Consider the following 144,179-nt stretch of genomic DNA (forward strand, 5'->3'; position numbering starts at 1 on the left):
GTATTCTTCGTAAAAACATATCCAACAGCTGACTATCGAAGCAACATCATCTTGGATAACGTGTCTTCGCAAAACACGTTTGCTTATAACCCGCAAAACACGTTTGCTTATAACCGTTCATTATGTCGAACATTCGTGACTTGTTGTTGTTGTTGTTGTTGTTGTGGTCTTCAGTCCTGAGACTGGTTTGATGCAGCTCTCCATGCTTATCTATCCTGTGCAAGCTCCTTCATCACCCAGTACCTACTGCAACCTACATCCTTCTGAATCTGCTTAGTGTATTCATATCTTGGTCTCCCTCTACGATTTTTACCCTCCACGCTGCCGTCCAATGCTAAATTTGTGATCCCTTGATGCCTCAGGACATGTGCTACCAACCGATCCATAGTTCTAGTCAAGTTGTGCCACAAACTTCTCTTCTCCCCAATCCTATTCAACACTTCCTCATTAGTTACGTGATCTACCCACCTAATCTTTAACATTCTTCTGTAGCACCACATTTCGAAAGCTTCTATTCACTTCTTGTCCAAACTATTTATTGTACGTGTTTCACTTCCATACATGGCTACACTCCATACAAATACTTTCAGAAACGACTTCCTGCCACGTAAAATCTATACTCGATGTTAACAAATTTCTCTTCTTCAGAAACGCTTTCCTTGCCATTGCCAGTCTACTATTTTATATCCTCTCTACTTCGACCATCATCAGTTATTTTGCTCCCCCAATTCGTGACTTAATGACATGAAATGAAGCCCCTGCAGTCGCTATTTCATTTTTTTTTTTTTTAATCTGACAGATATCCAGTTTCCAACATATATGATCGTATTCAAACGGGCACATTGGCGTGTTACGTAGTATGTGCCACAGTGCCTGGCTTCAGTGTCATACAAGCCGCATTGTTTGTCAATCTTAGAAGACTGTCTCAAGTGCCAAGTGGGAGAAGAAAAATTTAAATAGGTATGTTGAATTCTCGCGTTATTACAATATACATATTAATACAACGGTGACCAAGAGACTTTATACGTGGGTTAACGACTCTTTTCGCTCGTCATTGTAGCATTACAGTCTCTTAAGCTTGTGAAGTACAGTAGTTACCAGTCGGCGGATAGCAACGGGTACGCATTCCGGACACGACTCTCCGGCGGCCAAGCACGTGGCCGCACTGAGCGGGCGTCGGCTTCGAACCCTGGGGGCTGCTGGCAGCGCGGAGGGAGGGGACGGGAGGGGAGACGCGCATCTCCGCCAACGCCGGCCCCCACCCCCTGCCTAGGTCGCGCCGCACCTTACATCGCAATTACTTCTTTTCTCTCGGAGGGACCAAGTCTTTTGCCGTCTCCGTCGTCTTTGTGTGTGTGTGTGTGTGTGTGTGTGTGTGTGTGTGTGTGTGTGTGTGTGTGTACGCCCCTCCGCCCCCGCGCGCGCGCTCGCGCGCACACACACACACTGGCGCGCGCGCGCACACACGTACACACCACCCCGCCGCCGGCACCCTGGGCTCCCCGCCCCTGTGTAGTTATAACACCCCCTCCCGCTTCCCTCTCCCCGCGCCTGCTGCAGCTCCTCCTCCATATCTTGTGCAGCTTGTGTATAAACGGTGAGCGCGCGAGAGAGAGGGAGCGAAGGCCCGGAGGGCGCGAGCGAGCGGGAGGGAGACACGCCGGCCGAGACACCTCCTTGAAAACTCTGCCCCCCCCACCCTCCACCTCACCCCACCCACCTCCTCGCGGCGCGCCCCCCTCCCGCGCCCCTCCCCTCCCGCTCGACGGCGCGGCGCTCCCCGCCAGTGCACGCTGCCCGCTCCCCTCCACGGACGCTCGCCCGCTCTCTCGCTCACGATTGATTATAAAGTGTATGCAGCGACGGCAGTTCGCGGACAACCTCCGCTCGGAGAGCATCGGTCACTCTTGTCGCATGGATAATATCGCCAGCGCCAAAAAAAGGAGGAGGAGGAAAAAGGACAAGAACTGGAGCGACCGAGCCTAACCTGCTGCTAGACTTCTTCCTTTTCTACATAGGCGCGCACTGCTTTCGTGAAAGGAGGGACACGTAATAGTATACACGAACGAGAAGGAAGACGGAGGAGGGAAGAGACGGCGACGCAGACGGGGGAGGAGAGAGAGGCTTTTCACTCGGGTGTCCGGCGAAGCGGCGGCATCGACAGCGACACGCCCGAGGACAGTGCCGTCGATTGTGCAGTGCGCTATGGTGGCGGCCGAGTGATTGTGTTGGCATGACAACAGCGAGACGCCGGTCGACGAGCCGTGAGATTCTGGCGCCGGGCGCCGACGCCAGTGCGCGCAAGTATCCAGGAACTCGGAGGAAATGCACTCAGGTAGGCGTGTGTGTTGCAGCCAAAACCTCTCTCGTGTCTCCCTACCCTGCATTGTTTACCATCGCATGTCTTGTCGTCCTGTGTGTGTGAATTCCCCGGCACCGCCGTGTGTGACACTACTTCTGCCCGTATCTGTGTTCTCTAGTGCCGTGCATGCGTCAGCTGTTCATTGCTTCATTCACGCACCTTGCCCCCTCAAGTGTTTCGTGTCTAGTTATGACAGTACGCCGATTGTGACAGGAGCGAGTGTACGCCTCTCGCCGCTCCACTGTAGCGACCGTTAACTATGAAAAGTCAGCCGTTTGTGAATTTATATGTCATTCACTGAAATGCGGACGGACTTGCGTCATAATAAACGAAGGTACAGCTAAAAAAATCCTTAAACCGCAATCAGACTCCAGGGGTGACACTGTTTTTAGCAGCCACTGAAAGTGCTCTGTGGATCCCAAGTTCCGGCAGTGTCTAAGCAGCGCTCTTTTGCATGAGAATCGTTCAGTGCGGATGAGCGCGCGGGCGCGCAGGTGATGCCGGCATCTCCGGCCTCGCTGGCCGGCATCTGACGAGCCGGCTGCCGCGCTTTCGGCCTACAACCGCCAGCGCGTCCGATCTCGATTCTCGGCTCGGACAACGCGCTCCCGCGTTATCAAACGCCGATAACAATGCACCTACCACTGTTGTGTCGCTACTGTTCGGCTCACTTTTCCCTCTCCTACTTATCCAGTTAGCTAATTAAATGCTGAGCTACAACCCTCGCTTCTCTATCTGCATATTCGGCTCTTGTCTCCCGTTGCAACTGGCAACGCATCTGGTGTGTACTTCTCGGTATCGGCGGGCGCTAGCACGTTTCCATTTACGCTCGGTGCGCGTCATTGCTTTTCTGCTGAACGCAGCGTTTCGGTTGATGAGCCAGTTACGAAACTATGTGAGGAGTGTGTAGTAATTTCACCGGTTGCGAAAGTCTGCCCGTGTTATCTTTTTTCCGAGGAAGCTACAGTTCCGTTTAAGACAGGAAAGGGGATCAGTCTTTTTATCAGTAGGCGGATATTTTCCGCGGTCGGGCAGTTGGATGCGTCCTGCATTTCGCCTACCTCAGCTTTTATCGTCGTCTAGAATTTGCTGCGGGGATTTTTCTGCGATTAGTTGTAAGTAACTCTGGATCACTAAAAATTAGCAACAGAATATCACGATTGCTGAAGAATTTGTGATAATCAGTTCCAATTACGCCAAGATGAGTCAGTGTACAGTGCTCTTACCTTATATTAGAGTATTTAATCTTAATATACCGTCTGCAGTGCCGCGTCCAGCACAATTTGGGGCTACACACCATTATTTACGGTGACTAAAATTAGTTTTTCCAGCTTTGAATATACTTCCGTTTCTCTAATTCTTCTGTTGATTACTTGCTGTGTGAATCGATGAGAGAAATCAACTATTAAAGTGAAAGTGAAGGCTAGCTCGTGACATGTTTGTGGTAGCAGAAGCAGTAAGTTTATAGCGACTGCAGATTGACTATTACAATAAAAAAAATCTGTGAGAAAGGTCGCAGTACGCCCACAAAGTATATGGTAGCCGTACTTTCCAATTTTGTGCGTTATACGATAACCGACTACGTGGTTTTTGCTGTTACGCACACAGTACCAGGCGAGGGTGGAATCAGTTTCACGTCGTATAGCATGGCAGAAAATATATTTAACTTAGGTTGGCAGTCGCGGTTCTGTGCAGGTACGCTTCTAGTCTGAGTAGTCCTGCCGGCAGACAAATGACAAATCATGAAGTTGTTAACTACTGTGATCGAGCAAATATGAACTATACTGCAGTTTGGTGCTTCTCTCCAGTTTATTCGGATGGCTCGAATTCCGGTGAGACCAAAGATTTGTATATATCATTTATTATTTCTTTCACCTCTGTAAATATAAATGTGAAAAATGCCGAGTTTCACCGTGTTTGAGAGCTGACGATGAATTTAAGGTCGTCCTGTCACTGGTTGGGTAAGTCATCTCAGAAAGGCCGATGTAGGCAAGCGCCTGGTAAAGCTGTGTGATATTCGAACCAGCCATCGTGTTGATGATAACTTTGACTATTTCATCTTAGCGGTACGCTGGCTTTAAACTCCTCTCAGAACGTTGCATACATTTAATGTAGAAACATTTTGGCGTTCGTATTACGGTTCCCTATATGTGTATTTAATCTAAAAATCCTCCTACAAAGTACAAACTTTTTTTTTTTTACAGAAAAGAGTACTTATCTTGCTCCAGAGGACGAGCGGAGGTTGCTTCAAACCAGTATTGTATTAAGGAGCGTCTAAATAAATGGTAGGAGGAGTTGCTGTTTGCGGCGTCTATGGTTTTAATTGACATCGGTAGTGGGAAATTATTTAAATTAGATAACGAAAATAGCTATATGTGTAGTGTTACGTGATAAAACAGTCTTGCTCTTTCGTTACAGACAGATAAAAAGCTAATTCGAAGTATGAAGTTGACGGGTTTTTGGGGGCAGTGAGTTGGAGCTGGGGAAATGTGCGCTGTGTGGGGAGCAGCGCTTTTGGGGCCTGTTGGGGCACGCCGGTGGGTTGTTAAGGCCAGGGTGCAGGTAGGCGGGGGTGGCCGCTTTATTGTCTCTGGGACGGCGAAGGCGTCCTCCTGTGTCGCCGGAGGAACCTCTTTCCTCGCCATTTTACTGCCCCTACAAGGACGTCGCTGTAAAATATAGACGCATCTTAGCCGCCGGGTCGGTCGCTGTCTCCGAAAACAGGGGTACCACCTCACATCCGGCACCCTCCCTCCCTACCGGCAGTCAGTCTCGGAAATCTGGAAGAGCATGGCAAAAAAGGAAATCTTGTCTTCACTATTGTCCTGCGGATTCCCTCATCGGCGTGTCACCCCGATGGTATTTTTACCGTCCCTTAGTTGCTGCGTCCTAAATTTGTGGTCGGTGGCCATCTCCCGCCGTTTAGTGAAGGATATGTTGGCGCAGTAACCGCCTAGGCTTGCACCTAACTTCGACAGCGGTAGCAGGTAGTAAACTTGCTCCCAAACTGGCCCCCGTGCTTTACAGCGCGTAAAGCTGGCCGTGTGGGTGGGTTGTGGCCGGTCTCCCATGCTTTTACACACACACACACACACACACACACACACACACACACACACACACACACACACGCCACAAATAATTTGGTATAGAAGCCGTATGTTAAAAGTAGTGTTCGTTATGTCAAGTGTGGTTCCAACTATAAAGTGTCACTCGTTAAAAAATTCGTCCAAAGAAATATCTTGGGATAATATGAACTTTGAAGGTGTTTACAGATATGGAAAGCGCCACTGGACCGTTTGTCACTTAAAATTTTCATTTTGTAATTGTTGCAGTGGAACTCTGAGCACAGGTTTCTTGTCAAATTAACAGCAGTAATAATACCACGTCTGGTAATGCAGTGTGATGTTCAAATCAACCATACGGTTAGTGACAGCGTTGTCTTTTTTATCTTAATGGCACGCTAGTTTTAAACTCGTTACATTAATTTGGTGTGTTTTAGAAGAGCATTTTAACTACTAATCCATACAACTCTTGTATGCAAACTATCATTGTTACTGATTAAACGTCAGGAGCATCTAATATCACCAGTCGCTTGCTGTGATTCTATTTGGCGGGAGATTTGTCTGGAAGGTCGTGTAATTTGTTAATCATTTTTCTCTGTTATACTGATAGCAAAGACAGGAGAATACAGAAAGTAAAGGCAGTAGAAAAACGTAAACTCATTTTTTTTCCCCTGGCGTGCAGTCGGACGAATCGAGTAAAAGTTGGCGCAAGACGCTATTGTTGTTAGGTGCTCGTATTTTATTTATGATATTCATTCCTGTTAGAGGCTGTGGGTGGAGATTCCACACTGCCAGCAGATGTGTGTTGTTCGAATCTCGTATTCTTGTCCGTTCTACCGTATCTATCCGCAAAATCAGTTGACGAGTAAGCGAAAGTTATCTGTGTGATTGGCTGCTATTTTTCGCAGGATTTATTGCTTTAATTTTATGGCCGTCAGAATGGTACGACACTTCAGTCAAGTTAAGAGTGGAGAGTACTTCGCTTGGACATTTCAGTGGTAATCAACGTAGTTGTAGCAACAGCGCCTGCCACCTAGTGGGTTGTATAGTTTTATCTTTGTTAGTGACGGCGCTTAGCCGATGGTGTGTTTCTGACGGGTGGATTCTCTGAAGAGTGGTGAGCGATCCACGATCTGTCGGCGCGTCTGTGTCGCAAGAGGCGATGTGTAGACACGAACTTTCCGCCCGGTTACAGGAAACTTAGCGGCTACGGCATCCGCCGACAAGCAAGCTGATAGCTGTCCGCTGCTCGTCTTCCAGACTGCGCGGAAGCCACACTTGTGGCAGTTTATACAGTGACATGAGTAATCAGCATTGCTTGTCTAGTCGGTCTCTCTTCTTAACTGTGCTTCCCTATCAAGCATCGTTTTCTTACTGTCGCTTTCTTCTTTTCGTTTGCAATGTCTAGATGTTAATTATTTTTCCTGCCACTATACATCTCCTGGGCTAGTATTCCAGAGACGCTCCTTTTGGTCTGTTGAATCTCGCGTAATTCCAGTTGTTGGGAACGACATGTTGTAATTGGTCAGACGACTGATACGATACACAGAGGTGAAGCCTGATTAATAAGGTTGCCTCGCGTCAGGACTTTATAACTACTGGACAATTTTTCCGACTAAAACTAGATAATCATGACAAGATCAATATGCGACTCCTTAGTTCTCAGTTCGTTCTTAAGTCTAGGACAAAATAATTTTCTGTTATGTAGCAATCACACATTCGTTATCTTGCACTACAGCTTGGTATCTCGTTGCTGTAGTTATTGTGCAGCCTGTGCAAAGAGATTCCTTGTATCAATATTTCTTCATCGCCTGTCACACGATCCCACAATTGGCCACCTGCAAAACTTCGTTAATTTCATGTGAACTGTAATAGCATAATTTTCGTCTAATTTCTATACATTTTATATTGCGCTGAAACAGAACAAATCAATTTCCTGTGTCGGCAGTCTCGCCTTAGGTTCTGACTTTGGCCGGGTTTCTAACACGTCTTGTGCCTTGTAGGGTAAAAACTTGAATCATGTGCCTGTCAGTTTACTGGCGAAATCAGTAAATCACTCATATTTTAGTTTCAAAAAATATGTATGTATATTGTAATTATGCGGACTCCTTTCAAGATGCGGTGAGATAACGGATTTTGTAAATTTACCAGTATTTATTTTTTGCGAATACGACTTCTGATCAGTTGCATTACAAATCTCGTGCAGTGTTGATTTGCTGGTGGAGATTTTTGCTTAAAATTATTCGCTCGCAAATAAATCTCGTTGCTTCCGTTGCGCTGAGAACACTCGTCGAATCACGGCACACGTTGAACATGTAATCTGCTATACCGCTGTGAAGAAGTGATAAGGTCCTTTGAAAGATTATCGACAGTACACCAACTTCAGTGCTACGCAATGGAAACCGTATACACAGACTCTACGTAGAATTGTGCGACGTCAGTTTAATTTCGAAGATGGGCTCTGCGTTGCTGTTTAAAAAATTGTGACATTTGTCGGGCGAAACGTCTTTGAGTGCATGACACGCAGTGTTTTCACCAGCGCTTTTTGTTGCCAGTCATCTGCATTTTAATACTTGCTTGTATCGGTGCAATATTGCATTTTACTATGGGGGCAGGATCGTTGAAAGATGGTTTTGTTTGGTGGAAGTATTACTTACATCATGTTGGCAGTGTCGTGTGTATGTAAAATAATTCATAATTTTGGTTTTGTGTATATGTTGTCACTTTCCCAGTGCACATTTATTGAATCAATTTCTCACAGTTTCAAAGCGCTTGCCCGTATGACAGAAATGGCTTTTCTTCGTTTAGCTGTACGTATGTGTGCACCAAAGTGTAATAAACGAGGGACATTTTTGCTCTGTTCCTTTGCAGATATTTCTGATTATTTCGTCTTTATTGCAGATCTTTACGTACCGTTCACGCCAACGGTGTCCAACTTATTAGGTTACCTGAGTCAAACTGGAAGAAGAAGGTGTATTTGGGTCGCACATAATATACTTACGAACCAACAACAGTAGAAACCCGCGATGGACCAATGGGAGATTAGCATTGTGTGGCAGGAATCCATATTGAAATTATTATTATTATTGTCGATAGTCTTATGGACGCTCACGTTTTGGTTCGCTTTGATACTTGCTTTGGACCGCATGGGGGCGCGGATTGGACACCCCTCTTTTACACCGTTTATTGATAATATTGTGGGGACACCCGTTATTTCTTATCGTTATGCTTAGTATATCTTATTAAGTACTTCATCCTTTGGGTAAGCGTGGGCTCCGTTATTTTATGGAGATTACAACATTGTCGATGCAAGTTACAATGAAAGAACATGGGGGTTTTCGATTCGACAATCTATGTAGAAGAACGGAAAATATACAAGGTAATCCTCATTTTATTGCAAACAACTGAAAAATATAGCTGGGTAAACGAAGAACAGCTGTTTTATCGTTCCAACTAAATTTTATTTCCAGCTGTATTTCTGGATGAACTCTGACTTGCACTTGGCATTCCACCCACGACTCTGGTTGGCGTTGTACGTGCGTGGGAAGAGTTAACATCGTAGAAGGCGGTATTAAGGTGCACTACTATTTTCCGGTCTCGGTTCGTTATTCGCGTGAGCTGTGCGTGATCTCTCACCAGATGGATTAAATAAGTGTCCGGAGCGACTGTGTGTTCTCGGCGCAGGCCGTGGTCCAGGGCGTCGCGTTATGAAAAGCTGATGAGCGTTAACGAGACTGGCTGAGCTGGGGCCGAGCGGCGGTGTCACCGCTGCGAGGCCCCGGCCGGTCTGGGCGCATCTGGCGTCATTTGTCGGCCCGGGCAGCGCGCCTATCTGGCGTGTTTATCTCGGCCCTTACCTGCTGCGCTGCCTCGCCGTAGCCGCCGTCCCGCTGCCACGCACTGATTTCCCAGCCCGGCTCGGCGGGCATTTCTTGCCCCGGAACGACAACACTGTGTGACTTAGGCGTGTGCCGAAAACCAGGACCGAGATTTCGGTAGTAGAGTTGTACGAAGCCTTACAGCAATCCTCGCTCTGACGTAAGAAAATAGTATTTAGATGGCGCGGAAGCCGTTCCACAGATGAAACAGCCGGTTAGTGTGTTTCCACGTATCATACAAAAAATAATTCCCAGTGTGATCCGCCATCCAGTACTTTATAGCAAGAGTTACAGTGTAGCACAAAAACTCATATTTCACCTTCCACTGTTTCCTTATCGCTTCTACAGCAGTCAATTTCTCATCAGTTTCCGTTTCCAGAAACTGTTCAAACTTCACATCGCACTTGACCATACATTTTGTTTCCTTTACGTCAAAGATAAAATCCGCTGCAGTTGTAAAAATTGTTTATTTCTAGAAAGGAAGGCACTACCAGGTTTCAGAACATATGTCCCATCTTCAGGTGCGCATTAAAATGTGAGTCCATAAAGACTGCATATCCCAGGTTTCGATTGTGCTGACAATTGATCTGATAAGTGTCTGTGGGGCACTGTGTTCGAAAGACCGCCCTTCTGTGTTCGTGCGTATCCATGTGTGGCGCGCCCCGAAGTCTGGACGGTTGCCCTCCGCTGCGAAAGGGTTTCTCGCAGACCTAGGGAAGAAGAGGACATCCTGTTGCATGTCAAGGAATGCACTATTTTAAGTAAAGTTATACATTCATTGCGGACTCACATTTTTTATGCACCTTAGTTGCGACATGTCCTGAAACAGGGTAGTGCTTTCCTTTTCAGAAGTAAATAATTTTTTTCAACTGTAGCGTATTTCATCGTTTGACAGTAAATAACAGTTGTGGATACACTCTGAAGAGAGACTACTATTTTTTCTGCGTCTCTTTCTGTTCATCGATAGTACTGTTGCTAGTTTATTGAGATAAAAAAAGCGCAATATCCAAAACAAAGCAAGAGTTAGTAGACAGAGGTAATTCACACAATTTCTTAACGTATTTTACGAGATCTATGGGTTGTATTTAAATTTAATTTTTTTCCTCGCATTGGGAAATAAGGTGCAGATTTTTTTTCCATATCAACTGTGCGTCGTTTGTTCGTTGCTGTATGAGAATATTCAAATTATATTGTACACCGTTTCCGATAAAACAGTGCTCTAGACAAAACTGCGCTACTTCTTTTTTACGTTGTAGCACCATAAAAAGTGCGCACTAGTACATCAGATTGAAATATAAAGGACTGATAACCCTGCAGTTTAGTCCCTTTACTCTCCAACCCAACTAATCAAATGTAAGATGCTTATTTATTTTTAGATATTTATTGCCATCAGAATTTCAGCTCCTGTAAATATTTTCCAAATTTTTCTTCTCGTCATCCACACTATATACAAGCAGTAATATATTTCTTACGATAAACGACGTTCGTTTGTCAAGCAGAGTCACACCTTGCTTCATTTCGGTCACTATTTTACAATCACAGAAAACAATACCTGCTATTTTGTTTTAGGTTCGCTTACAGCGTTTTCAGCACTGCTCCCGACAGTGTAGACACGCCTTGTTAGATTTAGATCCGGTTAGCTAATTGCACGTAATCAAATGTTTCGTGAGCTCATAGATGAGAAGGCGTCTGAGAAGAAGAATTCTGCAGACCGGAAGTAACGGATTGCGTATAACGGTAAGTGCCGATAGCTGTTTCGCAAGAAATTGCGTGAAATTCACTCGAACAACGTCAGCGCTAATTAGGCATCGTGTCACCTTCCAGCGAAGGCGGCGCCTGGTACTAGGATGTGAATGAACTCTGGAGCTTTCTGCAGCCGCGCTTACTAAAGTTTTACGTGGATTCTGGACTTTCCTAACATAATAAATTATCTGCAAGCGATCATCACCACCTTCGTTGATGGTAATGAACTGTAAATATAATTTTATCCGATATTTGGATGTGAACGATTCCAATTGCATATTACTTTCTTGGAAATTCCACATGACATTTTTCTGAAATATTAGACTGTGGATCATTGGAGGTAATGTTGCTGCAAGCCGTTCCTGAGCCTGCGAATTATTAGTACATGTTTGATTATGAATCGTGTGGAAAGAATTGCTGCTATTTTCACGGTTAGAGATGGAGTTTGTGGATCTCCCATCATTGGAGATAAACTTTATTGTGCTTAGCGTCGGATGTTTCTGTTGTGTTGGCAGAAGAGCCAAGACCGTGTTACTAGAGGAGGCCGAAATGCACGCGTTTTAGCTCACGCAGGCTGGCGTGAGGAGGGAAGGACTATACTGACGTGAGGTCTGGAACATGACAGGGAATTAGAAATCAGAAAGCGGACGTAATTAGTTTGATACTTTAATCCATTAATGATGAACGTCGCTCTTGACGGTACATGATTCACAATATTATCTGTTCAAATTATAGTGACTGAATATGGCGCCTTGCTAGGTCGTAGCAAATGACGTAGCTGACGGCTATGCTAAACTGTCGTCTCTGCAAATGAGAACTTATGTAGACAGTGAACCATCGCTAGCAAAGTCGGCTGTACAACTGGGCGAGTGCTAGTGAATCTCTCTAGACTAGACCTGCCGTGTGGCGGCGCTCGGTCTGCAATCACTGATAGTGGCGACACGCGGGTCCGACGTATACTAACGGACTGCGGCCGATTCAAAGGCTACCACCTAGAAAGTGTGGTGTCTGGCAGTGACACCACAGTTTCAACTTTAATTTGCTCAAAATATTAGTGCCGAAGTGGAACTTGATGTTGATAATTTACATACCGTTAAATTTTTACTGATACCTTGCGAAGGGGATGAATGAACTAATGGACGTCGTGTCCGTATGAATGTGACGAGCCTTTCATCAGTTGGTTGCCACGAATCAAAATCGAGTAACGGAATGGTTATTGGAAGTCACTGAGACCAAGTATTTACTACTGTCCGCACTACACCGCTGTAACTTGGACCACTGTGCGCCCACGGCTTGTATACACGCCCCCTTCAGTTGACGACCTGAAAATAGCGCAGCTACCTCGCAACCGTGTCGTCGGCTCGTCAGCTTGTCCGCGCACGTGCGACACAGTCCCAGTATTAATACCGGCAGCGACATCATAAGTGGAGCAGATAACGGACGAGCGACCAGGAATAAAGCCGCGGAGGACGCGTCAGTCCGGCGCCGGGCGCAGACTCTGTGTGGAGTCCACTGTCTTCATTAGCGGCCGCGACCGCCTTTGCCGACGGCCGCTTTGACTGCGGACTCGTGGTAATTGAGGACGGGAGGGAGGGGGGGGGGGGTTGTGCTCTCTAGGTGAGGCCGACTTCGATCAGTGTGCCTCTGTCTCGACTGCCCCACGAAGCGGGCGCAGCGGCTCGCTTGCCACCAGTTTCCGGGAGCCTACCGTCTGACCCGGCCTGTGACAAAACGAGAGACAACTCGAAGCGGAATGATCTCGGGACCACGACGAAAGTACTGAATCGTACAAATTACCCTCGCAAGCGTCTGAAAGTGCCGACACCATTGTAGGAATCTTTCATGAATTTGGAATTCGTCTTGCTCGCTTGACTTGGCGTCAAAGAGCCTTTACGATTTTTGTAATGTTTTATATTTATGGACGTGAAGTTCAGAACTCAGATATCGTACGCGCAAAGCAATCCTCAAAAGGTTTCGACATTTACCAATCGTCTTTAACAGTCTAGTGCGTTGGTAGTCAAAGCTTTTTACCTGTCGCCGGCATTTATATCACTGTTGCTAGTAAAATTTTCAAACCACCCATCGGTTTCACAGTAAAGGTGATTTATACAGTAGGGAAATAACTATACTTTTTAAAATGTGTAAAACGGAGTTACAGCAAGTTAAAGCATGTAATTATAATTATTCAACAAATACTGTGTCAACATTTTATGAAAACTTAATGAAAACGTTTGTAAAACCCCCACCGCCGACCGTGATACCTGGAACGCTCGCCATTGGGCGGTATGAACCACTGGTGTAGAGCTAGGTCACCTTTTCCACAAATAACGTGACTGTGGAGTAGAATGCATGCCTTCCACTTGGGATGCCAGTATTCGACTCTCGGCCAATACAAATTTTTAAACTAAGGTGGATATTTTGCGAGTAATTTCGTCGAACTTAAAATATAAAAAAAGATGGAAAAAAGTCGATAGTGCCCGAGACCGGCAATAACCCGGTTGCAGGTTATAGTGCCATTTCGATAAATTTTTTTCCCATTCAGTTCGAGTACCTACGTCATTTAAATACAAAATTCATCAAATACATGCTGATCATGGTATGGCTACTTTTATGAGAAATACATTTCTTCTTAATGCTGATATCGCATTGCTCATAAAAATCCAGTTTCTATTGTATGTATAAATTTTTAATTGTCGATCTTTTATAAAAGATTCTGTAAATTAAAAAATTGCAAATTAAAATTTACTTGTCTTTATGTATTTTATGTATTCTCGGAATTGTTCGTTCAATTTGCACATTTTTATATAATTTATCACATCCAGGAAGCGAACTCATGCCGCCCATGTATAATACCGAGCATTCTAACACAGAGACCACAAGAGTTGCATAGACATGCTGCGGGATACTGATATTTGAATTCTCAATTTCATGTAACTTAAAGAAATACTAAACTGCAGTTGCCGTGTGGTCCCGTAGTGAGACTAGATCTTTCGATTTTCGCATCTGGCGACGACCACGAAAGACTTTATGAGACACATCGACACACCCCAATATATGTCGATATAGAGAGCAAGTTCGCGGTTTGTTTCTACATGTATATTCTGGAAGCCAATGTGAAATGCATCGCGATCTCCGTTTATCCCATGACTTAGAGCTGCTTCTTACCAATTACTTTGAAGCAAAGGTAGATAGATTGGTTGAAATGCATCTGCGAGCACTATAGTTAGCCGAATCTTGTTTGCATGGTCCTGATGAGAGATTGTAGTACATCCTTAAAACTGTTTCTTGAAATTTTTTGTGTATCCTTCATTTGGGTAGTTGGCATTAAATCTTAGAGCGTCTACCATATCAGGTTTATAGCGCCTCCGTACTGTCCTCTCAGCGCGTTCTTGGTTGTGCAGATTTTAACAAGCAGATTTCAGTCGATTGCCATAAACAACTGCACTTAAAGTGGATTGCGCTTTGAACGAGGAAAAAGGTACAGTAATTCCCCTTTGGACACCTGGCTTCCCCGTCAAAAGCATCTAGACTCATTAGCAAATCACTGTACAATATCCACCTGAGGTTAATTGATAGACTTTTCTTCTCCCTTCCCTTTCTAAATTATTTCTGTTAACATAGCTTCTACACTTTTCTTCTCGCTTCCCCTTTCAAATTATTTCTATTAACATAGCCTCTGATATTCTAATTTTATTACGGTTGTGTCCGTTCGTACGTATATGGAGAAACGGTCATAGCAAATTACCGGTATCCTGCCTTACGAAGATGTGTTGAGATTAAAGCAACATCGCTGTAATGCTTTTTTAGTAATGAACCTAGGCGGTTTCCAGCTCTGGTGCTGTACGACACACGTTCTAACAACAGTCACTTGAACCTGGAAACTTTAGCACAAAGACGAGCTGTGTTGATAATTTGATGGAACGAAACTTCAGTGAGGCATAACAATATTTTGCCACGAAAACGGCAGATGAAACTGCACCAAACATTATTAAAGAACGTGTTTGCACATAAGCAGAGTATTTACGTGCTCCTTTAGTATTCACTTGATTTGCCAACAAAAATGGTGACATCACAGCTAAGTAATTTATTTGCATTGTGTTTTACGTTCCGTTTATTATCTATTGTGTGTCGTAAAAAGATTTTCATTTAGGGATAAAAACTGAAGAATCATATAGTTAAGGAATGTAAAACGTGATTCCCTTTCTTTACTGAGAAGTAACACCCACTGGATCTCTCCCAAGCGGATAGTACTTCACAGAGAAATAAGTTGTTTAAAACTATTTACCAATGCTCCTGCTTGCTTTCGCAGTAAAACGTAATGGTGAATCGAGCCTTGTGTCGCGCACGGAACAAAGATCTTCGCTGGGCTCCCACAGTAATGCCCTCGGAATACGTGGCGTATTCTCCGAGCGAGGATGTAAATGTCTCGTAAAAAGCGGGACGCGTCTAGCTGCCGCGTGGTGGACACAACACGCTTATTTCAGCGCAACTGGCAGCTCGGCCGTGTGTGTGTCTTATTCTTCCTGCCACGGTGAGCCGCCATGCTATTTTCGAAGCGGAAAGAAAATTAGCAGTGCGTGCACATACCGCACTGCGGGAAATAAGATTTCAAAGAAGTTAAGGATTTTCCTTGCCCAATCCTAAGACAGACCGAGTCACTAGTCCCAGTTCTTACTAATCGCTAAGTTTCAACGACATCGGTGAAGCTTGGCTTATAACAACGACAATAATAGTAATAATTATATTAATGATATAGTTGTTGTTGAACATCTGCAGTTTGTACTGTTGGCGAAGATGGAGTGCAACATTCGATATATTCTGTATTACAGCAAATCTTCATTTATTTATTGAAAGTTTGTATCGTTTAAACTGACGTCCGATATTGAACAACGCGAGATGGAAATGCACTACAAGTTAATATAATATCATTAAATTAGTACCTGCTTGTGACAGATAGGACAATCATTCAACTGCTAGTTATTTTTATTTCGTTGCCTAGTTAGACTTTACCAGTCACCAGAGATAATGCCACTGTTTGATGACTAAGCGACTTAATTATGAATTAATGGTGTTTACCACGTATTTTATGACGTATCGCCTTCTCTGATACATTAACTATTTCGCACAGCTCCAGGAAATAAGTACCGGTATATGCAATACTTCTGACATTATTATGCGTCGAAATAATTGTCGATCTTACTGCGAATCCTCTTTTGATGTACTCTTGATTGTTCCCGATTTCGTCAAAAATCACTTGTGTTTATAGAAGACTGCTTTTCTTATTTTTGCACTGTTCGTAAACCTACCCCAGTAGGAAATAGGACTGCACTGGAAATTGTGTATCGCTGTAGCACATAGACTTTTGTGAGGAATGAAAGTGCCGGTGTTGACGTCGTAATGTATTGCAGCCCTTATTGGTTCTTAGTTGACTATGGAAGATCTGATATAATTAATTTTTCCTTGAGAAATTGACTCTCATCTTTATCTATGATACGTTATCGTAGATAATTATGGAAGAAGTTGCAAATTTTGTGTGACAGTTGAAATACTTTTTCTTGATTAAGAACTTCCTGAAATTACATTTTTTATCTGGAATCTGGCAGGTGCACCTGTATAACATTTAAGGTCTAAGCAAAGTGAAACCAATATATTTTTTTGATCTTTTAGTGCTGTAAATCTGTGGAACGCATTCTGGAACGTTGATAGACGATAACCTAAGGGCAATTTTGGCAACGTTTTAACAATTACTACTGCACTAACGCCCATTAACTATAGTTTCGAAAACTGTTACCGATGTTGTAGAATAGTTACATTATTTTGTCAGTGATGTAAGGAAATACACACAGATAACGTTAAGAGTTATTGTAATCAAAGAAAGAATTAGAACTTCGGAATTTTAGTAGGCAGTGCAAATAAATCTGTTCAATACTGACACAGTAAACTATTTGGTGAGGGCTGAAAATGAGCAATGCTAAAGTTGAATCAGTTATGTGGAAACTTTAAGATCATGGCTGAAAGTAAGCGCTCTACAAATTTTGAAACGTGGTTGTTTGTTAATTTTGTGTCTTGGCGATAATTACGATAAGTACCAGATATCTCATTTCTTCCCGATATCTGTCTTAGACCTGACGCTCGCAACTTTCCCCTGCCCTGTACTTCTCAACCTACCAGCAGCTTTGCACTTTTTTAATGTCGTCAAGCATTCGGAGTCCTCTTTTGCACAATCTTTCGTTGAACGACTCTTCGTTTCAGACAATTGCTTCGCGATATATGTCCCAACCAAGATGGCTTCCCTCGTTGTCATAAATTCTTTCCTCTCCTGTTTTTAGTACTTCTCATACGTCAGTCTGTCAATTTATTTCAGTTTTAGTATTTTTCTCTATAACCAACTTTCAACACTATCCATGTATTTTACCTCTTTTTCGTCTGTCCATGGTTCGCTATCATGTAATAGAACAGTCCAGATAACACTTTCATCGTATCTCTTTCATCATTCTGTCGGTATAATTTCTGCTCTTACCAAACCTTTCACCTCTCATAATTGATATATGTCATACCACAATGCGTTTTGAGTGAGGCTTACTCTTGTTCAAGCGAATGCGGGACATATTTTATGTTCTGTACGATTTACGCGAAAGCAATAGCGGAAGAACATCGAATACTGTCGTGTTTTCATATTATTATGACGTAACCGTATCCTAGCTATTGGTGATTGGTAGTGTAATTAACAAATAACCATTTAATTTATACTGAACCATAGTCGAGTTATTAAAGTTGTTTATCTATTTTTGTTGGGAATAATTGCGTAGAAATTACATATTTTCGGGATAAGCCAAGGACATCTGATCGGCCGTCCTTCACATTGAGCAAGATACGGAGAACTCGTACACACGGGCGCAGGCAGCGACGGAAGATAGAGGCAACTTTATCAGCGATTCTACGACGTGCGGGCAGAAGGTCTCGCCGGTGGACTATTAAAGGGCGAACGATCGGCCGTGCGCCGTGCCTTTGATCAGGATCGGCCGTGCTCGGGGAAATCATCGAAATTTCAGGATGTTTGTGCCGGTGCGGCGATACCCGCCATTAAACTGGTCGGGCCCAGAGCCACCTCGGCGCGCCCGCTCGCAATTAACTGTAATTACACCTTATTAATTTATACGAGCCGGGGCTATGGTTAGGAGCGGATCGAAGCAAAAGGGAAGGCGCGCCGAGTGTTTTGCGGCAGTTACCGTGCTGGCGGTGGCGGCTGCAGATTCGGCGGACGCCGTATACGGCCAAGCAGCCCACGGCCGGATCTCGCGCGCCTCTCAATTACGCGCGCAGGTATTTAGCTATTGTTCTCGTTTTTCTCCGACTGGACCGCGTCGCGATCGAACTGTGTACCGAGACGCTGCAGTTCCACCTTCGCGTGCTCTCCTCCATACACGCTGTAAGCTTGACAACTTCGATATTGGTACGTCCGTCATACTTCTATTATGCAGCTTGTCCAGAATCGCTATGATGTGTGAGGTCGGCAATTAATTCGAACAAAGGCCCTTGTGATGAAAGCTGTGCTGTGGACGACATGTTGACGTCAAATATCAATGAAGGAAATAAGTTTCCTTATTGAGTCTCCGATCATAATCTGTTTTTGCGGATACAGTGGTCTAGATCTCTAAACATACTACTTTATTTATCACGACGTATAGGCTATTGCCATAATCAGATCAGAAATTTGAACTTACAGAACTATGTACAGTGTCAAATTCAATATTATCTGTGCCTCATCGGGGCGTCAACTCGTTTAGGCTTAGAGTTCATTGAATTCTATTCTGAACGTTGTTCACGAATTTTGATCTGATGACGACAGTTTCCGAAATCTTATAAATAATGAAACATTGCTAAAAAAAAAGAACTAAGAAATGTTTTCATTCCTGAACAGGTGTTTTGTCTTTTAGTTGAGCGTCTATGTGGAGCATGGCATATTTTATAATTCATTATTGCATGGTGAACAGCGAAGAATTTTACTGGATGCGTGAAATGTACTGACTAGCCACCCGCCCTTCAAGTGTAAATGTCACGTATTCGAAACAGAGTAACTCTTCGATGGGCCCTGATTTTTTTTTTTTTTAATTTTTATTTTTATCGTAAATCTTTGTGACCTAGGCAGTTTGCAGTGGTGTAGAAGTCTGTTACCTTCAGCATTTATTCTGAGGCAGAGGAAACCGAGGCTAGATATACTGTGGAGATTGTGTAAAGGCGTAACGCCAAAATATGAAATTCAAGAACGGCAGAAAAGTAATATCGGACAGCTCAGCGTCTGCAAATAATTGGACGATTCCGTGCGAATATAAGCTGCGTTATTTCAAATCACATATAAATACTTGCTTACGACTCTACGTTTATTATTACTAACAGCCTGCGACCTTAACAGTCCTGTTGAAATTACGTTAGCCGGCCACGGTGGCCAAGCGGTTCTAGGCACTAGAGTCTGGAACCGCGCAACCGCTACGGTCGCAGGCTCGAGTCCTGCGTTGGGCATCGATATGTGTGATGTCCTTAGGTTAGTTAGGTTTAAGTAGTTCCAAGTTCTAGGGGACTGATGACCTCAGAAGTTAAGTGCCAAAGTGCTCAGAGCCATTTGAACCATTTTTGAAATTATGTTAACACTCTCTCCCTCTCACAGACAACCTATCCTTATGATTTTTCCCGGTTTTTTTGGGGTCTGAGCACTATGGAACTTAACATCTGAGGTCACTAGTCCCCTAGAACTTAAGAACTACTTAAACCTAACAAACCTAAAGACATCACACACATCGAGGCCCGAAGCAGGATTCGAACCTGCAACCGTAGCAGTCGCGCGGGTCCAGACTCAAGCGCCTAGAACCGCTCGGCCACACCGGCCGGCTTTTCCCGGTTGTCGAGCTACTTCCACATTGTGGCATATGTGTGTGGTTTATCACTATTGAAGATGTTTACGTTCTCCACCGTATGGAGCGTTCATATCCATTTCTGATTGCCGTACCCAGAGATGCTAAAGTGTGTGTGGCGTACCCTAATGAAAGTAATTATAACCCAAAAAGCTTGCCATTATGGTGCCGATATGTCGAAATCCAGGAGTCTTCAACAAGGATAGGAACGGATGAGAGTCGAATGTGAACTACGTTTACTTCTGCCGGCACGTTTAAGTAAGAGTTGTTCCCGCCCGTTGGATGTGAAGACGTCGAAAGTCGGCAGACTCCATGTTCTGGCATGTTGCCCAGCCGCCGCCGTGTCCAGCGACCTCAGCTGCGACACGCAGTGTAGGGAAAAACAACCTCCCGCGAACAAGGTTTAATGTCGAAAGTACCTCCAGATTAGCGTCACTACAATATTTTACTCAGACTCATTAGGCGATGAAAGAGCGATCGCATTGATGAAAGTCACCCAACACAGAGCGAAAGCCCGCCTCTTGCTAATACAAATGAGTCCATACATTCTGAATAACTAATAGCGTGCGAAGGCCGCCTGTACAAATGTTTTCAGATCTGCGAGTGGAATATACGTGCGCGCCTAACGAAGAATACTCGCGATTACGAGGACGTGTGTTGGTAATTCAGCTCGTGGATATTGATATCTCCTCTGCTAATGTAAAGTAGGATATCTTTAGAACATGAGAGAGTTCTGTTGCTAAATAAATGCCGGCCGCGGTGGCCGTGCGGTTCTGGCGCTGCAGTCCGGAACCGCGGGACTGCTACGGTCGCAGGTTCGAATCCTGTCTCGGGCATGGGTGTGTGTGATGTCCTTAGGTTAGTTAGGTTTAAGTAGTTCTAAGTTCTAGGGGACTTATGACCTAAGATGTTGAGTCCCATAGTGCTCAGAGCCATTTGAACCATTTTTTGCTAAATAAATAGTGTGCCGCGGGTATGCATTTCATACGAAATAAGTTCATTCACAGCCTAAACATTTCAGAACTCTTAACATTAACACACGAAAGGTATTCACGCAACGGTACCCGAGAACACTTTGAATTCTATATAAATCCTGTTATGTGTTACGAACGAATCTCGCGTAATTTTTAAGAGATGAAATTAATTTTATTAGAAAGAAATATAGATAGGAATTGGCACTTTCGCGAAATTATTTAAGAGGCCTATACTATCTCGCTGTAAAAAAAGGGAGTTTCATTCACGCGTCAGTACGAAACTGCTGCGGTGTGCTCGGCGGTTGAATATGTCCACCTTATACATGCAGTGTGTCCAGCGAATGCCTGCAGGACACTTTCTCGCGGATGTTTGCGGCTCGCTATCTCGTGACACAGAAATCCTTTTCGTCATATCCTTTGTCTGCGGCTTCGCCAGCCGCTGACTCTGCTTTGCTGTACACATGCGAAACTCGCAAATAAAAATCACTCGTACAGAGTATTAAATTTCATTCACTTTTTCATGTGTTCCATTTTACAAACTCCAGATCACGCACCACAGTTCTTTGACGTAGCGTTACGTAATATTTCCTCTTCCAGGTGTCTATGCATTACAGTTAATTGCACAGTTATTTAAAAAAAGTAGCGTCTTCACGGAAGCTGCTTTTTTTCAGTAGTTTTTCGGATTAATAGAATCAGAATTCTTCAATAGCTATCCGACGTCATTGCCTTCACATGTGCATAGCCGCATCTTGACCATCCGTTATAAGCTACCTGTCACAAAATACGGCCGTCTTTCTTTTACTTAAAATTTTTGGCTAGTCAGTATTGGGTCCATGCTAAACTCACCAGATTGCTGCTTTTTCCTAGCAAATTTCCACATTCTACTTCGCTTACGCTCAAACTCATAAAACAGTTCATTAAGACGCCCGTTTTTACTTTCCTGTCTTCTGTATAACACCCCTTAGAACTCACATGAAACTTGTGAATAGTGCTAGTTTCAAAGGTTGAGTTTTAGCGTACAGTCGGTGTTGGAGACCAGTGCATTCTTCTAGTTCCAGGAACTTCGTGCTCTTGTACATGTCTTTCTTGTTTATCAAGCAAAAATAGGTGCATGCTGATGTGTATCATGTACATTAAAAATAAACAGTGCTCGATTTGGCACCTTAACAATTAAAAAATACCTCGATATCATTTCCTAAGAACCTAAAGGCGAATGCTGTTGACACTGGTGACTGACTGATGTCGGCCATTTAAAACCTCTTGATTATTTGAATGATTATTATTATGATCAGTAGTATTCATAAATCTGTAGGAAAGTGAGTAGCACGTGGTTATCTGTGAAGGTACCACACAGCGAGCCCAGGAACAGTTCGATCGTCGCCTAATTTACACTTTTTTTTCTAGTCGTTGTCTTGAACAAATGACTGAATACGGAAATTAATGTAGAATTTTTATACGTGGCAGTCAACAACAAGGAAGTCAGAAGTGGCTTCATGCTCAGAGTTGGTTAGCTAATGTCGAACTCGTTTTTCTGTTGACATCTATTTGTGACGCGGTGTGACTGAGATATTCTGCGTTCGGAAGCATGTGAACTAAGCAGTTTCTGTTCCATTCTCTAGTTACTGACGTTCTCTGACGTTGTCAAAGATACTGCTAATCTTTATTCGACGCTCTTCTAGTGGCAACGGAAAAGTGGAAATGAACATGTAGTCTCTGAAGGAGAATGGAATTAGTCTCAAAATGATCTACAAAATTCTGACGTCAGTTGAGCGTCAGTATTGTATTCTGTTGCTTCAGTAACAAGAAGAAAGGAAAAATCATAAAAATGCTGAGAAGTAGATAGTTAATTCGATACGAAACATTTCAGATTGGTTTTAAAACAGGATTCAGGTTTCTTAAGTTTGTCTCAAGTGATGTGTCGTTCGTCAACATCTTTCATTATACTTGTGTAGGGTTCTTGTGCGGTTGTTTTTCATTATTGACTTTTAATTGCGTAAATGGATAAAGTGAAATTTGTAGCATGAAACATGTATCACATCGTCGACAGGTACAAGAGTTAATTTTTGCGTTTTAAATTTATATTAGCACTCTATAATACCGGGTGCCTCACGAAAGACGCCAGAGAGAGGGCCTCCCGGGCGTCTTTCGCGAGACACCCTGTATTTCATCTTTGTCCCTTGAGGTCTGATGGAAAACGTCTAGCACGATTGTGAGAATTTGCATATCGGAATAAAAAATAAGTGGAATTTAAAGCTGAATGTAAATTCGCGGAGGTTTAAGGATGAATCTGAGTCGTGCAGTACATAATTCCGTCTATTTCCTGTGACCTTATTATTTCGAATAATAAAAGCATTCGCGCACTAGCAACTTGATGTTTTTATGAACAACTCTGCGCGTTTAAGCGATGATCACTTCAACGAGCATTTGTTGTTGTATATCTCGCTAGTATCGTTGGTTCATACGTTCGGTTCTTCTGTTGACTAACTCAAGGAAGAAATGCAGAAATATTTTTGGTGTAATAAGATGTATTGCTCTATTCTTCATGTGCTTAAAAATATTAGAATGGGCGCTATCATTACACACTCTGACACGTATGTGGATGGTTATTGCGTGTGTCTGCAAGTTGAACCTTATTCTACCGCGGAATGTTACGTAACATCCGATGGAGAGAAAATATAAGACGCATATGGCCTGATAGATTTTGAGATTATTCAAATGGCGTGGACAGAAATTAAAAAGGTATGTTAAGCACCCCGCGTGTTTGGTACGGCAGGCCCCACGCCCTGCTACTTACCAGGGGCACAGCGCTTTCCTCATTAAGGCTTACATTAACGCTGTTAATAACACAGCCGCGGGCGAGGTATAAACTGCGTCCATCGGCGACCTTCCGCCGCCCATGAGCTAACAAATAGTCAAGGGACGGCGCGATGGCATGGCATGGCATGGCTGGGGGGAATGTTCCTGACAAGGACTGATACACAACGGACCAGGCAACGGGGCTTCCCTGAAGTTTATTTCTTTTAAATCGCGCGGTTCTCGTAGTTGGTTGTTTTAATCGGCTCCTGAAGTTGCTCTGTTAATAACACCGTTTTAGTAATCAATGCACTTTGTCACCTTTTCTCCGCGCTTTGTTTCAAGCTGTATGTAGTAACACGAACTTCTTAAATACTTCTTAAAATTGCGGTCTTGGGAACAAACTTTGTTAACCGTAGCCGAAGAGCTGTTTTGGGCAAGGAACACGAATGCCACTGGCGATAACTGCCAGTTATCTGTTGGAAGCTACAATTCACCAAGCTGTCAGCCAAAACCTGGAGCACAGTTTCAATAAGAACAGACCGTCAATGCAATAATTTTACAAAATTTAAAACACTTCTCTTGTTGTCTCCATCAGCTTCCAGAAATACTGTGGTACAATTATTACAATTATTTGGAAACAACGCGGGAATGTACCAATTTACCCAGTTCATTTTTCGTTTCTACTGTTTAATCCACATTACTGCGTTGGTTCAGCTTTCCACATTTATTGTTTAGCGTTTCTTAAGCGAATTCCTGCGTGACCTTTTCAAATGAGCTGACAAATATTTTTGTCATGTTCTTGTCGAACTAAACCAGTCCTTCGTTTTGATATTCTAGGTGTTAGTGTGACGTTTACCACTACCCTTTCCTCAATCGAAAGACAAGTCCTCTTGTTCCTCTGTGTCATCATTTAATTCTCCTCCTGTAATCGAAACGCTACGAGCTCTTCAAATAAAGGTGCTGGTCCTATCTTTGAGAAGATACTTCGGAAATCGGTAGAAATTAAGAAAGTCGAGTTTATTTACTACTGACTTTGTCTTAATATGGATTTCGTTTTCTTCTCGTCTCTTCCCCCCCCCCCTCTCTCTCTCTCTCTCTCTCTCTCTCTCTCTCTCTCTCTCTCTCTCTCTCTATATATATATATATATATATATATATATATATATATATATATATATATATATACTACGCCGTATTAGCTGTGAAAGCAATAACCATTACGTGAAACGAAAGTTGCGTAAATATTGAGACCTGGAAAAAGTATTCTCAGTTTCGTTTATGTTCATGCTCGACAAATTTTGGAAACTTCGAACTTCAGATATACACGCCGACCGAAGCTTTGGAGTCGGGCAGTGAGACTTAACTGTCGGTAATAATGTAAACGTAGGCTTCCGCGGCCGTTGTCACTGTCAATAAAATGCTTCTGGGTTTGAAGCCACATTGTCATCTATGAAATTCCGACGTTTCGGCGACTGTTGCAGGGCGCAATACACCCTGAGGAAGGCGCTTTGCAACAGCCGCCGAAACGTCGGAATTTTATAGATGACAATGCGGCTTCAAACCTAGAAGTATTTTATTGACTGTCGGTAATAAGCTAAGGAAACGACGATAGCTTGAGTCGTAATCCAGTACAGGGCTTCAATCTGTTGGAAAGTTACACTCCGATACTGTGTGAAGGACCCAGATAAAACGTTTTGTTGTCAATCCCAAACATAGTTGCTGAAATTCCATCAGTGCAATAATGTGGTGAATTACCAAGGAAACGCAGGAGTCGAAATACTTTTCACAGTATTTAACAGTGAGTTATCGGTTAGGCTTAGACGCAAGGATTACTGTGTGTGTGTGTGTGTGTGTACGTTACAGAGCTACGGCAGGAATGAGGCTGTGCGAACTAGAGCCGGCCTGGCAGAGCCACGGGGGAGCACATGTGTGGGTTGTGGTGGGGGGGCATTGGGTGGTGGGGAGGGGAGGGAGGGGTGGTCGCGTGCGCCCTGGGCGTCTCCGGCACCCCCTGGTGGCGTCGGACAGCGCGCCTCAGGAATCCTCTCGCTACACGCGCTGATTGACGGAAGCAATATGCAAGCTCCACCGCCCGCCCGGCATCACAAAAAAGAGGAGGAAAAGCTCGGGCCAGAGGAGGCACGGGATACCAGGCTGTCATTTGGGCGCGAGCCTCGTCTCGCAGAATGTCATACCCTCACCCCACCTCCACCGCACTTCTCGGATTCCTGCGCTGATCATCTGTAGTGATAGAGAGCAGGCGCGAAACGAATCGCCGGCTACGCCGCTGTAGTTAGTCAAAGTGCGTTTCACTCTGTCTCAAACGTGCTGTTTTATTGTTCCCATCCTTATCGCATGGTATTATTCGAATGCCAGTTAAGTAATAGCGAAGACCGAGAGCTAAATTGTAGTTCTACATTTGACAATATAACTTTTACAGACATCCATATTTCGTCCCTGGAGAAGAGAGCGCAAGGAAGTCTCTGGACGAACGACCAGGAATCTTTCTCGTGTTTTTCTTGCCGAGAGATAGTTCAGTATCTTATAGCGGCACCCCGTCGTTAGCTCATTTAGCTGTGCATGAGAACAGTTTTCCTCTTCAGCAGAAGGTAGATCGCAGTAACGTTAGTCGAAGTTCTCCACTGCCCCAAATTCATTCGTTACTACCAGAGAAGCAAATTGGCGGGTCATTGGCTTTGATTACATTGCAGTCTTTTACGCTTTTCGTGCGAGTTAGCAAAGATTGTCACAGGTCAGTGTGTATCATGCCTAATCCTTGGTAACTTACATATTTTGGCTTGTACGACATTTGTGGCTCGTTACCATCAGTCTCGTGTTTTATATTATAGATATATTTGGTTCTTTTCTTCTGTATTAATTTCGTCTCTTTGAAAACAATTTTGCTGATTTTCTTTGCCTATCGTTATGAGATCTGAGGTTTGCTCCGTCTAAAATTGCCTTCTTGGCAATGTGAGCCGCGCTTGATTAGCCGAGCGGTCTAGGGCGCTGCAGTCGTGGACTGTGTGGCTTTTCCCGGCGGAGGTTCGAGTCGTCCCTCGGGCATGGGTGTGTGTGTGTTTGTCCTTAGGATAATTTAGGTTAAGTAGTGTGTAAGCTTTGGGACTGATGACCTTATCAGTTAAGTCCCATAAGATTTCACACACATTTGAACATTTTTTTGACAATGTGACGTTTAGCCCTTAATGTTTATGTATTACCAGCAGCTCGCTATTAGAAAATGCTGGTTTGTGTTTAACTCCGAGAACGGTTACATCAGTGAGTGTTCATACTGATTTGTAACTTCGGTGCCGGCCGAAGTGGCCGTGCGGTTAAAGGCGCTGCAGTCTGGAACCGCAAGACCGCTACGGTCGCAGGTTCGAATCCTGCCTCGGGCATGGCTGTTTGTGATGTCCTTAGGTTAGTTAGGTTTAACTAGTTCTAAGTTCTAGGGGACTAATGACCTCAGCAGTTGAGTCCCATAGTGCTCAGAGCCATTTTTTTGTAACTTCGGTGTGTTTGACGATAACAGACATATTTTAGGTTAAACTATGTTCTTATTTCCATTGACGACAGCACGGAAGCGTACAAAGAGTCATTTTCCTTCACAGTGAAGTAGAATTTTTGTCATTTGAATTTTGCAGTAGCCTTTCTGAACACCTTTGTTTGGGTCGGATGTGAGGTTCATTGTTGTTATTTGCGCACTTCTACGCAGACCAATCGTTTTTGAAACAAATTAAGTACGTGTCAAATTAATAAAAATGATGTTTGGCAGTGTTAAGTGTATAGTACGCAAACAGTGATAATGATAAGCGTGGAACAGGACTGTTGAATTAGGCGTACCTCCGTCTGGATAATAAACAAATGGGAACACATCCTGTCACGGGTGTACATAAAACAGTGATATGTACACAATAGGTAATGCAGAAATGACCTTCCCATATTCTTCTGTTACAGGCATTCGCCTTTTGTAAATCGCATTGCACATGATTGCGAGACATTAAAACCAGTGTGATTGGATGACAAACAAGTTGAAACAGTAGGCGTTACGTCGGAAGTTGTCCTCGGCGTAGTAATTGATACTCACTTTGAAGATGCATGTTTGTCTGCAGGCGGCGTGATAAAGTGTATAATTAAATACCGATGTAATAGTCTAAAGAGAACGTGAAACAAACAATCTGAGATACAGCGATAACATGCTATTATCGTTAAATCATGTTATATAAAAATGATAAAATGATGATTATTTCAATCTTCAGCTCACAAACTCACTGGTTACTGGTTCACTGGTCTCGTTTTTTAGGGCCAAGAGATAATTATGAAATATTTACAATAGTCATGTTCACATCAGGGATAACAGCTTTGGGATAGTGCGTATTGTGCTTATTGTTAGTTGTGTGTGTGCGTTTGTGTTTGTGTGTGTGTGTGTTTTGGAGATGTACGCGGCCATCCATCCCTCGGGAATTCTGTGCCACTGAAGGCTTCTGTATGCAGCTGCGATAGCAAACCCAGCACCAGCAAGTGCTTCACACGGAGCTGGGCCACATCTTTACCTTGGAAGGCAGGACCTCGAAGGAGACATTTAAGTGTGGCAACGTCCATCCGGTACTCTTCCCCCCGTGAATTACTAACTGCCGAGCTATGTGGAATAAACATGTTATCTGCAGCTTCACTGCCTAATGACTCCGGAGGAGTAAAACCCCGCGCTGAAATTATATTTTTAAATGGAAAGGTCGTTAGCGCAGCTCGTTCTGTGGTCTGGCGGGACACAGTTCCGTGATAGCTCTCGATAAGGCGACCATCTCCTGCTGTCGCCTGCTTGGCGACTTGGACGCAATTACATTTTGCGCCTACTTGGTTGCCGCACGGTTCACTCATCTTTTTTTTGCCCTCTCTGCTCGCGTCCGATGAGCCATTCTAGGATAATTTTCTCATCACGTGCTGTTTTCGAGTAAGTGAGATAATCTACTGGTCGTCCAGTGCCTCAATTAATTAATCGCCGTCAGACAAGTCCAAAAATAGTGTGGTTGCTGTGTTTTATCTCGCGTGATAGGACTGGCTACGTCGGTTATCGTAACGCCGATATCAAGATTCCGACACATGTAGCTCTGTGAACAGATTCAGTACGTAAGAGATAATGAGAAGACGAGGTGCTTATGGAGTTACAATCTATTATTTCCCTGTGCGCATACGTTAAACGCACGTTTACAGGTATCTTAAAAATCGTTTTTATAAAGTCGAATTTACTTCCCCTATGCGCTTTCTACATGGTTTTCAAAAGCAGAGCAGATGCCGTCATACTGAGTTGTGAGTTTAAAATATTAAATGTCCTCAATTCATTGTCAGTTTTAAAGAAGTTTACGCCAGTATGTTCTTTTTTTTTTAAAGATTTACTGAATATATTAATGGCCAACATCTCTAATTGTTCAATGATAATAATACGTACCCTCTTACATTGTTTAAAAATAGTTTCTTTCAGTTGGATAACTTGTCATTCTTTCATCGCGTGTGTGAACGTAACTAGAAGAGCAAAGATGATTAAGTTTAGTCAGATTAATGGAACTGTGACAGGCAGGAGTTATAAAATACTTAACGAATTTTGAAGTTAACCCTCTAGGTTCCGTAGACTGAATCGATATTTTGAATGGAAAAAATATAACTTTGCAGCCTCAGGTATTGATAATCATGTAATATCAGTGACTTAATTCTACGTAGTTACGTTCACATAATTAATAATGCATTTGTACGACCGTTGTGCACTAAATGAAGACTCTTATCAAACCTGTACTGACAGTTTAAGTGAGTCCGCATAGGCTTAGAACACGACGGATAACGTTCTGCTGAGAAACATATTTTGTACCAAATCGTGAACTGTTGCAGTAGCTTGTTTTTTTGTAATGTGGAAAGGCAACATCAACTCTGAAACGTTGCGTCAGAAGTTAAGACGGAATACTGCAAAGATTGGTCGTGGGACGTTGCGCTTTTTTTCCTACTTAACAGTAAGAATCCACTCACAAATGTGTGCTATTATCATCACGCACTTTGCAACTGCAGGGGAATATATCGGTTGTTATCTTCATACCTCTTTATTATTCACATAGTTAGAAATGACAGTACTACTTACATTTCGCCGGCCGCGGTGGTCTAGCGGTTCTGGCGCTGCAGTCCGGAACCGCGGGACTGCTACGGTCGGAGGTTCGAATCCTGCGTCGGGCATGGGTGTGTGTGATGTCCTTAGGTTAGTTAATTCTAAGTTCTAGGGGACTTATGACCTAAGATGTTGAGTCCCATAGTGCTCAGAGCCATTTGAACCACTACTTACATTTCAGAATGTCTTCATTCATCAAGCAAATACTCAAGAGAGCAAGAGCGAAAGATTGGAACCATGTTATTGAATCTATGGTTGCCTTCGAGAAATCAAAAACGATGTCTCTAAGTTAAAAAGAAAGAGTCATTCGCGATTTATAAGGAACATGTGTACGAGAGATATAACGGCGAAGTTTGCCAAGCAACGTCGTTGTCGGAGGTTAAACGCGAAAATTACGTTTAACTACCCGACAGTGTTATACAATGATGGGCAGCAATTTGATACTTGTTAATTGAGTTTTGCAACATTGCCCGGCGAAGGGCAGTTGCTCCTTCCTGCAGCACCGGTAACAGTCAATCGAGTTCACTGCTTCCAAAGGGATTGCCTCTCTACACGTTGCAGACGTATGTGCGCCGTCTATTTTTTATTAGCTCAGAATGTAACGACCTTCCTGCGTATGCTGCATGTGAGATTCCTTTCCTTATCGCGTCTGTCGCATCATTTACACGAACTCCGCATGAAGTTACCCACTGTTACCTTGTGCAGAAAAAGTTTGATATCTCTAGCATATTGCTCAATAGAGTCTTGATACGGCAGTTGACGGTAGACTATTCTACTCATACACGTTTCATAGACTTTCTACTGAAGCAATAAATGTTCAAGTAATTGCACAACTTTTCTCTCATTAGCGTGCTGATTGTGCCATGCTATTTGTAAAGATGGCCTTTTTGGTTGTTCGTGCCGACGTTCTGCTATAACTTAATCTTACAACCGGCCTATTAAAATATAAGCTATAGATTCCTTGTGGCTTATTCATATTTGTCATCCGAATATGATCTGCGTTCATCCTATGGTACACATGTTCGTGCTTCAGTTTTAGTTTCTAACCGAATTACGTTTCCTATCTTACCAAATTACTTGCATCATTCTGTCATTTAATATGTATTTTTAATATTTTCCTCTTGCTTATATTACAAATTCTTGTCCTGTTTATTGCTTTTGTGCTTCTATCGTTAAATTTAGGCTACATCTTTGATAACGTGAACAGTTGGACAAGTAAGTACAGTGGTTAAGAGGCTCTTTGGAGCCTGTGCAAAACATTCTTTGTCGAGTAAGCAAGCTCGGAAGTTTCAAATCTGAAACGCGAGTCTGTAGCCACAACGATGATTCGTAATTTTGTTTCCAAGTGCCTTACATATTAATTCCATTTTCTTTTCTGTGGAGTAGTTGATCTACGATTCAAATGTGCCACTTCGCCACCTACAAAATACTGCGTGTATCATTAACCCACCCGCTGTCTTTCAGTGTTTAAAAGGTATTGGTACCTCTGCAGTGAGCAATCTGTGGAATCTGCAATAGAAAAGTAGATGACTACCATTTCTGTGGAATTGCGAGAGTTATAGAGAGCAATTCTTCTCGCTGGACACCGCCGTCATTGTTAACGCGCTAAGTTGCTAGAGGAGGAATGAATTACTTCATCGTAGTACAGTAATCACAAATGGAAGAATGAAACAGCCCAGCTTATTTTCTTCTGCATTGTCATGTACCAGTCGCAGACTACTCAGCAGTATATGGTGTTCAGTTCTCCCCCCCCCCCCCCCCCCCATTATCGATTGCTCCATTTTTTGTTGTGTTTGCCTTACCCAAATCTCTGTGTTCACATCCTTATATATGTCACTAAGCTCAGCAGCGCCCTACCTCTACCACTGTGACATTACAGGGCTTTTACAGCTTACCTCTTCAGTTTCTGGAACATTCGGTCCTTTATTTCAGGCTGAAATGACAGTGACCCTGATTACGCACCAGAAGCATTCAAAATAGGAGAGCTGGCCGGGGTGGCCGAGCGGTTCTAGGCGCTAGAGTCTGGAACCGCGCGACCGCTACGTCGCATCATATGTTCCGAAGCTCTCTGCATTAATTCACTATGCTTTCTCTTCCCTTCTCATGAACATTTCTTGCCAGTATTGTATTTAAGTTTCTTCCTAAAACTGTGCTTTGTAATTAGTGTTGCGAGGACTACACGATTTGTTATGGCTTCTGTGGTATTCACATCTTGTGAATCATATTTAGTTTCTTCTAATCGAATGATTTTGAGATTTGAATTAACAGTGTTAAGAAGTATTTTGCTAAGTGTTTTCTCCTTCCTTCTCTAAAGAAGGCCATTTAATTTCAAGCGCCTTGCGCGTGATGTTGTGAACTCGTCAATTTCTGTGTAAGGCTCGTCTACATCTACATCATTAGTCTGCAGTTTACTCATCCGTGTTTGCCTGAGGACTCATAAAGCTGTTCTGGGACTACTACTCGAGCGCTCCACTCTCGAATAGCACGTGGGAAAAAATGAACTCCTACATCTATTCGTTAGAGCCCTGATTTATCGTATTTTATTGCGATGGCCATTTCTCCCTATGTAGGTGGGAGTCAGCAAGATATTTTGACATTCGGAGGAGAAGTAGGTGATGGAAATTTCACGAAAAACTCTCGCCACAATAGAACACGCGTTTGTTTCAATGATTGCCTCCTCAACACTGTCTCCCTTGTTTCACTATAATACAAAATAAGGTTACCTTTCTTTAAACTGTTTTGTTGTGCTTCTCCAGTCTTGTCCTGTAAAGATCCATACCGCTTAGCAAGACTCCAGAAGAGTCCGGACAAGCGTGGTGTAGGCAGTCTCTTAGGTAGATTCTGCCAATAAACGCTGTCTTTGATTCACGTGACCCCTTAACATTTTGTGTGTGACGTTTCCAGTTCAAGTTGTTGGTAATTGTGAGCGCTAGGTATTTAATTCAGTCGACAACCTTTAAATGTGTGTGATTTATTGCGTGATCGGAATACTGTATAACGATTTTGTTTTTAGTACACATTTCTTAGTGCTGAGGGTCAGTTGCGATTTTTGACTCATCCAAATGTACATGGTGCTCTAGGAAGAATAGTTAATATTCAGGATATGACGGCAATGATGATTCGAAGCAACAAAGTGTAGCACATATTGGCTCCGAAATGCATATCTAAAAAGCTACGAACACTTGTTCATCTTCGCTACTGTGAAGCACATATCTTCTACTGAACAATTGCTCATACTTCTTAAGGTGTGCATCTTAGAAACCACGTTTACTGGGCAGTTTTTCTGCGTCTTAGGGCCCATGTTTACTAGACTTTTTTGCTTCGAATGATCGTTGTTGTTATATCGTGAATATGAGACACCCCGTATAATGCAGAGAATTTTGCAATTTGTTTTAATCTCCTGATATATTTATTATCTACAGCGTCATCTGTAAACGATCTACGAGGGCTGCTCAGATTGTCTCCTAAATCGTTTATGTAGAGTAAGAACGGCAGAGGACACACAAAGCTTCTTCGGGGAACACCAGTGGAAACTTCTGTTACTAGATGACTTCCAGTCAGTTACTGCTAGCTGTGGTATTTGTGACAAAATCACGAATCCATTCGCACTGATGAGTCGTAAGTACATAGGCCCGCAATTTTGTTAGAAGATGGTTGTGAAAGCTCTGAAAATTCTGTATGTGTAGAAATGTGAAGTCAACTCTACTTTCCGAACGCATAGTTAAAAGATTTTTTTCTTTTTTTTTTTTTTTATAAAAAGAAGGTTTGTGGTAAAATCTAAAAAACTGTGTGGGATCAAGGTATAACCAGTTTCGCGATAATGAAACGTATCTTCACGTTAACCTACAACAACATACATACGAATTAGAGGCCATTTAGTGAAAAAAACTAATAGTGTCTACTATGAAGGAGACATGGATTATATAAAGCCATTAAACGAATGCGATCTCAGACCGTTCCATAAGGCTCATATCCAGACAACGTCAAATGCAATTGATGTTGAAAGATCCATCAATGATCTTAAGATATTCACGGGTCATCACTGAGGAACGTACTAGTTTGAGCCTGGAAAATTGGGCGGATAAGCGGAAGAACACGGAACTGTGGTATCAGAATCCCGTAATTATAGTACGGTAGCAACTTACGGTGTTGAATTCCTGCTGCGACGAGCAAATGATATCGTGTGCAGCCGCACCCGCTAGTAAGTCATAGGGGAAACTGGCAGAGGCCTACCGCACGAGTGCTAGTAGATACCAGTGGAGTGCATAAGGGTTGTATAGGACCGTGGTACCTTATTTTTCGAAGGCTGGAAGTCACTTTACAAATATTTACACCGATTTCCTTCTTAAAGAATTCCTGTCCAGTTTTACAGTTTGTGCAATTTTAGTGCGTCCTCGAGCGGTTATCGTCTCTGATGCGACACTATAATCCAGTATTAACGGATTTTTTTTCTTTCTCACTAGTTTCGCGTCTTCGTCGTAGGTGGGTAGTGTCCAGATGAGGTGAAACTGTTGTTGCGAGCTGCGGCACGGAGCGGCCGCTTCTGCGCCCGCAGCTGCTGCCCCCTCCCGGTGTGCCGACGTGTTGTTTTGTCGCCGCTAAAATATCGAAAGTAGCCGACCCGTGCGGGCCGCACATCTGCGGCTCCAGGCGCAGCTGTCTGTCTCTCCCCGCCGCGCCGAGATTCTGCACTGCTTGCCCCGCGCGGCCACGCCGAGATACCGATCTCCCGTTCTGTGTCGCCTTTTATTACCTGTCTCCAGTCTGTAATTAGGCACGGACATTTTTCCGTCCCTTCTCCCGAGTGTGTAACGGCCCTCGAGATTCTAGACATTAGTCGCGGATCATGCGTTTGAATTCTACCCGGTCCGTTAAAGGAGCTGGGCGCGGTCTTGATTAACCGTCTATTATTTATGTATTGTCCGCAGCTCGTGTTCTTTGCGTCGCTGTCTCTAGATCGTGGGGCCCCGGCTTCCATTCCCGGTCGGGTCGGAGAATTTCTTCGCTCGGTGACTGTCTGCGTTGCTCCAATCATTTCATCTTCATCGACGCGCTAGTCGCCGAAGTCGTGCCACATAGAAAGATTTGCACCAGGGCGGTCGTACAGCCCCAGTAATACCGTACGATCATTTCATTTATGTATGTACATAATATACTACCGACTATTTCGGAACCCAATACTAGTTGCAGGTTTCCTATCTAACAGCCTCCAGGGACAACAAAAATTTGATTTTCAGTATTCTGTGTCGTTGCTGACCGGGTTAAAAAATTTAAAATATTGTCTTAATTTAATGATTAAGAGGCCTCACGTTAAAAGCTTAATACAGTAAGAGACCTATTACAGTTACAATCTGTATGTTTGTGTTAAGGCGCCGGCCGGAGTGGCCGAGCGGTTCTAGGCGCTACAGTCTAGAACCGCGCGACCGCTACTGTCGCAGGTTCGAATCCTGCCTCGGGCATGGATGTGTGTGATGTCCTTAGTTAGGTTTAAGTAGTTATGAGTTCTAGGGGACTGATGACCTCAGAAGTTAAGTCCCATAGTGCTCAGAGCCATTAGAACCATTTTTTGTCTTAAGGCAGCGTAACTCGCGACCCGCAAATACCCTACCCTATTGAGTCCAATATTTGAGAATGAGAATGAAAGCACTGAGCGACGTCCACCTAATTTCAAACATTTTACGAAATTATTCTTTCAGATGTTCCCCACAAATGATGACAGGAAAAAAAAAAAACTTTTTCGCTATGCATGCAGAAAAATTTGCAGCATCAGATACGAAATTTTAATTTATTACTCCTTTACTACCGACTCTCTTCGCAACACAGTCTACAGACAGTATCCGCATATACCACTGAACTTACCTGCAAAATCATATCATTGCTCAACACACAGATGAGGAGGTACGATGTTATAAAACCTATATGCTGAAAACTTGCTTTTGCTTAAAATGGAGCACAAATTGCCCAGACTATATTCATCCACTGTTTCATAATGAGAGCACTTAGCGACTTCCGACAGACTTTCAGCATGAATTCAAACATTTCCTAAACTTTTTCTATCTCACATGCTTAACGTCAAATATTTATCACATTAACGTATTAGCAATTAGCATTTGACGCTATTTAGAACATGGGACTAGGACTCTTTCTAGAATCGGGGATTTACTGGTTTGAAGCTGTTGGTCGAAACTTTGGAGAAGCCATTTTACGAAGACTAAGAAAGGTCTCAGAGCGGGAGGGGGGGGGGGGGGAAGTGTCTTGAAACAATACTATACCTCGTGGCTAATGAACTTCCTTATCGACAGTGACGTGTGATCCTCGTTTGCTTTTCTACATAATCTTTGCCAAGACAACACTTCCGTTAGTTTTAAATTTTATCTCCCACACGCCTCTCATCATATTGTATTTATTCAGGCATACTAACTCGTTTATCCAATACCTTACCTTGCAACCGTTTCCGTGGCCTAGCGATCAGTTATTTTCACTGCCACACGCCGAGGTATGTGGCGCAATGGTAAAACACTAGACAGCGATTCAAATCCTCTCCCGGCCAACCAGATTTAGGGAAATGTCTTACGGTGAATACCGGGTTTGTTACTTTGAACGTTCACAGCCGAAATCATTCCTCAGTCCGAGCTTGTGCTCCAACCCTAATAACCTCGACGTTGACGGGCCGCGTTAAACGTTCATCCTCCTTTATTCCAAGCCTCCTCCTCCCTCCCCCACCTCCTGGAACGGAATTGTTGGAGGAATTACTCCTTTCTTCATCCTAATGACTTGTTTCCGGTTAAGACTTTCTATTTTATTTGTTAAAAGATCCAGTTCCCTCAATTGTCGTTGTAATTCATTGTTATCAATCAATTTTTTTTAAATATTTGATAAAAACGGTATTTAAATAGGACGAAAAATGTATAATATTCAACCTGTTTTTTAAAAAAATACTGCAAAATAGATCTCGTGTTATGGCAACAAGTTCAATGAAATTTTCTTGAATGCTGGGATGTTTCTATTGAAGAGTGTACTGTTGTTTCACACTCTTCTCGAATTGTACCCTCTCGCCTTTGTTTGCTGTATAACAGTCCCATTTTTGATTAATGGAAAGGCATTGGAATTCACCGAGTTAATGGTTCATTCTTCTGTTTTTTTATCTTGCTGATGTTTGTTCCGTGGTATCTTCCCACCTCCTTTTCTTATTTAGTTTATTATTATGCTATAAAATACCATTGGAATTCGCCTTATCGGTATCTCTAGATTAATGCTGGTGTTCAGCTAAGATGCAAGTTTCTCGAAGAAATTGTATAGAATTGCGTTTCGCACGTAAAAATGCGTCTCTGCGTTTCTGTAATGGTAGATCGTATTGTAGGTATTTTTGTGTGAAGAAACAAGCTGATTCAGTACGGATATAAACTACGAATGTGTTTGTTCAGATAATACAAAGGAAAAAAAAAATGACGCAGTACTGTACGGAGGAACATAATATATGGAAATAGTATCCCTCTTTTCGTCAAATGCAACGTAACGATGAAGAGTAGTTTTTCCTACCTCTCGCTGAACCACTAGGCTTTTGAAGCCTATTATTCCTTCACAGGGTGACGTAAGAATGCATCCTTAATTAATCTCACAGTAAAACTGTAAACACATCGGTACATTATCGGTAGGAGGACTCACACAGTGCAATTATGGTGAGGCTGTGATTGCACACAATATGACACTATGAAGGGCAAATTCATATAAGCTAAACTATATGCAGTTCTCTACATATATGAAACTGAAATTCATTGACTGTCCAGGAGATACTTGTATTTACTAGGAAACTTACCGCAAACAGTTAATGAAGTCCAATATTACGAAACTGTGTGCCTTTTCATATTTTAGCGAATATTTCTGACGCATTGGTGTAGACAAACACATGTTTTAAATTGGAATATTCCTTCAGTTTCAATAATAGAGGCTGGAAAGTGTACAAAACATCTCGAACCCACGTGGATATCGCTCGTTTTCCCTTTCAGAAAATGTGATGAAGAAGTGCTTTCTTTATTCGAAAAGCAGGAAGACACAGGGGAAAAACAGAGATACGATAACGAAAACGACGTACGTATCCTGTCTGTCAAATTCGGTCCTTGTTTGACATTCTTTTATTCAGACCGCGTCAGAAATATCGGTCCGCCATGCGAGACGTAGCGGTGTGCTGAAATTTGCTGCGTCACAGGATTTTTAATCTTTTGCAACATGCGAAGTAGATTTGTTAGAAGTTGTCGCGTTCGTTCAAGCAAAGATTACAGGTATGCCCTTTATCTCTGTTACGAAGTTATCTAGGCAGTGATATCAAAGTTTCGCAAAGTTCCTCGCTTTTAATTATACAAGCAGCAGCGTCACATTCCTGGGATGTTGCAGCACGCGCCACGGGCTTATTCTACTACGTGGGTACCTGCTCGCCCGTCGAAGTCCGCGGCCGAAGCGGCAGTGGAGGGCGCAACCCTTGACCTGCCCCACGTGTGCACCCCCTCGATTAGCTTCCGGCCTGCCATCTACTGGGAAGCTGCCAAGCTTCCGTCTGTCGCCGCTGTTTCTGCGCGCTGCCGCCAGTGCCCGCTCGCTACTCCCACAGGCGTATTCGCCCGAATAGAGCGCCAAACTGAGACGGCGCTTCAAAAACAAGTAGCCAGGTTACTGCAACGCGAATTAACCGTGTCTGCCCATTGGCCGTCGACACGCGTTTTCTTTTTCTTTTTTTTTTTTTTTAATACTTCAGGAAGAATACATCTTTGCTACTTTGGAAGATATGTAATACACTTTTTTTTATCGGAAACAAGTTGTAGTGCATAATTTTTTGGTTACGATGACAAACAACACCCACATTTCTTACATAATTGATATTCCATTACAAAAACTTTGACTTGAGTTGTTCCTTTAGTTTCTCTACCGTGCCATCTACAGCAGTCCACGAAAAGGCAGGAGTTGTTCCTTCAACAATCCATGGTTTGTTGCAGTTTCCTACGCTACACTGCCAAACTGACAATTCCTTGATGTCTCAAAACGCGTCCTGTCAATTAATACCTTCCGTACTAAAAATTTCTTTTCTCCTGAGTTCCCTTCAGCACTTCCTCATTAGTTATACGATCTACCTATAAAATTTGCAGCATTCGTATGTAGCACGACATTTCAGAATCTCTGATCTCCACTTCTCTGAATGTTTATCGTCACGTTCAAAGCTACATTCCAGACAAGTACCGTCGCAAATGGCTTCCAAACACTTAAACCTATATCCAATGGTAGCAAATTTCTTCTCATTTTCGCTAACAATTCTCTTGATATTGTGTCTGCATTGTGTATTCTCCCAACTTCGGCCATCTCAGTTATTTTGCTGCTCGTATAACAAAATTCCATCACTACTACTACTACTACTACTACTACTACTACTACTACTAGTGTCTCATTTCTTAATCCAATTTCGTTGTCATCGCCTGATGTACATCAATTTCGGCACATTGTTGAACTCCATCCTTCCAGTTTTCTTTCAGTCTTTCGGTTCAAAAATGGTTCAAATGGCTCTGAGAACTATGCGACTTAACTTCTGAGATCATAAGTCGCCTAGAACTTAGAACTAATTAAACCTAACTAACCTAAGGACATCACACACGTCCATGCCCGAGGCAGAATTCGAACCTGCGACCGTAGCGGTCGCTCGGCTCCAGACTGTAGCGCCTAGAACCGCACGGCGACTCCGGCCGGCAGTCCTTCGGTTCCAAACTATTGTAACGACTTTTCTGCCACTTCGATGGCTCCTAATCATCGCATGGTTTCGTTTGGGGAAATCAGGAGACCTGCAGTTATGAATCTGAAACGCTCACTACATGGGGATATAAATAAATATTACCGAACATGTACTGCACATGGAAAGCACTTGTCGGGTTATTCGTCATTCTTCATCATCATCAACGTGCTCTTTTTGTCGCAAAAGAGCGTTTTAAGTGGCTCTGCAGTGAATACTACCACAATTAACACAACTTGCAAGCACTTTTCTTCATGTTACTTCCCCAATCCTGGCGCTATATGCCAATGACACGTAATACAGCTTTTCAAGTTGAATGGGGGGCCAAGAACGAAGTTCACGAATTAAGAGAAGGGCGTAGGACAGGAATGTAATCAGTCGCTCCTTCTATTCATTCTACACATAGAAGAAGTAGCAACGAAAATAATTATAGGTTCAAGAGTGGGATTAAAATTCACAGTGAAAGGATATCAGTAATATTCACCGATCACATGGGTTTTAATATTCACTGATCACATGGGTGTCCTCAGTGGAAGCGAGGAAGAATTGCAAGGTGTGTTGAATGGAATACACAGTCTTAATTAGGACAGAATATGGATTGCGAGTAAACACCGAGCGAGAAGGCGCAGTGCTTAGCACACTAGACTTGCATTCGGCAGGGCGACGATTCAAACCCGCGTCCGGCCACCCAGATTTAGGTTTTCCGTGATTTACCTAAATCACTCCAGGCAAATGGCCAGGATGGATCGTTACAAAGCGCACGGCGTCTCTAATGATCTCGATGTCGATGGGACGTTAAACCGAATCTTCCTTCCTTTGTTCGAGTAAAAAGAAGTAAGACGCAAGTAATGAGGACTTGCAGCAGTGCGATTAGCTATAAACTTATCATCAAAAATAGTGAATGAGATTAGCGATAAACTTATCATCAAAAATAATGATCACGAAATAGACCAAGTTAAGAAATTTTGTAACTTTGGAACCAAGTTAATACACCACCCACGAAGCAAGGACGACACCAAAAGCATACGGAAAGAGAACATTCCTTGCCTGCTAATATTAAACATTGGCGTTAATTTGTCGAAGAAATTTCTGAGAACGTACGTTCGGAACACGACGTTGTATCGTAGTGAATTATGAACTGAAGCCGGAAAAGAAGAAAATGGAGGGACTGCAGACGAGACGCTAGGGAAGGATGTTGAAAATTAGCTCGAGTGATGAGATAAGGAATTACGTTCTGAGCAGAATCGGTAGAGGTAGGAACATAATGGAAAAAAACTGACGGGAAGAAGGGCAGGATAATAGGAAACGTATTAAGAAATAACGTTTGATACTAGAGGCAGCTGTAGAGGATCAAAACTGTAAGGGAAAGACAGAGATGCATTCAACAAATAATTGAGGACGTAAGGTGCAATTACTGCTCTGAGATGAAGAAGTTGGCACTAGAGAGGAATATGTAGTGGGCCGCATTGAACCACACAGAAGGCGGATTACTCCAAGTAAAGACATCCACACAACGCTGTCTGACAAGTGTAGTACTCGTTCCTAGGTTTCTTTTTCAGAGACAATGTAAAATTGATGTTGTCACTTTTCCCGGTCCGATTCCTTTTGCTTGAGTATTACACGCCCACCGGTACTGGTATCTGATTGACTTATTGAATTACTGGCATAGAGTTACCCAAAATTGAATGCGCATAGCCCTGAGAAATCTTGGTATTACTCATGTTTCATCCTGAATACTAAATGTTTTTCAAAATTCAAGGGAAATTGTGATAGCGGCTAAGTAAGTTATCACTTGTTCGACAATCCGAGCTTGTCACAGCCGAGCTAACACTTGTCAGCGTGCGACGAGCATTAACGATGGCGTAGCATCCGTTTATATCAAGCGCTTTCATATTTGCATCGACACTGCCGACATCCGTTACTTCTCGCGGGGTTTCTGATACGCACCTGATCAAGAATAGGCTGTTCGCGGAAGGGGCTGAATTACCCGGTCGACTTTCTAGCACCCCGTTACAGGGGACGGGAATTCTGGCGTGTAACTAGGTTATAACTAAGGCAAACAAAGGGAGAGTGATGTTTATGCACCCAAACGCTCGAGGCCAATTGCTCCGGTATTTTACAGAGTGGGGGCAATTATGGCGGTGATGGTGTCAGCACTGGCCTGTTTGTCCAGTTCAGTACATCGGCGTAAACAGCGACAGGTGGGAGTGTACTGGTGTTCTCAGCTTTCGAAGCAGATACAGTAGTGAAAAGCAGTCTGATAACAGGACCGACTTGCTGTTCGTGTGAAATGGCATTTCGATTCTTATACAGTAATGAGAATACTTGCGTTTCAGAACTGATAACATTCGATTTTTTTACTGCCTTTCTTTGTGGAACATGAGTTTACTCCCACAGCAGAAAAAGCATTTTGTATATAGAATAAACTATACTTAAGACTTAAATGTATACACTTGACGTTGCCCCACAACTGGCCAATCGATCGTAGTTGCAAATCGTAGGACAGCTGGGATGTAATATCCTCTAGTAGAATCGTATACACTGAAGGACTGTTATGTTCAAACAAGGCTCCAGTTTAGTTTCAGCTTAAGTGCTCCTTTTCTTATTTTTTTTTATTTTTCATATTAAAAAATAATATTACTTGGTCATCCTCCTTATATACATCTTACAGTTCAGTGTTCTAAGGTAGTGTTGCATAAATGAGATGTTCTTCGCAAGGAGAATGTCGAATGGTCTCCGTAGATATTCTTAGCCGATTGCTCAACAATCCCAATAACATGTAAGACAAAGTCAGAAGTCCACTCATATTTCCAGGAATATTAGTTTACAGTTTTTGCTGAAGATAGCGTAAAGTGGGTTCTTTTAATTACACTTTCTGACTAACGTTCTTCATTGATCCAGTGATCCAAGACACTTCGCACAAACCGCGGTCATGTTCGCAAAATACTTGTTCTTGAGAATTTATGTGACGTTTACATCACAAACAGGTACGACGTCACCGAAATACTTGTCTAGTATTTTCGTCGTTGTTTATCTTTATGTACCGAGTGTAATCGGTGAGTTTTCTGGAGTTCTCAGTTAAAATAATATCAGGATGAAGACGTCCACCTACCTAAATCTGGAAACAGAATCCTGATGTCATTGGGAGTATATTGCTCGAGGCGGTCATCGCCTTTGAAATGCTTCTCATCAAAATTGACCGTGACTGCATGTCTGAAGTCCGTCGTAATAATTACGTCGAGTGACTGTTGAAGGTAAACAGCAGTGTCTACGAGGCTGGGCAGCAAAAAATGGTTCAAATGGCTCTGAGCACTATGGGACTTAACATCTGAAGTCATCAGTCCCCTAGAACTTAGAACTACTTAAACCTAATTAACCTAAGGACATCACACACATCGATGCCCGGGGCAGGATTCGAACCTGCGACCGTAGCAGTCGCGCTGTTCCCGAGTGAAGCGCCTAGAACCGCTCGGTCACCGCGGCCGGCGGTGCAAGCAGAGGTAAGGTTGTGGCTCAGTCGACATGGTCAAATATTGTAGAGTGACGGTATCAACAAACGGCTCTCTCGTTGGGCGAAATGCACTCGACTCCATGACGCAAGGGCGATTATATTGAGGAATAAATGTGTAGACATGAAGAGTAAAGATGTAAAATGTTAATAACGTTTATTTGAAAAGCTTTAAGAGTTTCCACATTACGTTTCATCAAACGCATGTATTATCACATATTTAGTCCAAAGTTTTGGGATTATGTCACTATTTTTACGTTGGTACTACGTCGAGTACGTTGTACCATTATACTTCCACCAAAGTATATTCGCGTAGAGATCATGCAAATAAGGTAAAATAGATTAAGGCACGAACAGAGGCATGGAGACAGTTCCCTCTCGCTCGATATGTGAATGGAATAGGAAAGAAAATCGATAATGTTGGTGCGCTGTACCCTTTGCCATGCACTGTACTGTGATTTGCGGAGTGTTTATGTAGATTCGTAAATGTCCATTGCGTTACGGTTTAAATTAATACCCTTGCCTAGTGAAGTGATTCTCATGTCCTCGAAAAATATTTTGTTGTTGAAAGCAGCCGGCGCGTTAGTATCATTTACACGACCACAGCCATTTTTCCTGTAATGATCGCAGCTAGTGCAAAGCAGGTTGTTGTCACAATATCGTACCATGGTGCAAAATAATGCTGAGAGGGCAGATAGATTATTTAAATCGTAACATTTTCGAGTGGGATGGAAAGTAAGTAGGAAATGCAGTACGACGAAGCGTAGAAAGCTGTCCTTGACTTTCGATGGCCGACCACCGGCACTGACAATTTGTTGCCGAGTCTGAATTTTCAAATTTTTTTCGTTTGGTTTCATGCAGTTCTTATTTCCGCACATAAATTTGTTGCACATAATGATACAAGCAGAACAGTGATCTAATTTCATTACAAAATGCAAAACATAATTCAACGAGATAAGGAGTCGTCAGTGTACCATAACCTGACTGAACCATTAAAATAAAAGCTGCGAAATATTTACATAAATCCAATTATATACATACATAAACCAAACATTAGAGAGATCTTCAAATTTTAATGTTTCCTGTTACAAAGATGAATGAAATGGCATGAAAGGTACATTAGGCAACGGGTCATTCTCATGGAACTAAGAGGTACTCTAAGAAAAAGAATAGCGGATAATTTTTTAAGTGTTGCACAGTGTAACTGTTCTTGGGATTTGTCCCCGTAAATGAGGCATAAATCGCATGCTGGAGAAGGAATTACTTTTAATAAAGTCTTCATAAGATCTTATCTTAGTCTGTTAAGAGTAACAGTTTTTCTTCTCGTGAGCGCCAAATTAAGAAACAAAGTGGGGCGTGGAATTTGTTGCTGGATCGCCCAATATCGTGTGCCTTCAATGTTACGGTCTTTCTCCATTTAGCTTTGTGCATTCCGGTTTTGATTATTTGGCGATTCAACTACGAATATCACTGTATGCTAAGGGTGTGTCGATGGGTAGTTTCGCCAGTTGCTCTGCACGTTCATTGCCCCTAAATCCAACACGTGCCGGTATCCGTTGAAGATAAATCCATTGACGCAGCTCCTTTGAGACTTTGCAGTACATCGTGTGCCAAAGAATTAACAATTTGCATTGGCAGCTGCCCTGCACGGCACTCATCGAGTCAGTACGTACTAAGACCTTATCGACTTGTTAGTCGACGGTGTAAAGTATAGCTTGATGAACGGCGTACCACTCTGCGGTGAATATTGACGCTTCAGAAGGCAGCATGAAATATTGTCCATGCCATGTTTGAAAATCACCAAATGAGGCTCCGCCAGCGACATATGTTTTGGAACCATCGGTATACAATTTGTACCACTCATGCCAATTAGGATCCGATGTTGATAGTTTAGAAGCTCAGAGTTCATTATATGAGTGCGTGGTGGCTGTTCTTTCGCACTTTTCCATAGGAACAGACACCACGCGTAATCCGCAGTTGTGATACATTCAATTTACATAATATTAATCACAGCTACGGATTCGGCGTGATGTCCATTCTTTCGAACATGACACCACGCATTCATACAATTGAGTCACCTCGTAAGCTATGAATCTCCACGACGTTTAATGCAAATACTCAATCACGTTAGACCTCCTGCGAGTATCAAAGTAGCGAGCATGGAGGTCCTGCGAGTATCAAAGTAGCGAGCATGGAGGACATGGAGCCTCCGGATCACGGGGTCCCGGGTTCGATTCCCGGCCGGGTTGGGGATTTTCTCTGCCTGGGGACTGGGTTTTGTGTTGTCCTCATCATTTCATCACCACCACCACCACCACCACCACCACCACCACCACCATCATCAACATCATCATTCGTGATAGTGGCTAGCTTGAACTGTATAAAAATGGGGCTGTGTAAAAAATGGAAATTTGTAAAAAATGGGACGGGAGCTGATTACGGCTTAGTTGAGCGCCCCACAAACCAATCATGATCATGATCATCATGGAGGACATGGACGAGGTTTGCGGATAGGTGGCGCTACATGGGAATGTGGGCTGGCCAAGGGGCGCAATTGCGACGAATACTGTGTATGGTCTCTCAGTGGTTAACTGTTTAGTAAGTGAGAGATCGCGGGTTCGAATCCCGATCCGGCACACATTTTCACTCGAGAGCGCCAACTCTACACCAAGTGCAGCTGACACCATGAGTTCCCCCCTTCACGTCCATGTACGTATGTTTCGTGCTCAGTCGGGGTACGTTGATATTTTAGATATGTGACCGTCATATACAAAACAGAGAATTTTTGAAGATACATCTTTTGCTTGACACCCCTTGTCCTTTGGGAAAATGATGTTGATGTTGTGGTCGGAAATCACATTTCTTGTTCCTCCTCCCAGACCAAAGAAACGCGCCACCCATAGTAACTCGTGCTATCATACCATCGTCTTTCGATGTTCTTTCCTGCTGTTAACCACTGCAGTTGGGTAGCTGGCGGGTGCTTATTTCAGCACGGATTCCCCGCAGGTGTTGTGCATGCGCGACTCCTCCTGATTCTCTCGTGGCTACTTGACGCTAAGGCCAGGTATGTTGCGGGGGACGGATGCGCGACTCCGGCGACCAGCAAACAAGCCACTCGGCGGCTCGGACGAGGAGTGCCGTCCAGCCGACCGGCCGTCCCCTATTTTGCGGCGGAGTCCTGCCCGTGATTAACGACGCGGCGTCGGCGGCGGCATTCCTCGCCGATACTTGTAAGCCGGGATATTTTACCTGGGACGCGGGATGTACAATAGACAGTCGGACACGAGAGGGACGCGGCCCATTGTGGTGACTGGCTGTGCTCCGCGGCCGGACCTTTGTTTCCCGTTCGGGCGGAAACGCGCATCGCCAGAGCAGATAATGGCGTTCTTCTGCCCATTGAACAGTGTTTTCGCAGGTGCCCTCTGACTTTTGAGTTGTCAGCTATCGTATCTACACCGACTTGGTGCGGAATTCCGCAGACTGTAACAGCTGGACTTGAGCTTTGTACTAATTGTCGTAGAAAATAGTGTGCTCCTGTACCTGTTAGGCAATATAGGATGATTCCGTGATGATGTTACAAACTTTCACGTATGATGGAGATGGGTAAATGTATCAGTTTGAGGTAAGGGATCCTGACCGAGTCGAAAGCTATGACCGAAAATCGTTCCGATACCTCTGACAGTGCAATACTTGTACCGGTACTGTTCTTGTTAAGATTGTACGGTAGGCAATACCGACAAGCACTTAGATAGTGGTTTGGGATGATAACTTATCCAGTATCGACGACGTGCTGACATGGGCAGTTCTGCTATACAATGTCTGAAGCAGACTGCCGTCAGCATTTACAAGTTGAAGAACTAACGCTGAACAGCCCTAAACAAATGGACTTGTACCTGGTGAAGCAACTTAGACAGGATTTTCGTGTATGAACAAGCAAATGGAAGCAGCAGAGAAACGCAAAGATTTTACCGGACCAGATATCCGCGTAAAAGACATGTGGCTCACACCATTTTTCCAAAAGTGTCCCAATAATTAAGTGAACCAGTGCAGTTGGTACCACAATAAAACGACCGAGGACGACGACTAACTGCAAAGACTATCGACTTAGAAGATGGAATGCATACTCGTGTGGATAAGCGATCAACAGTCGATCAGTTGCACGCGAAATTAATATTTCGCAGAGTACTGTGTGGCGAGTATTACGGGAACTGCAGCTACACCACTACCAGCCACAGAAAGTGCATGTTTCGACTCCTGCTTATTTCGCACCTTGTGTCGTGTTTAGCCAATGGTTCTTGCAGCGTCTTACAGTCGATCTTCAGTTTGTTGCGTATGTACTCTTCACGAAGTCCGTTTCACCAGAGACAGAATGCTAAATAGTCTTTGGGCTGATGAGAATCCCTACGCTCGTTGATGAGCAGCTCTTGACTGTTGTGCGTGTGCGTGTTTGTGTGTTCAATATTGTGGACAATGCGCTTGGAAAATGTTCAGATGTGTATGAATTCCTAAGGGACTAAACTGCTGAGGTCACCGGCGCGCGTCCCGAGGAAGGACTCGCACCTCCGGTGGGAGAGCCGCGCAATCCGTGACATGGCGGCTCAAACCACGCGGTCACGATTGGAGGCCATGAACGTGTGAGCATCGATCTAAGCAGACATGGGAATCAGTTCAGTCCCATGCTGGATACATAGGCGCTTGATCAAAATTAGGTTTTACGTGGAACTGTTTAGTGACGAAAGCTAAAAACTAAAATAAAACTAATTCTTTAGGTTAGAGTTGAGAAAGAGATAAAAAAGAACGCGGATGAGTTTATACAGGCTTGCGCAGAAGTCGTGTATGGCTTTCAATAGTATATAACCAATTATTCCTATATGCGATACGAAGTTCATGATTGGCAAATTTGAAAACACTGAATCCTTCAAACTAGCGCCATTCGCAGCTTGGCAAAGTGATTTCACAGTACACTGTCCAATAACTATGCGAACTGTTGCTGGCTGTACGTCACGAATCTCGGTCCGTATATTGTTTAAGAGCTGTTCGATAGTTGCTTGGTTGTTGACTTATATTTTTCTTTGGAAGTCCTCTCTTTCCGTCGCCAAATCTCAAAAGCAAACTGCAAACCTGAGACGAACTTGAGGATCTGCGGAACTCATTCTCTGTGCCAGTTGCACTTCGGCCCGTCAAAATTTCAACTATATCGTTAAAATTCTTTGCAATGCTCCTCGGTAAATCCCAAGCTCATGTCTCGGGGTTGTCATTAACGCTGCCCCTCACTTACGGTGGATCTTTGATTTTCAAAATAAAGTTCTGTGAGTTTCTCGTGTACTGCTTAGGACTGTCTCTCCATAATGTGTATCCCAAACGTACTTCGCAGTTCTGAAAAAGAAACAATTTAATTAACTTATTATAAGAAAAATTACGAGGCGTTTCAGCCCTTGCACGACATCTGTGCCACCCTCTTGATGAAAAATTTAACGATTGTAGTTCAATTTTTTAAGTTAGAAGAAATCTGATTAACAGTTGATTTAATGCCTCGATTTCATATCTTCTGATAATCTTGTCATTTATAACGGTCACCCAACAGCCCCCTACAAGCTGTGCTAGATATTTTATTCTCCTCCCGCTCAGGGAAGAACATTGATGGAACAATCGCGACGCATGACCGGTGACAGGAAAAGGCCTGAGAAATTACTCGCAAGATAAAAGGATCGCCGAACGGGCGGATTGCCGGCGCAAGTAACTAGAGCACTTCGGACCCATTAGTTAGCAAGCGGCGCGTGAGGGATGTTCTTTTACACGAGCCGCGAGCGCCCGGGGCTGTCTCGTCTGGACGGACGGCTGACTGACCACGTTAGCGGAGGCGCGCCGCTCCACTGCCAGTCGGCATCAAAACTCTTTTCCGCAACTTAATTGAATTCTTGAAGACCGGCGGCTTCCCCGCCGCCCACCTCCCCCACTTCCGTCGCTCACTCCGCCTTCCCCCACCCTTCTCCATCCACCCCCTACCGCCCTCTCGGGGCAGCACTCGCTCTGGGACGCACCCACACAGCACCCCCTCCCCTCCCCCAGCCACCCCTGCGAGGGAGTCTGCGCAGAATCTTTTTTAAGCAAAAAAATGAGGGAAAAGCGGGAAAACTGTGTGCGCTGATGGTGAATTCATAAAATGGCCGCGTCCAATCAAAAACGGAAAAGAGGAAGGCGTGGTGGTGGCGATGGGGGCGTTGGCGGACTGCAGGTCTGACGAGAAGACGAAGAAGGGTGCCCCGTCTTGCCAGGGGTGGAGGAAGGGAGGTTCGTCGGTTTTTAGCTCGCTCGCCGTAAAGAGTCCAGGTGAAATTACATCAACGTCAAAAGCTCTGCAAGAACAATCTTCTGGGTGAGGGCCGAGGGAGACTGCGAGGAAGCGAGGGCGGGCAGGGGGAAGTGGGGAAGGAGACTAGAGTGGGTGAAGGGGGGGGGGGATGGTGAGGCAAAGATTTTCTCTTCATCCTAACTGCTGGTCTGCACTCCCGGCGTCGAGAGTTACTGTGGCTCGAGTCCAGTCGAAGGAGAGAATCACGCACGGTCTATAAGCGCTGGCACGCCTGTGCTCTGAATATCTCAAGTGCCACTGTTCTCTGACCAGACTAAAGGGAGCACGTGTCATTTCTCTCGCTACAGACAAGTTTTCACAGAATTGTAACAGATCTTTACTGAGGCGTAGCCATCACCTTCCGAGTAAGATGCTTACTGTGTTTAGCGGCGACATCGGTTCTTTTCGCTAGAAGCGGGCTTTGTATTCTACATCTACATTTATAGTCCGCAAGCCACCCAGCGATCTGTGGCGGAGGGCACTTTACGTGCCACTGTCATTACCTCCCTTTCCTGTTCCAGTCGCGTATGGTTCGCGGGAAGAACGACTGCCGGAAAGCCTCCGTGCGCGCTCGAATCTCTCTAATTTTACATTCGTGATCTCCTCGGGAGGTTTAAGTAGGGGGAAGCAATATATTCGATACCTCATCCAGAAACGCACCCTCTCGAAAACTGGACAGCAAGCTACACCGCGATACAGAGCGCCTCTCTTGCAGAGTCTGCCACTTGAGTTTACTAAACATCTCCGTAACGCTATCACGCTTACCAAATAACCCTGTGACGAAACGCGCCGCTCTTCTTTGGATCTTCTCTATCTCCTCTGTCAACCCGATCTGGTACGGATCCCACACTGATGAACAATACTCAAGTATAGGTCGAACGAGTATTTTGTAAGCCACCTCCTTTGTTGATGGACTACATTTTCTAAGGACTCTCCCAATGAATCTCAACCTGGCATCCGCCTTACCAACAATTAATTTTATATGATCATTCCACTTCAAATCGTTCCGTACGCATACTCCCAGATATTTTACAGAAGTAACTGCTACCACCGTTTCTTCCGCTATCATATAATCATACAGTAAATAATCCTCCTTTCTATGTATTCGCAATACATGTTCCGTATGGACATCCTAATTTAGAGTTCCGCTTGTTTCCGTTAAACACTGAAAGTGAATATCACGCTGAAGAAATCCTTATCCAGCCGTGACATTCCTCGGTCTCTACCAATGTCGTTTGGTCATTTTCATTGCTACAGTTTTTCCAGAGGCATAAATGCGAACCCGTTCGGAAAGAAAGGTAGTTGTGGTATCCACGGTGTTCGACTACGATAGGTACAAACGGAAGGCCCGAGTAGAGGACAATGAAAGGGCAAACAATCTTTAATTAACAAAGGCTTGGAAAATAATGGCTTCACTCGACACGACGTTTTATAACCGCGGAAGCTATAACAGAGTCCCAGAGGATTCAAACTGCGGGTACGCACTTGAAAAGTGTTCCACGTGATAACTGCTCATTTGAAGGTAGTCTTTATCATATCTCCTCGTCGATGACCATACACGTTCAAATATCCTTGCCGTGTTCCTAATGCATTGACGTCCGCACCAAAAAAATCTAACTGATTCAGTACCGACGACGTGGGAGGCCATGCTACTGGCTAGCCGCCTCCGTTACACTTGCCGAAGATTCGATCCACGTATCCCCGAACACCCGCATGAAAAAGTGGCAGTGTACCATCTTGCATGTACCACATATGCAGCCTTTTAGCATAAGGAACATCATCCAGATTGTCGATTATGCATAACTGCATTTGCGCAATACCTAGTATCTGAGAAATCATTGCTTTCCGAACCTGTTGTTATTATATTATTTCCTTGTTTCACTGTTCTCTTCTGGCTCCCTTTCGTTTCTATCTATAACAGTCAAACATTTGTATGTCCCATATTAGACGAACTGGCTGCATCTGCAAATTCAAACAGCTGTTTTGGTCCCATCACGTATCAGCACAACACCCAATAATGGAAGAACGTTTTTTCTGAAGTTAAAAAGGGAACGAAAGTTGAAAATTTGCGTTATTCGTTCTTTGCAGTTCGATTTGAAAATGTCTTTTCTTTAACAGACTTCATATCTTTGAAGAACACCTCGCCGATTTGTTGTTCAAATTCTCTTTACGAGTAAAAACACTACCACCTTCATTGTAGTGATTACAGTCACGTGTTTTTGGAATTATCTTTTCGTGCATATGTCCCTAAAGACCCTCGCAGCAAGTCTGTAACAAGCAACTTCGAGAACACATTTTGATTATAGCATCTTTGCAGTCATCATCTAATACCTGCACCTAGCCCATTCGGTAGATCACTACTGATGCCTCGACTATACGGGAGAAATTTTGTCGTCTGACTTGGCTGCAGTGTTCAGGTAGCATTTATATTAGTGGTGTAGCCTGAGGTTTTGGAGCGTAGTCTACGTTTGCTTATCGATGATTTGGCAGTTCTTGTAATCTGCCTTATCAGCCCGACCATTCACTACCGCTACTCAGACTTCAGTTTTACGCAGAATCGTGTGAGTTGGTCATCTCGTAAGCAGAAATTAATATACCTAGCACTGATTAACATTGAAATGACGTGTTACTAATCACGAGTCAAGAAAGTATTTCATCATATTGCTCAGTCATAATAATCTGACGTACGCGGGTGGAAAGCTTTGCGCTCAGTTTGTGAGGGAAAAAAAAGGAATTGTTGTAAATTGGGACAAAAACTTTGACGTAGCTGTGCTGTTACACACTTACGCAGCCTCTTACTTTTGCTTCCTGAACAAAGAAAGTACATTGTAAGAACTGAAATTCACCAAGTATATCCTAAAACTCTTTCTCATTTTCCATTTGGTCAAGGTATTTATCTGGATTCTGTAACGCAAAACGACAGTGTCTGTCTAGCCAAGAGCTTTTTGCTTGCATGGCACAATCAAGCTCAGAAATGTTTGAGAGATACCGGAAGGAAATAGGTTTAGTACATTAAGTGGTTCATCTAATGGTTTATTCACCTGTTAGTGAAACTAATTCTGATGGTACATAAGTGGTATATGTAATTGTTTATTCTCCAGTTTAACGAAACTTAATTCTGATCAAAATCACCGAAGTAAAATTTGTTATCTGTTGTTGCACTAGATTTCAATTTATGATTTTATATAAAGTACAATCACCTGTGTTTTCCAGTAGGTATTGTTCGACTTAACTTACCTGTATAATAATCTGTAAAATCACAAGTATTGTCAGCAATCTTCTTAGTCGTGTACCGTAACGTTTCATTTATTTAGCTCCCCGATTTTTCTCGATCACGGATTTCGTAGAAAGTTGCCGATTGGATTTAATCAATACTTTTTATTCTTGACCTAAACGAATTGTAAAACGAGAGACTGAAAAGTAGGAGCATTGAGTCTGTGGGCGGCGAACTTCGGAACGTTCAACGAAACATCACTACATTCTCCGTTCAAAACATTTTGAGGCAGATTTTGTGCCAGGCGTAAAAACTACATCGGCGCAGTAATTGCGGCGACAGCTTCAACTAACAACTGTCACCAACAGATGCGCATTCGACCAGAGAGCTGTGTGCAGGGAGTGTTAAGTAGTCGACGCGCACCCATGGTGTGTCGACGTTGTCCTGCAACAAATATCAGTGGAGCAATACCAACATATAAATCAAGTGTACGAGATATTTTCCATAATGTTTTGACGAATAGAAAAAGTGCGTGCAAAGTTTAACCTGCCCCCTTGGTACTCGAACGAAAACAACAACCCGTGAATGCCTGCCGCGACTTGATTGAAATTCATAACTAGGACAATTCTTTTCTGGCAAAAAATCATCACGGGTGACGAGACATGGTGTTAACAATACGAACCAAACACAAAACTCACATGAAGGGTCAGCGCTTTGACGGTGGGAGGTAACCGACATTCAAGACAACGTGACGCGCGACTAGTGAACGACGTCGAAAGAAGGACTTGACTGATAATTTTACGTGTTTACAAATGGAGGGGGAGGGATAGTATGTAGAAGCATTTAAACATTTAAACCAGTATTTTAACCTCTCTCTCTCTCTCTCTCTCTCTCTCTCTCTCTCTCTCTCTCTCTCTCTCTCTCTGGGTAGCGTTATATATAGCGGTTGTACTAAGACAAATATTCTCCGAAACGGTTAGTTCTCGTGTGTGCTGTAGTAGCAACAACACACATTACAACACCTGTAATCCCGAAATGTACTGAAGCTACTCTTCTCTTCACTCAGATCTGGCTCTCTTCACTCAGATCTGGCTACTTGTACGATGACTAATTGACAACGATGCTTGTTTTAAGTGCCAAAATTGTGTTGTAAGATGACGCTGATGTAAGCTCGATGTTTCTAAAAGCGTTGATCTTAAATTAGTATATTGTACTTCTATTTCTTTCGTAATGGTGACTGCAGCCGGTTTAACAAGCTACGCGCTAAGTTTTCCTCGAAGATTGTATTTTATCGCCCGCCTTACTTTTGTCAGTGTTCGACGATACCTCTCTGAGTTAATTGTTGTGGCACTTTTATGGAAATAACGATAATCACTCCCTTGGTGTCGCAAAACACAGTAGCCTTGATCTTTCTCACTGACAGCGTTTGCAAACACTTCGTTGGTTACTTGAGAGACTTCGTGTATCCCAATTCCATCGATTGGCTCTTTGCTTCACAGCTGGCATGCTTCACCCAAGTCTCGTCGCCAGTTACGATACGATCGATAACTTTGTTAGTACTATTTTCGTAATCTTCGAGGATGATCGAGTGCTGCAGCCAGTCTCTTGTTTTTTGTGGGCTTCCGTTCGGATTTTGGGAACCCACCTAGCACAAAATTATTGGTAACCAAGTTCGTCCGCCACAATTTCATACACAGATTTGGAGAAAGCGTTGCGATAGATCCGTAATCGTCAAACGAAGATTTTCACAAATTTTGTCGTTGATTTGTATCACTTGTTCGTCTGTAACAAGGCTAGGCCAACCACTGAGGTCCTTATCGTGAACACATTTTTAAAATCAGTGCACCCTACCTCACTCAGCTTTCACTCACTATTCCTTTTCTGTACACGTCACAAAGGTCTCATTTAATTTCAGTTGGTTTGCAGTTTATTTGCCAACAAAAACCCAATCATGTAACACACCTCGCAAGTACTGGGATTTTATATTGCAGCGCACATTTCAACACGTCACAGAAAGCAAAGTAGCAGAGCTAGAGATCACAAACTACCACCAGTGGATGCTGAGTGTATGGACGTTATCACCAAGACGGCGGCTGTAGTCCCGCCAATATCCGCGATGGACCAAAATGTCGATTACTTTCCGGATAGCCCTCGTAATCGGACAGATGGAAAAAATAGACGTTCTGTACAAAGTGTACAGAGTTTGTTCATCGTCAGTTATAACTATAAAGATGTCACTAATTTTAAATACCGTGATAATATTAAAACCATGAAACACTTACTTAAGAAATTTCTTGGAATCGAGAAATATGATTTTTTAAAAAGAAGTACGCGATTGTGGTTCAGGTACAGACTGTTTCTACTCCCCCCCCCCCCCCCCCCACTTATTTGGAACTGTGGCAACCGTACACTTCAGTGACCACTAATCTTAACAGATACGTGAGAGAAAAGAGGTTTTAGTATCTTTAAAGTTAAAACTAAGTGAGCATCGTTGTACATGCTCATTTTCTTAATTAGGAATACAGTGAGAGAGTTTACCCTAGTGTGGTAATAAGAGAATTGTCGTAAGCCTGTTCGTGCCCAAGTATTGAGAAAACTTGTGGACAGGAAGTTGGTGGCGCTGCGGAGATTTTCGCCGAAACAATTCCTCGTGTGTGCAGCATCTCCTTGTGCACGAGCCGGCACACAAAGGAGAGCTGAGGCCAGGTGCGGCTGCGCTGAGCGATAAGCCCGCAGTATCGGGTTGTCGACTCGGCGGCCAGCCTGTGGGGAGGCTGCGAGATAGCGCCCTGGAAAAGTCATAATGATAGCGCCATTTTCAGCCTCCCCTAAGGCGCGCCCGAAGCTGCGCGCAATATGAGTGTATAGACTGAGCCGCTGCACAATAAAATATGCATGAGGCCCAGATGTGCTTAAAATGAAGTTTCGCGTAGGAGCGGGAGAAAGAGGAGGAGGAGGAAGAAGGAGGAGGGGGTAGGCGAGTAGGAGGAGGCTGAAGCGGTGCTCCGAGACGGAGCGAGATGAAAAAGAAGGCAGGGAGAAATGAAAGAAGGGGGTGAAAAAGAGACGGCGATGAGCGGCGTAAGACGAGGAGCATGGGGAGGGAGAGGGCGGCATCAGAGAGAGAGACAGAGAGAGAGAGAGAGGCGTGTTTTATAATATAGTAAGGAATGGCAGGCCAGCAGCGCCTTATATGAGCGAGCCGCGCTACTGATAGGCAATATAGCGAGCGCCCAGCTCCTGTTCCAGGGGACTACCGGCGTAGCTGCGGCGCCGGCGCTGTGGGTGACGTCACGGCGCGCCACTGTGTACTCGTCAAACTGAGAACTCACAGCCGCTATCACTCGAGTAGTTTAGCACGGTCGCTACCGGATTTTCTGTGTACACACATTTCAAAGCTACATTTAACTACATGCCTTCTGTCGCGATGAAACTTAGCGGTGGAAACAACGACGCGAGACGCTATTTTTGCCGCAAACTGACACTTTGTGACCGTGACTGTGTACAAAATACTGGAGGAGAAAACAGCAATGAGCCACTTTTAAAAACGCTGTTTACTCACATGAATAATTCCATTTCGAACCGAGAGGTTCATCATCAGACGGCTATTCAAGTTAAGATAAACATTTGACGTTGTTTACAATCGTTTTTGCACGTTTAAGTTACATCTTTTAGTGTGTATCTGTACAGAAGATGTTCATAAATTAATACTGTGACTACGCGGAAATGAAGTCATCTGAGATGCCCTAAAATACTGAGAAAATAGATTTAAACAAGAAAGAAAGATAGATTTAAACAAGGAAGAAATATTACGCATTTAGTTAGGAAACTAGGTGTGGATCACATAGGCCTCACAAAGAACTGGTCTATTCTTATGTAATAAATAAGAGTTGTAATTTCACACCTAAAAATGGTTACTTATAATGCTCAGTCGTATGGTACATGGAGCTGTTACAGAAAGCCCCAGAGTAGTTTTACTTTTCTCCTCCATGTGGCGAAAAATTCCTTGGGGTGCTAGTGGCCTGTAACGAAAACACGATGTGAGAAACGTCCTATTTCAATGTAATTGTACCTAATAACCACTGAGAACAGTGTAAAGAAATTATTAAATTGAAGTTCTTCTAGTTTGTTATCTTAGATCTTAGTATGCATCCTTTCATGAAGAAGAACTTCTATTTTGTTATCTTAGATCTTAGTATACATCCTTTCATGAAGCTCAACTTCTTCGTGCTGTGAGTGTGTGTGTGTGTGTGTGTGTGTGTGTGTGTGTGTGTGTGTGTGTAGTACTTTACACAGTGTGCGAACACATATATTAAAACAGTGCTAGTCTTCACTGCTGCATGATACACTTGCGGTCAGTATCGCAACGTAGTGAAACGGGTTTTCGACGTACGTAACATGGAATTAAAACAGTTTCACTTTAATAGTTTTTAGGTACAATTCCATTAAAATAGGCCGTTTCTCATAGCGTGTAAAGGTTGTGGGGCATCACCATCCCAAGGCATTTTCTCCACATGGGGGGAATAAAAAATGAATACAAATGTAAACAACATAAAATGTATATCTTAAAGTGAACAGCCTTCTGTTGATGAACCTGTCGGTTCGCAACCACTAACGGTACCATTTATGCTGATAAATAGCATTATTAAACCTGGATTGTTGTTGTTTACTCCTCCGGAAGAATTCGGCTAGAATGGGAATCGCGTGTAGGGGAGCCTAGATGTGCGGGAAGGTTCTTTGTAAAGATTTTTCCCTCTAGGGAATGATATTAGCAGTTATCAACGTTTACAGTACTAGAACACAGTAGCAATTCAATTTCTTATTAATAATAAATTGTTAACAAATTACGGCGATATTGCATTGAGTACCTGACTTTTCTTGCTGCGCATATGTAAATAAGTATACCACAGGCAGACAATGAAGTTCGAAAATTTCTTTTAGTCTGCCTCGTTTGTATTCATGTGAATTTACAGCTTCGTGCTTACATATACGCAACCCAGGTCTTGTGGCAGTGAATAACTTTATTTACAAAAACTTTTAACAAGTCGAGAAGTATTGCATTGATGAAGTGAATTTCTCATTTGTCTTGCAGTTCGTTTGTCGGTAACTATACCACTAGCAGACTATGAAGTGTGATATTTCATTTTGTCCTAGCTCGTTCGTATCGTTGATTTCTAAATGAATGTTCGTTTGTCGGTGATATGTGCATGATTGCACATAACGATAAACTAGTCAGTAAAGTGAAGCTAAGCAGATACATGCAAAACTAAAATTCCATTAGCGAAAAAAAATATTGCCGTTCGACGAAAGTATCATTCAAACCATGTATACATCCGAAATAATGTTACTAAACGTCTGAGTTGACAGTGGTAAATTTGGGAAATATAATCTTCTGCCAATCTGGCAGTGGCAGATCGGTGTGTAGTCAGGTGTTTAGTAGCAGCATTTCTAGCAATATCAATACGTGGAATGATTATTTTGCGTGACCGGAGGTTTTGTATCTGTTGATGAAAATTTTAGTTTAACACTTTTCGGCAAGTTTTCAGGAGTGCAGTGCAGTGTGGCCGTTTTAGCGTAGACCTATATTGCATAAATACGTTAAATATGAGATATACTGAAAACGAAGATCTCAATCAGTATTCCTCTGTCATGTCTTATTCCAGATCTGAATACCGTTCATGAGAGCATTTTGCGCCGGCCGGTCCAGTCACCAGTAAATAAGAGAAGGGAAGGAGAGAAGATTTATTGTGTTGGTATTCCGGGTTGAGAGCGGTCCTGGAACCATGGTTTGCAACTAACCCTAATCGTATCCACTTTGCACAACTGGGAAACCGTATTTCGCAAACTGTTCCTACAACCACTGAGAAGATTGTGAGTAAAACCGAGTTCTGTTCTAATCGATATTCCTCGTCGTAAAAAATTCAAAAGAATACCTGTATATTCTCACAGCTGCAGAGAATGTGGACCCGCATTCACAATGAACTGGTCTGTGAGAAGTTATCTTGGGGCAACAAGATAAACCTGACAAAGAACTCCCTGTATCATAGACGACCTAATGGGTCGTGTCACAATGACAGCAGTGTTGTTAAGGAGATACTGATTACCACGCGGCTCTTCCACGAGCTGTATTAGTATGGAGGTGTTTCCTCTGTCCGATACGATTCGAAAAGTTTCCGCTTCTCAGTAAATACTGTACGTTCACTCTGCTCTGCAGAAGACAACGCTGATTAGGGCATATATTAAATGCGACTCGCGCGCGTTGTGTATAAGATGGTAGTTTTAATATTATTTCCATAGTCTGCGTATCTTCCGTCTAAAATATCGTAGTAAAAGTACAAAGCAAGCTCATTTCTTTACTGGTGTGTGGATCTGATGCAGTGTGTTACGTTAGGTATGGTCCGGAATATTTATACTTTTTAGCTGTAGAGAACGATGACAGATCTTCTCGCTGTCAGATTCTTCCGGGAACTACGAAACTATGACCGAAGAATTTATTTTAATGGCGCTAATACCTATTTACATTGCAGATAAGCTTATCTGCACATAATGGAAGTAATTTGAAATGATTCGTCGCTTGATAAAGCTGTAGGATGTCATTACGACGTTTGTAAGCGCTTCGAATAGCCACCTTTATTGTAAAAGACCGACATTTGTTTGACATATCTTCACACCTCCGCTTTCATCGGGACTAATTTAACATTTTCTACGCTCTATAGCCGCTCGTCTAATACGCAGTTGGCCAGCATCGCGCGGTTGTTTGTTCAAAGAAACGAACCCACGTTTATAGACCATTGTCTTATTCCAGGAATGAGGGCGTAGCTGCTTGTTTTATCCTTCAATTAACTCTTTCAATAGCAGTTATCAGTCGGAGAAGCGAATGCGGCGGGGAAAAGCGTGTCAACAGGTGGGCTTCACAGGTTTCCCCGGAGAAGTCAAGACTCCACACGATGTGACGTCTGGCATATTTTGAGAATCGAGAATGAGTTGACTACAAATCGGGCACATTCGATCTGTAAGTGTGTTAGGTACTTTTGTTTATCGCTTAGAAAAAAATAAACACTTGGAGATAAGGGCTTATCACGCGTGTTGAGTGGTGTCGGCAGCTGTATTTTTTGACAGCATAGAAGAAAAGGGGAGAAACGTAAAAGCAGGCTGAGAATTTTCCGAGTGGAAGATTCGGCATCGAATGGTTTCAAACGCAAGAGGCGAGGGAACCAAAATAAACATATACGAGGACGCTCCCGAGGCCATTGTTCGAAAATGGCATCACTATTTCGCGATGTCCTCGCACCGACTCGCGATGGGCAAAAAATTGTGGGCGATCTGCTAGCGGGGTTTTTTGCAGGTGGCCGGGAAGAGGCTTGTTATTGCCGGTGTGGGGCCAGATCTCCGTACTGCCGGCCTGAACGTGCGGAGCGTCCCTAGTCGCGCCGAGCCCATTGTTCTGTACTCCGCGTGGAACGTCGCGCAGTCGATCAATCGTCATCACGCACGTCGCTACACGTCGACAGCCTCCCTAATAATTAAGAAATATTTCAGGAATAAAAAAGAGCCGGTCGGGTTATTTTCCCGCGCCGGGAAAAATTCGCGTTGTCACTGGCATCTGGGTGGAGTTGGTCGGGTGAGTGATGTTTTCTACACCCACTGCGGAGTGAGGAATTTCTGAGCCGACCGCAGTTATCCCTAGGTGAAAATCATTTTTCCCAGTTTATCAGCCACTGCTGTAGCGGTTTTAGTTTCTTACGCACTCACCACAAGAACCGATTGCAAGTTTCACGACCCAGGACGGTGGCTGTTTTGATAATACCTGTTGGTTGGTCAGTGATGTCGGTCATGGCAGATGATGCGACTCTACGATCGGCTATATAAAATTATGTGGACATTCATGTCTCCATCCAGAGTAAATTAAAAATATCGTACGGTAGGTAAGCCATGGACACCAGAGAAATATCTCAGCAAAGACACGTTAATTTAACGTACGAACATTTTAATTTGTAATCAAAACAAATATGGTTTTCAGTTCGACGATAAGTCGAGAGTGTGACTCCTTAGTAACCTGCACGCGAAATATCGACCTGTTAAAATCACTTTTCTCCTTCGTCAGGTACTTACATCTTTCAAAGCGCTCCGTATAATTACGTAATTAATGTCAACTATATTGCCTATGTCATAACATTTTCTTCTGTCACTTGTTTACTCCGCTCTAGAAAGCTGAATATACTTAAAAGCCGAGAACAAAAATGGTTCAAATGGCTCTGAGCACTATGGGACTTGACATCTTAGGTCATCAGTCACCTAGAACTTAGAACTACTTAAACCTAATTAAGCTAAGAACATCACACACATCCATGCCCGAGGCAGGATTCGAACCTGCGACCGTAGCGGTCGCGCGGTTCCAGACTGAAGCGGCTAGAACCTCTAGGCCACTCCGGTCGGCGCCAAGAACAGTACTTTGCCTAATTGAATACTGATAGGTAGTTATATATGAATGTATTTTTACGCTCCATACTTGACCGGAAATTAGCTGTTGACGTGTAACTTGTCAGAAAAATCTAATTGTGTGTCAGAAGTTGACTGAACTGTGTCAGAGTTACTCTGCCTATGTCCCTAACCATTCTTCTCTGCTTCTCCTCAGGCTTATACTTTTCTTCCTATGTCATATTTCGCTAGATGAGTATCTACATCTTCTTACATAATCCGTAAGCCGCAGTACGGTGTATGGCGGAGGGTATCTTATACAACGACTAGACACTTTATTTCCTGTTCCACTCGCAGATAGAGCGAGGAACAAACGACTATTTGCATGCTTCCACACGGGCTCTAGTTTCTCTTAACTTCGTAGTCCTTACGCGAAATGTACTTCATCGGCAGCAGAATCAGTCTGCAGTCGGCTTCAAATGCATTGCGTTCAACTACGGATTTTACATTTTCTTCGTTTCTCACGTCTTTGTTTCCTTACGTCTTAGAATGCAATGCTGGGCGTGTTCCGAGGCAGAATGTAGACTACTTTCCTCCTCCTCCCACCAGTATCACTACCACTATCACTGTCATTACCACTACGCTTCATCCTTTACACCTCTTCCCATTCCTTTGCCTCATTATTTGCGATCAACAGTATTTTGTATGAGACAATGCTTCGTGAACGTAAAATTTTTGCCGTCATACGAGGTGTGTCGGGAAAGTTTCTTTTACCTTCCAAAGGTTTTTTTGTGGCAGCGCTCAAAGGCTTGAAGTGGTAGGGACTTTAACATGTTAGTCACATTCTTTTGACTGTTCTTCAGAGTCACAAAAAGACGTCCTTTTAAGACTTTTTCATTCTCGCGCAAAAAGTCACAAGGATTAAGATGATGAGATCAGAGAAGCTGTGGAACAATAGGAATGCCTCTTGAGGTCAAAAATTATGTGATGGGGCGTTGTCGTGAAGCAGCATCCACTTGTGTACAATGTCTGGTCTTAACTGATTCTACCTTTTCCTGAGCATTTCAAGGTCACACATTACTCTTATTGTTCTATGTTGTTCTGATCTCAGAAGAGCACCCACGCGTTCGAAGTTTTCGACTTCTGTTGAAATTGAAGGTCTCCCTGAGCGAGGTTCACCTTCAGCGTGTTCTGTGGCTTCTTAAACTGATTTGTGTGAGCGAAAGTGCTCTTGATCAGGAATGTTCCCCATAGGCCTGTTTCAACTTCTCGAAGGTCACACTCGCGGATTCCCCAAGTTAAACACAAAACATGATGGCATAACGTTGCTCTAAATTCCGCTGTTCCATTGTCGTAACACACAACAAAAACACAACTTCACTGATGGCGCTTTCAAAAATCATGTGTCCGCAGCTCGTGGTCGTGCGGTAGCGTTCTCGCTTACCACGCCCGGGTTCCCGGGTTCGAATCCCGGCGGGTCAGGGATTTTCTCTGCCTCGTGATGACTGGGTGTTGTGTGCTGTCCTTAGGTTAGTTAGGTTTAAGTAGTTCTAAGTTCTAGGGGACTGATGACCATAGATGTTAAGTCCCATAGTGCTCAGAGCCATTTGAACAATTTTGAACCAGATCGATCCAAGTGTTGTCAGTCAAATTCTGTCTCTCACACACCTCGTATAATGCGACCAGACCTGCTCCAGGGACCGAGCGAGGTGGCGCAGTGGTTAGCACTGTGGACTGGCACTCGGGAGGACGGCGGTTCAGTCCTGCGTCCGGCCATCATGATTTAGGTTTTCAATGATTTCCCTACATCGCTTGAGGCAAATGCTGGGATGGTTCGTGTGAAAGGTCCGATGAGATCGATAACCTCGCAGTTTGGTCTCCCCCCTCCCCCCCCCAACCCAACCAGCTCCAGGAATCTTAAAGAACTTTCTGAAAAGTGTATGGAAGACATCAGGTTTCCCGTATTTAATGTGACGTTCTCTTACGAAGGACTATTGCATGGAGGCGATCTCACAGCGTAATTATCTGAAACTTAATAGCTGCATTTATCTGTGCGGTGCTGTGTTGTTAATGTGTGCGGTGCTGCGCCTGTTGCAGACTGGGACCCGCTACTGCCGCGACAGCCGTGTCAGCATGTGATGGTTGAGGACGCCGCCCCCGCCGCCCAGCCATGCCCAGCCCAGCCGCCGCATCAGCAGCGCAGCCAGCAGCCGCCATCAACAGTAGCAGCTCAGTCCCGGGGGCGGCGTCTCTAGAGCTCGACCAGCAGGACCAGGACCAGGACGGCAGCAGCTCGAGCAGTTCGAGCAGCAGCAGCAGCAGCAGCAGCTCCTCCAGCAGTAGCAGCAGCAGTTCCAGCACCAGCATGAGCCCCGAGGAGGAGGCGTCGGCGTCGCCGCCGGCCGCACCGGCTGTGATCGCGGGCGGCGGCGACTCCGCGTCTGCGAGCCGCGTCGCCTCGCCGCCCACCGCCAGCAAGTTCCTACACGACGACCAGGCGGCGGCCATCGCCGGCGCCAAGGTCGACACGGGCGGCATGGCGAGTGCGGCCGGGGCCGGGGGCGGCGCCGCCGACCAGACGTCCGCCCCCGGCGCCGTGCACGCGCAGCAGCCGCCGCCGCCGTCGTCGTCGCACGGCGCTTCGGACGACTCGTGCGCCACCAGCGACGTGGAGAAGTTCGACGGCAAGATCGTGTACAACCCGGACGGCTCGGCGTACATCATCGAGGACAGCGAGCTGAGCGAGGAGGACGCCGTCGACCTGCCCATCGGCGACGGCTGCATCGTGGACGGGCGCGGCGTCAGCCTGTCGCAGTTCCAGGTCTTCCCGCAGATCGCCAACGCCTTCTACGTGTCGCGCAACGCGTCTTTCTACAGCGCGCTGTACGGCGGTTCCGGCGCGGCTCCCGGCGGCGACGGCGGCAGGGGCGCCTCGGCGGGCGTCCAGCCGGCCGCCACCGCCGCCGGCTACGGGCTGCTCCCGGACAAGAAGATAGTTCCTGAGATCCCGATCATGCACAGCTACCGCGTCTACACCGTGCGCGACGCGTCCGGTAAGAACGCCCCGGCGTCTGCCGGCGACGCCGAAGACAAGTGCGCCAAGGGCGGCGACGCGGCCCAGCCAGACCGCGCCGACGCCAAGCAGGACAAGTACTCCGGCAAAGATTGTTCCTCAGTTCCTGTCAAGCCCATCCTCATGTGCTTCATATGCAAACTCTCCTTCGGCTACGCCAAGTCGTTCGTGGCGCACGCGATGGGCGATCACAACGTGTCCTTGCTGGAAGACGAGAAGGACATTCTCGGGCACAAGAACGCGTCGGCGATCATTCAGTGCGTGGGGAAGAACAAGGAGCCGCTGGTGTCGTTCCTGGAACCGCTGTCGGCCCCCGTGCCGGCGGTGATCGCCTCCGACAAGCGCGCCGACCCGCCAACCTCTCAGCACCAGCAGCAACAGCACCAGACTCCGCAGCTTGTTCCTAAAGACCCGAAGCTCCTTTTTCCGGACGGCGGGTCGCGCTCTTCTCCCTCGGGAGGCAACTGTGATGACAAGAGTGGCTACGGTAGTAGTGAGATAGTGCGAGGACACTCTGAGGTGGCGGAGAGCCTAGTTGTTCACCGCCGCGATGCGGACATTAACTCCTCTCCTCTGGCGAGAGCTAACGTCCAGAATCTTCATGTTCCTGAGACTCCGGTCTCCCTACCTCAAAACGGTAGTTCTAGTAATAATAATGTTAACAATAATAGTATTAGTATAAGTAGTAGTAGTAGTAATCTCAGCAACAGTAACAGTGTTGTCGGCACCAACGGAAGGATAGGCGCGAGCGCCAACAACGTGATGGACCTGACACGCAAGAGCCCCATTTCGGCGTCCGCGGCGACGACCGGCAGCGCGTCTCCCGGGGCCAGCCCCTCGCCGGGTTCCACCCTGAGCCCGCTGCTGCAGTCGTACCAACAGCACCACCACCACCAACAGCCGCACCAGCCGCCACCCAGCTTCCTCTCCGGCACGACGATCGGCGTCTGCCCAGAGCACATGGCGGGCAGACCCAGTGGCGCCGACTGCGCCAAGTGCGAACTCATCCTGGCCTCGTCGCGCGGACTGGGCGCCGCTGCCGTCGGCGTCTTGGGCGCTGGCGTCCCCGGCATGCACTCGCGCAACTCTTGCAAGACCCTCAAGTGCCCCAAGTGCAACTGGCACTACAAGTACCAGGAGACGCTGGAGATCCACATGAAGGAGAAGCACCCGGAGACGGAGACGTCGTGTATCTACTGCATCGCTGGACAGCCGCACCCGCGGCTGGCCCGCGGAGAGACCTACACTTGCGGGTACAAACCGTACCGCTGCGAAGTCTGCAACTACTCGACCACGACCAAAGGGAATCTCAGCATACACATGCAGTCGGACAAGCACCTGAACAACATGCAGGAGCTGCAGAACGGCGGCGTGGCGGCGGGCGCGGGAGACGGCCAGCACCACCAGCAGCAGACGCCGCCGCCCTCGGTGAAGCCGTTCAGTCCGCACCACCACCACCACCACCATCCGGCGTCGCAGCAGCAGCACCACAAGCCGAAGCCCACGTTCCGCTGCGACGTCTGCAACTACGAGACGAACGTGGCTCGCAACCTGCGGATCCACATGACGAGCGAGAAGCACACCCACAACATGATGGTGCTGCAACAGAACGTGAAGCACATGCAGACGCTGAGCGCGCTCCAGCACCAGCACGGCTCGGCGGCAGCTGCCGCCGCCGCTGGCGTCGAGTCGCTGCTGCACTTCCACCCGGGCCTCACCCTGCCGGGCGACAAGCCGCCCCCGCACACGGAGGCGGCGCTCGCCGACATGGCGTACAACCAAGCGCTGCTCATCCAGATGATGACGGGCGGCCAACTGCCGCCGCACCTCGACCTGGCGCCGCACCTGGACGCCGGCCTCAACCCCGACACCATGGAACCGCCGCCCGAGCCCGCAGACCCCAACCCTCAGCAGCTCTTCCAGTGCTGCGTCTGCAACGCCTTTGCCACCGACTCTCTGGAGGCACTGTCGCTGCACCTGTCCGCCGACCGCACCAAGATCCGCGAGCAGGAGATCCTCGCGGTGGTCGCCGGCCACTACGTCTGCAAGCTGTGCACCTACAAGACCAACCTGAAGGCCAACTTCCAGCTGCACTGCAAGACGGACAAGCACCTCCAGCGGCTGCAGCACGTCAACCACGTGAAGGAGGGCGGCGCGCGCAACGAGTGGAAGCTCAAGTACTTGTCGTCGCCCGGCGGCGTCCAGGTGAGGTGCCACGCGTGCGACTACTACACCAACTCCGCGCACAAGCTGCAGCTGCACGCGGCCGGCCAGCGCCACGAGGCGTCGTGCCTGCTGTTCGTGCACCTCCGAGACACGGACGCCGGCTCGGGGCCCGGCGAGCGCCTCTACCACTGCGCGCTCTGCGGCTTCTCGGCGCGCGCCAAGCTGCCGCTGCTGCAGCACGTGCGCACGGTCAAGCACCTGCAGATGGAGCAACTCCACCAACTCCAGCGGCGCTCCGAGGGCAAGGAACCCCACGCTGACATCTCGGAGGTGTTCCAGGTCATCGTGCAGCCACAGTACGGCCAGCAGCAGCAACAGCAGCAGCAACCGGCGCTGCCGCCCACGCGCCACGACAGTCCGCCTCAGGCGTCAGCTCTCGAATGTGGTAAGGGCAATTTCTTCTTTTCTATTTTCTCTACAACCATTTTTTTAACCAGTCGACAACATCTTTATTCAAATTCATTACATTGTACATATTAACCCACTACCTAGCTACATTAGTGGGTCCTATTATCATACAGAAAAAATGCAGCTCTCTATTCTCACTACAGGTAATCTTAATTGTGTTCTTACAGCTATGTGGTTCTTATTCTACCTAATCTACGAAGAAACTTATGCTACCTGCAGCGTTACAGGTGTGCCAGTGTTCTTATAAACCTAATAGATGTTGGCCTGGCCCACTGAGCTAATCCCAGTGGGCATCCCCCTGGCACTCGGCTGGCCCGTAACTTGGTTTCGCTGCAGTCTATCCTAAAGCCTTATCCTATCTTCCACGTCTAACCTAGTTTTACGTAGAGTCATAATTGGTGCGTGATCCTGTCCGGTTTTTGTACCCCCTCCCCCCTGGTCCAGAGCAAGGGGGATTCCAGCGTGAAGCGGCTGGCCAAGTCCCGGCCCGGCGGAACAGGAAAGGTGCACGGAGTCTGAGTTGGTAAAAAAAACATTTTTTTTACTAATTAATGGTTGTCCCTTAGAGAGTTCTTAAGGACTTTTTTCGATATTTCATCTGTTAGCTTATTCAAGACATTGAAGGTGTTGTCATCCCTTAGTAGGTGGTCCGTGTCGTTATTCGGAAGCTGTTGTCGTAGGTCGTTGGCTGCGTCATCGAAGAGGTGGCACTCATACACCACATGTTCTGGGGTGCCTTGCACGGCACCACAGTCACACGCGGGTGTAGCCTGCTTCCCAAACCGACATAGATATGTTGGGTAGGGTCCGTGTCCAGTAACAAAGTGCAGCATTCCTCTCGTAGGCATGAAAAATGTAAGTTTTGCTCGTTCCTCTATGTTCGGTAGCAGCTCATAGGTTCTGCGTCCCGTATACTCGTTGTTGCACTGTTCCTGCCATAGTTCGATCCCTCTCTTTTCAATCGCGTTTTTATCCATCATGAGATCACTATATCTAAACGTTAGTCTCTAGCCGGCCGGGGTGGCCGAGCGGTTCTAGGCGCTACAGTCTGGAACCGCGCGACCGCTACGGTTGCAGGTTCGAATCCTGCCTCGGGCATGGATGTGTGTGATGTCCTTAAGTTACTTAGGTTTAAGTAGTTCTAAGTTCTAGGGGACTGATGACCTCAGTCGGTGCTCTGAGCCATTTTTGTTAGTCTCTACCTCGATCAAAATAACAATGTGATTGACAGTTGAGCGTGGGAGGAGACGACGTGATCGATTCACCTTTATGTGCGCAAGCAATAGGGTTGCTGCATCAATAGCTGGGCGGTAAAGTTCTGGATACATACACTCGTTGCCCTCTGACGTGCAGCATTAAGTTTCCTTAACATGGTGATACTACTGTCCACTGTGCACTTAACGACTAGTCCAGGACACTGTCGCATGAAATAAACACGCCACATAGAGAGAAAAAATACATACCAAAAAATGTTCAAATGTGTGTGAAATCTTATGGGACTTAAGTGCTAAGGTCATCAGTCCCTAAGCTTACACACTACTTAACCTTAATTATCCTAAGGACAAACACACACACCCATGCCCGAGGGAGGACTCGAACCTCCGCCGGGACCAGCCGCACAGTCCATGACTGCAGCGCCCCAGACCGCTCGACTAATCCCGCGCGGCAAAAAGGCATACCAAATGCAAGCGTAGGCTTCCGCTGCCATTGTCACAGTCAATAAAATTACTCTGGGTCTGTGATCGCATAGTTATTGTTTTAAAACACCCGCCGTTTCGACCACTGTTGCAAGCGGCCTCCGTCAGAGTGTTTCTTTTGCTAACTTGTGAATGAGAAAAGTTTCGTTCTTGTATACTGGTGCAAGAGGCTGGTATCGAACTGCGGTAGTCTATTGAGGATGAGGACGAGGGTGTTAGACGTCCTTTATTCCTGTTTTCATTATTTCTTTTCATTGGTGGAAATAGACGTTGTTCATTGGTGTTTGCTTCACTATTTCCGCAATGAAAAGATAATGAAAACACAAACGAAGTAGCTGTCAGTCACTTTCATGCTGAGATCGAGGTCTAAATTTGCGTGTTGATCCAAGAACAACACAGGCCAACGGAAAGAATTTTTGATGACTAATAGTGTAATCATATGGTGGTTTTTTTTTTACGCTGAATACTTGTCTGTTTAATTTTTTTCTTAATCTGTACATATTTATCAGAGTACGAATCAGAAAACTCAATTAGAGCTCGGATTGGGTAATGGTAGGGGAAGGAAATCGGCTGCACTCTTCCAAACTAACCGACACAGCTTTTACCTTAAGGGGGGTAGGACGTCAAACGGGCCGACTTGGAGCAGGAGAGGCACCACAGGACATTTTATTTTCTACTGTCTATGCTTTTACAAATAAATTCATAAAACTTTGTCAGCATGACCAGGAAGGATTCAGGATTCATAGCAGTGGAAGTGCAAAAACATAACAAAATAATTTTTTTAGATATGAAATTTCATCATTTTTTCACTTACTGTTGGCTGTATTTGTTGCTATAGGTACATTTTTCTTCACAAGTAAGAGAGATTCTTTGATGAATTTTGCACAGCATACAAACCATACTTACAGGTGTATGAAACTCTAGAATGTTCCAAATCTATTAAAAACTGTGGTAAAAATTGAGATAATTAACTACAAAATTTGATTTCTTTCTGAACATAAAGTTTAAAACGTAACAGCTCATTCATTTTTTCATAAATTAAATAGATTCTAGAGTTTCAGAAACCTGTAAGTATGGTTTGTATGCTGTGCAAAATTCATCGCTCTTACTTGTGAAGAAAAGTGTACCTATAGCAACAAATGCAGCCAATAGTAAGTGAAAAAAATGATGAACTTTCACATGTAAAAAAATTAATTTGGTATGTTTTCGAACTTCCGCTGCTACGAGTGCGAATCCTGAATCCTTCCTAGTCGTGCTGACAAAGTTCTATGAATTTACTTGTAAAAGTATAGACAGTGGAAATTAAAATGTCCTGTGGTGCCTCTCTTGCTCCAAGTCGGCCCGCTTGACGTCCTACCCCCCTTAACCGATAGGGGGAAAACTCGGAGAACCTAAACTTGAATGTCCGGATGAGGCTGAACTAGCGTGCTCCAGCATACGTGACCAGTGTCTTACCACAACGCCAAACCGTTCGGTGAAGCATAAATGTCCGCAGCTCGTGGTCGTGCGGTAGCGTTCTCGCTTCCCGCGCCCGGGTTCCCGGGTTCGATTCCCGGCGGGGTCAGGGATTTTCTCTGCCTCGTGATGACTGGGTGTTGTGTGACGTCCTTAAGTTAGTTAGGTTTAAGTAGTTCTAAGTTCCAGGGGACTGATGACCATAGATGTTAAGTCCCATAGTGCTCAGAGCCATTTGAACCATTTTTGAAGCATAAATTGAAACCTCCTTATTACATGTAACTTTGTGCCCAATGATGTATATTTCCTTTTACTCTTCTCATCTTGTATACCTTTTTCTCCGCTTAATTGCCTGTTGTACACATCACTGAAGTCACCAGCACTACTCTCCCATCATATTGCTATCCCAGCCGCCCTCATACCGTCTGTGTCCTTGATCTGTTGTTAAAAAGACTGACTTCCTTCGTCACTGCCATCAGTAGGACGGAGGGTGGCTACAATGAGGACGCTGTTCAGGAAGTGAATTAAACAGCATAACTTACTGATTTCTGTAGCCTGTGTACTATATCAGAAGTATAATGGTATCATCATTTTTGCTTAAAAACTAAGAAATTACATCCTTTTTCTCAATCGTTTCGATTCATAGTTGGAAATGAAAATAATTTTTCGATTGTCAGTTTCAGCAAACACGCATTCTTTCAAATAATTTAGCTACAACCGGGTCCACAGCTGTCGTAAACTTCTTGAAAGAAATACGTTTACTGCACTGGCTGTTATTCGTTAATTTTTTTATTTTATTTTGTGTGCTTTGAAGTTTTGGCGGGGTACCTGTTTTTCAACAGAAATGTCTAACCCGTTAACTACATAAATATGTTTTGGGTTATAGTCATATAATTTCATCGGGAGTCCGCGGTTTGCCTGGCTTCAGAGCTGTGATCATGATACTCGTCACAGCAGCAACAATAGCATACAGCCAAACCACTGATTGGTGTGAGGGAGCAATTAAATGTGGGCAGCGACATTTCGTGACAAACTGGTCAAATATAAAACTATGTGGACAGGTTTTTCGAGATACGTCTGTGGACTCCATCCGAGCTATTGCTCAATCTCTGATACTACCATACTTTATAGGAAAGGCTTTTTTCCGGTTAACTAGTATCACAATAAAGCAAGATTATCCGGCACCTTTCTCCATACCTCACATTTCTCAGTGACGACCTTAGAATTCCCTTACGAGTTCCATTTGAGGCCTCACTGGAGGTAGTGGCCAGTATTTGGCGACGATATGGTTTCAAATCTAGACTATTCTTCTCCACGACGGAAAACCATCTCCGTATTATCTAATAAGAAGCAATTAGTCGACCATAATTCGAGGTTGCTACAGTAGATTTGTAAAAATTGCACAGTTGAACCGGCCACCTAACGAAATCTTATATTTATTAGGCGAATCGACAGCATAACATCCCTTATTTACGCGAAAACCAATTACACAAACATTCACAAGGCGCGTGCCAAGGTAAGACACATGCTTGGAAAGTGCAATGTCCAATTAATGGCAACTAATTCAACTCCGCTGTAACAGAAAATGTGTGGGATTTGTTTATTCTGGTGATATTTAGTCAATTTAGTCACTGTTACATCAGACGGGGCGTTTTTCATATTTGACGGGTACAGAGTACACTCATTACATTACTTGTTAAAATAGTTTTGTATTTAGTATTTATTTAGTGATAAATAGTATGGCAAGATTATGTCATGACCCCTGTAGAAAGTCTTCTGTTACTATGTAGTTGTTTCCATATTTGAATATCATGTCGTCCTAATAAATCCTAACTGTGTTTATTCAAATTAATAACAAATCTGACGTTCTTAGCACAATTATGTAGGTTTGATATACCAGGAACTTTTCTGTACGGTTTGTTGCACTGTAAACTAAGCCCAAAGAACGAAAATAATTATTAATCGAATCATTTTGATTACATTCATATTTTAGCTGTAGCAAGTCACACAAAAAGGGGACTTAATTGAAATTACATGCATATTCTAAATAATTCTTCATACTCCACCCCGCTAAGTAGAATTATACGTGAATAAATGCTCCCTCTTGCGGCAGAATCTGCATATAGTACAGTTGCCCACTAGCAGCGAATGCCGCTGAAAGAAACCAGGATTTCTACTTCGAAAGCTACTTTAGTTACGTATTTGAACTGTTTGGGAATTACAATTTCTCTGCTGTAACGAAAATTAGAACTTATAAGAAAATTTCGTCACTAGGATAAGAATATAGGTATACATGGAAGCCTGTATCCAATCAGCAGAAAAGAAGCCACGCAAATTTACTGAAACAGAGTCAGTATCGGGATGACGCTCATAGAAACTATTTGTGTAGTCCGATTATCTGTTCTTTTTCCGCAGTCTGACTTATGATGAGCAAATAAGTATGATTTCGTAATACAAAAACGGTGCATTGTGAAACAGCACCTTCAGTGGAATGATAACGTCAAATAATATGAACTTGACTAAGAAGATCATTCAGAACTAAGTGATTCCAGTTTTTTATTGTCGTTACTATGGAATAAAGTTTGTGTTGAAGGGGGCTATAATCCATCAGAGGTGGGACGAAGCACCAATGCAAGAAGCAGCTTGTCATGAGTGAACAGGACAATACATACAGTTAGCTCTTCGGTTGGTGCTATACTAGCGGTATCCTAGATTCCACTAGTTCATGCAGCCCGTTAAACGGACTATTTAGATGATGTCCTCTGTTTGCGCTCCTAACCTGATTCCGCGAACATGCAGTTCCTTGAAGACACAGTTATCCCTGTTATAAGGATAATAGTATTCACTGTGCAACTATTCATTCCACCACGCACACTGACCACCTAAAACGGCGGAAAATAGATTTGCTGTCTCTTGGTGTTCTAGTTTCTCATATTGGACTAATGTATAGATAACAAGGGAGGGAAAACTCTGGTATGTGAACGCGACTAATGCTGCATTTTATAGGAGAATAGTTGATGAAAGAGGTGGATGAAAAAAATATTAAAAGTTATTTATCTCGTAGGCGAGAGAACCAATATTCTCATTTGGTCCGGGCATTCCCAGTCAGGTCGCGCACAATTTCTCTAAATGACTGCAGCGCACGGTTAGAATGTTTTCATAGTGCAGAGGCGCGTCCGCTTCAGTTCGTGTCTCGGAAAACTGCTTCGTTTGCACCGAGAAACTGTGAAAAATTAACAGGTCAGCAGTTATATGTTGATTCATTTACTGAGCTAACAGCCGTAATACTATCAGTAGCAATCACTTACACTTCTTTTCAGTGCGTAAAATTCATATGACTGTAATATTTCAACCAATCAGCTGTTAAATGCTTTGGAATCATGCGCACATGAGTATGTACCCTTATTTGATGCTTAAACTGTTTGACCATGCCTCAGTAGCACGCCCGAACTATGGCCATTGACTACACACAATAAATCGTTTAATATATACTCCTCGTACTTATCGAGATGTGCAGCATCTACAGTCAGAACTAATTCCAGAGAAATTACAATGAAGCACAATTAATAAATATTTGTATGCCATAGTACGTTTTTCTTCAAGCTTGTTATAGCAAATACAAAGTATACCTCTCATATTTGTTTAAATGTATTCGCAGTTTCTGGCTGTTTTCTACTCCCCTAGCGCGTGTTATACTAATTAGGAAATATTTGCCTGGTTCCGAAACACTGTTTTAATAGCGGCCACCTAGCGCAGTAAATGACACGTTCTGGTGTGTTCGCTTCCGCCGCCACCTATCTTGTCTAATTGTGTATGTTGAAGTGTTATCCCCGGACGGTGACGAAAGCAGCCACTAGTTCTTCGGCTCATTGTTCTCGAATTCTGACTCCTATTATCCTCAGTAATTTTGACTGTGTCCAGTATGGAGTCGAGGAGTGCGGCTGTTTTGCATATATTCTGGAATAATTACAGCAGGGTGTTGGTGCCGTTGGAAACCAGTTTCCCACAGTGGAGATTTCGATAGCAGTGCGGCCGCACGCCGCATAACAATTTGCTTTATCCATTGCATATCGCGTACACGCGCTTTACATCTTCGCTAGATAGCATCGCCGCGAAGGGGCTCCTCTTTATATACCTCACACGTAAACGCTAGTCGAGGTGGGGGAGGCTGCGCATACGTGGACGGCTTGAAGTAATCGAGCTGGCTTTGTAGCGAGGCGCTTTCAGCACCGCTCTACTGTAACACAGAACTTAATGTTTCTTGCTTACCAACATCTGGTTTTCATTGCGGACATCATAACAAAAACACTCAAATTCGTACAGAATTTGTGTTGCTCCCTTCCATAACTGCAATGGTATGTCAATGATTAATCATCTTCAGCTTGCCAGTATCACTTATCAGTAGTTTCCTTCTGCTTGGGTCGTCTCCTGAGTGCTTCCACGTAGCGTTACAATAGAAAAATCGAGTACTTCATGCGTTTGGAATGCGCTAATAGCCCCGAAGTTGGAGAAGCGACACAGGTAACAGCACTGTTCGTGTCTCTGCGCAACACCATCTGGGGAAAATAGGCAAAGAATCCCAGCCTGTAACATCTCATCTCAACCAAAATTAGCCCTTTTGGCGAATTTTCGGGATATTAGTGTTGGCACTCATAATTTGTAAAGTTTGCGCTCTTTCGCAACGTGGAGACTTCAACGATGGATTGCGACAGTAACACGTGACCGGTTAACTTGGCGAATAATTTTCTTTGCGTCATTGCCGCTATAAACATCCCGTTATTAGAGCTACAGAGCAGTTCTTAATTTACTGCATTGAAGCAGGCGTATCGGATTAATGATGTAAATGATACCATCGAAGTCAGTACTCGAGATGTAAGTTGAGACAAGTAATACTATTCTTGACTCTTTAATTGCTAAAAGGGTTCTCGGGAGTTTGAAATTAAGTGTCTCTAGGCGATGCACTACGCCCTTCCTGTTAGCATATGTCACTGGAGTTTTCTGAGTTCGTCTGTGACGCTTTCTCCGAGATTAAATAAAGAACATGGAATCTCGTTCCACTCCATGGAAACTACCCTACTATTCTGTTAGTATAATTTGACGGAAGAGTACTGAGAGAAAGATTGAATGTGGGTCTTGTAAGCGTCCACCTGCGTGGATTGCCGATATTTATTGTCAAATTTCTGTTGATTGAATGGAACAGGAAACAAATTCTCGTGTGTCCCTTAGATTAACTGAACACTTACGAGGAACGTTCAATAAGTAATACAACACATATTTTTCTGAAAGCAGGTTAGTTTTATTCAGGATTCCAGTACACCGTATTTCCGGCTCCTTTGGCTACGAACCCTAATTTTCAACGTAATCTCCGTTCATTGCGACCGCATTTCGCCACTTCACGGCGAGGACATGTATGCCCGGATGGTACCACTCTACTGGTCGACGTCACAGGCATCGTCCACGTGCTGCTTCCCGCGAAGAGCAGCTTTCATTGGGCCAAACAGATGTAAGTCGGAAGGTGTGAGATCCGGGTTGTGGGGCAGATGAGGAAGAACAGTCTAATGAAGTTTTGTGAACTACTCCCGGGTGCGCGGAGTGTGTGAGACGTTGCGTTGTCATGGAGAAGGCGAAGAACACGCCGAAGCCATTTCTTTAGTTTCCTGAAAATAGTACGACACTTTTCAGAGTAGATCGTTGCGCCAGGAGAGGGGAAATAAAAAACAGAAAAACCCCATCAGAGTCCCAGGAGACCGTTGCTATGACTTTACACACTAAGGGTGCGGCTTTGAAGTTTTTCTCCATGGTTGGCCGTTTTGTTTCCGATTCACACTGATGAACCGAAGTTTCATCTCCTGTTACGATGTCCAACAGAAAAATTTGGCACGATAAGTCTCGTACTACGCAAGCAATTTCGCACATATCTCGTAGCTCTTTGTGGTCTTCTGTTAGGTGGCGACAAACCCAGTGGGCGCGCGCGCGCGCGCGCGCGCACGCACGCACACACACACACACACACACACACACACACACCCTTGTGTACCCCAACTGGTGGACGAGTGTATCAGCATCACCGATACAAAAGTCCAGATGAGCAGCACGGTGAACAATTGTGATCCATCGATCAGCTCGAATGAGAGTGTCCACACGTCCCAACATTGGAGGAGTCACTAGCAGGTTCGCGGGACCTTGTTGCCATGATGACATCTCTGCCAACGACTCATCGTGCTTTTGTTCACTTCTCTGTAGACTTTCTGCAATCCGCCGATGAATATCTGCGATTCTCCGGTTTTCTGCCCAAGGACACTCGATGACAGCTGTCTGCTTGGAACGCATCTTCGTTCGACGTCACGTCTACGTGTCTACGTATAGTGCCGCCACCTATTATCGGAGCTCCTTGAAACTATAGGGGCTGAAGCGGGAATACTCCAGGATGTCCCACATCTTATTCCACATTTTTTCAACCGAGATTGGCTGAGAAAAAAATGTGTTGCATTACTTATTGAACGCCCCTCATATTTGCTACATTTTAATAATCAGAGGTGTTAGAAGGAGAGTTTCAACTTGAATGGAATAGGATGCCATTGTCTGTGGTGCTCCACTAGACAACCAGTAGCCAATCAACTTAGTGTCCAGACATTCCAGCAGCCTTGCTGCTGAGAGAACGCGTTAATCACATTACGTCACAACGTCACTCTTCTCCGGCGTGGTGCTGTGTAGACAAAGACAAGCTGAGAGCAGTGGCGACGGCCCGCCGTGTGGGGTGCTGGACGGCACGGTTTGCCTTCTGCGGGCAGCGGCCGCGGCTGCAGCCGGAGCGCGCCCGTGGCCGCGTCAGCCTCTCGGCGGCAGGTGTGCGCGCAGCTCTAATTACCGACGCCCCACCCCAGCCGCAATAATCGGCCGAGCCGGCCCGCGATCATTGTTGCCTTGTTTGGAAGCGGCCGCGGCCTGCCATTGGTCGGGGGGCGGGTCCGCAAACTAACAACGAAGCGAAACTCGGGGATAAATAGTAAAAATAGAAGGCGGCGACTGCGGGAGCGGCCGCCGCCGCAGCATCCGTCAGACAACCGGTCCGGCGGGCTGGCGCGCCGTTTGCGACGCGACGCGCGGCGACGAGAGGAGAGGACGCGATGAAGCCATAACGACGCGCCACACTAATCAGCGGCCGTTCGTTTTTGCTCGCGCGCTTATTAGGTTTCCCCCCGCCTCTTCGCTGCTGCTCTGAGCTGAATTCTTGTCGTCTCATTCAAAATTCTCGGAGCTTTCGTTGCATCTTGAAATCCGTTGAGAGACACTCACCAGCTCTGAAGTATCAGCGCAACTTCTGTGTGCCATTTATCACAGCTCACGGACTAGTAGTTTCGACTAAAGACACAGTAAAGTTAGAAAAGAACTCGCCCCAAGTAATGATATGGCAGCGATGACAACACGGCGCAAATTATTTACACATGTTACAAACATGGTTGCCGGCCGAAGTGGCCGTGCGGTTAAAGGCGCTGCAGTCTGGAACCGCAAGACCGCTACGGTCGCAGGTTCGAATCCTGCCTCGGGCATGGATGTTTGTGATGTCGTTAGGTTAGGTAGGTTTAACTAGTTCTAAGTTCTAGGGGACTAATAACCTCAGCAGTTGAGTCCCATAGTGCTCAGAGCCATTTGAACCATTTGAACAAACATGGTTAATACCTAAGCTTGGGGAAAGGGACCTCACAGAACACTACGCTATTGCAGTGCGTGAGTTCCTGAATGAACACTTTCCTGGACGGTGGGTAGGCTGGTTCATGGCCATCACCAGCTCCCTTGAAATCACCACCAAGAAGCCCTGACCTCACCACACCTGACAACTCGTTATTATGGAGGGGCGCCTGTATCTGCACGTCGTTAGGCTACAAACGATGAACTGCTCAATGTTGTTGAGGCTGCATTAGACGTATGAAATGTGTTACAGCCTGATTGGAAACATACCGGTATGCTCGGCGTATAATACGTACGTAATTACTATTGCTAAAACAAATCAAATCAGTTAGCATTCGATATCAGGACGTACGGGGACTTTTCTCGGCCACGCTGTACAGCTCTCTACTGTTCTTAAAGCGAGTGCCGTGAGGAGCCAGCCCCGTACTGAGTCCTCGAGACAAATGAACTGTAGCAACGGACAATCAGAGTGTAGTCTTAGTCCGTTCTCCACAACATTTCCACCGAGCAAGGTGGCAAGACACTAGACTAGCGTCCGAGAGGAACGACCGTTCAAAGCCTAGTCCGGCCATTCAGACGTAGGTGTTTGGTGGTTTCGCTAAATCGCATAAGGCGAAGACCGGAATGGTTTCCCGCCCCATCCGTACTTGTGCTCCGTCTCTAATACACTCAGCAGGCCAGGACGGTCACTCATCCAAATGCCTGCCTAACCCTGTCTTCTTTCCACAGTCCAGGTGATCCAACGCTGGTTTGCTCACAAGGACAATACACAAAGAGTTCCAACATTTAAACTCACAAAATAAATAATCATCCATTTCTTTAAGATTCTCTGATATTATACTTACTTTCATTAGGCTGTGGGACTAGATTTCACGTGATTTTGGAAAAAAAAATTCTTCAGTTTTCTCCGCGAGTCATATCCCAGTGCTTCTGCCCTGTCATCACACGTGTTCTCATTCCTGCTGATTAATACTTTCGTGGACACAAGTGCGATAACTATAAGAAAACCAGGGCCTAGTAGAAAATTTTTTCCATACAAGCCGCCTATTATTTTGTGCAGACCCCCTTATCCCTTGTACAGTTTCACCTATTTCAGTTCTCACCACTATGTGTGATACGCATTGTATACAAATATTGCACTGTAGCACTCCTTGCGTCCATCCCAGTTTGGCACTGTAAGCGGCAACTGCTAACCGCAGTACGTCCTGTATAGAAATATTACAGGTGTGGCGCCTTTGGCTTCCCTCATACCTTGTACCTTGAAGTAGCCCTGAAGGAAATGGAGTTTCTTGTTTCCATTCGCAGTTTTGTCACCTCACATCCGCTGAAATTGCCCTCGTTGGGAAATTTTCTGTCCGAGGTAAGAAATAACAGTAATTTAAATTTAAGTTTTAAACGGACGTTTCTTCTTTGAATCGGCCTGAAGCTAAGTTTGTCTTACAGTTAACGGCAGTGAGTCACTTAAACGCCTTTGATTTTTCTGACTTTCTCTTATCTCAACATTACGACAGTGTTCTGAAACTTGCTTGCTGTCGTGTTTGCTCATCAGCGCAGATTTAACCGCCAATACTGGAAACAGACCGTTGGTTCTTCCCCGTTTGAATTAAAAGCCGTTTAGATGATGAGACGCTTGTTTTGAAAATCGTTATCTCCGTACTCACTTTGCTCTCTCTTTCAAACACATAGTGTTTATATTTGATCTTTGGTGGCTCTTATCGCTGAAAGTAAAGAGGAGAGATAAGGAATCGGATATTTCTGGAGATGATTTCCACTCCTGCCTACCGGATATTTTCTGCTTAATAACCAGCCGGCAGTTTGTGGCGGTTTTATTATCAGGTTCTTTAGAAGGTGGAGGGTATGTTAATGACCCGTTGAAGACGACGTCATTAACTTTGTCGACAGTATAAGATTACGAACACAAATTGGGCAGTTGGAAGTTTTGTCTCTTAATTGTTTCAGCTATTCATGAAGAAATAATTTTTGGAAGTTCGTCCATCTTATGTGATCAAATTCTCCCCATTTTTACACAGTCTGTAAAGGGAGCTAAAATAATGTATTTTCAAAGCGATTCTGACGTACACACGAATCATTCAATAACTTGTTTCACCATGTTCCTAGTCACTATAGTGAAACGCCCTACCACTCACGAAGAAAAATAAATGTGCTGAACATGTAAGCTTTTGAAACTTCCTGGCAGATTAAATCTCCGTACTGGACCGAGACTCGAACTCGGGAACTTTGTCTTTCGCGGGCATGTGCTGTACCAACTGAGCTAGCCAAGCACAACTCACGAGCCGTCCTCACAGCTGCACTTTTACCAGTCTTCAGGGGTACTATTTGTGCGAGATTTGCTTGAGAGCTTTTGTGAAATTTGAAAGATATGAGATGAGCTTCTGCGAAAGTAAAGTTGTGAGGACGGGTCGTGAGTCATACTTAGGTAGCTCAGCTGATACAGCACTTTCTGCGGAAGGCAAAGGTCCCCTAGCTCGAGTCTCGGACCGGCACACAGTTTTAGTCTGCTAAGAAGTATCAGCGCATTTTCTGCTGCAAAGTGAAAATTTCGGTACGCATTTTTTTCCGTTGAACTCAGATAGTCACTTGCCCTCTGTATCTAACTTCCTGCTACTAATTAATTGGAGTGACCGAGCGGCTCTAGGCGCGTCAGTCTGGAACCGTACGACCGCTTCGGTCGCAGGTTCGAATCCTGCCTTGGGCATGGATGTGTGTGATGCCCTTAAGTTAGTTAGGTTTAAGTAGTTCTAAGTTCTAGCATTGTATGGTAGTGAAACATGGACTGTGGGAAAACCGGAACAGAAGAGAATCGAAGCATTTGAGATTTGGTGCTATGTACGAATGTTGAAAATTAGGTGGACTGATAAGGTAAGGAATGAGGAGGTTCTACGCAGAATCGGAGAGGAAAGGAATATGTGGAAAACACTGATAAGGAGAAGGGACAGGATGATAGGACATCTGCTAAGACATGAGGGAATGACTTCCATGGTACTAGAGGGAGCTGTAGAGGGCAAACACTGTAGAGGAAGACAGAGATTGGAATACGTCAAGCAAATAATTGAGGACGTAGGTTGCAAGTGCTACTCTGAGATGAAGAGATTAGCACAGGAAAGGAATTCGTGGCGGGCCGCATCAAACCAGTCAGTAGACTGATGACCAAAAAAAAAAAAAGTTCTGGGGGACTAATGACCTCAGATGTTAAGTCCCATAGTGCTCAGAGCCATTTGAACCATTTTTGAACTAATTAATTAAGATTTTACCATCTGTCACCAATAGCACCACCCATTGTGGGAACTATTGGGTAATCTTTACATTGCAGTGTTCAGTACTAGTACTCTGTAGCAAGATTGTCTAAGAACGCTAAGGAAAAAAGTAAGTAAGCAAGTAATAATAATAATAATAATAATAATAATAATAATAATGTTTTAGTCGGCTGAATTACTTTCAGGATTCTACAGTCAACACTACTGTACGATATTATATTTCACTGTGTGATTTGAATACGTGTGATAATTGTAACTCTCTGTTTGAACTGCGGCTTCATACACAGGAAGTTCCTCATCCGGCACTATCTCGTTTTTCCCGCCGACCATGAAATTCGAATGGTATCTCCTCAACAGTCCCGATAAGAGTAGACAAAGGATTTTCTTGTTAGCGTCTTTCCAGTACTTACCTGGCCCCATATATTGACACTCACCTTCTCCGTTATCTAATGTCAACGTATTGACGGACGTCTCACTGTCTCTTTTTTTCCCGCGCGGCCCAGACTCGCGCAAGGAACAGCAGCAGCACAGTGTGAAGACCGAGGCAAAGGAGGGCGGCGGCATGCCGAAGCAGCCCGAGTGCGACGACGGGGGCGGCGGGGGTGGACAGCACGGCTGCCCCTACTGCAACTACAGCAGCTCTTCCGAGATGCGGACGCAGGCGCACGTCCTGGCACAGCACTCGCAGCTCACCTCTCCGCCGGCGACGCAGCAGCAACTGCAGCATCACCTGCAGCAGTTTCAGCTGCACCACCACCATCACCCGCAGCAGCAGCACCATCCACAACAACAACAGCAGCAGCAGCAACAACAACAACAGCAGCAGCAGCAGCAGGAGTTCCAGTGTCCACTCTGCCAGGACAGCTTCCGCGACCGCGGAAGCCTGGAGCGGCACGTCATGCAGATCCATTCGGTCAACTCGGAGGGCCTCCAGAGACTGCTGCTGCTTGTCGACCAGTCGCACTGGCTCAACGCTGGGGCGCCTGGTCCGCCTGCTCCGCAAACCCCTCAGCTCAGTCAGCAGCAACAGCAACAGCAACCTCAACAGCAACAGCAGCCAGCGCCAAACCACGCCAGTCAGATGGTCAGCCCGGTCAGTTCCTCATCGTCTGGTGGCTGCAAGGAGCTGGACACCAGCAAGCACAACAATTCGTCCGATGTCAACTCTGTAGACGAGAATCTACCACAGTCGCCGGTCGACCATCAGCAGGTAAATAATTTTCTGTAAAATACTATATTGTCCCATAAGATACTCGTATTTCATCAGTTATTGCCAGTTTAAGATTTATATGGACATCTTACGCACCGGTAGTGCGTGTATTACAGACGAGGGTGGCGAGATAAGTCTCGTAAAATGCAAGTAAAGGGGTTTGTTTCGTCAACAACTTATCCTACTTCTAGACATAGTCCCCTTCAAGGGATATACAGGGTGTTCGGAGTGCAGGGAAGTTAGTACCTAATATTTTAAATAGGAAACCATGTCCTGGAACGTTTCCGTTTTACGGCAGTTTCAATCCAGAGTGTTTAGCTCATCAACTTCTACATCTACATTTATACTCCGCTATCCACCCAACGGTGTGTGGCGGAGGACACTTTACGTGCCACTGTCATTACCTCCCTTTCCTGTTCCACTCGCGTATGGTTCGCGGGAAGAACGACTGCCGGAAAGCCTCCGTGCGCGCTCGAATCTCTCTAATTTTACATTTGTGATCTCCTCGGGAGGTATAAGTAGGGGGAAGCAATATATTCGATACCTCATCCAGAATCGCACCCTCTCAAAACCTGGACAGCAAACTACACCGCGATGCAGAGCGTCTCTCTTGAAGAGTCTGCCACTTGAGTTTGCTAAACATCTCCGTAAAGCTATCACGCTTACCAAATAACCCTGTGACGAAACGCGCCGCTCTTCTTTGGATCTTCTCTATCTCCTCTGTCAACCCGATCTGGTACGGATCCCACACTGATGAGCAATACTCAAGTATAGGTCGAACGAGTGTTTCGTAAGCCACCACATTTCTTGAAGGGCTACATTTTCTAAGGATTCCCCTAATGAATCACAACCTGGCACACAATTAATTTTATATGATCATTCCACTTCAAATCGTTCCGTACGCATACTCCCAGATATTTTACAGAAGTAACTGCTACCAGTGTTTGTTCCGCTATCATATAATCATACAATAAAGGATCCTTCTTTCTATGTATTTGCAATATATTACATTTGCCTATGTTGAGGGTCAGTTGCCACTCCCTGCACCAAGTACCTATCCGCTGCAGATCTTCCTGCATCTCGCTGCAATTTTCTAATGCTGGAACTTCTCTGTATACTACCGCATCATCCGCGAAAACCCGCATGGAACGTCCGACACTTCTGCTTGAGGATTTGAATTTGCGTGACGCAGTGCAATTATTAGGTAAAAATTTGAAAGGAAACATCACGCAACATCCATTTACCGCTTGAGCACATTTGTTTGTATTAATACTTAAACATTACGTACTGCATGTACAGTATGCTGGGTTCTTCTGTGTTTTTCTTCCGGTCTAGAGGTTCCTGTCGCCAATCGAGTCCAGCTGTCTTTCGAACTCTCTGTCCCATCTCTCGTATAGTGTTCCTCTCCAACTATTTTGGCCAGTGGGCTCCAGTATAGTATTTGTTTTTAAAATCTGCCGTTCTTTATTCGAGCACATGACAAGCCCACTGCCGCTTCACGGTATTTGAATAACCCTTTATTGCGAATTCGGCCGCATGGCTACTATAAAGTGCATAAACAGTAAAATGAAATATAATATTTCTTCAGCCTGTTGTTTCAAATGTCTGCTGTTGGTATACCTTAGCTGTAAGCTAAAATACGCACTTGCTATGTTGGGACAAAGCATGCGAAATTGACCATGAGAGAAGCACATCTTACGTGTGATTTGACTCGTGTAAGACAGTACAATAACAGCTTATCTAACTACAATGAGAATGAGCGCTTCAAAATGAGACCATGGTTTTGAAACTGGTAGTGGCTAAATAAGTAATGAAATAGTGTATCTGTGGAAGAGTTTTCGTTTTTTTTCCCCTTCTTTTCGAAAAAATTATCGGCCACCGACTCACAATAAAATTTTGTTCGAAAAAAGAAAAAGGTTATGAAACTGATGAAAATGAAAAACAAGAAAGGAAAGTAACAATAAGGTTTTAAATGCAGTGAAATTCAAAATGTTCCAAACAGTACATGATGCACATTCGGCAAAAGTTTGTGCCACTTGATAATCGTTTGATAAGCACCAAAGAACATTCTGTTCGCTTAGCTGTGTAGTGTGTGTACATTTCACCTCGACAGTATGTGAACATGATCAGTTATTGATGAGGACGTACTAATTTTGAAGAAGCAATGTTGTTCCACCGCCATGATAACGGGCTCACTGTCCTGCTGCCTGATAACATCGTTAATTACATCGAAAACGTGGCCGCGAACTGAATCGTAAACTAATAAGGGAGAGAGGTTGAGCAACGTGTCAGATGTTGGCTCCAGACGGTCATCAACAAGACGATCATTAGCCCATCTACTCTACTGCGTGTGTGTAGTAAGATAACATCCGATGGAAAAGTTTCCTTTAGAGCTGGTGTCTGCTTACATACTCGTAACGTTTCACAATTTTGATTTCAGCTCTGTATTTATGCTCACTTGCGTTATTAATTTTTAATCGTAATTTTTAATAAACGTTATGTGAACCTAACAGAAGTTCCAACGAAAACTGAGTGATTTTTACGCGTTAGCCGTGACTATTGAAGCAAGTGAGTCGCACTAGGAGGGTTGGGGTTTCTTCTTTTACTTCTCTTGATTTGACCGTTTTAGGCCCGGTCAGTATTTCAGTTCCATCTTCTTCTCCCTGCATCCGGCATTCGCAGAACGCCGTATTTACATTTAATTTAGATAATATACACGTTATTCAGCAACATACGAATTTATCAACACTGTTGCAACATGTGCCGATTTTCTGAAAGTAACCTCAGATATTTGTTTGTTGAAGTTATTTTACCCTGGGATACCATCATTATGACGCTTATTATGACGCAGGAACTATCTCTACCTTGTAGGATTAAATTTGAAAATCTATCTTAATTGCGCTTTTTAGGGTTCTTGAAATTTTACCTTGTATCCTCATATCGGTGTTAGTGTTACTATGAGCATGGTTTTCCTTCTCATAATATAGGTTTCATATACGATGTTGGAAATGTGACAGTTGCTGTATTTTTCAGTAATCGATGACGATCTGTGATAGAACTAGATCGATTCCCAAACACTTTCAAAAGCATGTTTTCTATTAACGTTATACACTAGTAAGGTACCTGAAAATAGTCCTAATACGAACATAATATTGTTTATCTAATTTGGCTATTTTACACGTTTAATAGTCTAGGGTTATCTCCCACAGACGTGAGAAACGGACCACGTGTGTATACGAAGTGGCCCAAAAGTCTCGAACCACAGCTGAATTAACAAAACGAAAATGTGGAATATGTTTAAAGCAATGGTAAAGACGTCATTTCTGCTCTCGTAACAGTTTTTGAGTCTTACTCGCTGAAGTGTATGGGCTTGATTGTGTTGTTTAGGATGATAAACATTCCCAGTTTTTACTTCTAACGTCGCGGAAGTCAAATTGCGGTACTAAGTCAGGTCTCCTAGAGGGCTTTCACTCACTTTTTGTGTCAGGCTAATCCAAGGAAAATTTTAGCACTAGTTTCCCGAGCGCTTGCAGAAGTTCCAAGTGACGTGGAATGAGCGACATCTGCGTGCATCCGTAATAACAATAAGAGAAACAGCTTCCGCGTTGAATGTTACTCGATTTATTTATTTCTCCATCGCGATTCGACGTGTGTGTCTTTACCAAGCTGTAATGAAGTATGAAGAGGTTTAGTGCATGTTCTTTACTGTTGATGAGGACACCATCCTAGTGTCTTAACCGCATTCTCTTATTTTACTTCATTGCTATTGTGGAATAAATAAACCCAGTAACAGTCCAGGCGGTAAATGTAATTTCGAAAATATTGTAACATTTGGGGTCCTAAGTAAACATGAAATATCAAAAAGCAGATTTGTAATGGAAAGTGGCACTGGTGAAATCCAAAGCGAACTTATTAATTACCATATGGCACTCTAAGTCCTTAATTGGTAGTAAAGTGAAAAAAAAGGTGACTATGGTTTAAAGTAGTTGGCATTAGACAACTAGCAACTGGACTACCCCTGCCAGCAATACAGCAGTACCAGACTAGACTGTCGGGTTCCACTATGTTGTCACTTCCACTGCGCAGAGCATTGTGCCTACTAGTTGCCAGTGAGCTTTGCAATAGGAGATTGATGTACAGTCTCGGGTCCTACCTTATGATTTGCGATGCAAGTAGTCGAAAGAAGGACGTAGCTGAGGCAGTACAGATCTATAACAAACACGAGTTTCAGAACTTCCTTCGTGATATTGTACACTTAATATTTGTTATGAGTTAAATCTTGACAAAAAAGTCATCATTCTAAACTTTTACATATCAAACACAGTTCGTTCGACAGTTAAGTGTCGCACTGTTTTGTCAATCGACCAAGTTAATGAAGGTACATCAGCCAGTTCAACAGTTGTCGGGTATACTGTTTGAAAATGTCTCCATGACAGGCAAAATTTAACTCTTTTTCAAAAGGAAATAGGTCTAATTATAATTAATAACAGATGTTTGAAATGCGTACAGAAACTATAGAGATCTATGACATAAGCGAATTTCATTTTGATTAAGTGATTTTCGTGGGAGACAGATTTTAAAGCGTTTTTCCATCGCCGTGGAGGACGGATCGCTATGGTGACTGAAGACGGCGCTTCTCGGGACAAAGTTGTGACTTTGGTCGTTAAACGTCCAGTGAAGGGGTCGGTGGAAGAACGTGCTAACCATCTGTTTACTAATGGTTAGACTGACCTCATTATGTGTTGTGTTTGCTCAGAGTCACGTGCTGGTAACAAGTATTTTCACATGCGCTGCTGCAATACAGTCTCTACAGCGTAAATTAGTTCGACTTATTATACTAATTTTCTTGTCTTAGGTTCTAACCAAAGAAATAGCAAGAAATTCCTCTAAACACGCTATTGTGGGTTAATTAAGCTTCTGTTTACATCTTCTTCATTTTCCTTTGTTACCACTTACCTGAACAAACCAATTAGTAACGCAAAACTGCGTAGGCTTAGTGTTAGAGACTTGGATTCCATGGATTGTGCAGCAGTCTACAGCATGCTTCTTACCTTAGTTGTAATTGAATCGTCCGGCTAAGTCTGAGGTTAGTCACGATTAGTGGGTTCACGCTACCTATTGTCTTTTGAAAGAAGTAGTTCAATTTGTTCCACTAGAGAGCGCTGTCTCCTATGCCGAGTGGTCAGAAGTACTCAGAAAAGCTAGAGTGGTTGCACTGTAAAATAATTGTTCGATTCGTTGCTCCGTTTCCAAGTTGGTTAGCATCGAAATTAGTCAGTCAGGTCACTGCGCGAGCAAATTCAAGCACTTGCACGCGCAAAAATGCGTCAATGCACCGACATCCGTGGGTCTGTGAGTTACCACTTGTTCAGATGCTCATTACTAATTAAAATTTGCGTTTTTCGGCAGTGATAAATTTAAGCTGGTTGAGCAGAAGGTACGTTTGTTCGGTATGAGGAAACCAAACGATGAAAAAGTTTGGCGCCACTGCCTCTGGCAGACTCCTTGAATTTGCGCGCGCGACAACTTCGACGCTGAATACCTCTCGGAAACGGAGAAGCGTATCGATTTTTTTTTTCGTAACAGTTATTCCTCAGCGCAACCTCCACTGCAATACCCTTACAAGCATTTCAGTTTCTGATCACGCTGTTGAATTTCACCAAGATGTACCTTGCAATAACTCGAAATGACGCCCTTGCGGGTTAGCCCTTTCTTCTGCCGGCCCCTTCAGTTCACTAGCCGTCAGTGATTTGGCGAATTATTGGAAACCTTGAACTCACCTCCTCTATTTGCTCTGCTGGAGCAGCCCTCGTTTGTGGCGGGCGTGATGCAGCGTGGCGCGGTGTGCTTGTGTGCAGGATGCGGACGAGAATCGTTGCCAGACGTGCTCGAAGTCGTTCCGCAGCGTGGACGAACTGTGCTCCCACCAGACGGAGCAGGGCCACCTGGAACTGAAGCAGACGCCGAGCGGGCCCGGCTACCTGTGCTGGAAGAAGGGCTGCAACCAGTACTTCCCCACCGCGCACAGCCTGCAGATGCACTTCCGCGAGATCCACGCGCGCTCGGGGGCCCCGGCTGGTCCGGGCACGCCGCAGACCACCACGACGACCACGACGATCGCGGCGGTGTCGGAGAAGCACGTGTACAAGTACCGCTGCAACCAGTGCAGCCTCGCCTTCAAGACGATGGAGAAACTGCAGCTGCACTCGCAGTACCACCTCATCCGCGACGCCACCAAGTGCGTGCTGTGCGGCCGCAGCTTCCGCTCCGTGCTGGCCCTATACAAGCACGTAGAGACGGCGCACTCCGAGCTCTCCGAGGACGAGCTGTCCGCCTACAAGCAGAGCCTCATGAACAACCCGCTGCTGCTGGCCGGGCTCAGCGGCCAGGTCCTCGACCCGGCCACCAACGAACTGCTGAGGAAGGAGTCGCTCAAGATGGAGGCGGCCGACGAGGTCACCGAAGTGGACGACAGCCCTACCAAAGAACACAACCAGAGCCAGGACGACATCGGCGCCCAGCAGAGCGGCGACGGCGAGAACAGCGACGACTCCGTCATCTACAAGGAGCAGCAGTTCCTCGAGGACTATCTCAACAGCCAGGCGATCGCGGAGGACAGCTACAACGACCCGAACCGCAAGTACAAGTGCCACCGGTGCAAAGTTGCCTTCACTCGCCAGAGTTATTTGACTAGTCACAACAAGACATTACTTCACCGCAAGGGCGAGAAACTGAGCTACCCTATGGAGAAGTACCTCGACCCGAACCGACCCTACAAGTGCGACGTGTGCAAAGAATCTTTCACGCAGAAAAACATACTGTTGGTACACTACAACTCAGTGAGCCACCTGCACAAGCTTAAGAGAGCCATGCAGGAGCAGCAGCAGAACAACAACAATAATAACAACAATAACAACAACAACAATGCTGCTTCCTCCCACGCCGCCGCCGCGGCGTTGGCCGCCAGTCTGGGCGTTACACCACCACCGATGCCAAAGACCAACGCGTGCGTCGAGGACGACGACAAGAAACCGTACAAATGCAACATCTGCAAAGTGGCGTACAGCCAGGGATCGACCCTCGACATCCACATGCGTTCGGTGCTGCACCAGACCCGCGCATCCAAGTTGCAGGACCTCGCGATGACGGGACAGATCGACCTCAGCAAGCCGTTGATAGAACAGCCCGAACCGCAGAAGGTGCAGGATCAGCACAAGAAAATGATGCACGAGATGATGAGCTGCTCGACACCGAAGCAGGCATCGCCACCGGCATCTCAAGGACCTTCTCCTACCTCATCGGCCTTGACACCAGTTCCTATGGGCAGTTCGCCCTCGCCCCAGCAGCCACAAGCTCCGCACGGCATGCTGTCGTGTCAGCGCTGCAACGCCTTCTTTGTCAGCCAGGAGCAGCTGGCTACGCACCAGCAATTGTACTGTCTGTTTGGTAGTCCCATGTCACTTTTCTCACCTCCGCACGCCCAACCCCAACCCCAACAACAGCAACAACAGCCAGCACCACAACAGCAACAGACTACAAGATGCTCTCCGACTCCACAGTGTAGCGACAGGACGCCACCACCATCTCAACAACCATCGCAACAATTGCAGCTCACACAGAACTTGTGCGAAGAACCCATGTCGCGACTGGCCATGAATAGCACCCGAAAATCCAACCAGGTGTACAAGCATTTACTTGAGAGCTTCGGTTTCGATTTGGTAATGCAGTTCAATGAGAACCACCAACGTAGACAGCAACAGTTACTAGCTTCCACTTCCGAACAGCCGAACAATGGGTGTGGTGCTAATGGCGACGACGATGTCGAGATGATCGAAGTGAAGACTGAACCTCTTGACGAACACCAAGCAGGTGACTTACCGGAGCTTGCCAAATCTGTGTGTCAGCACTGCCACAAAGAGTTCTCCAGCGTGTGGGTGCTCAAGGCGCACTGTGAGGAAGTTCACCGCGATCTCGTTCCACCAGAATTCCTGGAGAAGTATGCGCAACAGATCAAGTCGGAACTGGAAAAGAAATCTGTCGTCGTCGCTGCCAACATTAGCTCTGAAATTTCCCCCGAGAAGGAGGCCGTCGCTTTCGACGATTCCAAAGAGAAGTCATTGCAGAGTACTCCACCAGCTCCAGACCTGCAGCTCCCGACGACAGCGCCGAGTACTCCGACCGCCTCATCAACTCCAGCCTCCAGCACTGATTCAATCCCGGCGGCTCAGCACCACCATCACCACCAGCAACAGCAGCAGCAGCAGCAACAACAGCAGCAGCAGCCCCAACAGCAGCAGCAACAGCAGCATCAGCAACAACAACACCAGCAGCAGCAGTCGTTATCGATGTCGCTGGCGCAACAGATGAACGAGATGCTGAGCGTGATGGCGGTGCAGCAGCAGTTGCAGCAGTTCAGTCCGATGATGATGGGCATGGCGGCCATGGGGCTGGGCCCCCTGGGCCTCAACATGGGAGCGCTGGCCGCCATGAACCTGCAGCCGCCGTTGGTGCCCATGATGATGCCGCCGCCGCCACACTTCGACCCACTGGGCCAGCTCTTCGGAGGGCCTGCCGCCGCCGCCGCGCCAGAACACCTGCTGGCCAAGCAGCAGCACCAGCTACTGCAGCAGCAGCAAGCGGTGAGTCAAAGCTGCCAGCTCCATTTACTGACACTCCGCCATGTGCTTTATCTGCTGGCCCCTTTAATCCGCAACGCGAATATGTACAGATTGTCATTCTTACAAGAGTGTCTCTGGACAACATTCCATTTTCGTGGGTACCGGTATCTGTAAATGTGATATTTGCCATATATTTCGGCCGATAAGACGATAGGTGAAGCATAAAAAGAGGGACCCAAAATCGGGGTTGTCTTGTACGACTGACATCAGACATAGATTGACATTTATATAAATTATAGATTGACATCTATATAAATTAAATCTTTATAAAATAAAAATTAATCGCTCACCAGAGCATTTAAAACTGTTCAGAATCCTCACAATCATTATCGAAGGAAAGCAGCTCCTCTAGTACATCCTCACTTTAGTTGTCGAGAAGTTCATCATGTGGGACACATTCTGCACCTTAGGAATCGATTTCCACTTCGCCATCAGTTGTTGTTGTTGTGGTGTTCAGTCCTGAGACTGGTTTGATGCAGCTCTCCATGCTAATCTATCCTGTGCAAGCTTTTTCATCTCCCAGTACGTACTGCAGCCTACATCCTTCTGAACCTGCTTAGTGTATTCATCTCTTGGTCTCCCTCTACGATTTTTACCCTCCACGCTGCCCTCCAATGCTGAATTGGTGATACCTTGATGCCTCAGAACATGTCCTACTAACCGATCCCTTCTTCTAGTCAAGTTGTGCCACAAACTTCTCTTCTCGACAATCCTATTCAGTACTTCCTCATTAGTATCCCAGAACAAATCGTCCACAGTGCCATCCACAGCAACGGAAATCCCACACTTCTTAAAGGATTTGATCACTGTTTCACTTTTTCCCATGATGTGATCACGAAATCACATAAAACATCAAGTGAGGTAGCCTGTATACGTTTACCTTTTGTATACGACTTATCCCCACTGATCATCCAATTGTTCACCAATGTCGTCTTCGAATGGTTCATTAAAGAGACGTCTAAAGAAAGTATGTAGCATCGAAGACCAGCTACCTTGTATAACAGCAGTCTTGGTATTGCTTCGTACTAAGTGGTTTTCGGTATTTTCAGTTACGTGACTGTGAAACACACCCAACTCCAACAAACTTGGTTGATTTCGTAGAGCACCTGGCGCCTCTGCCACACATTTTCCATCCAGAATTTTATACCATTCTCGTCCATCCATCTCTTTTTGTGAAAATGTACAAAAATGCTTGGTGGAAATTTTATTTCAGGGGTGGTTTTCCGCTTGATACTCACCATAGGTTTTAACTTTGTTGCATGTGGCGTGCACGTTATTATTGCTGTAAACCTGACCCTGCACTTTCGACTTGAACAGTTTTCACGCCTTTTGTTTCCACAGTTCTGTTTTTTATCATCACGGAGATCACCTGTGTTCCATCCATGTTTCCAATGTGAGATAGTGGAAAGTTGTGTTTTTGCCTCATACGATTTTTCCGTAATTTCTGCACAATTTTTGTTTTCTGTCCTATTACCAGATTTTTTTTCTGGTCATGAAACGATTGTACCAACCTAATGTTGCTTTAAATTCGTTTCCGTGCTCTGTATTGGCTCGTGCCCGCTTCAGTGGCATATTTCTTGTAACAACATGACTATTCTGCCTTGCGCCCATTCTGCAACGCTTTTTTCTAAATCTGGCCAGCAAGCTATTCCTCTCCTCATAGAACACTTTGTTCTTGGCGTTTTTTAAATAAATTCTTCATTCTCTCGCCAGTCTCTTACCATCTTCTCTGTTATATCGAAAGCCCATGCTGCAGCACATTTGTTCGATTCTTCAGCCTGTTTTATGACCTGTAACTTGAATATTGCTTCGTATTTCCTTCTTTTTGTTGGTTCCATCATTAAGCACACGCTACAAATTTTACGCCGGCTACACCTATAGTACAATACTGTTTGGACACACAACACAATCTACAACAATACTTGTTAGCTGCATATATGAGTTCAGTATTCGACACGTACTTCTACAGGCAAAACCGTATCAATGTTGCAAGAGGCTTTTGCTTTATGACATGTGCAACCGAACCACTTACTTAGTGGTACTGAGCGGGTATGTCCGCCAATACAACACTTTTATGAATGCTCGAGTTCATTACCCGAATCAGTTCGCGTATTATTATCCAGATGATCTCTGTTCTGAACTAAATTTGCAGGCCTTTGATAGTTTGGATATCGTCTTATAGGACGGACTGTGTATCTTCGACGAAAATTTATCCCTCAGAAAATTTATACCTCATTTTATCTGAAGGTCGTCTTATCCGCCGAAATATACGGTAAATAAATCGCATAAATCTCAGTCTAGGTTTCATTTTATGTGCACAGGAAGCAGTTTCGGCTTCACAATCATCACCAAATGTGCAAGAGGAAATAAAAATAAACAAAATTCAGAATTTGTGAAACACGAACGTATTACGTATAAACTTATCTTTGCAGATGTAACAGACTGCGAATTCTACGATTTATTTAGATATCAACGTCAGCAGTCTCCGTCAGATGACAAGACTTGTTACATTCAAAGAATTTGACGACACCAAAATAAATCTCGTTTCCTGCTCCAGATTTCACAGGGAGCCCCAGGAGGAATGGTCAATATTCACGGATAAGACAGGAAGGATAATTTGAAGTAAAAATGTCTAATAAACAGTTGCTCTAAAATGTAAAACTCAAGAGACGTGAGCGTTTCTTCAGTACAAGACATGCGTTCGACAATAGCGAAGATCAACAAGTGCTCATTTCTCTTAAAAGTGTGCACTTGAGCCTATGTTTACTTAATTTTTTTTCTTGTTTTGGTCCACACTATCTCCTCCGAACATATTGAAAGCAAAGATCTTGCAATAGAAGAGATTTATTTCACAGTATCGAAGTTGAAGAAAAGCTCATTTCATTTACGGTATGCATTTTAGAGCCCACGTTTACTATACTTTCCATCTTGCGTGGAATGTTCGTTCCTATAATGTTCTCGAATATTGATCACTCCTCCTGGGACACCCTATATTGCCGTGGGAGGGTCATTTGTTCACCTATTGTTCGTGTTTGCCTTTTCTCGGACTTTGTTACTCGGAAGTAATTTTTTCTAAAACTACATCATTGTATTTTATTAAATCACGTATTCCAAAAGCTCGAAAACATTTTACTCCCCTATCTAAATAATTATTTATATATAACCCCTGTTGGAATTCGCTTTTGGTCAAAGGACAACTTTGAATGGCAAATGGACCATAATATATTTCGTGTAAGGGTGCTAACATTGTAAGCCTTGCTAAATTTCACATACTGTTTTCAAAACATCGTAAGTAGCTCCAAATATACGATTATTCATTGATTGCGAAATATTGTAAATGTAAATATTTAGTAGTGAACCAAGTAATGTGACAACTGATATTTTATGAACTGCTTGGGGTAACGGATTAAATGTTGTCCACAAGTAAAACTATGTTAAACACTCCACAGCCAAGTGTTTTCCGTCTACATAAACATGGCGTGTAGGAGTGAATCAGCGCTATGTCGGCAGACCCGGTCCTCAAATTGAGCGCATTTGCTAGCACGTTTTGCGGACCGTCTCACTCTAAAAGTTTTCAACCATTCTGTCTCTATACTCTTCTCGACAAGAGCTTCGGAATGCTGGCAACGATCCAACACCACTCTGTTACGAATCTTAACTGTTGTAATGCATTTCTGTATTAAAAACACTCCGCACATTTAGTTATCGAAAACTGTATTGTGTGGAACAGATCGTTTGTTTGTGAAGATTGCGGGTGCTAAAAACGGAAAAGAAATTATTCCGCTTTAGTTACATACCTTTCCGCTACGAAAGAATCCACTGCTTACGCCCTACAACCAATGTAATCTTTATTTTAAAAAAAAAGGAGATGTTCATTTCGTTTTAAGGACATTTGAATGCACTTTGGGGTGAGATAAGTCTTGAAACCTGCCCTCATTTTCTGTGAGAGTGTGAGAGGTTGGGCGTTATGACACCGGAAGTTACGTTAAAAATACTTTTTTTCTTGAACACCTTCGGGTAACGCACATTACCATCTCTTTTTCATAAACCGTGTACATACAAGATGGAGAAAGTAAAGGAAACATTTGAACGTGACACAGATTTCTTTCTTAATAGGATATCGAACTCCGTCTTCCACCCTTACTGTGAATTTCATTTCTTCAGATAGAGGTAGTTGCTGTAGAATGATTCAGATCTTATACGATATTTCCTGAAGTACATCGTCGTTCGTATGTTGCAGACTAGACGGGAGGGTGGAAGCCACATTCTTACCTTAATTTCCTGTTAAAAAGCTTGTGAATATTTCCAATTCCGGTTACAGTTACTACTGTGGTCGGCATAGTGTTTCATTTGTATTTTTCAAACAACGTTGAAGACATTTATTAAATGTTCCCTCGGAACATATCTTCCATAGGTGCAGCATCGTATAGAGGACGTGCATTACTCGCTAATTCATTTCCACAGTTAGAAGATGTAATTTTTTGTTTTATGCGAAATAGTAAAATCAATTACTATTTCAGGACCGTCCAAGCCTTTTTTTTTTCGTTATGCACAGGAGAAAGCAGAAAGCCCACACTATAAATTGACACCATAAGACCACTATCAGAAACGGTAGGAACTTTTTCGTTTACATGAACTGCCTGTTTCGTTTGACACCCGAATTTGAAATGCGCTCATTAGAATGACACTTTTCAGAAATATTAAAACATCTCATAACATAGGACAATCGCGAAGAATTATGTACAGGCTTAAAAAAACTTTCCAGAGCACAGATCTTTATTATTTCGAAACCTTATCTGCTATTGCACATCTTATATAAAACGTGACAATGTATTCTTGTTAAACATATGTACTCTGTCGAAATAAAAGGGACACAAGCTTGCAAACTAGCCAAGGCCTTTGTCGAACCGTAACTTTAGTCATTCATGTGGTGTCTGCGGGGACCTGCTCGTGAACTGGTAGCATTTTCTTCCCATACTTTGAGTGCATTACTCTTCATCTGTAACACTTACGACTGTATGACATTAGATTAAGTAGTAGCACAAATTATATTTATTTACCTACAATAGTTTAATTACTCCAACAATTTGTTCATGCGATGAATTTTGAAGACACATTTAGCTTCGGTATCATTACACGGGTCATCATGCGTCTAATATCACTGAAAATGAGTCAGGCCTGTGTAAATATTCATAGAATTATTTCATTGCTCTCATTTTATAATATGAAGAATTTATAAGAAATTAAAAAAAAAATATTTCACCTAATCATTATTTCTTTTAAGCATAATCAAGTATGGTTTGGTATATTCCAGAGTATATAATGTGAGGCATAACATAATTCTGTGGATACTGAAAGAAGCCTGATACAGGTGGCAGAACCAAAAACTAATTGTAGAACTTACAGTATCATAAATGAATAAATGCAATGTATTCTACTACTTAACCTAATGCCATTCGATGTTTGCATAAAACAGCAACGCCCAATGCGGTGAAGATCAAAAGTAAAGCATTATGAAAGTATGGGATAAAAATGCTACTTGTTCACAAGCAGCTCCTCTTAGAGACCAAACATTGCTACTTTCTAACACGCCTGTTAATACTGTCTCACCGTATTATACGTCAAAACATTTCCTTCAAGCAAAATTACCTCTTGTTTAAAATTTCATGAGGATACGTGTGACATCAAACAGAATTCCATTAGCTACAACAGGTACTAATTTATGTACTACAAGTGACATAAGTCCGCAGCTCGTGGTCGTGCGGTAGCGTTCTCGCTTCCCGCGCCCGGGTTCTCGGGTTCGATTCCCGCCGGGGTCAGGGATTTTCTCTGCCTCGTGATGACTGGGTGTTGTGTGATGTCCTTAGGTTAGTTAGGTTTAAGAAGTTCTAAGTTCTAGGGGACTGATGACCATAGATGTTAAGTCCCATAGTGCTCAGAGCCATTTGAACCATTTGAACAAGTGACATAAGCAACATTCTAAATAGAGGTGTATGGCCCAGTGGTCTGAATAAAGTCCGTCTTTGTGCAGGTGACGGCGGCGGCGCAGCAGAAACGAGCGCGTACCCGCATTACGGACGACCAGCTCAAGATCCTCCGCGCGCACTTCGACATCAACAACTCGCCCTCCGAGGAGCAGATCCACGAGATGGCAGGCCAGAGCGGGCTGCCGCCCAAAGTCATCAAGCACTGGTTCCGCAACACGCTGTTCAAGGAGCGACAGCGCAACAAAGACTCGCCGTACAACTTCAACAATCCTCCCTCGACCACTCTCAACCTGGAGGAGTACGAGAAGACCGGGGAGGCGAAGGTGACGCCGCTGAATCCCCCTCCGTCTTCGGAGGACACTGCTCCCAAAGCGGCGCCTTCGCCGTCGCCTACGACCAACAGACGTAAACAAGCCACACCCCAGCAGCAGACGCAACCACCTCCAGAACAACAACAACAACAGCAGCAACAACAGCAGCAGCAGCAGCAGCAACAACAGCAGCAGCAGCAGAATCAGAATCAGATCCAAACCCACAACCTACAACAACCACCAGCCCCTCAGGCGCCGGTGACGTTGCCAACTGACGTCATTAAAACGGAACCTAGAGAGACATCTCCACAGACAGACGCCTCCTACAGTAGCGTGTTCGGCGACATGTCGCAAGACCAACACGCTGTGAAAGACGAACGCCCTGTCGAGCCTATTGAGGAGAAGCCACAAGTTCTGCTCCCTCCAGCGACGTCTTTACCTGGTGGAGGGCTCCCTCAGACGTCGGTGGCAACTACAACCAGCGAACCGTGCCCTCCGCCCCAGACGAGTTTGCGTAGTAACTCCCCAGGAAACTTGACGCTCACGTCCATCATCGCGTCGCAGCTGGGTTCCGACTCCATCATAACGAGCCACAGTGCAATGGCCGCGGTCTCCAGCGTCCCCTGCAGCAACACTATGAGCGGCAACACCAGCACGACCGTGAGCAACATGCTGCCGCCGAAGCTGACCCCGCCGAACTTCGCGTCCCCGGGCCAGCTCCCCACGTCGCCGAGCATTCTGCCCCTGGCGCCGGCGTCCAGAAGCGCGAGTCCGTGCCGATCGTACACGAGCAACTCGTCGGACGGCTTCGGGCACGTTTCCGCGGCGGGTGCCGGGGGCAACGGCAACACCCCGACCGGCGGCTCGTCCGGGAAGAGGGCCAACCGGACGCGCTTCACCGACTACCAGATAAAAGTACTGCAAGAGTTCTTTGAGAACAATGCCTATCCTAAAGATGATGATCTGGAATATTTATCCAAACTGTTGAATCTCAGCCCGAGAGTAATTGTAGTTTGGTTCCAGAACGCCCGACAGAAGGCCAGAAAAGTTTACGAGAACCAGCCACCAGTGGAAGCGCCACCAGGTGTCGATGATGGCGGTGCCAACAGATTCCAAAGAACTCCTGGGCTCAACTACCAGTGTAAGAAATGTCTGCTAGTTTTCCAGCGCTACTATGAACTCATACGCCATCAGAAGACGCACTGCTTTAAAGAGGAAGACGCTAAGAGATCTGCTCAGGCCCAGGCGGCTGCTGCTCAAATTGCTGCCGTACTGTCGTCAGAAGATTCCAATTCTAGCACCATAGCTGATACAACTCAACACCAGCAGCCACCTGTGATACCACAAATACAGCAACAACAACAGGTGCAGCTTCACCACCAACAGCAACAGCAACAGCAACAACAATCCCCACAACAGCAACCGCAGCAGCAACCAGTACAACAGCCACCGTTACAACCTCAGATTCAGTCCCTGTTGCCTGCAATACCAGCTCCATTACCCACCAATCCCCAAACACCGTCGAGGACTATCACGCCGACACCAGCTTCTGTCTTATTTCCTCCCTCTCCTATCCCTACCCCTGCTACATCAACCAGTGGCGACAATACAAGCAAAGAAGGTACCTTCCAGTGCGACAAGTGCAATTTAGTGTTTCCTCGATTTGACTTGTGGCGAGAACACCAGCTGGTTCATATCATGAATCCCAACTTGTTTCCAAGTTATCCACCCGATAGCCCTTTTGGAATATTGCAACAACATGCTCAGCTACAGCAGCAGCAACAACAGCAGCAGCAACAACAGCAACAGCAGCAGCAGCAACAACAACAACCACAACCACAAATTGTTGCTGGACTGGGAGTCGCCGACTTGTCGGTGAATTCGGCGTCCCCGCACGCCCATCCCTTGGCGTCCATGCTGACGGCAAACAAAAGGAAATTTGACGAATATGAAGAGAATTCCGAACGTGACCAAGAGCAACCAAAAGACAAGAGACTTCGGACAACGATTTTACCGGAGCAGCTCGATTATCTGTACCAGAAGTATCAGCTGGAAAGTAACCCTTCCAGAAAGATGCTGGAAAACATTGCACGCGAAGTAGGACTGAAAAAGCGCGTCGTTCAAGTGTGGTTTCAAAATACACGCGCCAGAGAGCGGAAGGGACAGTTCCGAGCTCACGCTCAGGTCATCAACAAGCGCTGCCCGTTCTGTCCAGCCCTCTTCAAGGTGAAGTCCGCGCTCGAGTCGCATCTCGTCACGAAACACGCTGACCAGTGCACCAGAGGGGAGATAAACATCGATGCGCTACCAGACGAAGAACTGAGCATGGAGTCGACGCCGTCATTCACATCGTCGCAAATGGGAGACGCCAGCAAAATGGGGTCATCGTACGGCACGGCTACGCCGACGCAGAATCTCATGCCGCCACTTTTTCCACCATTCCACACGGATATGGAGAACTCTCTGAAGAAGTACTACGAAGAGTCTATGAAGCGGTACCTCAGTGAGCTGCAAGCTCACCACACGGCGCAGCAAAACGGCTCCATTACTGGCGTCAAAGAAGGCGGCATTCCGACAGATCTGAGTATGAAAATCAAACAAGAGCCAATGACGTCCGGCGGTGAGGGTGGCGGCGAGTGTCCACTGGACTTGAGCAAACCAGTCGATCTCAGCAGGCCGATGAAGATCTCTATGGACCACAACACTTCGCTGACGGAGGCCGGTCCTCTGACGGATCTCAGCGAGCGCAGCATATGCTTCGAGGACGATTCCATGTCGGAGACGACAGAGAATATGGACGGTTACGAGAGCAGTCCAACTTCTCCGGCGTCCAGCACGCAGAGCGGTCATCAGAGGCATATGAACGCTTGTAGCACCCCCGTGGGGAGCGGCACCGGCGGCGGCAGCACGGGCAGCGGGCCGGGGAGTGGGGGCAAGCGCTTCCGGACTCAGATGAGCAGCCTGCAAGTGAAGGCGATGAAATCCCTCTTCAGCGACTATAAGACACCGACGATGGCCGAATGCGAAATGCTCGGCCGGGAGATCGGCCTACCAAAGAGAGTGGTGCAGGTGTGGTTCCAGAACGCGCGGGCGAAGGAGAAGAAGAATAAACTGGCGCTGCAGAAGGCCCTGGTCGGCGACGGCAACCCTCCGGCGCCCACGACGACTCCGGAGCGGCCGCCGGAAGAGTGTCGCCTGTGTCAGTTCAAGTACTCGCACAAGTACTCCGTGCAGGACCACATCTTCACGAAGAAGCACATCGACAATGTGAAGGCGTACATCGAGAGTGGCAAGGCGGACGCTTCCGGCAACACCAGTGACGGCGGCGGCAGCGGCGGCGCCGGCGCCGAGTTCACGGTACCACCGGTGCCCGTGGCGGGGTCCTCTACGACTGCTCCGGTCCAGCAGCCGATGGGAGACTCAGCGGGCGGAGTGGCTTCCGGCCAGCAGTTCGTGGCGGCGGCTGCTGCGGCCGCCAACATGAACCAGCTGGCGCAGCTGCAGATGCTGCAGATGGCCGGCCTGTCGCTCAAGCCGGAGGCGGCCACCGGCGGCGGCGGCGGAGCCGTCTCTGGCAGCACCGGCGGGGGCGGAGGCGGAGGACCCGGAGGCGGCGGCGGCACCGGGTCTGGCGGCGGGGCGGCGGCCAAGGAGGGCGACGAGATGGCGCTGTTCCACCAGCTGTACGGGCTCGGCCTGCCCGGCTTCCCGCCGCAGGGCAACCTCTTCCTGCACCCCGCGCTCTTCTCCGCCACCGGTGAGTAGACTGAATTAACGCATACGAGCAGGGACGAGGTGCGGGTTCGCCTTCCTTCCGATGCTTGTCTTACACATGTGTACACTCACACCACACACCTACACTTTACACGTCCTGTTCGGGGCTGGAATTTCCGAAAATGGGACTTTGAACCTGTATTCGTGGCTCCTTCATTTTCTCCCTGACTTGCCTCGAGTCAGTAATCCTACAAGAACATTCGTATTGAATCACATACATCTGTTGTTGAACATGAGTTCAGCATACGGAAACGAAATACGTCTGAAACGTGTTAGTGGTGTGTGTCTATTCCGTTATGAGAAGTACAAGTAGGGGAATGGAATATTCGTTTCGTCCGGGTATAGCGCGTTCCCCTGTCCGCAAGCCATACCTTATTCAGATAACAGTTATGAGGGGCAGTGATAAAGTTTAATTACCACCTTGAAAAACTAAAGTTACGTAGTTAATTGTTTTGTTTGTTTACAACTAAGAGGGCTATTCGGAAAATAAGATCTGATCTGGAATAGAAACCACCATGAAAATCCAGTGCTTTCCAGAGATGTGTTGGACAGTGTCTCTAGTATGCTCGTCGATCGCGTCGCCTACAGAATAGTGTCTCCCACGAAGTATAAGGGCCTGGCGAAAGATTACGCCTGCTGTCATGCAGCCCACATTACATATACTGAGGTGACAGAAGTAACTGGATACCTCCCAAAATAGTGTCGGACCTCCTTTTCCCGGCTTAGTGCAACAACTAGACGTGGCACGGACTTGTTTTTGAAGTCCTCTGCAGAAATACTGAGCCATGAGCCTCTACAACCGTCCATAATTGCGAAATCGTTGCCGTTGCACGATTTTGTGCTCGAACTAGCCTCTCTTTTATGTCCCATAGTTGTTCGATGTGTTTCATATCCGGGCGATTTGGGTGGCGAGACCATTCGCTGGATTGGTCCAGAATGTTCTGACATGGAGCATTGCCATCCATAAAAATTCCTTCATTGTTTGTGAACATTAAGTCCATGAATGGCTGCAAGTGGTCTCCAAGTTGTCGAACATAACAATTTCCAGTCAATGATCGGTAGGGTTCGATCAGAGGAACCATTCCATTCCATGTAAGGACAGCCCATGCCATTATGGAACCACTAGCAACTTGCACAGTGCCTTGTTGACTACCTTGGTCCTCGCCTTTGTTGGGTCTGCGCCACAGTCGAACCCTACCATCCGCTCTTACCAACTGAAGTCGGGACTCATCTGACCAGGCCACGATTCTCCTGTCACATAGGGTCCAACTGACGCGGTCACGAGCTCAGGAGAGGCGCTGCAGGCGATGTTGTGCTGCTAGCAAAGGCAGCTGCCATAGCCCATGAACGCCAAATTTCGCCTCACTGTCCTCACGAATACGTTGGTCGTGCGTCGTACAATGATTTATGCGGTTATTTCTCGCAGTGTTGCTTGTCTGCTCGACTTTTATCAGTGGACTGCGCGATTTTTTTTTTCGTTCGTCTAGCATTGTGCTCCGGTTCTAAAAAAGGAAGAAAGATTAGGGTTAAACGTTCCGTCGACATCGAGATCATTAGTGACGAAGCTCGAACTGTTATAAGTATTGGGAAGGAAATCGGCCTTGCCATTTGAAAGGAACCGCCCCAGAATTTTCCTAGGGTGATTCAGGGGGATCACAGAAAACCCAAACATGGATGGCCGGACGCGGAATTGGATCGTCATCCTCGCGAATGTAAGTCCAGTGTGCTAAACACAGCACCACCTCGCTACGTCGCTCCGCTGCTGTGGCGTGGGGATGTCAGTGTGTGTCAGGAGTGCTGACATTTTCCTGGAAACAAACAAAAAATTAATTACGTAAATTTATTTTTTTGCGGGGATAATTAAAACATCGACTGCCCCTCTTGTCTTCTGAAATGAGCAGTTGACTATACGTGGTGGAAATACAGACAGAAACGATTGATATTGTTATTGATAAATACTTCGGAGCCTGTGCTATCAGTCACAACATGACTTAATGTTTTGTATATATGTTTCTGGCATTTTGCTCAATTTTAGCTGTTGCAATATTCTATATAACATCATAATATGGTAATATCTCAAGATAACCAACTTTGTCCCCATAACAGCAGTCGGTCGCAGCCCAGTTGGTTTTTTGTTATTCTTGCATATCAAGATTTCAGCGGTAAATAGCCATCTTCAGTGTATTTGAGTAAGTTGTAATCCAAAAACCTCCCAGCAGTACATGTCACCATACAACTCAGTTGGTGTACGTCGTATGGTGATATGTACTGTTGGGACCGTGTTGGATTATACGAGGGCTATCCACAAATTACATTACGCTTTGGAATTAAAAATAAATAAAGTATTGGAAATTTTTTTATTATATACAGATGAAAGCCACACTCAAATACTACCTTTCTACATTTAAATTAAGGCACTTATCGTAGCGATGGACGAGCTTGGAAGTTCCTTCGTCGTAAAATTCGGCCGCCTACGCCTTCAACCACGTGGTTACCTCTTCTTGAAGCTGTGCGTCGTCATCAAAACGCTGCATAGCCAACCACTTCTTCATTGCTGGGAATAAGTGGAAGTCGCTCGGTGCCAGGTCGGGACTGTACCGCGGATGAGGAAACAACTCCCACTTAAAAGATTCGAGAACTTCACGAGTGGCATTTGCCGTGTGGGCCCGGGCGTTGTCGTGAATCAGCAAGATCTTTGAGAACAAATTTCCCCTGCGCTTGTTTTGTATTGCTCTTCTGAGGTTGTGCAGAGTTTGGCAATACCTTTGAGAGTTTATTGTAGTGCCTCTTTCCAGGAAATCCACAAAAATCACACCTTTTCTGTCCCAAAAGAAGAGGTAACCACGTGGTTGAAGGCGCAGGCGGCCGAATTTTACGACGAAGGAATTTCCTAGCTCGTCCATCACTACGATAAGTGCCTTAATTTAAATGGCAGCTATGTAGAAAAGTAGTATTTAAGTGTGGCTTTCATCTGTATGTAATAAAAAAAATTCCAATACTTTATTTATTTTTAATTCCAAAACGTAATGTACTTTGTGGATAGCCCTCGTAATTGACTCAGATGCACTGGAGATGGCTATTTATAGCTGAAATTTGGATATACAAGAATAATTTAAAAAAAAAAACCAATGAGAGCACGACTGATTGCTGTGTTCCTACACTTCCTTATAATACCTCAAGGTAGTCAAATGGCACAAAACACGCAAGATAATTAATAAACAGAATTATAAATGTTTGACTGGTAGCAATCATTACGTGTATTCATTAAAACTTTCAAAGGCAATTAAGTTACTGAAATAATAGCTAAACTGGCGTTACGAGGCTTCGTTCAGTTTTCACGACTACTCAATAAGAGTAACTCATTTGCGAAATACTTTTTCATGACAAGTCATAATTTAGTTTTTGTCTTGCGAGTTTATGAAACACAGTTTCTAGCGAGAACACTGACACACATTGGGATACGATAGGAACGACAAACTGCTCGTAGTAATGATCTGAGTACGAAGAATTTTGTGATACGAAATTGTTCTAGATTCTACGGAATTTTAATAATACATTATTTCTCATTTTCATAATACGTACATTCATAACGCTTTTAGAAAGTTTACTTGTGTTAACATCGCTTTATAAAAGCCTCTGTATGACAGTAAAATGTTTAGTTACTTGAGATCCTATAGTAAGAAACAATCAGGGAGATAACGCAGAGAGCCACGAAACGTTAGTTCTTCGCCAAGACAACATCATATTTGCTTGCAGCAACTAACAAAATTCCTTTAAGCAAAGTCTGGATGTTTGGTATTTTCCATGCTTCGCCTTTGCTTTAGTTGGTAGTTGAACTGTCTCACATATTTGCGTAGATTAGCGCCGACTAATAAAAGTGGTGATTCGTGACATCAGAAGGTCGGCGCAACGAGTCTACATAAAATATTCGGCGTCGGTCGTTGAGGATGGCGACAGTGTGTGCCCTCCCAGTTTGAAAGTACTGCTCTAATGTGTTAGCTGCAGTAAACGCAAGACCATCTGGTATCGTAGATAATTATGATATCTAACTGGAGATTTATTAATCCTTGTAGCTGGAAGCGTTTTGTTTATGTCGTTGAAGTTGAGGATGCTTACATAGACCGACGTAGGAACAGTTGGGGGTTTTACAGGCAGACATAATCCACGTAATTGTGTCTCTTACTTGAAGGCATTGGATTTCGCTTGAGCAAAGTGTACGTTACTTTTTGACACTAGGTTTCCAATTTGAATTCTCTGATTAGCCCGGTCCAGCTATTGATTCCAACGTTTTTGATATTTTTCATAGCCGGTAGAAGTGTGAAATACTTCTGGCAGTTGTATCGCTTTGTCGCCAGAGAAATCTACTTCTCAAAATACCCAGTAATAACTAACTTAAAACTCAGTACATGAAAAGTGTTTTACAAACTCAAAATTTTTATCCTATTTTACATGCATGTTTTAGGGAAATCCTTTCAAAATACTGATGTGCACAGCACTTCTCTAAACGCTTCAATAGTTTAAAAGACTTTGGAAATTTAATTAAATACAAAAGTGAAGCATGTGTCATTTCAAAATAAGTAGCACCTTGGCATTACCGAAAGCAGTAATGCGGCAGAAAATGCATTTCGTCATTCACTCGTAATTCGGGTGATTTCTCGGCAGATATACTATTATTTCACCTTTTCGTGTCAGTGAGACGGTTAGCAAATGCTACAGTAACCCGCTGCTTTTAGTAGGAACAAATAAAAAGTGTTGGGGTATATATGGGACGTGAGACTGCTATGCACTTTTGTCGCCATATTCATTCCATCGACAACAGCAGTCGGCTGTCGTCAATATCCGAAATTTAAAACTGATTATTTGATGATGATCCGCATAGGTAGTTGTGAAGGTGTCCGTGGTAGTGATTTTTATCCATTTAGTTCTGTGAAGTAGGAATAGCGCGTCTATTACAGATATACGGGATATTTCTCGTGCGGTGTTCATCATATCACACTAGAGTTTAGAATCCGCTACTAATGATTTCTCGACAATATTTTCTTAAACGATCATCTCGAGTTAGCTTAAAAATATTTTTTTGCATCCCTTGTGTGAATATATTTAAATAAGCGAGCTACTCGGGAAATATCTAGTATCTTCTGCAGCCCCCCATCTGGTAAGATACTGATAATGACTTCAAAAGCGTCGTTATGGTTGACACTCTGAATTGCAGCGACTTAACGCCCGGCCTGTACAGTGCTTTGAAGAGTCCAGTGATAAAGGTCGACTACAAGTGTGCTTCTGGACTGATACGAATTCAGCCGCCGTAAAGATGCCGTGCAGACAGCACGGAATGTGTCGGCGCCCGAATGAAACTATTCCGCATTCCGTGGCGGCGACAAAGCTGGATTCCCTTTAAAACGCAGAAACAATTAGGGCGCTCGTCTCTAAAGGAATCAATTTGTGTGCGGCGCTCCGTCTGAAAATAAGACGGCGGCGGCGGCGGCAGCGGCAGCGGTCACAATCGCAGCGCCCTCTCCTTAATGCTCCGTGTCGCCGCCGTTCACAGCGGCCATTAAAACGTGGCCGTCGTCAGGGGTGACGAAAGCTGACGGCGAAAGGCGAAACTAGAAAATGAGGAGTAAACGCCGCGTTGCAGGAGCATCACAACTCTCGCCGTATTGTGCCTTTGTTTCTGTAACACAGCCGCAGCGTTTCAGATTTTCGTTGCGAAACCTTTCCCTCCGAGTTCCTTCTTTTTCTTATTTTTTTTCTTATGGCGCTTTAAAGTTATTCTTTCACTTCCCCAAGTTTCTTTCTCGCGTTCGGAAGTCGTGACCTTTTGTTTGTGACGACTCAGCACGAGACTGTTCTAAGAGAGAATGTCGACGAGTTGGGTGCAACACGAATACGCCACGTGTTCTGAAACAAAATATAGTTTTCTGTCTTTTGGTCCTACGAACGTGCAAGAGGCAGTGGCCTTCGTCTCCAGCTGTAGCCGTAGACCCTAACCGAACAGACCGCGAACTGGCTGCTATATTAGTTTCCGTCCAAAATGACATGTCCAAACCCTGAAAAAATATGCGCGTTCTGTCTAGAGTGGAGATACAGACTGAGCAAAGACCACGTGAAACGCATCACAGCGTAGCTGTACTATGTAGCGCATGTTCATAAAATGACAACTGTCCTGACTGTTAATTCCTTCGTTGCTAATACTGTATCCAGTCGTAATTATCACAGGATCTGAAAAGGCAGAAGCTTGGCTTACATACTTGACTGACTCGGCGTCAGTCATGTACTTGCCCTTCTGAAAATACACTTTCAAAGGAAAGATTGATGGCAATCGTAACAGCAAGCATAGACGTAAATAAACGATCACTCAATCTCGATGAACTAGCAATTACTGCGAGTAAAACTTACAACAGACCTCTGCAGTTGTAACTGCGGCCCATTGTTTCACGAGAGACTTCTTTAAAGACTCAGCGTTAAAGTGTCTTCAGATTTCTTTGGCAAAATAAAATTCTCGTCTGGAACATAGCTACGGATATTGCTTTGTATATCTTCTAAAAATGAACTTTATAAAGCAGACAGAATTTTTAAAATCTGTGGTAAAGTGTACGACGACGTACGCATGCAAGAAAATTATGCTTGAATGCGTCTCTAAGTGTAGTCAGACTCAAATACAGTAATCAGAATGGATGACGATTTTATATTGAAAAGACTACTACACCACGAACGCTGGAAACTGAGGGGAGGACTCTCCATCAACAACGGGACAAAGCCTTTATTCCAGGTCGTTAATACCCAAATAGGTTAGAAAACACCAAAAAGCTTTCTTCTTCGTATTTTTACACTATTAGTGTAATGTTGTGCAGACAGTCAGATGCCTACAGTAGCCTCATTCTCTCCTATCCTATTAGATGTGTGAGGAGAAAGAGATTGGATTCTTACTAATAAAATAGTGAAAATTTACCAAAGTAGTACGTTTTATCAATGGAAGTGTGGGCCATTGGTCATAATTACCGTGTCCAGCTACTGAAAAATCCTACAATTTCATAAGATGTTGTCATATTACAGGACCACTTTACGCCAATTTTCAATCTCCTACTACGCCGCGGTAAACATTCGATGATCGTGATTTGACAGGCCACCCCTAACTGTATCACATCTACTACCGAATACCCAGTAAATTTCGCGGTATTTTTGAAGAGTTTTAAAACCAAGCGAATGAATGGACACAAATTACTATTGTGGTTGTTGAAATTTTTGTTGACTATCATTTCCGAAAGAAGTGCTGCATTCGACATGTTCCCTTCTGCCATCTGGACTGTCGGCGTAGCCTCAGCTGTGTTATTCTGAGGATAACAGTTTTCGTGATATTTAAATGCAAGTCTTGTTTATAGACACTGCATACCCCATTGCAATACAAGGTTGCTCACACTTTTGGCGTTAACGATCTTGAACGTATTTGCGCGACAGATAGTTCTACAAAACATGGTATAAAACGTCGATAACTAACGAAAACCCGTTTACTGTCAGTTGATAATGATATTACAGGCAAAAGAAAAAAAAAAAAACCTTGTACAGCACACCCTTGTATTACTTATTTCGGGACTGTTCCATTAGTGTTCGGAAAAAAGCTTTATTCGTCTGAATGACCCAGATTGTAAAACCCACTGTAATTAATTCTTCCCTAACGCCTAAATAATGTCTGCAACATTCATTAATGGCTTCCCTTAAATTCTAAAGGTACCTTATCATCTTCGATAAAGTTCTAGAAATATCAGACTTACTTTTGTGTCTTAGACAGCTTCAAGTATTATCTTTTTTTAAAGGAATAAATTCTAGAGGAATTAAATTGCTGTTATAGAAACACTTTCAGAGACAGATATTATATGCATTGTTTACACGAATCAGTGGCTGCCATTATATGAAAACACTTTCCACGACACCTTGTACGGTACTATATTTGTGGGAATATCCTGTGGCGTATGCGATTTGGCGTCGGCTTGCTGAATCTGTGTGTCCTTGTCCTGAATTTGCACCCGTAATATGGTAACGCACTACTGTTGGAAGGCCTCGACAGTGACAGTACTGTGTAATTTCACTTTTTTTAGCTTGGTTGATATATTTTGTTGTTGTTGTTGTTGTGGTCTTCAGTCCTGAGACTGGTTTGATGCAGCTCTCCATGCCACTCTATCCTGTGCAAGCTTCTTCATCTCCCAGTACCTACTGCAACCTACATCCTTCTGAATCTGCTTAGTGTATTCATCTCTTGGTCTCCCTCTACGATTTTTACCCTCCACGCTGCCCTCCAATGCTAAATTTGTGATCCCTTGATGCCTCAAAACATGTCCTACCAACCGATCCCTTCTTCTAGTCGAGTTGTGCCACAAACTTCTCTTCTCCCCAATCCTATTCAATACCTCCTCATTAGTTACGTGATCTACCCACCTTATCTTCAGCATTCTTCTGTAGCACCACATTTCGAAAGCTTCTATTCTCTTCTTGTCCAAACTGGTTATCGTCCATGTTTCACTTCCATACATGGCTACACTCCATACAAATACTTTCAGAAACGACTTCCTGACACTTAAATCTATACTCGATGTTAACAAATTTCTCTTCTTCAGAAACGCTTTCCTTGCCATTGCCAGTCTACATTTTATATCCTCTCTACTTCGACCATCATCAGTTATTTTACTCCCTAAATAGCAAAACTCCTTTACTACTTTAAGTGTCTCATTTCCTAATCTAATCCCCTCAGCCTCACCCGATTTAATTTGACTACATTCCATTATCCTCGTTTTGCTTTTGTTGATGTTCATCTTATATCCTCCTTTCAAGACACTGTCCATTCCGTTCAACTGCTCTTCCAAGTCCTTTGCTGTCTCTGACAGAATTACAATGTCATCGGCGAACCTCAAAGTTTTTACTTCTTCTCCATGAATTTTAATACCTACTCCGAATTTTTCTTTTGTTTCCTTTACTGCTTGCTCAATATACAGATTGAATAACATCGGGGAGAGGCTACAACCCTGTCTCACTCCTTTCCCAACCATTGCTTCCCTTTCATGCCCCTCGACTCTTATAACTGCCATCTGGTTTCTGTACAAATTGTAAATAGCCTTTCGCTCCCTGTATTTTACCCCTGCCACCTTCAGAATTTTAACTTCCATTAAAAGCCATGCATGAAGAGTGCTTCGCCTCTGCGTCGTGCCACAGCTCTACGTGAGACCAGCCTGGAGGGCTGTGCGCATGCGCGGCTGCCTGCGGCCAGGAACTGTTAGCCGCTAACCGCAGGGCATACTGGCATTGCGTACGCCGTTCCGCTGCCAGCATCCGATTAAAACTTTTCGGTAGCGAGTTTCTTGCAGCAAGTGCAGCTGAGATCCTCGGCATAGTTTCCACGAGCCAGTCATTGCTGTTCTATACAGATGACTTACAGCTATTCTGTGCGGGGAACAGAAGCTGTTAGCGCTTGATATTGTAGCCTGAGAAGCGTTACGTCTCTAGGAAATTGCCGTGAAATTGAATGCGAATCATCAAGAATATGAGCTTATTTCCTTAAATACTGGAAAAATATAAGGGTCTGCGCAAGAGCAAAAAGGAAGTTTCGCTTCAGTCAGCCTCCAGCAACAAGCAACTATCAGGGTAAACGACGAGTTCATTAAAATTCCAGAGGCCGCGTTACTTAGTCACGTTGGAGAGAAGGGTTAGGACGAAATTATGTGGTAAGAAGAGCTGGACGTAACGATCTAGTGACAAACCTGGTGGACTATGTTCTTATAGGTCGTGGTAATGTTGCAGCTAAAGTTCTTGCCTTCTGAACTCTAGTGAATGACCGCCTTGTTTCGAACCGCAGCAAATACACTTTGCTACGTGCTGGAATAACACATAGGACCGTCATTTTAGAAGTATAATTATTATGATATGCCAGTTATAAAGAGATCCCGAACATACACTTTCGGAATTATTTTAAATATTTATTTTCTGATTCTTGTTTTTAACCTATCCACAGCTCGTGGTCTAATGGTTAGCGTTGCTGCCTCTGGATCAGGGGGTCCTGGGTTCGATTCCCGGCCGGGTTGAGGATTTTCTCTGCCGGGGCGTGGGTGTTTATGTTGTCCTCATCATTTCATCATCATTCGTAACAGTAAATTGGACTGTGAAAAAAATTGGACTGTGTAAAAAGTGGGACTTTGTATGGGCGCTGATGACCGCGGAGTTGAGCGCACCATAAATCAATAACCATCATAGGTTTCAACCTGTTCACACTGTCACATTTTTAAAGTGTCGCACGCGAAAACGGGAGAGAATTTTGATTGTAAATTCCATTGGTAGATGAAGAAGCGGTATGGAGTTAATATCTTTATGAGTCCCCACTCAGCAGAAAAATGTTTCACGAAATATGACGCGGACCTAGTACTTCCGTCAGAAAGCTCGCATTGAAATGATTTTCTCCACTACCGCTTGTAACCCATAATTGATGTGCCATGATGATTTCTGAACGAGTGTTAAAACATTAAATTCAGATCCCGAAACGTGTCAAAAGCAAAACTGTGGGATAGGATCACATCTTTGCCAGTGGAATAAAGTATCGTTACTATTGCATATGACTCTAGCATTGCTACTGCAGCTAAACTGGTGCTGCAGACATGTTCGAAGTATGACATCGTTGTGGGAGACAGTGACAACATTGAATGAAACCATAACGATGCCAGCACAGCCTGCCTGCACCCAACAGTATGCCGGTTATCGAAAAGCAACCCAGTAATAAGGTTTTAATAGGATAGGCGGAAATCGAATTGAGCTAATTATTCGATATAACCATAGATCAGATATGCACGGTTACGAAGAAATGGCCATAAACCGGCAACCAATCAGCGATTAACGCGCTGTAGTCCGTACAGTAACAGAACGTGTCTGAGTATGTGGAGCCCCATGTCTAGGAATGTGCGCCAATCAGGTCCTCGACGATATCAACTTTATACCGATGTTGGAGGCAGGAGTTTCGAGTAATTTCTTTAAAAAAATGTGATTGGACGAAGTAAGAGTGTTTAACAATTGTTTACTCTTTCACTATTGGTTTTGATCAGACTTACTGATCTACTGTAGCTTTAGAATAAAACTTCATTCATCCTCCCTTTGGCAAAATTTAAAACACATAGCCTTTATGTTTTATTATTAATAACTTACACATGTCGGCTGTCTTACTGCGCCGGTGTTTCTGTACTGCAGCGTATTATTTTGACAAATTAATGGCATTGCGGTACTTGTAGCGTAGTTGATTTAATAGTCAAGCTTTATCCAGTAAGGATCACGGAAAATTAGCGTTTAACGCCAGCTGAAATGGTCACGAACTTGTTTAAATTAGTAATTGCGCTCTTCATCATAGCAGCCAGAACAGTTTAATTTAAATGCACACACACCCGCATGCTAGTCGCTGACTGGCTGTTGCTTTATTGTCTTACGGTCGTAGCCACCACATATGGGTATTCCGGAAATATTTCTCGGTTCGAAGTCTCCTGCGCTGCTGTGCCACTATCAGTTTCTTTTTCTCCATAATTTGAGCCAAGAATCAGACATTGGGAAATTACAGTTCGTGCCTGTCTTACATTCCCCTGATCATTCCGGAAATGCGCTAACTTTGTTTCTTTGTGAATGCGACGGCGATTTATTAATGCAGTCCCTGCATACCTGAGTTAGTTGAACAACAAACTGACTGTCCTCTGAGCAGCCCCAAGCTTGCCCACTCTCTCGCAGTTGTGCCTCTCCAAACCACCCCCCCCCCCCCCCCACACACAAAATCTCTCTCTCTCTCTCTCTCTCTCTCTCTCTCTCTCTCTCTCTGCCTCTGCATGCGTGCGATTGTTTTAACGTAATGGTTCGATTGTGACCCTAGAGTGTCGGCGACATTTACTTGGTTCCGTCAACCCGTCCGGGCGTATTTGGGCTGTATGTAAACCGGTACCGGCTTGCCAAAGGTGGATCGCGTTAACTAGGAGGGGCACGACGGCACACTCCGGCCTGCGCAGACTTCTCATGCAAATCCCGCACGGGTTCGGATGCTGTGTGCGAGGCAGCATCCCGACACAGAGCATATCCATAAGAATCTAGGAGAGCTCACGTGCTCCGGATCTGCATCTGAAGGGCAGCAAACGAGAGGCGGTACGCGCAGGTACTGTGTACGCCGCACGTTGGACGCGTGGCAGGCGCGTTGCCGTAGCACGAGTATGCAGATAGCCCGCGGACGCATGCTGTGACACGCGCGAAAACGCACCGCCCGGCTACCCTGTTTACATATGGGATCCTACCTGAATTAGGGCCGTGTCGCATGCAAACGAAGTGCACACACACACACACACACACACACACACACACACACACACACACAATATCAGCGATAAAGCTATCCTGTTACCCTACTCTCTTCCCTGGCACCACAGTCTGTATGAATAAATCACATCCTGTACCTACCATATTCTGTATGTATGTCCTTGCTGTTTGTGTACAATAGTGTGACCTACTTAATGATCTCAACATGTAAATAAGTAACTACAGTTAATTATTTTTATATATTATTTTTTTTAAATGTTGCCCCCTAATGTGAATGGAGAGGAATTGGCAATAAAACTGGTCCACTCATTTCGTTTCAGAGGAGTCTGTATAGCACCAACGGTCTCTCGTTCGAAACCAGGCAACAGACTGGCGCTGCCGGCCAATGGACACTGTTAGTACCAGAGACACCGAATTTTCCCCTGTTGTGCATCCCACTCTTCTGTGCGTTTTTCGCCTGTCTACCGCCGCTACTTATCTTTCTGTTTGTTACGCAAGTTTGTTTTTGCTTCATTTTTGTATAATTTAGACATTTTGTATTTTATTTGCTCTACGTTATAGTCACGAAGTATTTATGATTTAATTTATGAACACTAAAAAAGTGCGTAGTCACCATAAACGGAAACAAGTGCCTTCATTGTTATATAGTTAAACTAGAGAGTATCTGGCCCCAGAGTGCCTTGTATAGAAATGTGTATTATTTAATAGAAAAAAAACTCGAGTACCTCGCATACTTATGTTATTTAAGAAAAGAAAGAGTAGTTCTGAAAGAAAAGCTATTTGCGTCGTATTATTTCTTTTTAAATCTCTTTCTCATGTCAATACGTCTTGCTTTTTGATCTGTGTATAGTAGAGTATTTGCTTTCAGCCTTAGAAACATAAGCAACTAAGTTGTTACATACAGATCTTTCGTATTTATTAAGTTGTATTATGTTTTATGTTCATATATTATTCTCATTGTTTATTATGATTTATTTAATAAAATATTTGCTTTTTGTAGTAATATAAAAATGATTTTTTTTCCTTTATCCTTGGTTGCACATTGATAAATGCTTTTTCATATCTCCTCTTCCTTCTATTACACTCTTGTGCGAATGTTTTGTGTTACTTCATTTGAATCACTCACTGAATCGACTTCAGAATGAGAAGCGTTGTATTGCTTTGTAGATCATTAAATGCCTTCATTCCCAATACGCTTTACTGTTTTCACACGTATGATTAGTGTATATTTGAAATCATGCATCGAAGGCGCTGTAGTTACGTTTGCTGGGTCTCTTACTCCCTTTGCTTCCAATTGTTGTTTTTAGAGCAAGCCGAAAGTCATTTTGCTGGAACATATTATCCTCATCCAATCCTTAACAAGAGTTCTGCCAACATTTGTGTCGCAAATGGAACAGCGGCTGTTGCATAACTAGGGAAACGTTTGTTGGAAATCATGTCACAGTACGACTCTCGCATGCAATCTCTATTTATGACTGAGACACATCATTAAGAATGTAAGATCACATAAGACATTTTTGTCTCCAAAATCGTCCGTACCCTGAATTGACCTAAGATGCTGGAATTGGGCGATAATTAAGTGATCTTACACGCTGTTATTAAACGCCACTAGCAGTATGACTTACCAGTACCTTCCTTGATCCTTCAAATAGCTGTTTTTCACCTACCCAGCTCCTCTTCCTCCTGCACATACGTACACACACACACACACACACACACACACACACACACACACACACACACACACAATTTTTTTGGGGGGGGGGGGAAGAGGGAGGGAGAGAGATCTATGCACTTTGTTTGGACTCTGTACATTACCATGAGCATTCTATGTGCCGTTTCATTGTAAAAGACGTTCAATTTTACCGAACTCAGATTGTTTGTAATTATTATTGTACTCTGTGTCTGCAACGATGTAACCATGAAGAATTTGAACTGCACAAACTAAGGCACCATAAAAATTTGCGACTTACCTCAAGTCGCGAAACGCTGGCACGCTATTATTTACATTCTTCTACACTATATATAGTTCCTGTTTACTATTTCAGGAATATTAAGCTATAAAGCGACCAGCTTCTAGCTGGTAATATTTGTTTTTAATTCTTCGGATTCCCGTGTGAGGCAAGAGCTCAAAGGAAGAAATCACAGTTTACAGACGTTTACTAAGGTATTTCTACATGCGTTACATAATGACATAACTGAATCTGAAGCTATAATGACCGTTTCCCTAGGCTGCATAGACAAATAATAACATTTTAACCTGAGTGCACATGTGAGACTAGGAAATGTATTCCACGCCTCAGTTGGAACCATTACATCACGAATGTAACTTTCGCTTATTTTTAAAAGTCGTTGTATCAGAAAGAAATTCAAGACAGTTGTTTATCTAACGTAAGAGAGTTCTTCCTGCGATAGTGTACTAAAAACCAAATTTTACTTTCACAAAGCTTTGTGCAGTGTCTTACTGGCACAGTTGTGTCATTGTTTTCCCAAGCAGCAGAGGTAAAAGAAATGAATACAAGCAATAATAACTATTGTTTCAAATATTTACCTTCCATACAGTGGTTCCATCACAGTAAAGTTAGGGTTTTGGACTTCTCCATCATTCGGCCGATAGATAGGGAGCTAAGTTGTGTATGAAGTACTACTCTGTTTCGAATTCCGAAAGATATCTAAATCAAATAATTTAAAAGCAACTCGGGAAACATGATGGAATTGATAAGCATATTTTTAAAAACTCTGATAATTCATAGAATCCTGACACGATACGAATTGTTTCATGGTCAGCACTTAGATTTTCAACTTAGTGTGGGCGTAGTGATTTTTGTGCATCTTTCTTGCGCATTCCCCTGATTTAGGGAGCAGTGATAACATACTGGTTTTCCTATGTAATAATAATTTTTGAGTATGTTGAAGCGAACGAAAGAATTCTGGTGGGTATACTTCTGTTTTCTAGTAATTACTGAGCATACTTTTTGTTGCACATTGTGGACCTATATACTAGCATAATATCTAATAACAGTGAAAAAACTGAAATGCGTTGCTAATTCTTTATAATTGCTTGACTTTATAATAATAGTAATACAATATTCCTTTGATATCGAAATCATTAGGGACGATAACATCCATATGATTTCATTCAGAACGTACATGATGCTCTATAGAAAAATTACCATATCATTTTCATATTCAATTTTTCCCACTCTTGCTAGAACTTAAAAAAACGGCAGTGCAGCTTCGAAGTTCTCAAAAGCCGTATCCTCTCAAGACATAACAGACCATTTTGTGACCTACTGTCAGCGTATGCGTTTCACTTTTTTATGACGAAACATAATCTGTATTCTTATAATGCAGCTGAAATTTTAGTTGTCGATAGGCTCACAGGCTGGTGCTAGCCTTTCAAGCCGACATAACTTGTGCAGAGAGCATGTGTCAGATTTCTCTGATGCATCTTTTACAAATGGTACAAATGGCTCTGAGCACTATGGGACTCAACTGCTGAGGTCATTAGTCCCCTAGAACTTAGAACTAGTTAAACCTAACTAACCTAAGGACATCACAAACATCCATGCCCGAGGCAGGATTCGAACCTGCGACCGTACCGGTCTTGCGGTTCCAGACTGCAGCGCCTTTAACCGCACGGCCACTTCGGCCGGCGCATCTTTTACAGTTCCATGCTTGTTCCTGCTTTCAAATGGGCAAGGACATGTCTGTAATGGTATGGGTACAATAGTCTCTCATCATTCATCTACCCACATTTACAACTGGCATATGACATATACTGCACACTGACACAGATTATCAGATATATTCAGAAAACAGGGCTCTCTCTTCTTCACAGGAGAGCTTCTGTGAAGTCTGGAAGGTAGGAGATTAGGTACTAGCGGAAGTAAAGCTGTGAGAAAGGGTCGTGAGTCGTGCTCGGGTACCTCAGTTGATAGAGTTCTTGCCAACGAAAGGTCGCGAGTTCGAGGCTCGGTCCGGCACACAGTTTTCATGTGTCTGGAAGTTTCAAGGTTCTCTCTCCTTTCCTATTTTTGCCAACCTCTCGCTTACAACCATATAAAAATACATCAGCAATCCCAAATCATGAAAGGCAAAGATTGTGTGCAAAAGAAACGTGACTATTTTTGACAGTGAAAGAAAGTACATTGTGCCTCGATGCTCTTGTCTATTTTACTTAACGCCTCTGGGCAAAATGCCGCCTCATTACAAAATATTTTATATTAAGTTGTAATGTAACTAAGTGTCAACATAAAATAATAAAATTTTTTGATAGGATGCGATAGATAGACCAAGCTATGTAATTTGGAAAAAGAGCTGTTACTTGTAGACAAGTAAGTATCGTGACCCCACAAATGCAGGTGATGGTGGCAGTAAAAGCAACCAATCGCGATTTATTCTCTTGATATATTTTTGTACGTATTTAGCCGAGTTGCGCCACGAGTTTCTTTTTTCCTCAGGTAGTTATCCCATCAACCCATCTAATCTTCAGTATTTTTCTGTAGCACCAGGTTTCAAAAGATCCTTTTCTGCTTTCGTGTAAACTGTTAATCGCCCACGATGCACTTAATTGCAAGGCTACACTAAAAACTAATAGCTTCAGGAAAGACTTCCTAACATTCAAATTTATATTCGAGGTTAACAAAATTTCCCTTTTCTTTTAAGACGCGCGTTGCTTGCTATTTCTAGTCTCCACTTTGAATCCCTCGTACCTGAGCTGTACTCATTGATTTTTCTGCCCAAATAGGAAAAGCACTCACTTATTACATTAGTGTCTCATTTGTTCATCTAGTTCTCTTAGTCTCACCTAATTTAATTCGACTACATTGCATTACCCTTTCTTTATTTTTGTTGGTATAACGTGTTTTCACGAGAACATAAGGTGCATTGAGGTTATTTTCAAAGTAATTTACCTTTTCTGACAGAACTACAATAGCTTCAGCAAAAATGAAAGTATTCATTTCTTGACTATAAAGTTTATACCACGTCACACGTGTGGTAGGAATGAACATATCCTCAACGATCCTGCTGTATGGGCTGTAAACGATCACTGTTCACAACGTATCACAGTGGTGTAGTGATGTCAAGTCGTCTACTCCATCGGGAAACTACCTCAAATTGCTCTACAAAAACCACCGAAGTTACAGCGCATGGACTTTGCGCGATGTCTTAGGTATTTTCTCGCCCTCTTCGCGCAGACTAGAGAAAAAGTGAATTGGACCTTTTTGTAGGAAGTTTAATTTAGTTTAATTTTGTGCTGGGATACGTTTTCGCTGTAAGCCACAGCTTCCAACTTAGTCAAGAAAAACGTAAAAAAAGTGACCCTAAAACGCACCCGCGCCCTCACGCTCTCCCTGCAACAGTCAGGATTTTTAGAATGTAGTTCAGGGCAGTCCGAAGTACTACGGTAAAAAAATTTCCGACTACACGAATTATTTCCTCGACGTATTTTTTGTCTTTGTTGACTGGGCTATTACGTAACGGGCTTACTCATGCATTTAAAAGTCGTAAAATTAACGTTTGTATAAATCTTGCCTCGCAATTTTATGAATTTTAACTGCATGAAAATAGCAATTAAATAGATTTGTTTGCCTGGTTTTCTTAGTACAAATTACTGTGCCTGTACGACTTAAGTTCTGATCGAATTGTGAACCCAATTCGTTTTTACGGAATATTTACGAAAGTCTGTTTTCTTTCATTCACTTCAGTTTCTTTCATTACTGTCGCACGAAAGTTGAAATTAATAATGTTAATGAAATAGCTAATCAAGCTGTTGGCCTAACAGTCCAGTCAGTGGAGACCAAAACGGGTCAATTACGGGAAATAATTCGTGTCGTCTTAAGTATTTGTACAGTAGTAGGAGGTAGTGCCATGATCAATATACTAAAAGTCCTGACCGGTAGAGAGTTTTCTTAGATAACAAGTAAACTGCAACCTCTAGCGACAATTTATCTCAAAACAGAATTAAAGTACATTAAATTTCGTACAAAAAAGGTTTCCTATTCATTATTTCTGGAGCACTAATGGTTTGCGCGGAAAGAGAGGGAGAGGGAGGGAGGGAGAGAGAGAGAGAGAGAGAGAGAGAGAGAGAGAGAGAGAAGAGAATATTAAAAATCTCGCTCCACCCGTATGGGCTGAAGCTTAGGTTTTGTACGCAAGTTTGAGGCAGCTTCTCTGCTTGATTGTCCTATATCAGTTCACTGTGTCGACATCCTTTAGACCAATATGGTACTTAGTGAACAGGGAACGTTTTACATCCTGTAGAACTTGAGAAACATTATGGAATATTGATAGTAACTGAAAAGTAAAAACTGGTAAAGCCAATAAATAAAAATTATGTGACTATTGACTGATAGAAACTTTATAGTTAAAATAGCTATATCTACATCCATACTCAGCAAGCCACCTGACGGTGTGTGGCGGAGGGTACTTCCTTCTATTCCAGTCTCGTATTGTTCGTGGAAAGAAAGATTGTCGGTATGCCTACTCTCTCTGATTTTATCCTCATGGTCTCTTCGCTAGATATACGTAGGAGGAAGCAATATACTGCAAGACTCCCCGTAGAAGGTATGTTCTCGAAACTTTAACAAAAGCCCGTACCGAGCTACTGAGCGTCTCTCCTGCAGAGTCTTCTACTGGAGTTTATCATCTCCGTAACGCTTTCGCGATTACTAAATAATCCTGTAACGAAGCGCTCTGCTCTCCGTTGGATCTTCTAATCTCTTCTATCAACCCTATCTGGTACGGATCCCACACTGCTGAGCAGTATTCAAGCAGTGGGCGAACAAGTGTACTGTAACCTACTTCCTTTGTTTTCGGATTGCATTTCCTTAGGATTGTTCCAATGAATCTCAGTCTGGCGTCCGCTTTACCGACGATCAACTTAAATGAGTTGAAAGATGTTGTCCACCATTAGCATGGGAAACTGAACCAATTTTTTATTTATTCTTCCTGAACTTTTAATTTTCTTTCCAATTACCTGCTGGGTTTCTTTTACTGCTCTCTTACTGTACAGGCTGAATAACATCGGAGTGAGATTTAACCCTGCCGCACTCCCTTTTCAACTAGTACATTCCTTTCATCTTCTCCCGCAAAGATATCGTGACGCATACTCCAACGTTTATATAGAAGGGAATTGTTGCTCGGAAGCGACCTTGTACGACATGCTGCAGTTAGCAGAGCGACGATGGGAAAAGTTGTATTGGGTGTAGGGCGTGCGGGACGCGCACCTGGAGACTTGAACAGCGTCGGCTTCGCGGGTGTCGCCGCCTCCCGGCGGGGCGTCGCGGCGCCAGCTTTAATTTATTTGTGCTCATCTCGCCACCCCTGCAGCGGCGGCGCCCTGGAAATAAGAAATAAAACATGGAAGACAACACATGGGTGTTGCTAGGATTCATCTCGCAGCCGGTCTTCGCCCCCGTTCTATCCCTTGCCGCCATCGCCGGCGTCCCCCTCAGCGGACATAACAATACTAAAAAAAATCCTACCCTCCTTAACTGAAGCCTATCATCCCCCCTCCCCTTCCCGAGCTAGTCATGGCCGTTCGCCCTCCAAAAAATGGGAACTTTATGGAAATGTTTCCTTGTGTAATCTTGGGGCTTGCGGCCCGCGGCGGGAGTAGCGGGGTGAGGGGGGAAGGGAATTGCTTACTCCGGGATACACGAGGGAGGAAACGAAAAAAAAAGTTACTAATGCTGGAACTAATGAAAGCTTGTCCCCATCGCTGCAGTCTGCCCGCTCTCGGGTCATTCGGCCATCGCTAAGCTGACGCACCTCGCTAACTTCGTTACTGCCCTCCAAGTCCACACAAGGAGAGCTGCCATCTTGCTGGAATTTTCATATCCACTCAGCCCTTCACGAAAAACTGGCACACGATTTTACATTTTCCTATGACCTTACAAAATAGTGTGTTTCGGTTAAGGTAGTTCTCAGTTAACAAAAAGTTATATTGCGACCCAATATAAGTAAGATACTTTGTCATGAAGCGGCAGTTTACCCAGAGGCGTCAAATGAAATAAGACACTAACCCCGAGACAAAATGTAATTTGTTTTATTGACAAAAATAATCTTATTTTTCTTCTGTACAAAATCATTGCCTTCGGTGATTTGGTATTGTTTATGGCTTTTTATATGGTTGTGGGCGAGCGGTTGACAAAATTATCGAATGGGAGAGGTCTTAAACATCCCGGCAGATTAAAACTGTTTGCCGGACTGAGACTCTATCTCAGGACCTTTACTTTCACGGGCAAGTGCTCTGCCGACTCTGCTACCCAAGCACTACTCAAAACCCGTCGTCACAGCTTTACTTCCGCAAGTACCTAATCTCTTACCTTCCAAACTTCACGGAAGCTCTCCTGCGTAAGGGAGAAATCTTGCTTTCTGGAATATATCTGCTACTTTGTGTCAGTGTGCAATATATGACGTATGCCAGATTTAGATATGATCAGAGACTACAGCACCCATCACAGAAATGTCGTTGTCCTTTCTAAAGCAAGGACTGGCTTGAAACTGTAGAAGCAGCATCAGAAAAATCTGACACGTACGCTGCGAAATAATTGATGTCAGCCTGAAAGGCTAGCAAGAGGCTGTGAGCGTTTGGGCGAGTAAAACTTCAGCTGAACTATAAGACTACAGGTTATGTTTTCGCATAAAAAAGTGAAAGCCATAGGTTGACAGTCACAAACTGATTAATTATGTCATCACAGAACATGTGTTTTGGGGAAGACTGGGTACTGCACTGCCGTTTAATTTCTAGCAAGAGTGTATGACTTTGATTTGAAAGATATATTGTGATACTGCTATTATTTAGTAGAGGAATTATACAATATTAGAAACGCATTTCATGTTATTCACTTTGATCAGAGATTTTTCACTTTAAGTTTACAACTAAACCATTGCTTTCTGCAAATCTTTATCGTACTCACTTGGGAGGGTCAAATAATATAAAGCTTTATACGCAATTGGGCTATTTCTCACAGTCATTAATACACTTAAACCACAGAGAAGAGTTGAAGGAAACTTTTAACTTGGATAACCTACAAAGACGGAGCACCAAGCATTCAAGATTTTTCTGCTGTGTTTCCACGAAGAAGCATGCAACTAAAATTATGCTATACTTCGCCCTCTGCCTCAGTAATCGTTAGCTTTTGGACAACCAGCTAAAAAACGAAGAGGGTTGCTGCAAATAAAAGACCAGTCATCGCGAGTTATCTCTCTTCAGTTGTAACAAAATACCACCGATAAAAAAAATGGTTCAAATGGCTCTGAGCACTATGGGACTCAACTGCTGAGGTCATAAGTCCCCTAGAACTTAGAACTACTTAAACCTAACTAACCTAAGGACAACACACACATCCATGCCCGAGGCAGGATTCGAACCTGCGACCGTAGCGGTCGCGCGGTTCCAGACTGTAGCGCCAGAACCGCTCGGCCACCAGCGGCCGGCTACCATCGATAATTTTCGCCATTAATATCCGTTGTCTAAATTCAATCTATGGCAAAACAGGCAGACGGGCAACACGTAGTGCAGGAAATGGAGGAACTGGGAGCCAATGACCCACGATGGACGAAGCAAGTACGATATAAGAAGCGCACTAACGCAGGAAGCAGAGGACATTCTCGCTAAAAGAAATCTGCTGGTATCAAACTTAGGTTTTCATTTTAAAGGAATTTTTGGAGAGTGTTCAGAAGTGAATCGTGGAATATGGAAAAACGCTGCTGCAGATGCATGTTGAAAATAAAAGTGGCCTGGTAAGCTAAAAAATGAAGATGTTATCCGCAGAATCGTTAGGAGAGTAACGATAATTTGCATGTGGAACACTGTCTAGTAGAAATAGAAAGTTAGGATCTGTGTTACGATAGCAGGGAATGACTTCCATGATATTCAGGGACGCCGTAGAGATGAAGAAAAGTATAGACGGAGATAGGAATACATCCAACAATAAGGAAAGAGTGATAGGAGAGTCAGTCGAGCCATGTCTGTCAGACAAGTCAGAAGACTGATCCAAGAGGCGGAGAGGGGGAGGGGAGAAACATCTCTGCGCAACCAGCATAAACTTATTAATGGCGTGATGTGGAAGATATTGTTGTGATAAATATTTTTCTGATGTAGAAGAAACTGATATTACGAACACGGTCTAAAATTCTTCGAATCTGCTCCACTTGTAACATGACAAAATTTAATCTACGTATGTAAATTCGAAAGCATTATCCCTACGTACAGCCAGGTCATTCCTAATCTTTCCCCACCGATAAACACTGCTAGTCTTGTTAAAATAGTAATAAAATTCGATCCGGCTTGTCTGGTGGGCGTTACACCAAGGCATCGTAGTATTTACTGTTTTTTAAGTTAAGGAAAATACCTTAAGATGTCGTTTGCCAAGCGGTAGTCTCAGTACCACCCAAACGTAACTGGAATCGAAAACATTTATCAGCAGCCCTATAGTACCCTCATACTAATATAATTTGCTAATGTAATTCAGACAGTTGGTCACATGCACAAAATGTGTAGTTTTAAGTTCATTAATGGTGAGTTTTGTTATGTTAATGCCATATTTCTCGGCTGATGAGCTTACTTGCTACGTTTGTCCTCCTCTGGTACAACAATGACAAGCATCGTCAAATTTTTAGAGTCGACGACGAATGAAATGCCTTGAAATTTCGTGGGTAGCCAGTGGGATGTTATATTTCACCCCAGCATTCCTGATCGATGACTTTTGGTGCTGCCTGGGGTAGAATGACGGACCTCGTAACAATTTTCCACAGGCAGACTTGAAGATTTGTCGTACGATACTCTGGGTGAAACCATATCATTCCCATGAAGAATATGCCCTTCTGCCTCAGGCAAGTTGAGGCATTGGAAGCAATTTAGAGACGGCCTTGTGATTCGTCCTTTATCAGTTGATGTATTTCGGAAAGTGTTTTTCTTAATATGTATATTTTGTTGCTACTGTTCAAAACAGTCAATGTTTCCCTATTCCTCCCACGTGTCCGTCTTTTTTTATATAATTATCAAGATGAAACTTCCTGGCAGATTAAAACTGTGTGCCGGGCCGAGACTCGAACTCGGGACCTTTGCCTTTCGCGGGCAAGTGCTGTACCAACTGAGCTACCCAAGCACGACTCACGCACCGTCCTCACAGCTTTACTTCTGCCAGAACCTCGTCTCCTACCTTCCAAACTTTACAGAAGCTCTCCTGCGAACCTTGGGTAGCTCAGTTGGTAGAGCACTTGCCCGCGAAAGGCAAAGGTACCGAGTTCGTGTCTCGGCCCGGCACACAGTTTTAATCTGCCAGATAGTTTAATATCAGCGCACACTCCGCTGCAGAGTGAAAATCTCATTCTGGAATTTTCAAGATGTTTGCAACTGCTTAACTGTTCACAATACGATGAAATCTTTCGGATTCGACTGATAGCTTTTACGTCTTCGGTAATCGTTCTAGAAGAAACGCTACATCTACTGTTAGACCCTTTTACGCCATGTAGTAAATACGTGTAGTTCATGAGCGTAGACGCCAAAAAGTAAGAGAGCAGTTTTATAACATCTATTACTAACAAGCCGAGAAGTAGACAACCAATATGGAGTCCCACAAGAAGACAAGTGTAGTCCTCGTACTGTCTCTTTTGAGACTAAATGCTTCAGTATTCAACTGTCTCCTCAGATAATTTTCCTGCAAACGATAGTCTGTGGTTAGCATCTCCTGTTCGTTGTTTTGAGTCTTCTCTCAGATGCAGGAGCAAAAAATTTGTTTCTTAGGATTTAGTATTTTCACGAGTTCGTTCCGGCTGAAAGTCATACTTTCCATTCGAAAACAGGTCATTAAGAGGTGGTAGGATATTGCGTCGCAGTGTCATTAGGTAGATGGCCGCCATCATAATCGATTAAAAGAAAGACAGCGTTGCTTGTTCTCTGGAAGCAGCGCACACCGCAGCCTCAACGGCCCAGCTTGAGATGAAGCCGTATTGCGCGTATGGAACAGTGCCGATCACGACACTTCAGACCTCAGAACAGACACTTTCAAATGAATTAAACACATCTAAAGCAGAGAAACAAAATAAGTAGAAAACTATGGGAACAGTTTAGAAACAAAGATATTTATCAAAACAGAACTTAACTTGCAAGGAAACCAGAACTTGTCGACAGTCTGAATCAAAAGATGAAAAACTACTGTCGTACGAAAACGTTGTGCGACCTATAAATATGCTGGCTTTTAGAAAAGTTGGCGATGCAACAATAAACTGTTCTCCAAGCAATTTCTGGTACATTTTCGGTAACCGAAGAGAGAATACGTGCGAGGGAGCAGTGATAATATTAAAGGTAATTTCTGAGAACCCTGATTGGCAGGCAGGAAATATCGTACAGTTCACAAACAACGTACAGTTCCACCAGAATATTATTTATCAGTTAATAGACATATTCGAGATTTAACGCATTATCAAAGAGTCAGAGCTGTAAATGCGCAGAATTAACAGTACAGAGTATTTACATACACATTTCTGAACTGTTCTACAGAAGTAAACTAAAATTAAGTGAAGTCATATTGTACGTAAGGCATAGTGTCGGTTATCACACTCGGGTGACACTGTTAACTAAATGATTTATCTCGAAGGTGTGAGGAATCTAGTTAAATTTGCCAGTGGAGTTTGTTGTTAATCACCAGAATCCTTACTTCAGTAAGACAAAATTGTTTCGCCTTTTTACCCTGACTGCCGATTAGTCCTGGTTTCCTCGCAGATTACTTTGTGGTTTTGTAAATACTTTAATTCTAACCCATTCCTACCGTTTTATACCATTTTTTTCTGTGCTGAAGACATTTTTGCTGCCGTAAAAAGGTACAAATTTGTGCTGTGATCTGAACAGTTACTCTCGAAATTTTTAAAATCTAATCTTTAATCACCCGTCAGTCAGTGTTCTTTGCGTGCTTCCATTTGATTGCAAATATGTCACGTTTACATGAGCTTCTGTCTATGCATAGTGTATTTTTTGACAATTTTCCATTGATTTTGTTGGACAAACAGAGAAAATGATTGTTACAAATTCTCTATTAATTAAACTCCGCAAACCCTCGAGCGGTTGGATGTTTTTGGGAATAAAATTGCAATTTTCTGTTGGGGAATAGTGCAGCACTTACAAAAATATAAAAGCGGCGGTATAAATGATTTCTGTGTTACGGATTCCCTAAAACTTCTTTTAAAATTATACTGAAATAATATCAGTAAAAATTATCTTGCCTATAATCCACCAACATAATCGAGACAACTTGGTAAACTTTTCAGTACGTAAAGCATTTTCACAATTTTTTGTCTAAGAATATGCAGATTGCATCCACAGTTTCTGCGTAATCACTGTGAAAATCAAGCAGTCCATAAAAATAACTAAAATGTTCTCTAACGATTGCTTGCGGGCATCATTACGTGCCAGCCAGTGTGCGAGTGATTTTTCATGATCGCTCACTGTATTTATTTAAATTTTCGTTCTCATAGAAAGAGAAGTTTTTCATTAGCGTTATAATATGCTCATCATATTATTGTATGGGGGCAATCTATGTTGCTGGCGGTGATGCAATGAAAACAATAAAATTAATAAAGAAAAGTATCTAACTCCTTACCATAGTCAGAAGCGATTACCGTTTGCATTTTACTAAAGTGTTCCTGCTAACTGTATGTGGTAGAAATACGCTGAACAATCTGCGAAAAATATATTTGACACTTTCGAAATCTGTAGTTACTTACATACGGTAGAGGTCAATATAAACTTCATGATTGAGGGTACTTAATGCCTACCTCCAAATAGTCTCTAAGCACTAATCTTAGCGTTCACACACTTAATACAACGTAGACCTAGATGCTGTCGGCCGTTTCAGTTTCCTCTGAACAGCGTCCATGAGAATAATGTCTACTTACTCTCATCGGTTCCCGTTGAAGTTCCCTAGATTAAATCGACCATTTACAATCATCGTAGTAATACATCTGTAAATTCTTCCCTCGTGACAATTTGATTAGGATCGTAACAGTCTGAGAAGTACACGTACTCGAGAATGCGAGACCCAAGTACTGTGTGCACGTAGATGCGCGACAGTTTCCCCGAATTCCACCCCCCCCCCTTCCCTCCCTCCAACAGATTTAAGCCTTCTATTCGCCGTCCGTGGAACTGATTTTAGCGAGTGAGATGGTGCAAATTGTTAGCATAGCTGGCTCGCATTCGGGGAGCAGCTTAATTCCAGTCACTCTCTGGCCATTTCTGTGATTCTGCAAAATCCTTTAAGGCAAGTCCCGGGATGCTTTCTTTGAAAAGGACACAGACAATTTCCTTTCCTATTGTAGTCCATTCTGAGCGTGTGCGCCGTCTCTAACAAGCTCACGCCATACGAGACGTTGAACCCTAATCTCCAATTCTTTTTCTTACAACTAATTTTACATGTCCGTTCCACTTAATAGTGCCCAGTAATGTTACCCCTAGATACGCAACCCATATTATTGAATCGAGAGGCTTAGCAGTAATTCTGTAATTGCATACTACGATTTTTATCTTTTTTTATGCTTACCTTGTTATTTCCACATTAGAGCGAGGTAACATTCACTTCAACATCTGGAATTTTTATCTGAGTCATTCTGAATTTCCAGACAGTTACCGATCGATGAGGCTTCACTCTAGACGAAACAAATATCGGCGAATAAACTGGAATTTATTTTCTTGTATTATCTTGTGTTGTTTATTCTCACTCTTTCAGTTAAATTGTATGTACTAAGGTGATGTGCAGATTCATTTTTTTTTTTTGGGAGAATACGTTAACTATTCACGATGAGTATACTGCAGCACAGTGGCACAATTGCAATATAAGATTCTTAAATTTAACTCTTAATTATTAATGCTTGTACTTTGAAATCAACAGTAATACATAAAAAAAGCAAAGATCACCGACTATGAATTCTGCATTTTCGGTGTTTTCTTATTGTTTCAATGAGCTATTTATTTTTGGTTTTCTGTGTTTCTAATGAATATGAAGTTATTGATTTTCATTATAAAATTACTGAGGTTTTACGGGTTGCAGTTTTATGCGCATTGTGTGGGAGAGCAGTGTTCTCTGTTTGTTATTATTTCGTCGTATACGTGGTTGTTAGTATGTCTGACTTTTCTAGAACGATCTGGAAAGTTTCACCAACGCGCAGTAGGATGGTGTATGTATGAGTGCTCGCGATTTACGTATCAGCGTCCGGTTCAGTTTCTAGTACAGTTCAAGTCTGAGTAGTATGTCATCGTAATGCATAAAATGGAGCCGGCCGCAGTGGTCTAGCGGTTCTAGGCGCTCAGTCCGGAACCGCGCGACGGCTACGGTCGCAGGTTCGAATCCTGCCTCGGGCATGGATGTGTGTGATGTCCTTAGGTTAGTTAGGTTTAAGTAGTTCTAAGTTCTAGGAGACTGATGACCACAGATGTTAAGTCCCATAGTGCTCAGAGCCATAAAATGGACTTGTCCCAGAATTCGCAGTAGTTGGATATTTAAAGCTTTTTGTAACCATAGATCCTGAATCAAATATTGTCAAATCAACATTTAGCCACTGGAGATGTTCTTTGAGAAGAAGTCGTCATTAGAACATGATCTGGCAAGTTTATCCAAGTTGCACAGTGTTTGAGCAGGTGAATAAATGCGCAACTCCTAAATTCGACGGTTAGAGACAGGATTTTATTGTTAATGTTAAAGAATTTTTAAACAATTTTTGCTAAAGAATTCTTATGATCTCATGAGATTCACAGTGACTCAAGACTCTTCAAACCGCTTTATTTGCTTTAATAGCCTTTTGTTGGGAACGCAACTGGTTTCTCCCCGTTACAGGTACATTGTGGTGGTGTTGTACCACAAGTTCGTACTGGTAAACATTCATCCCTGGTGTGCGACCATGAAAAGCCTTGAGAATCGCATGATTGTTTGAGGGCTAATCATTGCATCACCTGAAGATGTGCATGTAACAGTGCGAAACCGGTAGTGTTCCCAATGAAAAGAGTACATAACAGCTAAATCGGCTGGAGGAGTCTTGATACACTGTGAATCCCATCAATTCATAAGAACTTTTCTAGAAAAAAATCGTTCTTAAACATTAAAAAAGTACGTTTTTAGCTGTGGCTGCCCCAGGTACAAAACAGTACAGAGAATTTTAATTTTATATGAGAATAAAGGGTTTCTCGGCGAATCTAGATGATAATACTTTTCAGGTTGATAGCCGCGTCAATGCGTCGTTCACCGGAGAACGACGCATTGACTTCGCTGTCAACCCGAGAAGATTTTATCATAGAATTTTAATTCTCACAGAGACAAAATAGAATTTTTTTCAGTTACATGTCAGGAGTCATCGGTAAAGTGAAGATAGTCTGGTCCATATTGTTTGGCATTTCTAGCGGCATGCTACAAGAATTTAGAAATGCAAAGCAATAACTTTATATCCATTAGGTACATAGAGAACCAAAAATAAACAGTGAATTGGAACAACAAGAAAATTCCGCAAGGTGCAGAATTGATACTTCCAGCAGTTTTTACACTACGATTAATTCTGACGTACAAGCATTAATGGTTCAAATGGCTCTGAGCACTATGAGACTCAACATCTGAGGTCATCAGTCCCCTAGAACATAGAACTACGTAAACCTAACTAACCTAAGGACATCACACACATCCATGCCCGAGGCAGGATTCGAACCTGCGACCGTAGCAGTCCCACGGTTCCGGACTGAAGTGTCTATAACCGCACGGCCACCTCGGCCGGCAAAGAATAATGTGGTATAATAATTTTCACACAGCCAATTTACAGTTCTGTTTTCAAATTTACCTATGTATATTGCAAGTTGTTTTATATGTAGTAAAAAGCAAAAATGACTTACTTCGCATAGATAAGAGTACGTGGTTGGTTTCCACAATGCTCGTGTTTGATTTATGTCAGCCCTGTTGACTGCGACTGCGCACTGCTTTCATCTTTCTTCATTGCGTGGAAATGCTAACATGCGAAATCCACCTTCGCCTCTATTGGAACAACCAAATGAATGCAGCACAACCTGGCATCGTTTACGAACGTCTGCAGAACGAATTACAGATGTCAAACCAATACTGTACAATTACTAACGTGTTTACTTCAAACATGTAGGCCTACCGACTTCATCACAAAACGCTTAAGTTCGCAAACGCTAATTACGTACTAAAAACGATACACGACTAAATCGAACATGCATGCGCAACGCATAACAAGTCTCTCAATAATTCAAATACCCTGTAATCGTTTCCAAAAGTCCTCTGAACTTCAACTCAAAAGCACGGCGAACATAGGAGGCGCGAGAGACGTTTGGCGCCATTTTTCTGCCAAAGCTAATCAACCAATCACGGTCAACTTCACCTATGGTCACTCTCTCCCTATACAGGCCGTCTAATAGTGCTCAGAGCCATTTGAACCATTTTTTGTTGCAGTTGCCCATGAGTAATAGACTTGCTGCCCGATAATTAATCCGTGCATGTGCTCAGTACTTACAATATAACTGCGAGAGTACTCATAGTTTTAATTATCATCTCGAAAAAAAATAGTTACGTGCGCCACTACAGGTGAGCAAAATAGGGCAGCCCATCCCCCCCATATGGCCTCACCTTGCAGTTTTGGCTTCTCTGCAAGCGTGCTACGGTACCGAAGCACGCGTATTTCAATGTGTACCACGATTACAGACGTGAGCCTGCAAACAAACAATAATTTATTGCATAAATTTATTATTTCAATATGATAATTAAAACTTCGAGTACCGCGTTCAGTGTCTCGTGCTGCTTGATTGTCTCGGTACACCAGCTCGCTCGCGACGCAGCTGTATTTTTCCGTGAGTAGGGCAACATGCAGAGGAATCGAGCTCTCGCTGCGCCAGAATTGACTTTGGCACCTCCTTACCCCCCCCCCCCTGCCACCCCTCCCACACCGACGAAAGAACAGCCTGCGCCTCTCCGCGGGTGACTGCGCATCGCAACCGGGGCGGGATCCCGGCAACGCGGACTCGCCCGACCTGCAACCGCCTGCGACACGCGCATTGTTTCATCCGGCATCGCTTTAACTGAACCCGATACTGAACCCGACCAGGACTGATGGGATCCCCTATTTGGTCGCATTGTGGCCCGCTCCAGCTTCCTGTCTTTAGACAATCGCGCAAACGAACCTATGGGGATCGGGCGACGAGAGGAGAAAAAAAAGATCTGCTCGCCGATACACAATTGAGGCTTCTGAAGCGGCCGCGAGTGAAAAAATTAAATTCTTTGCCGGCCTTCGATTTTTTTGCACCCGTCCTATCATTTTTTTCTCTCTCCCTGTGCTGCCGAGTTCCGCCCTTAGTGTCAACCATCAGAGGTAGCGGCGCGGCGGCCCACCCTTCAAAAGGAACGGATGGGGGCAACTATATATATGGATGCGACTGAATCCTTCGAGCCCACACCGTCCTAAAACTGTCCTTTCACCCTCGGTGAATGAGGACACGGTATAAAGGACTCTGGCAAGGGAACGCCGGCATACTTTCACCGATAGCGGGACACCTCGCCGATTCTGAGCCACTGTACCTATTGCCACCCCTCCCACCCCACATCCCCCTTCCCCTCTCTCTCCCGCGTTCCCCGCCCTCCTCACCTCATCCCCTGAACGTCGATCTCATTTGGGCAGGACGGGACCTGGCACAATGGGAGACTTCCACGCCCGATCAGAACTCGCGGATCCGCCGACAAAACATTTATAATTGACTCGAATTACTCAGACGTTCCGTGCCGTTCCGTTACGCGCACGTTATTTCTGTTTCTTTATCTGTCTCTTCTTGCCTCGCGCAATTCTCGAGGTAGAGTTTCGGCAGCCGGACGTACCTGGGGAGGGAAGGGCATTTTTATTCATTGCTGCCGTGGCGCGGCGCGTCGCGGCGCACGGCGATGCAGTTCTGAGTCGAGTCGGCGGCGAGCGTCCGCGCAGAGATGGCAGTTTAGATAGCGCGGACGTCCCGCTGAAGCCAACTCCGCGCCAGCACCCGCGTCGCGGGATACGCCCTTCTGCCCCGGTTGTGATTGAATTACGAGCTCCCAGCACTGCTGCAGCTGGAGGAATGGGCGTACCTAAAGTTCAGAACGGCGATAGCCTCCAGCCGTGCCTAGTTTTAACTGCGGGCAGAGGTGGCCCGTCTGGAGTCGATGTTGCTAGATTTTCGAAAAGCCTTCGTCTTAGTACGGCACAAACGAGGTTTAGGAGAAATGTAATGAGACAGATTTTTTTATCTACCAAAGTTTTTATTTTTTTCAAATAACAGTACTGTCCCCTTCAGAATAGCTCCTTCGGCAGTTGTATACCGCTGGAGTCGTCGTTCCCAATGGCGAAAGGCTACAACTGACACATTGTATTCAGTGTTTTCCATAGTCCCAAAAAAATCGCCCTTTTACATTACTGGACTGAAATGAAATGTCCCATGCGTCTAGTTACAACTACGCTATTGGCCATTAAAATTGCTACACCAAGAATAAATGCAGATGATAAACGGGTATCATTGGACAGATATATTATACTAGAACTGACATGTGATTACATTTTCACGCAATTTGAGTGCATAGAACCTGAGAAACCAGTACCCAGAACAACCACCTCTGACCGTAATAACGGCCTTGATACGCCTGGGCATTGAGTCAAACAGAGCTTGGATGGCGTGTACAGGTACAGCTGCCCGTGCAGCTTCAACACGATACCACAGTTCATCAAGAATTGTGACTGGCGTACTGTGACGAGCCAGTTGCTCGGCCACCATTGACCAGACGTTTTCAATTGGTGAGAGATCTGGAGAATGTGCTGGCCAGGGCAGCAGTCGAACATTTTCTGTATCTAGAAAGGCCCGTACAGGACCTGAAACATGCGGTCGTGCATTATCCTGCTGAAATGTACGGTTTCGCAGGGATCGAGTGAATGGTAGAGCCACGGGTCGTAACACATCCGAAATGTAACGTCCACTGTTCAAAGTGCCGTCAATGCGAGCAAGAGGTGACCGAGACGTGTAACCTATGGCATCCCATATCATCACGCCGGGTGATACGCCAGTATGGCGATGACGAATACACGCTTCCAACGTGCGTTCACCGCGATGTCGTCAAACACGGATGCGACCATCATGATGCTGTAAACAGAACCTGGATTCATCCGAAAAAATGACTTTTGCTATTCGCGCACCCAGGTTCGTCGTTGAGTACACCATCGCAGGCGCTCCTGGTTGTGATGCAGCGTCAAGGGTAACAGCAGCCATGGACTCCGAGCTGATAGTTCATGCTGCTGTAAACGTCGTCGAACTGTTCGTGCAGATGATTTTTGTCTTGCAAACGTCCCCATCTGTTGATTCAGGGATCCGTTACAGCCATGCGGATCAGACGCCTGTCATCTCGACTGCTAGTGATAAGAGGCCGTTGGGATCCAGCGCGGCGTTCCGTATTACCCTCCTGAAGCCAGCGGTTCCATATTCTGCTAACAGTCATTGGATCTCGACCAACGCGAGCAGCAATGTCGCGATACGATAAACCGCAATCGCGATAGGCTACAATCCGACCTTTATCAAAGTGGGAAACGTGATGGTACGCATTTCTCCTCCTTACACGGTGCATCACAACGACGTTTCACCGGGCAACGCCGGTCAACAGCTGTTTGTGTTTGAGAAACCGGTTGGAAATTTTCCTTATATCAGCACGCCAATCTTGTGTGAATGCTCTGAAAAGCTAGTCATTGGCGTATCACCGTATCTTCTTCCTGTCGGTTAAATTTCGTTTCTGTAGCACGTCATCTTCGTGGGGTAGCAATTTTAATGGCCAGTAGTGTAAGACGTTTTTCAGTCTCGTGGAAAGAAAGGTAGTCATAACGACGCAGATCAGATGGACATGGGGGCTCTGGAACAACAAGAATGTCATTTGAGGTCAAATATTCCATGATGGATGTAGCCCTGTGACATGGGGCGTTCTCGTATGCATCATCTACTTGTCTGCAGTGTCCGGTCACACTCGATTCGCTCTTTTCCTGAGCCTTTCGAGGAGGACATTTTGTGATCCATCCCCCTTATTGTTAAACGGCGGCCTGATGTCACAAGAAACACTCGGACACATTCGACGTTTTTCTCGGTTTTTGAAGTCAAAGATCTCCCTGATCCGAGGTTCATCTTCGACGTGTTCTCGGCCTCCCAAAAATGATTTCTGCCAGCCAAAAACTTTTGTTCTTGATAGCAATGTTACCCATACAACTGTTCGAACTTTTCACTGGTGGATTCCACAAGTCTCACACAAAACGTGATAGCTCTGAATCCCGCTGCTCCATTGTCGTCACACACAACAAATACACATCGTCACTGATGACGCTCTCAAAAATCACGCAAAGACTGTACGGAGCTGAAAATCGGACGGAGCATCTGGAAGGGAGGAAGACACCGGTCTACGCAAGTAGAACAACACAGCATTGCCAGATGGCTCGCTTTGTTGTCACTCTTATTACTTTTCTCACACACCTTGTCCGTCTACTAAAGAAAGTACGGTCATCGTCTAACGAACAAAATACGAGCGTACAAAATATTACATCAGTTTTGTAATTGAATAGAAGAGTTCCTAGTAAATAGAACATAGCGTGATACTCGTAAACGTTGAATCATCAGATGTGAAACTAATTTCGTGCGTACTTCAAGGAATGCTAAAGAACAGTACTCTTTACATCATACGAGATGTATCAAACTTTTTACATCAAACATCTAGGACTTAGAGATGACGTCATGTGTAAGAACCTTTTTGAGATAAAAAGTTCGCTGACGCTACCCGGCGACGCATGTGTCCTTTTTTATGGGTTATATCCCTAAGAGGCAACTATGTGTAGGCAATCTGCGGAGTATGTTTTTCTCATGTGTCGTCTGTAGCGTTGCCATATATAGTTGGGATCTCGTTGGGGCACGGTGAGATGGGGGTATAGAAATCAAGCAAAAATTTTATTTAATATAATTACTTTTTATTTTGAAAGCAGTTACATGGAACTTATTGCGGTACACCAAATTTTTCGGAGGATTTCACCTTTCTCAGTGTGGTGTGCGTACTGTAAGACCTTCGGTAAACACACCATCAGATTATTTGACTTGTCGCTCTAACGAAGTAGGCGAGTGTCAGCAATATGTCTCGTGGTCTTATCGTGGCGTGTTTATCTGCTGCCGTTAGGTCAGAAGATAGAAATGCCACTTGCACGCTTAGAGTAGCAGACTGACGGTGACCAAAATTCACAATCTGAAGTTCCTTTGGGTCTTGGTACGTTAATCTTATTCTCACATCTTTGATACTTGACAAAGTGTCTATACATTTCTCTTCAAGGCTATGTACAGGCATATGATAATCTTATTAGGCGCAGATTGAAACTTGACTATAGACTGGTACAGACTAATGCAGACCAATGCAGAGTGACTAATCGGAGGTCTGTACACTCGTTATAATACCTCGAGCGTTCATGTATCACTGCGCGAAGGTGGTCCGCGAGGAGAAAAGGTTCTACGTTACCAGCAATCTCATTGGCTGCGTTACATATTAATACGCGGATCGGCGGAAGCAGAATTTGGTCCGTCTTTATGGCAGCGCCATCTCGTAGAGCGGAGACGGACGATCGCTGCGCCTGCGCTGTTGTGCTTAGCGGGGCGCGCTCTATGGGGAAAGTTGTGTACGCGCTGACTACGCGGACCTATGTACACAACACTCAGCAAGTCCTATTTTCCCTTTTACGTGTCTATAAAACCCCATGCAAGTAAGCTTGTAGCTACACTGGTAGTTTAAGATTGATTCCACAGTCCCTGGAAGCAGCCCATTTCTTTCATCAGTCCACTGACAGTGGTCAGTGAAAGTGCTCTTTCCATAGGGGCGTTGTGTGCAGGAATAGAAAACAAATAGTCGCACAGTCTTAGCAGTTAGCCTTAGCGTTCAGGATTTTCGATTTCCTTAACATGGTAACATGGTAAATTTACCTTTCTTCCCTGAACTACTGAAGAAGTCAGGTATTTTCTTGAATGACGGTAATAAATCTAGAGCCGCCCGCGGTGGTCTCGCGGTTCTAGGCGCGCAGCCCGGAACCGTGCAACTGCTACGGTCGCAGGTTCGAATCCTGCCTCGGGCATGGATGTGTGTGATGTCCTTAGTTTAGTTAGGTTTAAGTAGTTCTAAGTTCTAGGGGACTGATGACCACAGCAGTTGAGTCCCATAGTGCTTAGAGCCATTTTTTGAATAAATCTAGAAAATGCATACATCGTCGATACAGGGTACGTAACACCGTCTGTGAGCGACCTTGTCGACATAAACTTGTTCACATAAGCGAAACAAACTGAGGCGGCATTAACATGTTACGCTAACAGATGGCGTTACTTCAGTACCTTAGCCAAGCTCGTAACATGTTTTGCAAAATCGGGTCATGTCAGGACAAGAATGTCCGTAACGGTGACGGTCCCGAATGTACCGGGACGGACGGCAACCGTATACGTCTGTAATCAAGTGGCTCAGTGGCCTGGCGCTAGTGTCTCATCGGACGCTAGTTACCCGACTTTTGTGTCCGTAATATATTCCATTTATGCAACCCGAGAAAGAAAACCTATAATCCAACGTAAAATCCGAACCACGTCTACTTAGTTCCTGGTGAATCTCCACATTAGTGAGAGTTGAAGACTAGGTTAAAGACTGACTCAATAAATCCGTTGTGCGACCGGGATCTGATCCCGTGACCGTTTCGGTTTCCAGGGAGCAATTTACCAGTAGACCATAGAACTCCTGAATCCCTTCTAAAACATCTTTCTCCTTTTACATTAACTTATTCTTAAGGCTTTCTTGTTGAAAAATATGTCAGTTTGCTATGGAAGACAGTACGCAGCACAGGTAGTTAGTAGATGCTGAAATTTAATGAAGTGCCTTCACTTCAGGGCCGGCGAATTCTAAAAGACGCCTACCATTGCTGGCAAGCGTCGGGGAACTTCTTGTCACCACCTCAAGTGATCTATCACCACTAGAATTTTGATACAGAGGACGCCTGAAGCTCCCGGAGAGTATTCGCCATGAATGATTGTGTATACAGAGATGCAGGAACACGTGCAGACGATTGGCACTTGGCGCAGGAACTGGCACTGAACCATCAACGTGAACAAATCTAACGTGCTGAGCATAAATAGGCGGAAAGAGCCGTTACTGTATGGTTACACAATTTTCGAACATTCGCTGGAAGCAGTCACACATATTCAAGTTCTAGTAGCATGCGTATGGAGGATTTAAAGTGGAACGAACGCACACAACTAGCCGTGGAAAAAACTGGTGCGGTAGTTAGATTCTTTGGAACGAGCCGCAGGAAGCATGCTCCATCCACGGAGGAGGTAGCTTATAAAACTCTAGTTCGACCGATTTTAGAGTATTGTTACTCAGTCTGGGACGATAACTACATAAAAGTTTTAGATAAAATAGAGAAGATCCACCGATTCCATATTCTGCTAACAGTCATTGGATCTCGACCAACGCGAGCAGCGATGTCGCGATACGATAAACCGCAATTGCGATAGGCTACAATCGGACCTTTATGAAAGTCGGAAACGTGATGGTAAGCATTTCTCCTCCTTACACGAGGCATCACAACAACGTTTCACCAGGCAACGCCGGTCAACTGCTGTTTGTATATGAGAAATCGGTTGGAAACTTTCCTCGTGTCAGCACGTTGTAGGTGTCACCACCGGCGCCAACTTTGTGTGAATGCTCTGAAAAGCTAATCATTTGCATATCACAGCATCTTGTTCCTGTCGGTTAAATTTAGCGTCTGTAGCACGTCATCTTCGTGGTGTAGCAATTTTAATGGCCAGTAGTGTACATTTGACGGCAGGTAACGTTGTCCAGGTATTCGCCAAAGTCCTAACCGTTCCATCGGATTGCCACAGGTTACAGAACGATTTCTTACTCTAAATAATTCGTTTCCAGTCACCCATTGGCGACTGGCGTCGTTCTGTACGTCACATCAAACGTCGATAAGCATTTCTTGCAGAAATGTGTGGCATATGAGGTGCCACTCGATCATTGTGTCCCATATTTTCAACTCCCTACGCACTTTGTACTGGCTAGTAGCACTTTGGAACTCACGAAGATTTCTTCTGCTAATTTCGTGCAATGTTTTACAACATCCGTCGTGTTCCAGACGGAAGTGTCACTCAGGTGCCATCCAACGACTAGCTCGCTTTCGAGGTCACTGACCTCACCTGAGCGACCTGTACTGCTCCTCTGCTGACAACACAATACTCCCCGTTTCGTTTTACACTGGCTGGTCCGCCTCTGTTGGCACCTAGTGGTCAGTTACGCATTAGGATTGCGCGGGTGCTTTTGATCAGATAGTGCTGGTCTGCCTACGACTCGTGCAGGCGGCATACGGCACAGCCGAGCGTCCGCTGGCGGCGGTCCAGCGCCGGCGCCGCCAAGCGTTCCGGGCAGTGCGACGTTCCCCTGCGCCCTGCAGCGGCTCGGCCTTGCTGCCGGCGGCACACCGCTAATGCTTCCGCCTCCGGCCGCAGCACTGCCTGCCACAGGCTCGTATACTCCCACCGCGTGCTAACGGGGCCCTCATCTACGCGACCGGCAACCACATTTTCACCTGCGGGAACCTGCTTTTTTACTCACTACACAGCCTCCGAGAAATCGACCTGAGTGCGGGTGTTTGAATTTTCTGCGTACATCTTCTTTTTTGGTCATCAGTCTGGTTTGATGCGGCCCGCCACGAATTCCTTTCCTGTGCTAACCTCTTCATCTCAGAGTAGCACTTGCAACCTACGTCCTCAATTATTTGCTTGACGTATTCCAATCTCTGTCTTCCTCTACACTTTTTGCCCTCTACAGCTCCCTCTAGTACCATGGAAGTCATTCCCTCATGTCTTAGCAGATGTCGTATCATCCTGCCCCTTCTCCTTATCAGTGTTTTCCACATATTCCTTTCCTCTCCGATTCTGCATAGAACCTCCTCATTCCTTACCTTATCAGTCCACCTAATTTTCAACATTCGTCTATAGCACCACATCTCAAATGCTTCGATTCTCTTCTGTTCCGGTTTTCCCACAGTCCATGTTTCACTACCATACAATGCTGTACTCCAGATGTACATCCTCAGAAATTTCTTCCTCAAATTGAGGCCGGTATTTGATATTAGTAGACTTCTCTTGGCCAGAAATGCCTTTTTTGCCATAGCGAGTCTGCTTTTGATGTCATCCTTGCTCCGTCCGTCATTGGTTATTTTACTGCCTAGGTAGCAGAATTCCTTAACTTCATTGACTTCGTGACCATCAATCCTGATGTTAAGTTTCTCGCTGTTCTCATTTCTACTACTTCTCATTACCTTCGTCTTTCTCCGATTTACTCTCAAACCATACTGTGTACTCATTAGACTGTTCATTCCGTTCAGCAGATCATTTAATTCTTCTTCACTTTCACTCAGGATAGCAATGTCATCAGCGAATCGTATCATTGATATCCTTTCACCTTGTATTTTAATTCCACTCCTGAACCTTTCTTTTATTTCCATCATTGCTTCCTCGATGTACAGATTGAAGAGTAGGGGCGAAAGGCTACGGCCTTGTCTTACACCCTTCTTAATACGAGCACTTCATTCTTGATCGTCCACTCTTATTATTCCCTCTTGGTTGTTGTACATATTGTATATGCCCCGTCTCTCCCTATAGCTTACCCCTACTTTTTTCAGAATCTCGAACAGCTTGCACCATTTTATATTGTCGAATGCTTTTTCCAGGTCGACAAATCCTTTGAAAGTGTCTTGATTTTTCTTTAGCCTTGCTTCCGTTATTAGCCGTAACGTCAGAATTGCCTCTCTCGTCCCTTTACTTTTCCTAAAGCCAAACTGATCGTCACCTAGCGCATTCTCAATTTTCTTTTCCATTCTTCTGTATATTATTCTTGTAAGCAGCTTCGATGCATGAGCTGTTAAGCTGATTGTGCGATAATTCTCGTACTTGTCAGCTCTTGCCGTCTTCGGAATTGTGTGGATGATGCTTTTCCGAAAGTCAGATGGTATATCGCCAGACTCATATATTCTACACACCAACGTGAATAGTCGTTTTGTTGCCACTTCCCCCAATGATTTTAGAAATTCTGATGGAATGTTATCTATCCCTTCTGCCTTATTTGACCGTAAGTCCTCCAAAGCTCTTTTAAATTCCGATTCTAATACTGGATCCCCTATCTCTTCTAAATCGACTCCTGTTTCTTCTTCTATCAAATCAGACAAATCTTTACCCACATAGAGGCTTTCAATGTATTCTTTCCACCTATTTGCTCTCTCCTCTGCATTTAACAGTGGAATTCCCGTTGCACTCTTAATGTTACCACCGTTGCTTTTAATGTCACCAAAGGTTGTTTTGACTTTCCTGTATGCTGAGTCTTTCCTTCCGACAATCATATCTTTTTCGATGTCTTCACATTTTTCCTGCAGCCATTTCGTCTTAGCTTCCCTGCACTTCCTATTTATTTCATTCCTCAGCGACTTGTATTTCTGTATTCCTGATTTTCCCGGAACATGTTAGTACTTCCTCCTTTCATCAATCAACTGAAGTATTTCTTCTGTTACCCATGGTTTCTTCGCAGCTACCTTCTTTGTACCTATGTTTTCCTTCCCAACTTCTGTGAGGCCCTTTTTGTCCATTCCTCTTCAACTGTACTGCCTACTGCGCTATTCCTTATTGCTGTATCTATAGCGTTAGAGAACTTCAAACGTATCTCGTTATTCCTTAGTACTTCCGTATCCCACTTCTTTGCGTATTGATTCTTCCTGACTAATGTCTTGAACTTCAGCCTACTCTTCATCACTACTATATTGTGATCTGAGTCTATATCTGCTCCTGGGTACGCCTTACAATCCAGTATCTGATTTCGGAATCTCTGTCTGACCATGATGTAATCTAATTGAAATCTTCCCGTATCTCCCGGCCTTTTCCAAGTATACCTCCTCCTCTTGTGATTCTTGAACAGGGTATTCGCTATTACTAGCATCTATGCTTTGCAAACCACTGTGAAATGGTTTGGCATATGGTATTTTCCATTTCAGTACTTAGTAGGGCCGTCTTAGTAGGAGCGTCTGTAATTAGTCTCATCCTTTCTTCGCGTCTCCTGCAGATACGTAGCTAGCTGCAGAATATTCCTAGATGTCTCTCTTGAAGCTGGTTATTGAAACTTTCTAAATACGAGTACGCATTCGCGGGATGATTAGCGTCTATCTTCAAATGTCTTTCATTTCAGGATTTTCAGCATCACAGTGATGCTCTCTCATGGATCAGACAAACCTCTGACCATTCGTAATGAATTGCCTTGTGTTCGTTCCACATCCCCTGTCAGTCCTGTTTGGTGCAGGTCGCATGAGCAGTATTCTAGGATGCGACGCGCGGTCTTTTTTGTAAGAAATATTGACTGGAAGCATTGTCCCGGTATCCGAGGACTACACAGCAATCTGCCACCTGATTTATCTACCTCTGGGCCTATGTGGTCATTCCATGCCACACTCCTTCATCTGCATCTACGTGATACTCTGCAATTCACACTTAAGTTCCTGGCAGACTAGTCACTGGACCTCTTTCAGACTAATTCTTTACTGCTTCATTCTCGAACAGCATGTGGGAAAAACGAACATTTCTACATTTCCGTTTAAGCTCTGAATTCTCCTATCTTTTGACGATGCTTATTTGTCCGTATGTTTGTGGATGTTTAGAACATATTTTCGTATCTGCAGGAGAAACTTCGTGGTTGAAATTTCGTGAAAAGTTCTCGCTGCAAAGAGAAACGCGTTTGTTTTAATGATTGCCGCCTCATCTTGCGTGTCACATTCTTGACACACTTTTCCCTTTTTTCGTGACTCTACAGAGCAAGCTGCCATTCTACATCTACATCTACATGGATACTCTGCAAATCACATTTAAGTGCCTGGCAGAGGGTTCATCGAACCACCTTCACAATTTTCTATTATGCCAATCTCGTATAGCGCGCGGAAAGAATGAACACCTATATCTTTCCGTACGAGCTCTGATTTTCTTTATTTTTTTTATCGTGGTGGTCGTTCCTCCCTATGTAGGTCGGTGTCAATAAAATATTTTCCCATTTTGCGGAGAAAGTTAGTGATTGGAATTTCGTGAGAAGACTCCGACGCAACGAAAAACGCCTTTCTTTTAATTATGTCCAGCCCAAATCCTGTATCATTAAGGATCCCAGACTGCGTAGAAGTATTCTAAAAGAGGACGGACAAGCGTAGTGTAGGCAGTCTCCTTAGCAGGTCTGTTACATTTTCTGAGTGTCCTGCAAATAAAACGCAGCCTTTGGTTAGCCTTCCCCACAACATTTTCTGTGTGTGCCTTCCAATTTAAGTTGTTCGTAATTGTAATACCTAGGCATTTAGTTGAATTTACGGCTTTTAGATTAGACTGATTTATCGTGTAACCGAACTTTAACGAGTTGCTTTTAGCACTCATGTGGATGACCTCACACTTTTCGTTATTTAGGGTCAACTGCCACTTTTCGCACCATTCAGATATTTTTTTCTAAATAGTTTTGCAGTTTGTTTTGATCTTCTGATGACTTTATTAGTCGATAAACGACAGCGTCATCTGCAAACAACCGAAGACGGCTGCTCAGATTGTCTCCCAAATCGTTTATATAGATAAGGAACAGCAAAGGGCCTATAACACTAGCTTGAGGAACGCCAGAAATCACATCTGTTTTACTCGATGACGTTCCGTCAGTTACTACGAACTGTGACCTCTGAGACAGGAAATCGCAAATCCAGTCACATAACTGAGACGATATTCCATAAGCACGCAATTTCACTACGAGCCGGTTGTGTGGTACAGTTCTTTGAACTATTTCGATGTCCTTTGTCAATCCTATCTGATAAGTATCGAAACCGCGCAGGAACGCTCCAGAAGAGGATGGACAAGCATAATGTAGGCAGTCTCTTCTGTAGATTTGTTGCATTTTCTAAATGTTCTTCCGATAAAATGCAGTCTATTCTTATCCTTCCTCATAACATTTTCTTTATTTCTACAGATAGTTGTTATTTTGATTTTCAGTCTGAAGATTGGTTTGATGGTCTCCTGCTCAAGATTCATCTCTAGATAATTAGTATATCCATTTGAACCTTCTTACACACCTCCATTACTAAACAGAATGCCACAGGATGCAACTCATTGAAATTTTAATCATAGGATACAACGTCCTTTTTCTTCATTTTATGAACTGCAGTGAACTTCACATTTTTACGTTTCTGAGCATTTGAAGGTAGTTGCCACTGTTTGCATCACTCTCAAATATTATCAAGACCTTACTGAATATTTGTGTCATTATTTTCAGACGGTACTTCTTTATGGACAACTGTGGCATCTGTGAAAATTTTTTAGTATTGTCTGCTGGGTCATTAATATACAAGATGATGAGCAAGAAACCCGATACAAGTCCCTAATGCACACCTAAAGTTATCTCTGCTTTCGTTTATGACTCTTCATCCTAGATAACATGCTCCATTCTCTCTACCAAGAAATACGCAGTTCAGTCATAAATTTTGCTTTATTCCGTATATGATCTGACTTCCGCTGATTAGAAAATAAAGAAAGCGAACCACAACAGCCGTTTCATCTAAGACATTTATTTCAGACGACTAGTTCACTGCACTCCTTACGCCATCTTCGAGTCCACTATAAACCAAAAGAGTACTTTCATTCCGTGGCCCATGTATTGTAGAACCCAATACTACTAGTTGTCGTGGATTACGTAAATCAAGAGTGTATACTCTACAACATGTCGTCACCATTGTGACCGCATGGACATAATAAACCAATACACACTGTGCGCCGAAACTAGTCGTTTGAAATAAATTTCTTTGATGAAACGGCTGTTGTGGATCGTTTTCTTC

At 44.2% G+C, this 144,179-nt stretch overlaps 1 protein-coding gene across 2 annotated transcripts; it reads left to right on the forward strand.

Moving 5' to 3' along the window:
- The first annotated feature begins 1,882 nt into the window (after positions 1-1,882).
- On the forward strand, positions 1,883-114,150 carry LOC126251330 (zinc finger homeobox protein 3). Of its 2 annotated transcripts, XM_049951675.1 has the most exons (7): positions 1,883-2,335; positions 63,231-66,817; positions 81,460-82,166; positions 88,025-90,805; positions 96,876-98,057; positions 98,166-100,899; positions 113,555-114,150. In XM_049951675.1, the coding sequence occupies exons 2-7, from the start codon at positions 63,304-63,306 to the stop codon at positions 113,566-113,568; spliced, it is 10,932 nt and encodes a 3,643-aa protein (XP_049807632.1). In that variant the 5' UTR covers positions 1,883-2,335; positions 63,231-63,303; the 3' UTR covers positions 113,569-114,150. The 2 variants fall into 2 exon arrangements, with proteins under 2 accessions (XP_049807632.1, XP_049807631.1); XM_049951674.1 differs by having other exon boundaries at positions 2,177-2,335; positions 96,876-100,899.
- The last annotated feature ends 30,029 nt before the right edge of the window (positions 114,151-144,179 follow it).

This window comes from Schistocerca nitens, chromosome 4, assembly GCF_023898315.1.
Source record: "Schistocerca nitens isolate TAMUIC-IGC-003100 chromosome 4, iqSchNite1.1, whole genome shotgun sequence".
Taxonomy (NCBI): domain Eukaryota; kingdom Metazoa; phylum Arthropoda; class Insecta; order Orthoptera; family Acrididae; genus Schistocerca; species Schistocerca nitens.

What these genes read in the sequence shown, in the direction of transcription:
- LOC126251330 (XM_049951674.1), top strand. Translation starts at nt 63,304, where the DNA reads ATGCCCAGCCCAGCCGCCGCATCAGCAGCGCAGCCAGCAGCCGCCATC. An exon ending in GGCGTCAGCTCTCGAATGTG is followed by an intron (nt 66,818 to 81,459) that starts GTAAGGGCAATT and finishes CGCGCGGCCCAG; the next exon opens with ACTCGCGCAAGGAACAGCAG. An exon ending in CGCCGGTCGACCATCAGCAG is followed by an intron (nt 82,167 to 88,024) that starts GTAAATAATTTT and finishes GCTTGTGTGCAG; the next exon opens with GATGCGGACGAGAATCGTTG.